The 122,666-nt window shown below is 39.6% G+C and overlaps 2 protein-coding genes across 2 annotated transcripts; both read left to right on the forward strand.

Moving 5' to 3' along the window:
* The first annotated feature begins 78,069 nt into the window (after window positions 1-78,069).
* On the forward strand, window positions 78,070-87,616 carry SULT1C4 (sulfotransferase family 1C member 4). Its single transcript, XM_074930480.1, has 8 exons — window positions 78,070-78,206; window positions 79,168-79,343; window positions 80,993-81,130; window positions 82,402-82,499; window positions 82,816-82,942; window positions 84,169-84,263; window positions 84,474-84,654; window positions 84,799-87,616. The coding sequence occupies exons 2-8, from the start codon at window positions 79,172-79,174 to the stop codon at window positions 84,909-84,911; spliced, it is 924 nt and encodes a 307-aa protein (XP_074786581.1). The 5' UTR covers window positions 78,070-78,206; window positions 79,168-79,171; the 3' UTR covers window positions 84,912-87,616.
* Window positions 87,617-92,520: 4,904 nt separating this feature from the next.
* On the forward strand, window positions 92,521-121,424 carry GCC2 (GRIP and coiled-coil domain containing 2). Its single transcript, XM_074909422.1, has 23 exons — window positions 92,521-92,622; window positions 95,567-95,629; window positions 96,338-96,422; window positions 97,501-97,568; window positions 98,402-98,506; window positions 99,290-101,776; window positions 102,462-102,531; window positions 103,230-103,330; window positions 103,411-103,509; window positions 105,744-105,863; window positions 107,243-107,407; window positions 107,779-107,883; window positions 108,436-108,598; window positions 109,147-109,247; window positions 109,376-109,453; window positions 110,140-110,277; window positions 112,339-112,460; window positions 114,213-114,389; window positions 115,822-116,039; window positions 117,468-117,662; window positions 118,462-118,601; window positions 119,467-119,668; window positions 120,787-121,424. Exons 1-23 carry the CDS (start codon window positions 92,521-92,523, stop codon window positions 120,855-120,857), a joined length of 5,175 nt encoding a protein of 1,724 aa, XP_074765523.1. The 3' UTR covers window positions 120,858-121,424.
* Window positions 121,425-122,666: the final 1,242 nt, after the last annotated feature.

Raw genomic sequence — 122,666 nt, forward strand, 5'->3', positions numbered from 1 at the left:
GCCTTCAAAGGTATGAATAAAGAATTAGTCACTGGTTTAAATTATTAGTGATATAAGCACAGGCACAGAGGTCTGACACATACCAACAGGACTACAAGAAAGAAGTAAGACATGGTTGCAAGGTAACGCATGTTTATAGGCAGGAGCGAGTCAACATCTTAATTTGGGGCAGGCAGGAATTAGGAGGTGAATAAGTCATGCCAGTTCTCCCCACTTTTTAACATGAACTGGGGAGGTGCCTGATCAAATGTACAGTCTTTTCTTTCCCACTCGCATCCCATCAGGTTGAATCTTGTCCCACCCCTGCAAAAAGGGACCCTTTGTGTTGGTTTGGGAAGTGTTTTGTCTTTACTCTAAAAAGAACATGAAAATTCTGTGGGTTTACATACTTCCTTTTGGGGTAAAGGGAGCACATATCTTGCACTTTCAGGTAATGCTATTCAGTGTTAAAAAGGTATCCAAAGTCTTAAAGGGAAATTGTAAGTAGTCAATCTTTGCTACCACACTCTTTAATGTCTGTTCAGAGTTACTTCTAAAGCTGGGTTTGCCCAAGCCACCACACTTAACCTTCTATGCCTTGAGAATTCTGTATTTCAATAAATTTTATATTTTAAAAAATAATACTAAAGGCATTTTTCTTTTTCCACCTAATAACTCCCTCAAGAGAACGTGTACATTTGAAAACACATTTTACATTATCTTGAACTCAGTGTGTTTTTATGCTTCTTGGAGGAGAAGCTCTTCAGCTCTACAATACCTGTTCTTTCAGGGACACATTATCTTCCACACTGACAGCACATGAAATTTATTGGAAGCCAAACATCTCAGAGAAAACTGACATGATAAATATGACAGTGCTCCTGCCCCCTCTGAGAATGTAGATGTTTTCTTTGCTTATAAGCGCTATTATTTTATAAAAAGTAAAAGGAAGAAAAGGCTGTTACTAAATTTTAACCCGTTATATTTCCAGAAACTCATGTCTGGTTTCATGCTTTCCTGAAAGAACGGGAATCACAGAATAATCTTCCCAATGGCTAATAGCTGGGCTGGCTTTCTGCAATGAACTCGGCTGACCTTAGAAGAAAAAGGAAATTGCATTACACCTGACAGAGTCCAGATGCCCTGCCTTTTTCCACAACAACTCTTGCTTATATAGAAGCTTAAGGATAGGAGGTTGTTAAAGGAAATCCTAGGGAGGTTACAGGACATGTGATCCTATGTAAAATCTTAAAATATGAAGGAGGAAAGAACCCATTGTATTTTTTTTTTTTTTTACAAGTATATCTGTTGCTTGGTTGATGTTACTATAATCCATCAAATTACTACCATTAATTTAGTGCATTAGTCATCAATTATTTACAGCTAGACACAGACGCATTTGTCATAAACATTAAAAGAGAAGAAAAATGGCTTCTAGTAATACTATTGTGTGTTTAATTTTACCATATAATGTAGCCTAAGCCATTAGTCACTGATGTATTTCTTTCTGGAAAGGGCAAAAGATCAGTTATACAGTTGCCCAAAAAAATTATAAAATATACTTATTTTCTGCTGCATAACACAAGCTGACAGTCACAACAGGAGAGGCTTTCTCACACCGTGAATCTGTAGATTTTATTAGAAGACCAAAAAACCTGCTTCCTCTAATGTGGTCCTTTTCCTTCTCTTCTGCCTCGCAAAGATCACCAAACAACAACCTGCAAGGAGGTGTACATTAAAGGGCCTGTGATTCTGGACAGGAAGAGCCAGCACTCAGTATTGTGTGAAGCTCAGGATTACAGAGTTGCTGAGGCTGGAAGACACCCCTGGAGAGTGTCTAGTTCAAGCCCCAGCTCAAGCAGGGCCAACTCAAGTAGGTTGCCCAAGACCAGTTGGGCTTTGGATATTTCCAAGGGTGGGGACTCCACAATCTCTCTGGGAAACCTGTGCCAGCATTTGATCTCTCCCATTGTAAAAAAAAAAAAAAAAAAAAAAAAAAAAAGGGATTTCCTGTATTTCAGTTTATGCTCATTGTCTTTTGTCCTGTCAATGAGCAGCACAGAGATGAGCCTGGCTCTGTCTTCTTTACTCCACTTTCACCACCTCCAAATCAGGTATTTATGCATGTGAATACGATTCCCTGAGCCTTGTCTTCTCCAGGCTGAACAGTCCTAGCTCTCTCAGCCTCTCCTCATAGAAATCATACTCCAATCCTTTAATTGTCTTTGTGAATCTTTGCTGGACTAAGTCTAGTACATTCATGTCTCTCTCATACTGCACCCAGCACTCCAAGCGTGGCCTCACCAGTGCTGAGTAGAGAGGAAGGATCACCTCCCACAACCTGTTGGCCACACTCTCTAATGCAGCCAGGATGTCATTGGCTTTTTTGTCACAAGGACACGTTGCTGGCTCATGGTTAACGTCATTGTCCTCTAGAACTCCCAGGTCCTTCTCTGCAAAGCTGCTGTCATGGTATTTTAGCTAAATGTAGACGACTGCCTACTGCACACCTTCTTCCTGCATACATACATGGAAACCAACACAGAAACGAGAGAAAAATTGCCATGGGAAGCATAGGATTCTTACAATAATCACAAACCTAGCAGACGCTTTATATCACATACAGGTTTTATTCCCTTCACTGTGAGAAAAAAAGCAAATAAATGCTCTCTTGTGAAAACATTTTGTTAGGACCCAACCTTAGTGCCCACACGCCCCTGCTTTGTCTGTGGATAGAGCCGGATGGGGCTCCTTCATGTCTCAGTAAGCAAGTTACAATGAGGCATGAGTGATAATTTGCTATCTTAAATAAACAAATATGTGATGACTGTGGAAGCAGGATACACAAGTTACAGTTTGCCTGGAGGGATTTCATTTCTCCACTGAACTTTCTCATTCAGCATCTAAGCTTTGTAGCCTGGTGATTAATCTTCCTGAACACCAGGCTGCTTGTAGCAGGTTCTGGGGGTTCCTATCCAGAGCATGCAGCACTGCTAATTAGCGAATCCACAGAACATCTGACATTCATGGTTCCTAAATGAACCTGATTTATTAAATATGTTTATTAATGCCTTTTGCACTCAGGCACACAGAAATATTGCAGGTAAAGCCATTGGCTGCACCTAGAAAGTATAATTAATCTTGTAAATAAGCCAGCAGAGAGCGGGATATAAATCAAGGCATCTGCTACTTGTCATCTTAAGTCTAAAGGAAATTTCTGTTGTCTCTGGTTCAATTCTGTGTGATCCTTTAGTAAAGCTTACCATCCTGTTTGCAGCAATGTCCAAATACTGTATGATATGGAAGGAATTAACAGATGCCCTTGTATTTGATGAAGTAAAAGTTGCAGTGATCAGATTACCTTTTTACAGACCGATACTAAGAAAAATAATGTATTCTACAATAATATAGTATTAAACTTTTGTCTAAGTGCATGTTGGATGTTCTATCTGTGGTATCTAGTATCTGGCCATTGATGGATTGGATTTACCTATGTTTTTAATGAAAAGGACTACATAAGGACTTGTCTATGCCCCTGACTGCAAAAAAACATAGAAACAAATAAGAGGATGGTTTGATGCCACAGACAATTAAAATATTGTAAACAGATCAGGCAGATGAACAGAATAATAAAAGTGCCCAGAAGTTGAAAGACACAACTCTCAGTGTCTCCCTTACTGTGCTGATAGAATTCAATTAGGAAACAAGGAGGCACTTTGGGATTCTTCCTATACAAGTTTCTTCTTACTATAACACTAAAAATAGTTCACTTATCACACCACTCAGCTACTGGTTCTGTAACTGTCCAGAAAGACAAAGAGAGAACTGTGCAGGAGAAGTGGTGCCTCCCAGAATACACCACCAATAAACTGCGAATTACGTGCTGGTCAAGTGCAAAGGCATGCCTTGACTTTGATGAAAGACAGGACCTGTTCATAGGTATCTGTGTTTAATGTACAGGTAATTATATTTTGCTACACGTCCACTGACAATCACGGATGAAGGAAAGCTAAACATCATTATGAACTGGAGTTATTTAGTGCCCTGAGAATGAAGATAGGAGAGGTAGAAAGCCTCAAAAGAAGCTCATGTAGTTGGTAGCTACTGGGAGCTGGTTGGTAGCTGGTAGCTACTGGGAGTTAAAAAAGGTACTGTTTACTGGGACTGTTACTGTTTCGTCTGTTTCGTCTTTGAAAGGTTTGTCCTGTATGTCTTTAAATTGCACAGTGACTTGTTAAAGATGTACTTCTAATGTAGTGGCTCCAGTTCTTTAAATTTGTCTAAGAAAGCAATGTGCAGCATTGTATAAATATTTTTACAAGGACCTCTTCAGACAGTGAAGCATTATGGTAGCAGCCTGGGTCTGCCAGCCGTCAGGTGGATGTGGATAAAAGCTTGTACACCACAGGTATAAAACTAGAAAAACTGGAAGTTACTCTGTTGCAGTGCAAAGTATTCCAGCTCACAATTTAAGTTAATATCCCAGGATAAAGACTTCACAATCAGCCCAAATGGAACTACCACTTGCTTTTCTTTTGTTTTGAAAACAACCCAGCCATCTTCTCCTGGCTAGTTAAGGCCATAAAGGACCGAGCTTCCTGTCATCGGTGCATGTCGCTGTCAACAGCAGTGAATGACAGTGTTCATATCAGAGTTACATAAAAAAACTCTGACAAGATGATTTTCAGAAGCACTCTAAATAGTGCCTGATATCTTACTGTCTGTCAGTGCAACCGTGAGCTTTGCATTAAACTGCAAAGAGCATTTGCTGTCTGCTGAAAACTGAGGACGCAGCTTTCCAGTGCAGAGGCTGCCAGTGCCACTCCTGACCCTCGCAAGAAGATTTCGCAGCCCCATCCCATTGATAAAAAGGCAACTGTTTACCTCGGCTGCTTTATTAAAACAGTAAGCTTTTCTTGTGGCCTGTGGGGGGAGAGAGTCTGAGGGGACCACATGCCAGTCTGTGCTTCTTCTCACAAGTAGCATAACTCATGCTGCGGTTTTAAGCAGCTCATATCATCAGCTTACATGCTTTATTATTTTTGGCACAGAAATAGAAGAACAGGAAAATCTTCAGAGCAAAACCAGAAACATTAACTTTGAGAGGCACTGGATTCCTGCCACTCTTCTGATAAAAGTGAGGAACATAAGCCCTCTCTACCCCCAGTCAGATCCATTAGTAGCAAATTGCATAACCTCTAGGCTGGTATTAAGTGGGGATGTGAATAATCTGAGACTAACTAGAAATTTCAAGTATGATTTAGGTATGGCTTTCTGGGAACTTTCTATTCCCTCTTATTTATCTGTCAGACCTCATATAGTTCATAGTTTTCTTTGAATACAGTCAGCTGAAATGGATGTAATGTATTCATATATAATTTTATCTAGAAAACAATACAGTAAGTGTTTATTATTACAGTCATGACCTACACTAAAAGCATTAAATAGCTTCTATGCAGTTATTTTACATTTTTAAAACAATGCTCTGCAGAGTAAAAGTATTATAAGAATTATTTGATTAAATATATATAGAAAGAATAAATATTCCAAGAACCACTCTATGCAGGCTTTGGAAGAAAGCAATGATTTGTTAATCTAGCTCAGCAGATGATTTTTAGAACTTAACAGTGGCAGGATGTACGTTCTTCACAGTCTGGGCCACAGTTTCTTAGTGAAACCTGACAGAGATTCATTTCTACACAGTCTTCCCACAACACACTATGCATATTGTCCATTACATCTTCCATTTGCAATTAAACAGCATCTGCTCTACCTACTGCAAATGCATAGACTGGTAAATACCAACTCTTTAGAGATCTTTAGACAGGAATGATGGCACCAAGCCACCCACCTTCTTTCTATTAATGCACAAGAACTTCTTAGTAAAACACTGCTAAGTGACAAACTGTACTGGGTCTGGCTGAGCTGGAACTGGTTTTCCCCTATAGCAGCCCTCACGGTGCTGTGTTTTATGCTGGGAGCTGGCAGGGTGTTGATAGCACCCTGGTGTTGTGGCTGCTGCTGAGCAGTGCTTACACAGCACCAAGGCTCTTTCTGACATTTCCCCCCCAGTGGGACGGGGTGGGCAAGATCTTGGGAGGGGACACAGCCAGGACAGCTGACCCGAGCTGACCAAAGGGATATTCCAGACCATGTGACGTCTGCTCAGTATAAAGCTGGGAGAAAGGAGGAAGGGGGTGGGGTCACCCTTGGTCCTCCAAGGCAACCACTACACGTATGTGAGCCCTGCTCCTGAGAAGGCCCAACATCACCTGTTCATGGGAAGGAGAGAATAAATCTGTTTGCTTTTGCTTCCGCGCGCGGACCTTTGCTTCACTTTGCTTATATTAAAACTGCTTTTGTTTTACCCACAAGGGTTGGTTTATCTTCTTTCCCCTCTTTGCCCTGTTTAGAAAACAAGGGGAAAAGGGGGGAGGGAAGTGATAGAGCGACTTGGTGGATACCTGGCATTTAGCCAAAGTCAAACCATCACACAAACACTGACCAGGATTCTTGCAAACAATTTTGAGTGGACTGCATTTCCTTTCCGTTATCCTGGAGCAACACCTTCAGCTCAGATACAAAGTCTTTCTCATCCAGGCCCCTCTTAGGTCCAACTGCAGTAAGCCATCCTGTCCCATCAGCACCTTTCTGCTCCTACCACTCACTGGAGTGTCTCTGGACAGATGAGGGGTCTCAGGAAAGTTCAATGTACCAAGCTCCTCTCAGAAGGGACTGATGTTACAGAAACCCGAGAAGTAGCAAACATCTTGTCCCAGTAGCACCATGCAATCAGAAGTTTGCAGGAGTGACTTCTCTTTGGGAGGTGGATTGCAGTGTGACTCCAGGCTTGACTTTGCTCTCTCCAATGTCAGTATTTAATTTCCTGCACTCTTCAGCTACCCTGCACATGGTCATTGTGATGCTAATCTGAACAAGAATTTTTGAAGCGAGGACGTAGGACACAAGGTTCAGTGTGGAATTTTCCTTGAATTCAGCATCACTGCTGTTTGCTTTAAAAAAATTAGCTTTCTGATTTTTTAACAGACCCTGTGTACATGTTGGAGGTTAGAACCACAGTGCAAGTTTGAGCTGTTCTAATTTGTGTGGCACAACTCAGAAGAACAAGGTCAGATATCCTGGCATCCTTACATAATTAATGGAGCGCATTAGGCACAGTTCCAAAGGGCAATCCAAAAATATCCCATGCATTGCACAGAAAGCCAAGAAATTATAGTTAATCGAAATTTCCATCTCCTCCCTAGAGTTTAGACATGGTCCATTCGCAGTATCAAGTGAGGTGTGCTCTCGTAGTGGAAAGTACCTTGAGATGCTTTCAGAAAGAGGAAGCCGTGGGTCCTGAACTATGTCAAAAATACATGTTTCTGAGGAGCAGGTCCTCGCCTTATGTCTATACAATGCTCTGAGGGAGAGAAACATCTCTGAAGCCTCTGCAGCTTAGCAGCCAGGAAGATAAAACCCTTCAAGTAAGAGAAGAGAAATGTAAACACCTTACTTCATAACCTACTGATTATGACATTAACCTGGAGGGTGGAAGGCCTGGGTTCTAGTTTACAGGGTGAACAAATCCCATTGGTCTTGCCAAGTAATCTGAGTGTCTGGACTACGGTCATCCTGTAGAGCAGAGTAAATTAAAAAGAAATGTTCTGTGGGTCTTCATGGCACTGGTAGGGAAGTTGTCTGCTGCTCTAAACTATATCTGATGCTCTGAAAATACCTTCTATTTCAATGATGTCTCACTATGAAAAAGTAAACTTGATCCTTACAGTGAAAATACTATGGTGGGTTGCTAAAGCAGCATAATACTACCTCTATATCTTTCCAAAGCAGTGTTCCAATATTCACTACAAACTGAAATACTTTCTTGAATTATGACAGAAAAATAAAATATCTATATCACTCTTGTCCTTACTGGATGTAAGGAGAAAAATAGATATTTGGACAGGATCAGTTTATTATACTGCCAATAAGAAAACCTAAAATTAGAAAGCAATAACTGATTTTCACAGCAGCTCCAAAACTGAGTTAAATTAGTCAGTCCTTGAATATGTCTGTTGCATTCTTTTAGTAAGCAGGCTCATTCTACTTAGAAAAGAAAATCCTCATTTTATAAACTTTCAGCCAGAGCACTTAAAAATAAAGAAAAGCACAAAATTGCTGAAAGAGCTGATGTTCTCTTTGTTTGTGAGTGCAGTGAATAACTAGTTCATAGGCAGGCTGCAGAATATGTTTTAAATTACCCCTACAGAGGCAAGTAAAGCAGCATTTTTCAGAATAAGTAAGCTCATATGAAATCAAAACCAAAAAATACTGGTGCTTGTTACTTTCCTTTTCTCTGCAACTATCACTGATTTTTGATGTATATATTTGGTGTATGTAAAGCGGTATCATGCAGGAGGCTTTTTTTACCTTTTTCTGTCTGGCTTTGCAAAAGCATCTGCACTCCTTAAACCTCTTCATTCCAGCTGCACTCTTCTCTAAGGCAAGAAAATGGCCTATAAAATGTTTTGAAAATTAATTTTGAACCAGTACCAGAATGGCTCTTAAAAGCAAGCCTGTACTATAAAATCCTGCTTCCAGCTACAATTTGTGGATGTCTAATGGCAATCTGACAATTAGACAGTCCGTACCCACAAATGAAAGAAAGTGGATATAAAAAGAACTCTTAGTATTTCCACATCTCAGCTAGCAATAGCTCAAATTCAAAATGTAGCTCTCCAAACATATGTCAAAGAATGGAGAGGACAGGTCAGGGGGGCAGTTTTTTGCGTCACCATAGGCTTCGCTAGACAGAATGCATTAAGAATATTTATGAGTTGGAGGAGCAGAGTCGCCCGTAATGCAATTGCAGCTCATTTAATTGAGAAAAGGGAATGAAAAACGCTTACCTCAACATGTCTGCTTAAGCCATCTTCTGATTTACTCCATTTGTATCAATACAGGAAGTCAAGGAGGCAAATTGAATTTATGGACCAGTGGAAGATAAACCAATTTTCTCTGGAGAAAGCCAAGTAACATAGCTCATACCTAAGCTGCCTCTTCTGTTTTCACATCAGTCACTGTACACAGTATTTTACAAAGTAGTAAAGCAATTTAAATGATCCACACGTGTCAGCTATTGTACTGCACACACACCATCCCTACAGTGGAACTTTGCTCCTTGTACGGTCACTGCAGTGGCACAGCTTGCCATCTCCGACCCCTGCTTGGGGTGAGGGTCCTGGCACAGGCATCTGCAGTCACCTCAGGTCTGGGTAGCTTCAGTAAGAACCTGCCAAGGTGCTGGGCCCTCCTGACCCCCTCTTTCCCTCTAAGTCTGCTCACTTGTGAAGTGGTGTTCGTCTATCAGGACTAACAAATGCTCCCAGCCATCACCTTGTACCAATTTAATGACAGTCTTGCCCCACCACCACCTCAAACATTTCTCTTACAGTTAACATAAACACGAATGCCTTTCAGGGCTGCTGATTCTAAATGTTTTGGGTTTTTTTTTTTCAATTATCTCAATTAATTCCAGCTGAAAAGCAACAGCGTGTCAAAGAAAAAAGCTTTAATGTAAATAGGCATGTATTTGAAAATGCAGCTGACATGGCAGAATTTTTCTAGACTTGGCATTTTTCTGACAAAATGCCAGACTTATTAGAACTGAAATATTTTAGGGAATATCTTGATAAAATATCCAACAGACTCAAGGATGATTCCCATGGAAATATAGTTTGTCGCTTGCCCATTTGCCCTCCCCTCTTTCCTCCCCTTGTCTCTTCAATGACCAACACAGTGGGGAGTCAGGGAGCCAGGAATGAAGCAGCAAGCAGCTCCAGAGTCAGGGAGTTATATTCCTAGGAAGCCCATGAAGTGTGTTCTGCTTTTGAAAGTTTTTGCAAGAATTTCTTTCAGCGGGCCATGATGGGAATCTAACCCAGGACCTCCACACCCACCGCAGCTTCCTCCCTTTTGACCCAGATGTGGAGCACTTTGGGCAGCATTACTGAGTTGTTCCATATAGGCCAATGTGGAGGGCACATGAGAGTTAATCCCAGTCACTGCAGAAAATCCTAACCCTCTCCATGATTCATCAGTTATGAACACACACAAGAAACTGAAACTAGGTAGTGCACAAAATTTAAACAGACTAGTGAAAATGTTACGTGTGAGACTGTGACACGTGACTCTGTCTTCTGATATGACTGACTACATAGGGAATGATTTTTTTGAAAATACCAGGTCAGACTTTCAGTTGGTATAAATCACCCTTGAAGTAAACAGAGCTATGCTGATTTATGGCAGTGAAAGGTCTGAGTGTACCTGCCAATAAACATTCTGATTTATTTTTCAATTAGGTTTCTATGTGGCAGATATCTTTATTTTGTAGCTGGTCCATATTCTGGACACATCTGCTTTCATCCAAACCAGAAATACAGTCTTGTAACTTTAACTGGTGATTACCATCTGAATTTCTGGTAGCAAACACTAGATAACCATTATTCTATGCAAGATCTGACTTTGTTGTTTTAATCAATGGTAAATGTTTTGAGATGGCTCCAGTTATTTAGCTGTTTGACTGATGTCTTATTCCTATTGTTAGTGGCATCCTTAACGCATATCGATGGCATGGTTATGATTTGTGCCTCATATCAATTAATCATAGAATCATAGAATCATTTAGGTTGAAAAGGACCTTTAAGATCATTGAGTGCAACCATTAACCTAGCACTGTCAAGTCCACCATTAAACCATGTCCCTAAGCACCAGTCTACATGTCTCTTAAATACCTCCAGGGATGGTGACTCAATTGCTTCCCTGGGCAGCCTGTTACAATGCTTGAGAACCCTTTTGGTGAAGAAATATTTCCTAATATCCAATCTAAATCATCCCTGGTGCAACTCGAGGCCATTTCCTCTTGTCCTATAACTTGCTACTTGGGAGAAGAGACTGACACCCACCTCACTACAGCCTCCTTTCAGGCAGTTGCAGAGAACAGTAAGGCCATTCCTGAGCCTCCTTTTTCTCCAGGCTAAAAAAACCCAGTTCCATCAGCTGTTCCTCATAAGACTTGTCCTCTAGACCCTTCACAAGATTCATTGCTCTTTGTTGGACACACTCCAGGACCTCAGTGTCTTTCCTGTGGTGAGGGGCCCAAAACCGAACACAGTACTCAAGGTGTGGCCTCACAAATGCTGAGTACAGGGGTCAGATCCCTTCCCTGTCCTGGCTGGCCACCCTATTGCTGACACAAGCCAGGATACCATTGGCCTTCTTGGCCACCTGGGCACACTGCTGGCTCAAATTCAACTGGCTGTCAACTAACACCCCCAGGTCCCTCTCTGACTGGCAGCTCTCCAGTCACTCCTCCCCAAGACTGTAATGTTACATGGAGCTGTTGTGATCCAAGTGCAGGACCTGGCACTTGGCCTTGTTGAGCCTCATGTAATTGGCTTCAGCCCATTGATCCAGCCTGTCCAGACCCCTCTGTAGAGCCTCCCTACCCTCAAGCAGATCAAGAATCCTGCCCAACTTGGTGTCATCTGCAAACTTACCGAGGGTGCACTCGATCCCCTTGCCTAGATCATTGATAAAGATATTAAACAGAACTGGCCCCATTTACTGAGCCATGGGGAACACCACTTGTGACCAACTGGATTTCACACCATTCACGACAACTCTTTGGGCCCCGTCATTCAGCCATTTTTTGCCCAGAAAAGAGTACATCCATCCAAGCCATGAGCAGCCAGTTTCTCCAGAAGAATGCTGTGAGGCACGGTGCCAAAGGCTTTACTAAAGTCCAGGTAAACAACATCCACATCCACTCATCCACTAAGTGGGTCACCTTGTCATAGAAGGAGATCATGTCAGTCAAGCAAGACCTGCCTTTCATAAAACCATGCTGACTGGGCCTGATCACCTGGTTGTTCTGCATATGCCATGTGATGGCACTCAAGATGACCTACTCCATAACCTTCCCCAGCACCGAGGTCAGACTGACAGGCCTCTAATTCCCTAGATCCTCCTTCCATCCTTTCTTGTAGAGGGGGGCCACATTTGCTAACCTCCAGTCAACTGGAACTTCCCCAGTTAGCCAGGACTGCTGATAAATGATTGAAAGTGGCTTGGTGAGCACTTCTGTCAGCTCCCTCAGTACCCTTGTGTGGATCCCATCTGACCTCAGAGCCTTTTGTGTGCCTAAGTGCTGTAGCAGGTCATTAACCATTTCCCCTTGGATTAGGGGGGTTTCATTCTACTCCTCACCCTCATCTTCCAGCTCAGTGGACTGGGTATCCTGAAAACAATTGGCCTTACTATTAAAGACTGAGGCAAAAGAGGCATTAAGTACCTCAGCCTTTTCCTCAGCCTTTGCCACTATGTTTTCCCCCGCATCCAATAAAGGATGGAGATTCTCCTTAGCCCTCTTTTTGTTGCTGATCCAGTTATAGAACATTTTTATTGCTACAGTAGTTGCCAGATTAAGTTCTAGTTGGGCATTGGTCCTTCTAATTTTCTCCCTGCATAACCTCATGACAACTCTGCAGTTCTCCTGAGTGGCCTGCCCCTTCTTCCAAAGGTCATAAACTCTCTTTTTTCCCTTGGTTCCAGCCAAATCTCACTGTTCAGCCAGGCTGGTCTTGCCCCCAGGCTCTTTCGGCACATGGGGATGGCCTGCTCCTGCGCCTTTAATATTTCCTTCTTGAAAAATGTCCAGCCTTTCTGACTTCTTTGCCCTTCAGGATTTCTCCCAAAGGGACTCCATCAGCCAGGCCCCTAAACAGGCCAAAATCCTCACTCCAAAAGTCCAAAGCAGCAGTTGTGCTGACAGCCCTCCTTTCAATTCTCTGAGAATTGAAAATTCTATTATTTCATGACCAGTATGCCCAAGATGGTCCCTAAGCATCACACCACCCACAAGTCCTTCTCTATTCACAGTCAGATCCAGGTGAATGCCTTCCCTAGGTGGCTCCCTCACCAGCTGTGTCAGGAAGTTATCTTCCACACACTCCAGAAACCTCCTGGACCATTTCCTCTCCACTCTATTGTATTTCCAGCAGACATCTAGTAAGCTGAAGTCCCCCACAAGAACAAGGGCTAATGATTATGAGACTCCTCCCAGCTGCTTATAGAATATTTCATCTGCATCTTCATCCTGGTTAGGTGGTCTATAACAGACTCCCACCATGCTATCCACCTCATTGGCCTTCCCCCTGGTTCTTACCCATAAATACTCAACCCTATTGTTTCTATTGTCCAGCTCTAGACAGTCAAAACACTCCCTAACATACATGTCTACTCCACAGCCTCTCCTTTCTTGCCTATCCCTTCTGAAGAGTTTACAGCCATTCACTGTAGAACTCCAGTTGTGCAAGTCATCCCACCATGTTTCCATGATTGCAACTACATCACAGTTTTCCTCATGCACAATGGCTTCCAGCTCTTTGTGTTTGTTGCCTGAGCTGCATGCATCAGTGTAGATGCACTTCAGCTGGGCTATTGATCCCTCCACCTTTTTGGGGAAAGAAGCCCTAATTCCTACATGATCATTCTCAGGTACTCCTGTGGTTTCTAACATATCAATAACATATCATTGTGTCTTTGTGGTTGCATGGCTTTCCATCCCTTGCCTCCACTGAGACAACAGAACAAATGACCTTGCTAGCACAACATCCCTCAGACTTTGGCATGCCACCCTCAGGCTTATCCTTAGTGAGCCTGGTATTATCCCTTCCCCCTTCAAAGAAGAGCTTCCCCTTAAGAGGAACTGCAATTAGTTTGGGACTCAAAAGAAGGCTGCATTAGAAAGATGTTAAAGAAGACAGTATCGATTCAGTATGTGCAGGACATCGTCATAATACCTTCCATAGCTTAGAAAGCCCAGTTAAAGGTAGGGGTAGTAAATAACACATCCTCCTAAAAGTTGCTTTCTAGAACATGGCTATAGCAGAATAATGTCTTGCTTAGTAACACTAGTATACCAATAAGATCATTAGAGTCTTATTTCAAATTATTTATTTCCCAGTTTTTATTTAAAAAAGAATGTGCTGTTCCTTTTCTTTCCTTCCTTCCCATGATTCTCTCCTTCCACAACCATTTGAACTCAGCATCTGAGCCACATGAGGTCCTGGAATATTCTGTGAGTGAGAAGACGTTTAGTGTAAGCAAGCAGTCATAGCCCAACTACGAGAAATGGTAAATAAACTTAGCCTTGATGCTCAGTTAATGTGAACGTGCAGTGTCTGGCCGAGTCGGGATATGGGCAGAGATCAGTCTCTTCTCCTTGAAGAAGACCTAATAAAACCACCATATGGCAAACATACTAATTCCTCCCTCAAAAGACCAAAATTGCATCCACAGTAGGAAAACAAAGGCTCTATATACATCAAAGTACAATCCATTGGGGATTCTGTTTCTGATTTCTGAAACATATGAGAGTTAAAAACTCTTTGTTTGGACTTTTCCCTAGCTGTCAAGTGCATTTTGGATGTTCAACTTTTACTGCTTTTACTGAAAGCATGGCCTTGTCTGGTGCATCTTCCAATGCATCTTAGTATAAACTGTGTCACAGTAGGCTCTTGGCTGAAATCCTGCACTATTTTGAAGTAATGGACGCAGACAACAAGCTACAATCTTTGATGTAAGCATTTTGCTGGTAGGGAAGGTCATCTTGATGACAAGGTCATCTAACAGGCATCTGTTGTAAACAAGACAAAAGTAATCATGAAGTCACTTCCGCAACTGGAAAACTTACAAGGTCCAGGCTCTTTCCCCTTGTTTTGGCCTTTTTTCTCTAGAAAGGGAAATGAGACAGGAATAATGAGCAGAGGAGCACACCAGAATTCAGATGTTAGTAGGACATCTGTGGATCTGGGCCAACCCCTCGTTGTCTTCACTCTTGGAAGGGGATGCTAAACTAGAGCATGGGCCAAGTTCCCTAAGAACTGCCTGGTGAGTTAAAAAGGGCGATCTTGCCAAGCAGACTGACCTCAGCTGCTCAGCAGATGTGGTGTAGACTTTCTAACTGGGATTCAGCTGACCTTTAGGTGTCAGATGGCATCCTGTTTAAGGATGAAGATTCCCATGCTGTCTATGCCTGAATTTAGGCAGAGTGCATTCCACCCATAGCACTGAGCACTTCAGAGTACATTTTCAAACACATTAAAAACCTTTTTTCCTATATGAACACAAGGTCTTTCTGTCCTTGGTATATCCTGGAAGAGTTCCACTAAAATCATTACAAAGGGATGCTTACATGCAATTCTCGCTGTGCTCATTCTCCATTTTTTCCTTAGTCAAGATCAAACATGCAGGATAGTTATTTTCCTATTTCACAGAGTGCCTTTGGATCATTCTGGAAGGAGATCTAAATGCCATTTCCTTGCTCTGATGAAATTGTGTCTGCCTTCCCCACACAGGAATCTTGAGCAGAACAAGTCTGATCTACAATGACTACAGATTAAAAAATGTGTATTTGTACATTATATTCTAGTCCTTTTAATAAAGAACAACAAATTACAAAGGGCACACAATTATTTTTAGTGCATGGGGCTCAGTTCCAGAATAAGAAATTACTAAAACACTGAGTTTTACCACTATCAAAACATAAGCTCTTGAATGGCAAAAATACTAATATACATGGTTTTCTTGAGTTCATGATTAATGTTGAAGCAGAAAGGCCGCAGGCTGATTTAAACTGGCCCTCATCTTGAGAGACATTAACAAAGAAGGGGGTTTGGTCTTGGTGATTTTTTTTTTTTTTTTTTTTTTTTTGAGGGGGTGGTAGTATAGTTATATAAAGTTTTAATTCAATAACTAGAACTGCCAAATTCAGCAAGAGAAATAAGACGTGACATGTAGAAGTTACGGAAAGATGCAAAAACCATTAAGGCTGCAGCTGTATCATTTATAAGGACAACATAGCCTGAAGGAAGACTGTTTATATTTTAGGAGGGTGACTCCAGAAACTAGACTTACATAGAATTAACAAACAAGCAATTGTGATCTATAGTTTGTGACAGGTAACAAACTGACAGTCTAGACAACACAGTTATTTATTCCTGGATCATGGACAGCATGGAAAACACCACCAGCAATAAACAATTTCCCACTTCACCCTGTGAAAGGATCATATCTGAAAACAGAAAAAGTGACTGTCTCCATGGTCCTTCCTTTCTAACTACCTTGATAGCCATCAAGATTACTAAAACAAAATTATAATTTCTCCACATTTTCTCCATTATATTAATCTTCTTTCCATAAAGCTCTCCAATAAATGTTTGGACACGCCATCTGGGAAATTCAAAATTGGCAGGGATAAATACCAACACAAATTCAGTATCATAAGCAGAAATACACACATTCCTCTTCTTCCGTGACACAGCCATTTTCTTTTTGTAGATCCTGCAGCTGTCCCATCTTCAAGATCTCCTTCGCTTAGAGCGGTCTTTGCAGTAGACCTGGCAACATTTTGTCCTTCTGACGCCCTCCTTTTGACATTCTTCATGCAACCAGTGTCTTGGGGTTTCTTTTTATGCTTTGGAGATTTACTTACTATTTAACAGTTCCACATACACCTTTTCATGTACTTCTTTGTAAGAAGTCCTGGCCGTGGCCAGCTCATAACTGGGAAGCTCTGTATCAGGAAAACAAAGAGTGACAGTAGATATGTAAAGATTCTGTTCCATTAAACAGAGCCTGAAAAAGAAAGTAAGATGCTGCTCCACCCTCCCCCCACCCCCGTGCATTGTCTCCCAAACATGCCAAAATAAATGAGAAAAAAATGCCAGCCTCATTCTGCAAAGCAATCAAGGTAGGGCTCCTGGGCCTCTGAGAGGACACAGTCAGAGAGCAGATATATGCAGAAACATTCAAATTTTAACTGACTTAAATCAATCGCAGCAACTTCTCATTTTGTCTTGGGCCTCCTTCAAAGTAGCTTGAGTTGTTACAAGAAACTTTCGTTATGTGAACTGCTAGATGGCAAATTAAACTGAAACTCCATCATCTTTCATAAATGCCACCCTTAACTTGCTACCATCATAAATTCCTTGCACCAATAACAAATTCTCATTTGTTAATAGTCTCTGGCTTTTGTTAATTTTTGGGTCATACTTACAAGCAGTCTCAAGATTTCTGAACAACTGCCAGACCAAAGTTTTCTTTTCCCTTCTATTTTGGTTGTATAAGAGGACCTCATGTGTTTGGCTCATTAACTTTATGCTGTCTGGGACGTGAAGGCAAAAGCTCTGCTTCTAGACATAATTTGCATATAGCTGACAGCAGCAATTCATCAGGTTCTTGGATTTTAATAGATAAGGATCTGGGCCTCAGTTTAATTTCTAAATCAAGTAAATCTCCCAAGCCACAATCGGGCAGCATTTTCTAAATAAAATCTTATTAGTTAAACTATTATAATTGTCATAGCATCATTGCATTATGTAGACTTTAAGCAGGGCTATATGCATCTAAAATCACAAAAGACTCATTGCTGTAAGGTAACCCATGACAGAAGAATATGTATGGTCACATATTCACCCTTTGATATTAGGCCTCAAAGACTACCTGGGGGAAAGTCTGGGATTTCTCATTTGTAAGATATTTTTAGGAAGACAATTAAAAAATTATATACACTATGAACATTTAAAATTACATTTGTTGGTTTATCAATCTTATAATACTACTTTCTATTTTAAATAGGTAAACTATCTCTACAAACAAGTTTGAAATCACCTCAAAGAGAATTTAACCTTACAGCTAGAAAATTAAGCATAGGGAAAAATCAAGCTGAATTTCTTGCAGGTGAAGTTAGTGGGGGCTTTGCCCTTGATTTTTATTCAGGTACGTTTTAACTGTGCAGATCAACTTCCATAGTCCTTTCTCAGCTGAAATTCTCACTTCTTTTTTTCCTGAAGAAAAGTTATTTTTGCTCTAACTGCCATGTATCTGACTGAATTTTATTTGGTTTTGGAGACTAAAATATTAACTAAGACCTTAAAATCAGTTGCTGGCTTTGTCCTATATTATTTGTCTGGCTGCTCAGAGTCAAATGCAGCGAAGAGCTCTGGCTCAGAATTACTTGAACAGGAGGAACTTGGTCACCAGCATCTAGAAATGCAGTCCAGAAACCTCTGCTTGACAGCATTAGAAACTGCTTAACTGTGCAGCTGTCACAACTGCATACATGCTTTTGTCCTGTACCATAGAGAACCTGATTTCTGAAGTCCCAGTTCAGGCTTAACCCCATTTTGGCAGACTGATTCAGATCTCAGACTTAGGTCCTGCCAAGGCCCAGCTCTGAAGCATTCCCACACCTTCCTCCTGTCAGCTCACCAGTTCAAAACACACCTAACACACACTGGCAGGTTCAGATTTTCCGGAGGTCAATGGAGTTGAGGACACTTTTTCTTCAAGAATGCTCCTGGTTTCTACAAATTTTACCTTGTTTGATTGTTGGGCTTTTTTTAAGTACTGCTTACTCCCTCAAGCCTAAGACTTGTGGGACCTGAGTTCTAGCCCTCTATTCACCTGAAGTTCAAAATCACTTCAACTATCAGGGAGGGTGTTGTGTTGAAGCTGTTTCTCTGTGCTATGGCCAGACTCTGACTGCACTAGCCAGGGTTGCCCTAGGGCACTTGTTCAGAAAGGGGGAAATCCTGAGTACCAGCCACACCACAATGACTGCACCAGGACTTTCCACTATATAGCCATCTGCTAAAATACACAATGTCTGGAGTAAGGACTGGACTCCACCTTTTCTTACCAACCTGCAGCGCTAGTCTCCGTATTACAGAGTTATTTGTTCCTCCTAACCTCGTTCTGCCCTTGGCTGATTCTTGAAGTACAGAAGATCCATTTCCACAGAGCGAATGGAGAACATTCCCACCCAGAATAACCTCCTAGGTGTGAACACAGCACTTCTGGAAAGCAGTTTTCACTTACTACCTTGTGGCCAAGGACTTCAGTCCTGGCTCACATCTTACAATTGCAACAAGTCCCAGAATATTTCTTCTATTTCACCATAAACTGAGGACTGTCACAGAAAATGCTATTTATGTATTGGGATGCAAGTTAGCTGATGTTCAGGCTTGTGATCTGAGCTGCACAGATGTGGCAATGTCTGGATTGATTATACAATGTTTTAAGAAATCCGTAATTATTTTCAAGTGTAACGGTTAATCACACTTTTCCTTTAAAAAACATCAGAGCAGGAAAACCTAATGTTATAATCAATACTCATTGACAATACTGTGTTTTATTAATTATTTGCTTACTGACAGATGCAAAAAGAAAAAACAGGCTGTCTGTAAGTTATTTCAATTCTCGACTAAGTTTTGGGGGTTTTTTTCGCCTGTGGGATCATAAACATACAATTTGGAATGGCCAGTTACAAAACCCAGTGTTAAAATCATTAATACTTTTGGGTTTCACCTGTTGCTTTATTTAAAGAAAAAACATAAACAAATGTGTTACTAATAAATTCAAACTTGAAAGAAGCTGTAACTAATATATGAAGAATGTTTATTTATGTTCTGTAAGGCCTTTGTACTAAGCAATCAGAAAGTCTGAAGCCACTAATTTAGAGAATTTTTTTTAATCAACCATGTATTTAGAAAATATTTGCAGCAATTTCTTACATCATTTATTTATTTCATGAAAACTGGAACAGGAATTTATCTGATCTTGCAGTTCACTCTTTACTTCAGGCTATAATCTGGAATTACATTAATTTATCTTCTTTGGAAATTTACTTAAAAGGAAACAAACTGAACTTTCAAGAAATGGTACGACAGTTCTTTGTGAGGTCAAAAGTAAAAAGAATCTTTTTTGGAGATGCAGCTTAAGGCACCATAATTAGTTACTGGAGTGGAATTAACAGCTTGTCACTAAAAAACCAGTTCTCCGCTGGAACATCTGGCTGGAATATGACAATTGGCTGCTATAGACACTATGTTGGTGTCACATTATGTGATAAGAAATAGGAGAAGGCAAAGCCTCTAAGAGCATGGTCCTGTTCTACCAATAAAACCACATAATGTAATCCGTTGTCCAGTTTATAATTGTTTCTATCCTGGATGATACCTAAATTTTCTTCTTACTGGTTTTATGAGACAACATAAACAACACAAAACCAAATGTATTCTGCAGTCATGTTTTTGTTTTCATTACACTTTCCTATGCACTTCTAATAACATTAACACAATTCAGTTTTTACTTGCTGCTTAATCGAGCAGTCATAGGATGTGTTTTCAGTGTTTTGAAGTCTGTCATCTTGACTTAGATAAAGTTGTAAAATCCAATAATTGTTTTGCTAGGTATATACAGTTGCCTAACATTTCAGGCACCTTTCCAAAAGAGTTTTCCAATTTAAGCAAGACCAAATATTGCTATATTGTACACTGTGCCGATTACTAGAAATAAAGCTACTGTCATTGCAGAAACTTAATTTCTTTAACGAATGAATGCCATATTGTTTTCCATGCCTCACTCTTTTGTGTTTTATTTGTGCATAATGTGTGGTAATCTTTCAGGTGAAGCTTTCCTTTTTAGTTAATACACTAACCTTTCAGAAAGCCAGACTCAGCAATGAAAAACAAAAGAATAAAGAGAAAGCAATCCCTGATGAAAGCAAGTTGTTTGTTTTTCTTTTCTGTTTTACTGAGCCAAACCAGTTCTTAAAACTATCCAGATGCTATAGTTTCAGGGGAACACTAGAGTAGAAAACAGAAAATTACTCTAATCGTCTCAGAGCGATTAAATTGAGAAGAGGTGGTGCATGCATCAGTTGATTTTTTTTTTTTTTTAATTTTTTAAACATGAACAAGTCAGACTTTGAAGCATACCAAGCTGTGCTTGTGTATTCTTGTTTTTCCTTAAGTAAATGCAGCACAGTTATAAATTCACTCTAGTTATGCTTTCTGCTTGGTAGCATGCCAAAAGGTCTCCTCCTCACCCACCCTGCAACGTTACTGTTTCCTTTTGTTCTGCCTCAGTAACTTCAGAACTTGCCGTCTAGGTACAAGCACAACAGCAGATGCATAACTACACCCTTCACAGGAAAACTTCTGTCTCCAAGGTAAAAATAGAACAGATTGATCGGGTCAGTATTAAACTGGCTCCCTCTAATGAGTTAAAGACTCCCATCTGTTCCATATACTAATGTGGTTGAAGCCTGCAAGGAAGAAAAAAAAAAAAGATCAATACAAATTTATGGGCTCTTCATAAGCATTAAATTAACAGCAAGAGAAGTGCAGGGTTGTGTGGAAGGGATGCTCGTGATCCTCCTCTGAGGCTTATAAAGCTAACTGAGCACAAAATTATATAATTATGGTGTTAAATAAGACTTCTAGGGTAAAGATCCTAGAGAATAAAAAAAGATGCTTTTGATAATTAAAGAAGCCTTTCCAAAAGGAAGTCTGCACCATCAGCTGACCTGCTGGGGATCAGCTACCTCCTCACTGTCTCCCTCGTTCTGTCTTTCCAGTTGCTCATATTAATCCTCAGCATTTCAAGCTCCCCCATCTAATTCCCCTCCCCTATATATTTCCCCACGTCTTTACTTCATCAAGATTCAGTGCTCCAGCTGAAAACGGTTCACCAGAGCTGGCCTCCTTGCAATGCTGCTGCTTCTCTGAATTCACTGTGGCTAAACTTCTCCTCTTGGTCATCACTTTAGCATCATCCATTTGTTCCCTCATGATTTTCTATTAACTGGCAGAGCCAGGACACTTTTTTCCTCTGCCCTTTTTTCCCTCTTTATATTCATACTGTGTTTGATGCTCTTCATTTTTCATTAGACTTCATTCTCAGACTTTTAGGCCCATTCCTTCCCTGTTAGGACTTACCCATCAAACCCAACAAACGCATCTGTAGCACCTGCTTGTGCAATACACCTTCCTGTAGAAAACCCAGTCCTCTGCTGCAAATTCTGTTCTGACATCTACATAGATAAATGAATCTGTGCCACCAGTGTTGTTGAAACTGGACCAACACTTTCAGTGGTACAGATCTCTACCTTTGGACTGATCCTCAGGTCCTTTCATCCTTTTCCTGTCATTTCCCTCTCTGTATAGACAAGGTCCCAAATTCCTCCCATCTGACCTCCCCTGAACACACCCCTGTCTCACCCCTTATTAGTGTCTCTGATTTCTCAGCCATCTCTGGTTTCTTCTACTTACAAAGTAAACATATCTCTGTCCCACCCCTCCATTAAGCTATTGGCTTGTCCCTTTCTCATTCTCTTTCCCTTTGATTGATAAACTCAGTGGGGGCACAGTCTGTGATAATCATCTTGGTGCTCCTCTCCTCTCTCCAGCCTGACTCCCCATGGTGGCTTTCCATTGAGCTGACTATGACGAGTGCCATAGTTCCCCTCCTGGCTTAGGATCCAACTCCATCCTCTCCCATCCCTTCAAATGCCTCAAGCATGGTCTGTCAAGTGATTTCTGATATCTTTGTGCTCTGCTTGCTCTCTTCCTTCTCTTCCTTCCCTTGCAATCATCTTTCAGCATGTTCTTTAGAAGATGTTCCTCTTCCCTCTTCATTTTTTTATGAGGATGCCGTAACCTTTGGCCATGTACTTTTCCTCCCTCTCCAACATTTTGATCAATAACCTCATCCTTAGACACAAACTAAACGGCAGATGACCACTTATGCACAATAGCTTTTCCTGTGTACCCTCACTGCTAAAATTTCTATTCAGACTGTCACATCACTGATTACTGGAACAATTTTTTCTCCTGGTCTTGACTATCACCCAGTTCAGCATCTGCACAATCCTCTGCAGACTTCCCCTTATCTGTCACAACATAATAGCGACACCAGTCTATCAAAGGTCTTTGAGGTTGGTATCATCCAGCCTTCACTCAAATGCCTTGCTTTGGATAATGAGAGACCTTAACAGTGTAACTCAAGTATTTCTTTGTCAGTTAGCCTCAGTATAGAGAACAGCATCAGGCACATGACATATATTAGTACAGAGATAGCCAAATACATTGAAGCTGGAGGCCTGAACTGTCTCATCACCAGTCAAAAGGATAACTTCTGTAAACTCCTGTGCTTTTGAACAGTTGTTGGCTGCAGTGATTATTGGTATGCCAAGTCAAAGGTTTGCTATTTCCTCCTTTGGGCCTTTTTCCCTCTTGCAAAGATATTTGTAAAGTCCTACTGATTTATGCTCACCTCCAGCTGTTAAGTCAGACAGATCCCTCTTTACTGCAAAGTACAAACTGTCTGTACTGAGTCTATTGACATGTAAAAAATTATCAAGTAAACAAACTAAAAAAGTTTCATTTTCTGCTGAATCAAACCAAAATATAAGCAAGCAGTTATGCTGGCCAAGATCCCCTCCAAATTCAAGTCCTCACTCCTTGCTATTTTATCTAAGCCTAGGAGCTAGGCTTGGATAAGTCTGGTGGTTGTCCTATAGAGCAGCCACAGAGCCCCGTTCTGTTCACCCAGTGGATCTTGCAGAGGATTTTTAACAAAGTGGCCCGTTTCCAATAAGTGAAGAGTTGATGATGCCATGACCTAGCTTAATCTTCTGATTAGAGCTTCTCCTAGAAGATAAGACACATAGGTCTGAACATTCTCAGACATGAAGGGGAACTGCTCAAAAGGCAGAAACCCTCCAATTTCTTGCCCAATCACTGGCAAATTAATTAAAAAGGAACACCATACCTACTTCATGTATATTTAAAATAATAAATAAATTGTAGTCATGGCTGCATGTTACAAAAAGTCTGTGGGAACATGCTATGGGTTTAAAAAAAAGATTTATCCAATCAAGCCCTTTGGAGGAATATAGGTAGAAGAATGACTCTCTTCCAGCTCCCAGCTGGTCTCCTGTGAAGTCTCTGTCCTGCTGAGCCCAGGCAGTCATGCAGATGTGCAGAAGGAGAATTACCAGTCAGCACAGCAGCCGTGGCAGCTCACAACACCCCTATGCTCGGTAGTGGAGCAGGATTTTCAGGATCTAAATGCTTCTCAGTCTCACTCTACTCAGCAAAAGAAGTATGCTGCACTGCAATAGTCTGTCTTGGCAATGAGTCAGGAGTACTTTCATGGATAATATCTTCAAGTATTGCTTCTAGATGTCAGGGACATAAATAGAATTTTAAATGTTAATAGATATAATTAGAACATATTTTCAGTAGTGAATATTTTCCTTGTTTTAACAGAACTCTACCAACATAAATCTCAACACAGAGAACTACATTCCATGTTGAGTCACAGCAACAAAATCTTGGAAAACACCATTGCTTCTGGGAGATTATGTAAATTTAGAGAAGGATTTTATTTCCTGTTTCTTAGTAGGTTGCTGATAAATAGTGTCAGTCTTCATTGTAGTCTAATTATGTCTGATGCTGAAGAGCAATATACAGATTAAAATTTGCTGTCTGAAAGTGAGCATATTCTGACTTAAGAAAGTGAGAATAGGGAAATACAAAACTGGTATAGATTACTATAAGTCAGTAATGAGAATTTATTATATTACTGACAATATATGGATTTATATTTTTAACATAGATAACTGGGCTCAACTTTACCTTGAAATCTGGCCATAAAAAATGCAGAAGTCATTGTTTTAACTGCGTGTCTGCCATCTCAGAAGCAAAGGAAGATAGCTTCTCTAAATTTGAAACAAAGCAGTGTTTGGTTGCTGTTTGTTGTGGTTTTGTCCATTTTTAAGTTGGTGCTGCCTACAGAGGTAGTAGAATGTCTTTGATTTAATTTGTAACAGGACCTTTTTTTAAAGGTAGTTCTTGGGTTTTTCAATGGAATCCATTTCTTTTTCCCTTACCTATTTTGCAAAAAAGTATGAGGAAGAGTTATCCATTCTTTCAGGTTTTCAGACTGCAAAGAAAAAAATATATATACAACTCCAATGATGACCCTAGAGTCATCTCCAGAACCAATCGGCATTAACTGTGTAGAAGTCAGAGAGGGAATTCACAGAGAGGGTGGAATAAGTTACATAAATCCTCTAGGAACATCAAAACAAATGGCCTTGGTAAGCCTCACTGTTCAGTAGTCTCTCATCCTGTCAGACGCTCCACATGTATGAGGTTCAGCCTGACTAAAAATCACTGTCAGTTATATAAGAAGAAGCTTTTTCAATGATTCCCAGGTACACACAAATATGCTATGGTTATATGCAGCCTAAAAGGTTTTTCTGCAGCTAAAAAATGAGCATATGATTCCTGGTGATGACAGGCAGAAGGAAGAGTGGAAAGTTATGTACTGCTTTCCATATGCTGTTATGAGCCATTACATGTGTCAGTATTTCCACTACAGATAATGACTTGGAGCCAAAGGAGGTAACTGCAAAACATAACATCAAAATCATATTACGAGGTGGACATAATTTGTTTCTGGATATGGACATAATTGCTACGTTCTGCTTTACTGGGAAGCTTTTTGGATCAAGGCATCCAGACTCTATATTGAGATATATTTACAACCTTGAGTGAGTTTTGATGTTCACAGATCTTTGACTAAGTTCAGAAAAGAGCTTGTCTGTGTGTTTACTGGACTCTATAAAATTTAGGAAAGAGCCCTTAGAGGGTAACTGCATATTATAGAGGCAACCCTCCCCACTCACAGGCAATGGACACTGGCTTTCATTCTGAGATGAAATCCAATGCCAGGAACAAGAAGTTTCTGTAGCTGCTAATAGGCACATTCAGAATGGGAGATTATTTTCTGAGCACAAATGAGTTTGAGACTTCTGTCAGTCTCCTTACAAGCCTTCCATATTTGTTCTGGTAAAGCTATTCCCATAGCTGAGATCTTAGGTCCCTGGCCCAGTTCAGATCTTCTCAGCTGGGCCAAGCTCAGAGCCAAGACCTTAAACCAGTTAGCAGGCTGCAGGCTGACCCGGCAGAGCAGCTTTGAGTCCTGCATTCAGGAAGGCTCTTCCTGAAAGCACCACAGCTCATTCAAACCTTAACTGAAGGTCTCCCTCCTTCGAGGAAGACTGTTTTGTATGCATGCATCCATGTATTGTTGGGTTTTAGGAATGTTTCAACTCCTTTTGTTGGGTCTTGTTATCCCATCACAGTTAATGAATAATAACACAATTATAAGGTGCTGGACAAACATACTAGTTTCAGGAGAGCTGCACAGACTAACCCAGCCCTTGGCTGCCTGGTCCCCTTGTGCTTCCTCCTGTGCGTCCTCCCTATTCCCTCTCACTAGAGATGGACTAAGTTCTCTGCACAGTCTTTTCACTACAGTTTACACCTTTGCCCCTCCCAGCCTCAAGTGGCAGCAATCTTCCTTCTCCACAGCAAGTCATGAGAGCAGAGCTGGTGAACAAGCAGGGTCATATGGGGATTGTACGGGTAGGTGAGGGGGACAGCTATGCTGATGCAGCAACTCCCGTGCTTCAGGACACTGATGGAGATGGACGGAGTCCTGCTATCATTCTGCGCCAGCATGGGGTAAAGTTTCCTTCAGAAAGTTTCTATGGCCCCTCTCACTGTCCAAATCAGATAGAGGGGTGACTGGGACTGAAAAAGGGGAGAGGTTCCTGTCCCCAGTCATGAATCTGAAGCTGTACAGATTCCTTGGCTAAAAGGTCTAATATGAAATAGTAACTAGTATTGTGATAATACCACTTTCAGCACAGTCAGTGGTGCTGACAGTATCTCTTTTCACTAACAGAGGACTTCTTTAAAGGCTCATCAATCTTTGAGCCAGAGGAAACATTAATCTTTTAGTCTAACCCCTGGAACTAGAACTTCACCTAACGTATTCCATATCAGCTCTGAACTTTGGGTGAATCTGAATCAAGTATTTCAGAAACACATCCAGCCAGCTTTCTTAAAATTCTAGCAATGGGAATACACCACATCTACCTTAAATTGCTCCAGAAGATAGGCCATATTCACCATTTAAAATATCTGCACCTTGTTTAAAATCTTGATTTGCTTAGCAAAGATCCCAGTCTTGAGTTTTCTGTTGATACATTAAAGAGCTGTTGATTTTCTGAAGCTTTTCCTACCTGTAGGTATCTGTAAGCAATGAGGAAATCACCTTTGCAATTTGAATAATTTAAGGTAATTGTGTTCAGGTTTCTACTTGTTTTCCAGACTACAGCTTAGACTCTTTTAAAACATTTTCAATTTTTCAGCAGAATTCTCAAAATTAGACCCCAGAGCTGAAGTGTTCCGGTGATGGCCTTGGTAGCAGTTACACAGATGGCTCTGCCTCTCCTCCTACCTGTGCCTTTGCTTATACCTCCACAGATCACAATAGCACTTTGGCTGACTATCTCAATGGAAATACCTATCCTGCTAGTTATGTACATTTCTCTTAAGATCTTTTCAATGTCACAACATTACAGTGTCTTATCTCAAACGTGGGACCTACATTCTTTGTTTAAAAATCCACAGCCTTCAGTTATCTTCAAAGGCCCACAACTCCAATCAACCCACTTTACAAAATCATCCAGCTCACTCTGTATGACTAACCTGTCGCTGCCTTTACTTATCCAGTAGCTTGAGGTCATCTGCAAATTTTGCAGGCAATGATTTTCTGCTTTCTTCCAGCTGACAGATATAGTTATTGAGGAACAATGCCTTTAATTTACTCACAATATGTATGCAGTCTTCTGTGAGATAAAGGTGCTGGATCTTAGTTAAAGCAGAAACAGAGAAATAACTCTACTGGTGTTTTATCTTTCCTCATTAAGAATGTCTTTTCCAGTTATTCTTGCCAGACATCTTACCTTGAGTCCAAACGGCAATAGAACTCATCTGCAAAATTTAGTAGTTTGAGAACAGTCTCTGAGATAAGATGGATTAACAATGTCATTCACTTTGCAGGTTAGTCAGGGTATTTTTCTATCAGTGTTGAGTTTTCATTGATAAGACAAAGCACATTTACAGAGGTGACTTGCAGGAAGAGAGGCTGACATCTACTTATAATCCAAACCAGCATCATGATATTCAGTGCACAAGAGAGAGGACCAGCATAGGAGAAATCACACTCTTTTTCTTTTACTCTGCACTAGCAGTCCCATTCAGACACTTCTGACAACAGAACCCTTTAAATTCCCATTCCCTCCATTCCCCACGCATAACTACTCTACAGCAGTCCCTCATTCAGAAATAGCTTTTTATATTCACAACCTATAATCTTCTTCCTCCTTGCTTAAAAGAGAAAACGCCAGTTTCAAAAAAGCAGCTCGATTCCACATGGTTCTCTCCTGAAGGGAGAAAACGAACTCCAAGCATGTAAAGCAAGCAAGCTGCTTCTCTCATGGGCTTGCAAAAAAAGAATCAGGGAGAAAAAAGAAATCTCAGCAGAAGTTCATTGTCACTAAGGGACAAATCATTGAATGACTCAAGAGTGTCCAGAGAAGGGCAACGAAGCTGGTGCAGGGTCTGGAGCACAGGTCTTACGAGGAGCGGCTGAGGGAACTGGGGGTGTTTAGTCTGGAGAAGAGGAGGCTGGGGGGAGACCTCATCGCCCTCTACAGCTCCCTGAAAGGAGGTTGCAGAGAGCTGGGGATGAGCCTCTTTAACCAAGTAACAAGCGACAGGACTAGAGGGAATGGCCTCAAGTTGCACCAGGGAAGGTTTAGACTGGATATTATGAAGCATTTCTTTACAGAACAGGTTGTGAGGCGTTGGAATGGGCTGCCCAGGGAGGTGGTGGAGTCCCCATCCCTGGAGGTGTTTAAGAGTAGGGTCGACATAGTGCTGAGGGATATGGTGTAGTTGGGAACTGTCAGTGTGAGGTTAATTGTTGGACTGGATGATCTTCAAGTTTTTTTCCAACCTAGATGATTCTGTGATTCTGTGACCCTTCTTTTCTGCTAGAAGAATATGCTCTGTACTGTACAGCAGAATCACTGCACACTGCTGTTATCCATGGAATGAAATCAGCTAGTCCATCAAAAACCAGCATGGTTCTGCATTTTATTCCTCTTCCCTGAGCTGAAAGTATTAAAAATGTTTTCTTCTCCCCCGACCAGGTTTTTCATAATATTCACAAATGGCCTGAGGAAGAATATGAGAAGTTATAGAAATGTTTTAAGTAAATAAAATAGTTAAATGAAACGTTGCAGTAAGTGGCAGGAAGGTTAGAATGAAGATGGAATGCAGAAATTATTAGAATACTGGCAAATAAATGGAAATAATTAAGGTTAAAGAGTGAAAAGGACTTCCAGTAGCACGCATAGGAATAAAAACATTTATAGATTGCTAAGAAAACATTCCCTGACCTTAATTTAAGGTATCTATCATTTTGGGGGTGTAAAATTTGGAATCACTGCAGCAAAACCTTAGGGGGGCAGAGTTCAATCTCTTTCTGTTGAATGAGGTGTCAAACTACCACACAGACTTCTAATAAGGTGTTGGGAAAGCAGAAAACATCACAAGCTTTCTCTTTTGCAAAAGACGGAATAGTTCATTCATGGTTGGTAGCTCTCTTTTAAATCCTGTATTTAATCATTAATATACATTTTCTTTGTCTTGTATTTCTGCCCTCCTGGCATTTATTATAGATTTGTATTTAGATTGAAAAGGGTGTTGCATATTTTTATGATTATTTTGATATTTTACACAGTTTTGTCTCTCTGATAGATGACCGCTCTGGTTTTCAGTAGTCTTATGTTGCTATCAAGCCTCCATCCAGACAGCACTCGAAAATTGCCATGTTGTGTGTAAGAAAGAGGGTCACATCTACCCATCACCCTACGAAGCAGGAGATAATTTTTTTCATCTGGAGTACAGTCCAGTTGCTAGGACCACTAGCTGTTCTAAAGGTAAAACATATAGCTTCAACCTTGGCACACACACCTCCATTTCTTCTAAAGGTCATTTTTTTTACAAATCAGAGTGGGAACCCCATTTGTACATCAAGCATAGGATTCAGCCAGTCAACCTCCTCCTCCTTGCTTAACTTTGAGAAATCACCAGTGGTTAAGGTCATCATCAAAAATGACTGCCTCATTTTTGCACTGAGATGAGAGTAGCTGTTTATGATCTCCCCCCAAAACAACTGAGTTTCCATCATGAGCTTCTTTTTCAATGGTGTTGTAGTAATTGCAAGTGTCAAAGGTTTGAGCTGACACAGAAAAAAAAACCTAAGCAAGTTTTTAATTTATTAAGCTGCCATAGATGAGAACAGCAGCAACCCATTTGCTGCATACTATAAAGGTGAGATATTCTTCTCTCAACTACTTTTCTACAAAATGGTTTGAAAGCAAGGTAAAGAAAGAAATGCATACTAACAGAGGATTGGTTTAATCAGAAATTATAAAACAAAACAACATTACAGATAAACCAGGTCTTGTTCACCTGTAAGGGTCATAGTTATGCCACCAGCTTTCCTCAATACAATTTGTTCAGGGAAATGGGGAGTTCCGAGTAAAAAATCAATGGTTCATTTTGACCCTATAAACACCAGGTAGTGCAGCGATCTACAGCATTCTGGCAGATTCAGGACAAGATGGATGAGATTCTCTCCTTGAAATTTTTTCTCTGCAAGTAGAAAAATAACTAAAGGGTGGCATACTAAAAAGAACATAGTCTTAAAAAAAAATTCTCTAGGATGATTAAATTGTTTACTTTTGCCTAGTGCAAACCGATAGCCACTCCCTAGTCTAATTGATATCATCCAAGCCAAAAGAATCATCAAGCAAAGCAGCAACTGTGATGAACATAACCTCCACCACACAGATGTACTGCCTCATAAGAACACACCACTAACACAGCTTTTTGCGAGCAAATGTCAATCCTCTGGCTTCCATGCTAGGGCAGGTAACAGCAGCTCTTCCTAAGGAAGCAGCAAATCATCATATGTGCAGGTATAGACTGCAGGGTAGAAAGAAGATGATGGCACTGATATGAGTGTTTAACCACAACCTCTCCAGTCTTACTGAAATGTGGAAACTCCTGAAGGAATCACTGATTGCTCTAGAGGTGCTGTGAGAGCTCTGGACAACACACTGGCTCATGAGTTCCCTGTGTAACATCCGTTGATTTGGTAATTTCATTGTACTAATAACAAGGTGCAGGAAGTGTTCAGTCTCAGTCAAACTCACATTTAGGTGGAAAAAGTGTGATGACTCCAGCTCTTGCCTTAGTCAAGCAGGTAACAAAATGGTCACTACTGTGACTTATCAAACCTTCCCAGTGAGAAATGCTTCTTAAACTGTGACCCTTCCCTTAAAACATATAGGTGATAGGTGGTGCTCTGCCTGTTACATCCTCATTGTCTGAGATGTTCTATATAATTGCTTCAGACTGACTTATATACAGGTGATGGATTACAACTCTGTAGCCACTCTCCCCCTTCTGTTTCTACTTAATGGTTAAGCATTTAATACAAAACTTTTCCAATTTAATTAAAAAAAAAAAAAGAAAAAGGTTCGTTGTTCAAACTGTATAGCATATTACTGCATAATTTATGTGCTCACAGCAAACTGCAGATTCATTTATAAATGGCACGCACGATGGCATCTTTCTGATAACATAAACCTTCAGGATATGACTCACAATAGAGTCATGGGTTGTAGATATAAGACAAATGCTTAAATGCCTTCTCTTGTGCTCCGAAACCTGCTATAGACAGGGTGCTCAGTGCACCAGCAACGTCATATAGTTTGCAGCCAAACGGGAGTGCTGTAGAGTGCCTGAAACAGCAGCTGTACTCTCTTCTCACTCTGGGTAATGGAAGGGGAGTCTTCCAAAATATTAGCATTTCCCTCCGGGCTGTTGTATGCAAAAGTCAACCCAAAATGCACAAACTTAGGGCCATTGCATTCTTTAATTTGGCCATGTCAGACACTCACTTAAATACTCCATGGACATACTGCTCAAAATCTGCTGTGAATCAAAACCATATGTGGCTTAGATGTCCATGGGAATTTTGTGTAGGGGAGGAACAAGTAAGAAGTGCAAGATTTGACCCTTTATGAAGTAATGGAGAGTAGCAGAAATGAGTCAGCTTGCAAGAAACTGATAAAACTCTTCATTCAAAGCCACCATAAAGAAATTACAGTGTACGGCTGAAAAATAATCAGAAGGCCACTCCAATGCTCATTTGGCACAAGACACTCATCAAAAGAATCAAACTTTGAGAGTCCTAAATGGACTCCTCACATTTCTTTGCAGCTCCAGTTTAATCCTCTAAATTGTTTATGCTTGCCCCACCATGGCAAATGTAATCAAACAAATTAAGCTTACTCTCTGATGTAATTTACCAGAAGCCAAGTTCCATAACAGCTTCTGTGCTACAAGAGTATCCAAGTACACAGAGTCCCTTCTGCACCTGCATGTGACTTTGAGCTACTGTCTTGATGTTAAAAAGGGAAAAAGGAAATTCATATTGACTTGTAAATTAAGAAATAGCATAAAATGCCTAATGCCTGCCTATCTATGGAAGCCTTCTACTAGACACTATTAATACATATTTAGGTGTACAGAGACAGAAAATACACTAGTGGCTAGGAATATTTTACAAAGAGGCAATTCAGTAATAAGTAACTTCAGCCTCCTAAAACTCCTTATTTCTCATGGTGCAAACATAGGAATTGCCATACCAGAGAGAACTATCGGCCCATTTAGCACATAGTCTTTAGATTCAGGCTAAGCTATTTAGATGTACTCTCCCACCACCTGCTGCTATGCTGTATGCTATTCAAGGCACTGTCCACAACAGATGACTACAGTTACAGCAGTTGAACACATTGCTTATGCCTCACATCCAGCCTAAAAAAGTCATGCTGAGTTTTCAAGTTCTCTGAAGACAGCATTATGGACACTGTGATCCACTTGCACAAGACCCTGACATGATAAAAATGAAATGTTCTCTATAGCAGGGGACTAAGAAACTGCTCTGGCTCGCTACCCTGCTTCTCAGTACCACCAATGTATATATGGAACATCCATATCTACATCTAAGATGTAGATATTGGGTCAATTGACAGTCAGTGGAAAGAAACAGAAGATCAGGACTCCTCTCATCTTAGAGACTTCAAGACTTCAGGCTTTTCTCAGAGGGGAGCAGTGCCCAGCAAGAGGTTGGACTAGCTGACTAGCTGACTTCCAGTTCCAACCCAAATTTTTCTATGATTCCTTCTAATACCCAAGTGCCTATTTCTCACCACCAAGCATTTTGCTCCACAGCCAGCACTATTGAAAGAAGTGATGTCCTAATAAGAAAATAAGATAAACCATTTTTTTCCCTGCTAGTAGGAGGCAATATATCAGAAGGCATTGAGTCTCTCACAGTGGTCAAGAGCTGAATTGCTCCATCTATTGTGGACAACACACACAAAACCACCTAGTTCTGCAGAAGGCTTTCTATATTGTGGCAACACACTTCTAGACTGAATATTTAATAGGAAGCCAGGGGAAAGAGAGGAACATCTAAGTTACATGCACGTGCTGGTTATTTTGCTAAGTGTCCCATATGGGACTTTCTTTGGAAGTGATCAATATTTTTTCCTGTGTAGGAGCTGTAATAATTAGGCCTGCAGATTTGGACTAGAACTGCATAAGGTAAACATCTGCCTGATTTAATCTTCTGATATCTTAAGAGATGTGACTTATCTCATCTAAACTTTACCTATGTAAGTCTAAGTGAGTCATCTTCAGCTCCGTATGCTTTAAGTAAAGAGAAAGAGGCACAAGGAAACGATGGCTTATCATACATATGGAAAGGAGTGTTATCAGGAGGGTTTTGTTTCTTTCCATTTAGAGTAGTCAGAGATTCCTCAGGTAGTGAAGAGATAAAGAAAAAACTATGCATTTTAAATTAGAAGTAACCCCAGCTGATGAGCCTGAAGGTGTCCTGCACACATTAACTGACCTCTCAGATGCAGGAACTATAAAAGACAAATTCCCTCTTCAAGTGAATATTAATTTAGTCATGTTTGACTTCTGTTTTAGGTAGTGGTTCCAGATATTAAAAGCATAAGATTACTGTTACTTAAATGACCTGTAATTTTTACTAGAGACCTGGTATCTGCTTGTTTATGCCTCAGTTTAGCACTGGTTAGCAAGTCATTCCCCAGAACTTATTCATATAAAGAAATGGAGGGGGGTTTGCAGTAATGCTGGTTTGACTTAATGTTGAACTTTATTCCAGCAAAATTACATTTCTTTTTCACTGATGTCTGTTTGTAAGGATAGCGATGAAACAAACAAAAAGATTGGTGTTGGACTTGAGTCACAACTGTGTATTATGTCTCAAACACAATGTATTTTCCTGCTGTGACTTTCTTGTCTGGAGAAGATAAGTCTTGGGGGAAACCTAATAGCAACCTTCCTATAGCTAAGAGAAGATAACTGAGAAGACAGAGCCAGGCTCTTTGACGAGGTGCATGGTGAGAGAACAATAGACAGTAATCACAAATAGAAACAGGGAAGGATCCAACTGGACATAAGGGGAAAAAAAAAAAAAGTTTCATTATGAGGAAAAGTAGCACTGGGTCAGGGGAGTAGCACAGTGAGACTCTGGAGTTTCTAGCTTTGTAGGCTTCTGAGATCCAACCTTAGACAAAGTTCTGAACAACACCATCTGAATTTAGTGTTGATCCTGTTTTGAGCAGGAGATTGACCTGGAGACTTCCTGATATCTCCTCCAGGCAGGATGAATCTATGACACTACAGTCACACACCTTACATCACATTTCAAAAAATATCCTCATTTATATGAGACCCAAACCAACTACAAGGTCATTTCTTGCTTTCAGTCTCCACAGAATACAATGTATGAATGCCCTGAAGGCAAATAGGTCTTGAAATTCCCACACAGGTAGAGGTGTTTACTGGCTGACAAATAGCTGAAAACCATATACTCGCTTTCTCTGTTAGTAGAATTGCTCTTACAAAGGATCAAAAATAAGTCATGAGAATTTATTATTATATTTATAAACATGTTATGTCTTTTTTCTGCTAAGAGGAAGAAGAAAACTATTGCTTCCACAATGAAATTGCTCTTCCTTGAAAGGGAAAATCCCATATAAAATAAAGCCTACTCTGGAACCCAGTTAACTTGATAAAAATGCCTTCACTCCATGAGTAAATGCCTAAAGGAGAGCAGCAGACTTGCTGCTGCTTTTATTGATTTTGGGCTTTGCTGTGCACTGGCTTGCACACAGAGGCAGCTTTTCACTTTATCTTTGCTCTGTGCTAATCTAGTGGAAGCCATTGTACAAATTAGAACTGAGCTCTTTAAGATTAAGATTCATAGTTATGGGCTTTGTCAGTGTCTTTTAAGTAATTTAATAAAGCAGTGTATCTGTTGGATTGAATGGACATTGTTCAGATAAGAAAAGTTCAGCTTCTGAAGAGGCACCAGACTAATTTCTTCAGCAAAGACCACATGTTGCACAGAAAAACGGAAAGTAAAATTCATTACTGTTTCAGTAAGACAAAATTAGAGATGTGAGAGGGCATTACTGTAAGGGAAGTTTCTATTCCATTTCTTTAAAAAGAAATAATTTCTCGTATTTGAAAGATATATTTCCTTTCTTCTTTTTTCTCACTTTTCTTAAAAAAAAAAAAAAAAAATCTATCTCTTCCACTTACCTGAAAGCACACAATATTTACTTTGTATTGCTTTACTGGCAGCAGAGCAGAAAGGAGGATAGATGGAGCAGCTGCACCTGCATTCAGCATAGTTCATGGGAAGCTTTGCCACACCAAGACTGGCCCAAGGACAGAGTCATACCTTGGAGGCCCAGAATTCCAATAGTAGTATTTTGACCTTTCCCACCTTCCACCCCTTTGGTAAGGAACAATACAAAAAATTTTGTCAAAGGTCTATGGAAAGATGACTGCATACATGCACACCTGCCTCCTGGTTAATCAAGATTCTGGTTTCATCAGTTCATAAAACTAAACACAACTCTAAAAAATGTTCATATTAACACAGTTATTATAAGCCCTGTAAAGAAAGCATTTAAGTCAAAATAGGGGCTGGAAACAAAATTAACCATAGCTTGTGGGCAAAGGCATTGTAAATGCATCAGTAATCATTTAAATGAGTCAGTGCAATCCTTTCAATGTGTTCACATGGCTGCTGCATTTAAAGCAATCAAATGTTTTGACTGATTAGGCTGCTTATCCACAGTTATCTAAAGTATTTTGTAGATTCATGAAGGGGACAAACAAGTGACACTGCATAGACAACTGACTCCTTGCATTTTTGGTGCCAGGTGGTGAAGTTTCCAAATATTTTATACTTGTGTTTTGTTTTACACATTCTTCTGAACAACCATGCCTGTGTCTCTCCACCCAGGGAGACAGGAAAGTCCATCGCTCAGAGTGGGAATTATCAGTCCTTTACCTTGGTGCCTCTAATTTTCTTCTTTATAAATCAGAAATAATAATGCCACATCTTTTTTTTAAACATTTTTAATACTATGGGCCTTATCTATAGGCAAGTAATTCTTACAGGCCCCAAATTCCACACTGGTCCCACCAAAGCCAATGGTAAAGTGCCTGTTAACTTCAGAGAGGAAAGATTTTTCACTCATTGACTTGATCAGGCCCTGTTGTTAGACAACTATTTAACAATTATTACTATTTTAAAATTTCTTGGTATTTACTTCAAGCACAAAACCACTTGTTACGTTGGTCCTATTTCAGCAGTGAATAAGCACAGGCCTAACACCTAAGTCGGTTGGCAGAGTCTATTATTTCAGGTGGGTCTGTTCACAAGCTGTAGGCGTCTGTTGGTCCAGCATATCCATCACACTTGTATTCCAGAGTAGCTGTAATGGGCAGCAGCCAGTGTCTTCTTGAACTGACATACTAAAGTTGCATGCATTACACCCTAAGAAAACAGCTTTTCTAGAAGGTTTTGCCAAATATTTAATATCTTTCTAGATTATGATGTAGTTTCATCACCAGTGCATGACAAAACCCTTTCAGCAATTAAAAGGATCTTGCATAATCATTGAATATGTATTATTATATTATTTTGTATCTATTGAGGTTCTCTAAAGTTCTGTGTCACCTCACACAACATTTTAGAGAAACGAATGTTCACCATTATGAGTTCAACAATGTACAGTGTTTAGTGACTTAATGTAAATGAAGATGAGTTTGCCCCTGTCAGGCTAGAATAAATATAAAGAACGACATTGCTCAGCATTTATCACCATCAGAAATTTTATACTTTATAGAAACTATTTTAATAATGATTTATTGTGCTAATTTAATTACTAATTAGTCTCTCTTCCTTTTACAAGGAGGAAATATCAGCTTTCTGGCAATCAGCAGAGAAATAATAAATTGTGGAAATAATTCTAACAGGAAGAACAGACTTAAAATCTTGGCCAGTATTTCTAAGCCCAGAAATCTACAACTGGACATAAAAAGTCATATCAGACACCTCTGCAGAGGTAAACGAAGAACCTGAACTTCCTCTTTACACCATAGGCTTTTGGTAACAAATCAGCATGTTTGAAAATTAAGCCTTTTGTATGCAGGTATCATCTCAAGACAGCTATAAATGACTAATTTTAAGAATAAAGCCATAGCAAGCATTATCAGGTTTTTCTTTTCTCCTCACTGAAAGACAAGCTCCTGTCTGGACAATTCCAAGGTCTCTGCAGCAGCTATAGATAGACTGAAGGTCTTCAGAATCTTGGATGACATGTTGGTTGTTCAACCTTAGGAGATGGGCTAGATATGACACAGTTCTTCAGACTGGAACATGGAACTTTAGGAGGAGGGGGTCAGATGGGCCAAAAAGTCATGAAAAACATGGAAAAATGAACAGCAAACAGTTATTTCCTATTTCTTGCAACAAAAGAACTTTTAAATACTCATTAAATGTTCAAACACAAGATTTTAAACTAAGAGATTGATTACCTTTTGGTACAGTACATAAATCTATTTTGAATGCCATAAAAACTTAAAGCAGGATCAAAAATGGCTGAATTAATTCAGAGAAGATTAATCCACCAGGAGATTTTAAATATAAACAACCTTCAGGCCAAGAAGTGCCACTACTACCTATGCTCAGAATCTGGAAGAGCATACTGCAAGAAAGCTTGCTGTTTCCCATCAGTTTTCCTAAGCATTAGTGGCTGAATATGATGGTAAGATTGAATAATGGATATTTAGTTTGACCCAATTTATTTACTCAATCTTGAGATCAAGAGAGGAAAAATAAGAAAAATTACTGAACCAATGAAATTGCCGGTAGTCTCAGACTACAGTGCTCAGTGACCTCCTCATGGCCATGAACTTTGTCCTGATTTGTATGCATTATTTTTTCATCTGAAATTTTGCAAAATGTTTCAGAATTAAATGCAATTACTTTAAAAGGATCAATAATGTTGTAAGACATCTCAGAGTGCAGACTATGCCTAAAATAAATCCTTAACTTCCTTTTTTTTGAGGGAAAGAGGTTTGGAATAGGCTTGTGCGTACGTTCAGAAAATATTAAAGACATGTCTAAATCAGATTAAGTGCTGGCTCTTTGGGTCCTAATATCCTGGCATGTTGCCAGATAGCAATTGTAGTGATTGAGTCATTTTGCATAGGGAGACTTTCTTCAGATAATGCCCAAGTGAGTCATGAGATCTAATTCCGTTAAAAACAGTCATGAGGCCCACAATCTTAATTACATTTATGCTACTAAGCAGAGGAATGCTTAATGGAAGAGGACAAGAATAACACATTTTGAGCCCCTTCCAATGGATCCAGAATAGAAGTAGCATTGCCCATGCCTGAATGTATGAATTTGTCTCTGCGCAGCCTTCCAGTTACAAGCTCTGTAAGTGCTGGAACAGTCACGATACCATTAGTGAGATTAGAAATGTGGGGTGAGGGGTGTGGAAGATGCTAGAAGTGACAGCCTGGCACTTTCCAGAGATTCTAACCTCTGCCTGTCTTGCTGTGAGTGAAATTCTCTTAGATAAGTTCACATGTCAAGATAAAACAATTTAATGTCTACTAAGTCTAAATAAACATAGACTCAGGCACCACTTCCCTTTTTCATACATGCAGAATCCACGCTTTTCTGTCTGATCAAAGATGGGGCTTCTTTTCTGTGTAAGCTAAATGTAACAGAAATGGGAGTTTACTCACACAACGTAAGCAAGGAAAAAATTGTATTCTACACCCTGTTAACATGCAATTATTTAGAAGAGCTGCCTCATATTTTCACAGTTTCTCAAAGGTTTTGTCTAAGCAGGTATTCAGAGATTGGTATTTTTCTGAAGTAAAAAAAAAAAAAAAAAAAATGTCTTTCTTCTGCTACCTTTTCTACTACGGCCCAAACAGGAGGTTAATCAAACCAAATCTGTATGCTGGGGTTCTTGAGTTTCATATATGACAGGCAAATATCATTCTGCACCCCTTCCATTTTCTTTCCATTCACAAGTACCCCAAAGAAACCATAAAAAATGTCACCAACACCACATGTGGTTAAAACCTCAGTAAGCCATTTCTTTGCTGGGATGACACATGCAGAGAAGCAAGTCAGACTGCCTGGCACCTATGGAAGGAGCTCTGCTCCATCTACATCAGCAAGCAGCATAGCACCAGGGTTGTAGAGAGGGTGCTGAGGAGCCCCTAACCACACCTTGTGTGTGTCAGGGGGGTGCTTTGGGCTGCTGCATCTTCAGGACGCAAAAGCCCATGAGCAGCCACAACTCACCGGGTGTGCTCCGGCAGCACAGCTTTCCGTGGCATGCCAGCAAAATGACTGCAGCATTAGCAGTTCCCTTGGAAAGTAATGACATGGGGGTCAAAGGTGGAGTTAGCACTTCCATTAGTCATGAAGTGAATATTTCAATCTTTAAACTCAACTACAGTGTTTAACAATTTTTTTACTGCTTGTTTCTGCAACTAATTAAAAAAATAGTCATCATTAGAACCGGATAAAACATATTTAATTTACTACTTCACACGCTGTCTTAACTAAAAAGGAGGTTTAATGCCTTGACATAACTAAATTGGTTGTAAGTTCCAGACTGCTGAAGCAAGCCTCCTATAACAAGATGATCTGTCTTCAAGTCATTTTTGTCCTGACAGTTGCAGACAATGATTTCATCAAGTCTAGCATAAAAATGCCCTATTTTCTTCCCAAACAAATCCTAATCTTGTAATCCAGGGGAAAAAAAATGAAGCATGAAAAGGTAACACTTCAATCAGTGAATTTAAAAAAGTTTCAACGTACAGTGTCTAATTTATTTCAAATCAATTAAATTGTAAGAAAACACAACAAATAATAAAATAGAGATTTTTACTTAAAAGTCATTGATGTCATCTCAAAAATCATCTTCAGCAACTAATTATTTACCAAAACTTTCTTCAAACCAGATTTAAGTTTTTTACATACCACTCAGGAAAGTATGCACAGATCCATATTTTATTTTCATTGTGCCTTCTGATATTGAGAAGACAATTGCACTGAGCCACAGGAATCACGACCTGAGACCATGAACAGAGAGGAGGAGAAGAAATTACAGTCTTCAACCTGTTTGGTGTCCCATGTGCCTAAAAGACATATGTTGCAAGAGTCATGCAAGATGATTTGCCCACCATACCAAAGATAACCTGCAATAGAGCCTGGTGTGCAGCCTGTTTACCACAGTATCACTCCAGTATTTTAATAGCATCCTTCTGATCCAGTTTTTGCACAATCACAATTTACTATTTCTGAAAAAACAACAGCATGTAGGTGCAAAAATCAGACTAAATCACAGGTTATACTCATATGAACAGCGATGTCTGCCTTTGTTCCAGCAACGCATTAAAACCTCCTCTTCACTTATTACCCAAAAGCGTGTTTCCTGCATGCTTATAGAAATAAGAGCAACAGAAAAGCTAACGGTAATTCAAATTACTGATGTAAAGAGTTCTCTGTTTATTGATACTTATTTGTATAGCTGTCTGTAACCTAACAAGGATAAAAATAAACAAAAGAATATACATGCCTAAGGATGCCTAAATGTATCTGTTACCTCATGCACTTACAGCTGTTTGAAAAAATACTCACTGAAAGACATAAGAATATTTCCTCACTATTGTATTTCTCAAATAGCTGGACTAGACCATAAGTTCTGTCTTTTCAGATAGATGTTTTAGTGGTACAGAGAGGTTAGAAAGCCAGATCATAAAACCCCTTTTACACAAGAAAACAATAGTAAATACAATCTAAAAACCTTAAGAATAGTACACCAATGCTACCATCACTTGGGTTGTCCACTGTGCTCCTGCCAAAATGGTGATCTCTGTCACACTCTTCTACTATGACCTTTGCAGGACATCAGAGCAGCAAGAGAATACCTGCCACAAACACAGCCACAATCTGCTTAAAAAGCAAGGTAGAGACAGCAGTAGAAAATTTAGATGAGCATCCTACAGAAACATAATACTAAAGCTCCAGTGCTATTTCGTGCTTTCCTCCAACAAAGTACTCACTGAACAATAAATCATCCTAATGAATTCATCAAATAAATGGTCTTTAGTTAATCAAAGTACAACCCTATCCTTATGGCAGTTAACAGGAAAAAAGTAAAAAAAAAAAAAAAAATGCAAAGGGCTTAAAGATTAATAACAATTAAAAAATTAATTAAAAGGCTTGTAAGAAAAATCTCTAAGCAATCTTCGTTTTGGTCTGCTCCAGCAAATTCATTTTTTAAAACTATCTATTAAAATATAAAACATCCTGTGAAATATTTTCATTGTCTCCTCACAGCCCCTTTCTGAATCTGTGCCAGCAGAGCTATTAGCAGTGATTGAAGGTGAGACAGCCAATATGAAATTCTCCAGAGAACAAGACGAGAGACACCTTTCTGCCCTCAACCCATCAACTATAATGAATGATAGGCACAGTGCATGACAAGGACTGAAGTGGGAGACTGTGACAAAGACAGGCTCAGGAGTGCTTCAGAATAATTCATTCAGTTGCATTTGGCAGCAGCAGGTCATAATATTTTCTGTGTAGCTACGCTGTCAGTGCAAAAAACTAAAATACAGAACGGCATTTGCATGCTGATTCCATTTCAGTCAGAAAGAAAGGAATAGTGAGTTAATCAAATGTTTAAGTTAAATTCTCCCTCCTGCTTCCCACAAACACACAGAGCAGTATGAGCCAGCTGCATGAGTCTGAAGAGAGAGCAAGGCCTAATTAGCAATATACTGATTACAGCTGCTTCTTCTCCTCTCTCCCTCACCTGATGGTCCATACTAGAAAAATCCAAGGCTTTATTCATTGGCTGTGTTTGGAGTTTTTTATTGTCTCCCTGCTGAAAGAAGGGTTGGAAACATGGTACTGCCCTTCAGGACAGGAAAGGGAGCAGGAGAAACTAAGAGACAGATCAAGTCCTGAGGTGGAAATCAGACTCCTAGAAGCAAAATTGCAACCCTAGCTGAATCCCATGCCTTACAGACCATGACTCTCTTCTGTGCTTTAACTGCTGAAATCAATGCCCTTGAGAGCCCAACGCCTTCATGTCCACACAGACTCACAGGCACAGTGACTTGTCACAGCAGGACAGGGCTCCATCGAAGCAACACATAGCCCCAGCCTGAATTAAAAAAAAAAAAAAACACTAAGGCAGTCGGTAGAGCACTTCTGCAAGCTGCTGCCACAGAGGGTGGGGGATGCAGACAGTATCGGCAAGGTCAAAAGACATTAGATCCAGAAATGGACCCTGAAAGCAGGAGTATGCTCTAACATCCCTAACACAGCTGCTTGGGGTAGCCAGAAGCCTGAGGGTAGGGGACTGTGGGAGACTAGGCTCCCAGCCCAAGCCCTGGGCTCAATGACCCCCATCAAACCTGGCAGGACATTACCTATGTTCTTTGGGTTCTTCTTCCTCTGTCTCCAATGGATTTGAGCTCATAGGAGTGCACCAGAAATGCCTATTTCTTGATGCCCAGTGCAGATGCTACACAAATTCCCTGCAGTTTAACTGCAGTAACTAAAGCATTCACCTAGGGTATGGGAAAAAAAAATTATTCAATGATGTAAACACATTCAAACTTTCATTCCCCACACCTTGCTCATCACTAACGTAGAAGCCATTTCAGAAGACAGACAACTTTACCTGCTCCTCTTTGGGAACACCAGCATAGAGAAATGAAGCAAGTATCATGCTAGATTTAAACAGAGCACTCGCCCTACTCTGAGGCTTGTTTAGGCATATTTTGGTATCATAATGAACAGTCTTTATACAAGAGGTATAAAATATTTTTGCAGCAGGGACTGGTACAGGCAGTGGGCTATGCAGGGGCTTTCCTTAAAGATGGAAGATGTGGCCCTGAATTCCCACCAGACAGGAGAGGAGATAGAACTGTGGATCACATCACAGATGACTGCACTGAACACTGAGCTTACCACTGGGGAGAAGGAAAGATGCTTTCACTGGTGGCATTATAGAACCATGACCCCTTTCTCTACTTAAAATAAAAAGGAACACTGGCACTTACTTTCAGGAGTTTTATTCAAGAAGTCCCCAAAGGAGAAAGGCATTCTTCTGAGGCAGAGAACAGGCTGGCTCAGCAGGCTGTTTGTCAGTCTCCTCTGTGTGGCGTTGTTCTGGATCCCCGTCTTCTGCACAGAGGTTGGCACCATTCAGACCGAGTGCTGGTGACCATTTTAGGAGTTCAGCACCTAACACTCTCCTAGGACATAGTCTCCAGTCCAAGCCATGACCTCCTGATAGTGACAGTTAACAGTAAATCCCTCCTTCAGCACAGTGACACACTGACTGGGACAATCTGCAACCTCCTTGCTTTATCCTAGGTAAAAAGATAAATTGTGGTGAATTACAACAGGAAATTTGTTAGCTTTTTTACATGTTCAATTCTGTCTAGGAATTTGAACTGTATTTCCTACACAGTCTGCTACCAAAAAGCACTAATGAATTTGAGCTAATAGAACAAAATTACATGAATATGAAAATATGGCAAATTTGGCTTCACAGTGTATGCACACAAAAAGATTTTGATATTTGGCAGGCAAACATATCTCAAAAAAATGCAAGACACTTCAAGAAAACTATTTTAAATATATTAGATGAGGCTATTCAAGCCTGAAGAAAACCCAGCATGCCAGTGAGGTACTTAACTTTGGCTTTCAATGTGCCTACATGCAGACAGAGAGACCTTTTAACAAATGCATATCTATCAGTAAATGCCAGTGTTTACCTGTCAACTACAGTTGCCAAATCTCACCACTGGCTTTAGTGGGAGACAGAGTATGAATGTCAGTAGGACCTGGTACTGAGGTACATCTGTAGAAACAGGATAGCTGTCTTATTTCATTATTTGTTTTGTATAATCAGCTGAGGAAAACTTTAAAATGGCACAACAAAGTCTTACTGCTGATGGCCAGTTAGCCTGGAAATGCTGTACAGAGACAGCGTTTCTACCCTGACATGGAGATACTATGAGGGGTTTGACTCATGTCTTTGATGTGGATGGGGAAAGTTCAGTATGTGGTTTCCCCATCCTGAAAGCCACGAATGGGAAAAGATGAGCAGTTACCACACATTTTGTGATGAGCATTTGAACTTTCCAAGGCTCCTGCAAACCTCAAATTCCTTAGGTCCATGCATTAGTAAGAAAATGTATTCCTCAGACTTGTGAGTTACCAGAAACTTGACACTTTGGACAGACTTGAAAAGGGAATTTGAAACCTTCTTATAATTATGCTTCAAACTAAGCATTGTGTAGGGTACACAACCCCGTATACAAGCAGTTCTGCCTTCTCTAGATTGATTTGAAGTAAATGTAATCCAAAACCTGACTACTGAGAAACTAAATAGCAAAAGCATATTTTTAGTTTGGGATCAATGCATTATTCCTACCAGGTTGCTCAGGTACTTTTTGAGCCTCTATCTGTTCTCTGTCCAGTAAGTTGGGAAGAGCTGCAACAGATAAATGAGATAGTGGAAAATATCCAGAGTTAATCTGACAATTTTGCATTCTTACAATGATTGAATAAGGGTCAGTTCAGAACTGCATAGGTATCTGAGGTAAAATAAAATTGTCCTACACAGCAGAACACATGTTCTTCTAACACTGTACTATCAGTTCCCACAACTGATTCATAGTCATTCATATTAACCATTGTTTTTCACAGTAGCCATGAAATCTTGTATCAACCTGTGAATAAAGAGTAAAGACCTGGCTCCACTGAAGTCAGTAGGAAAATCTGTGTTGCTTTTATAAGGTTTCCCAGTAAAGGAATAATACAATAATAAGGCATCAAAATAAGACTATCAGTTAACTGGAGTACAAATATTCTATTGGAAAACAGACTAGGTGAGTGTAGTGAGGGTGGATTACCAAGTCTGATTTAAAAATAAATGTGGTCATTTCATGACAGCAGGAAGCAGTTTATATCTTTTTAAGCTAACATTTCACACCCCTCACAGAAACCCAGCTAGGTCCAAATCATGCTACTGCTTACAAATTAGAAATTTGCCTGCACTACATATGGTGACAAAGGGACTGGCTCAGTTTCATTCCCCCAGCTGAGCCAGGGTTTGGCATCACATGAAGCTGTGTGCAAGAGACAGTGCACAAACTGCTCCAGACTGAAAGAAACCTCCAGGGATGCTCTAATTCATAAGTCATGGAAATACAAGAACCACCTTCTTTTCTTCTCTAAGACAGATATTTACTTTACAAAAGACAGATAGCTATTTCCATTTTACGAGAAGTTACTAAGCCAGCTCTTCTATGTTAGTGATTCTAACTGAAGAGCAGAGTATACAAGCAACTTGCTGCCTACCTGCTTTCAGAAGTGGATAAACTCCTTACCTCTACATGTCTGGAAGCAAATATAAGGCTCTCCCATGACAAGTCAATTTTCATACAGTCTAAAACACAACATGGTTCAGTAGAAAGTCAAACCAGAAAGCCCCAATACTACCCAGTAGGTTAGGCTTTCTCCTATTTTTAATTAAATTATTAACATAGAAAACAACAGAAGTAAAATGGCTGCAATCTCATGAAGGAAAAAGAATGTTTAATAGCCTCTGATTATTTCATGCCAGATTATTATTATCACCCACTAATAATATAGGTTATATGAGATAGTGCAACAGCATTTTATGAAGTTGGAATTCAATGCCTTTTGAACTAAGGTTACATTTGAATCAAATCATAGATTTTTCAGAAAACCAATAAACCTGGGTTTATGTCATTCTGTTCTCAAACTTCAGTTCAGCATAGATTCCCTCAAAACAGGGATGAGGGCTTTACTTGAAAAGGTCATCCTGTACCTGCTTATCAAACTTGTTTGAACTCATGCATAAGCTCAAAATCTGAAGAGTCCCTGCCTTGTCTGGGAACAAGTGGCACAGGCTGCCTGGGCTCACAGTGGCTCTTAATTCATCAGTGAAGGTAGCTAGAACATAAATATATGGAAATACTTGGTATTATAAATATTCACCTTTCTGTACCAGCTACTGCTTTTTCCAAACTAGCCTAATTCCCTCACAGGGATGGTATTTCCCATGAAGTAGGTACGAAACTTTTCTGAACCTGGAGGTGGTACTTCATCCCACAAGAAATCTTACTGATTTGAGGGGGAGCATTTGCAGAGCAGGGAGCTGCCTAATACTGTGAAGTCAAATATAATCCTGAACAAAATGAAGATAGATTTTTCCAAGCATATGTATGTATCACTGAATGTCCTGTGATACAGCAATCACTATGACTGGCTCCCCAAACAGCTTGGTCAGGTTAGCTCACCTAAAGCCAGACTGCAGGTATAGTTCAGTTTAAGATGAAGCCACTTAAATTTAAGCATTTGCATGTAAATGGATACCTATAAGCAAGGATTTGAAGCAGTCATTTGAGTCAGTGGAGACCTGAATCTTGATTCAGCTGCCCAAGCATCATCCTTTTGCAAAGTCTTGCTGTTGAGATCTCCCTAGGGGGCTGGTAAATACAGCAGGCACAGGACCTGCCAGACACCCCCTCCCCTCCAGGGTAGCCACTGGAGTCCAGCAGGATAACTAGGGCATCTCACCTATGCTTAGGCAACTGAACCATACCCTTAGTTCACATGTAAAAAACCACATGCCTGTACCTAAATGTAGGTATTTTAGTCTGGAAGTGATGAAGAGTGATTAGGACCTACCCATGGTAACTCTGCACTAGAGGTAGGATCCTGCCATTCCTTTTTCTGTGTGCATATGAGACACAAGAAGTGAAAAGCAAATCTGTTTCTGTGTCCACAGGTACTGACATCTGTGCATGTGGTATGACACATCTCTGTCACTATTTTAGCATTCACAGGAATACTAACTCTGGGCAGAAGAAAAAACAGTCTTAATTCAGGAAACCTAACAATAAGGACAGGCTGTGTATACATCACCTTTTTTCCCCAGAAGACACATTAACAATTTATTCACAATGTGTATGCAAGCTACCCATCTCCTGATAAACACATCCTTTTATTTTTCAATAACTAGTATTTTAAAAGGTTTGACCAGTCTAACAGCAGTTCTATAGGCAGAAAAAATACAAATATTTTCAATATACAAAACCGAAATAATAATCTGATTTTGTGTATTGATTCCTCTCAGAATACTTTGAGGCCTGCAGAGAGCTTGCATAAGAAATTCTGATGAATGTATTTTGTCATTCTCCTCTCAGAAACAAAATGGCATAAATAAAATAAATAGCAAAGTAGTCTCTCTCTACTGCACGACGCACAGGCAAAAATGGCATAAATCATCTTTAAGATGTCCATGGGGAAATGCTTTCAAAGCTGTTTGCCTATCAGTTTACAAATGAGAGTTTAATCTTTGTATGTCAAAGGTAACAAGTAGGACACAGGGAAGGTTTATTGAAAGTCACGATTAGTTTGCTTCGTATCTGAACAGTAACCTGCTTCTTGGAAACCCGTCGAATGAAGGCCCAGCTGTTTCATTTCAAGCCTAAATGGAATGTACCCGAACACAGCATTATTAACTACGCCATTTCCACTCAATGCATTTGCGGCTTGTTGTTGTGGCAGGGCAGAGCTAACATTTCCAGCCTCAGCGTGCCCAGATGTCTTCTACTTATAAACTGAAATCTGAATTTTATCAGCATCTAATACTTGGTTTAGAGACAGTTATACCATCTAATATCTTTTTTTTTTCCTAAATTACTCCTACGTAGTCTCAACCTTAACTGCACACTGATGTGATTTGTATCTTGAAAACTGTCAGAAGGCTGATGTTTTATTGCGGATGTGATGACTGCAATGAATGTGTGACTCATTACCACATCTTTTATTGATGGGGATGGGGGTTACACTGCAGGACATCATCAGAGGAAGAAAGATGATTTGCAAATGAAACTATGTCCAAAGAATAGCATCTTGCAGGAGGCTACGGCCATGAATTAGTTGCCTCTTGGGGGGGTTGGTCTTCTACAATCATGTTCTCACTGGTTTAGCATTTTTCAATCTTCAGTTTGATTTTCTTTCTTAGTCACAGCCAATTCTCTTTCTCTTTGCCTAGCCATGTTCTCCTTGCAGCATGCCAAAATGAAACCACTTAAATAAAAACCACACAGTGGTAGGCAGTTCACTATTTGTCTCTCTTTGAGAGCCCTCTCACATATAGTCAGTCAATGAAGAAGTAAATCACTGCTCCGCAACCTCTCTTCTCCAAACCCCTACATATCCTGATTTTCTCACCTATTTTGTTCTTCTTCCACATCTTTCTAAACCGAACCAACATCCAGGCACTAATGCTGGCTAAACTCTGATATAAGATATATTAATTTTCTTCCTTGAAATAAAAATTAACAAACCCACAGCCTGATGAAGACCAAGGGTTTGACAAAGGCCATGCATTTCTTGTAAAGTAACCAGATCTTTCTCAGCTCCCCATAAAGCCACCCTCCTTTAAATTTCCACACACCAAAGCAGCAATGAATGAACAGAGCAGTGTAGACCTACAGTTTAAGTTGGCAACCTATAATTATCTCCAGTGAGGTTTCATGCAGACTCTCTAAGAGGAGAAATAGCTGCAGGTAATTTTAAACTATTCATGCTCCCACCCAGCGCTGAGCTGGTGCAGGGACTGGGGGATACCCGGGAGTCAGAGAAGTTGCAGTTCTGGGCTTTGAGTTATTCATGACAGATTTTTATCAGGAGCTGTTTCAGCAGTGCGTGAGAGACAGAAAGTGAATTGCAGAGATTGAGATGGGACAGAAGAACGGGAGACTGCACTTATAAACAGTTTGTTTACTGAGACAAGAGAGAAAAAAAATGGGAGTAATTGGAGAGTGTTCAAGTTTCTTTCCAGAAAAGGAAAGAGTGAGGAATGAGAATTATCCAGGACAGCTGAGAAAGCACCTTTATTAAAGATAAACCATAACATCATAAGCAACAATCTTATCATGGGCTACAGCTACAACAGAAGAAACTATTTTACCAATCTGCTGGGAAGACACAATGAGATGTATCATCGTAGACCTGTTGCTGTTTCTTTGTTTTGCTTTCTCTAGTTACCATCCATTTTATTTACTCTTTTATTGACATATTGCAAATTCAAATCTGGGTAAAGTTAGCATATCTTTCACTAACTGGTCATAGAAATCCTCTTGGGGAGAGTGAAAGATATGTGACTTCAATAAAGACATCAAACTGAAAATATTTTTTTCTTCATTAATATTTTCTATCATTTTGGCAGGCTTTTCAATGACTCCACTCTGTCGTGATAATCATGTTCCTATTTATACATCTACCTCTTCCTACCTGGGATTAAGAAATATTACCTAAAATCAAGTTTTAACGTTACTGGGAGGAAAATGTCCAGCATATAAATGTGTCAGTATCTCTGTGTGTATGCATGCTCTGCAAGTATATATATATTTGTTGGCTGCAGGGAGGGGAGGGTTTTAAAAGTCTCAGACCTTGAGGTCCAATGAGTGTTTGTCTAGGAGGGAATGAAGTAAGTAGCTTGCAAGCTCCCACAGATAAACACCCCTGTGTTTCAGGAATGTGTGTTGGAAACACTTGTGAAGTAACTTGCCCTTCAAGTCACTTTCAGGTGGCAGGTGGGACTGATACCACTTCTGTCAATCTGTCAGGGCCATCACTAGTCGTTGGCACATCTCCACATTTTTAATCCAGCAAGAAACTAGCAAATATTTAACATCTGGCTCTCCTGCAGAAGTAATATAAAATTTCAAAAGCTATTTTTCTGTTAAAGAAATAACAAGTATTTTTGCTCGTGGTCACTAGAGTTTTATTTTTATAAATAAATAAATAAACAGGGCTTGTGCTAGATTCAACTACATTCGTGCTGTACCACCTCTGACACTATTTAGGGGTAAATTAATACTTAACTTGTGGCAAACGACTCTGAACTGAAACTTTAAGATAATATAAATCTACTTAATACTTCTGACCATTTAAATTAGTTAGTAAATGTTAAATTTCAATGCAATGAGTATTCTGACACCAGACAAGGATTCAGAGAACAGGCAAAAAAAGCTCTTGTAGAGGTAAAGGCAATTGTCAGGACTCTTTGGATTCACCATATATACTACTGCTTTGGAAAGACCACGCACAATTTGACCTTATTTAGAAAGGGTCTTCTTTCATGTACAGAAAATGATCCCTTAGGTCCCATCTTGCAATCACTTTAACCAGAATAAATTATACTAGTTAAAACCAATCGCACTGTCTTCAGCTTCACTCAGTGCTCACAAAGCAATGAACTCTTTGGCTACATCTTTTTTCTTCCTCACAACTGTGATAAAGACATGCAGCTCTTTAAAAATGACAGTATTGAATTTTGCCATTTCTTTATTGATTATTTGATCTTGGGGTTACAATACACTTAATTTTTTATTAGCATACTTTTGAAAAGCTGTGAGGAACTTTGCGTAGCTAACTTTTAGTTGCATAGGTGGAGTCTAGATGATTCATTAATACTTTGCCAGTACATACCAGTGTCCAGAAAAGATCACAAAGCACCTCAACTAAATAATAAGGATACTACTCAATGTTTCTAGTAACTGAGTCACTAGTGACCTAAAGGCTATATTTAAAAGGCAAAATGAGCAAGTTTTAAGCAGAGATACTCATAAAAAAAGAAGAAAAGGAAGAAGGGGAAGAAGACAACATTATTTAACATCAACTTACTTTGGCTACACTTGAATGAGCAAGCAGAGCTACCCACCTGAGGCCATTCCTAGTTTTAAGCATGTGCTGACATCACCGCTCAGTCTGTTCAATGCAGTGCTACAATTGGCTTGATTTGGGGAAAAAAGGGTTGCAGGGTACCTTTAGCAGCTGTGGCTGAGTTAACAGCTCACTGAAGTAGTGGCACAACAAAGGCTGTCTTCCAGGACAATGAGATGTATCCACAACTTCTGTAAAATTAAAAACAAAAGAGAAAAACGTGGCTCTGAGGAACATCTAAAGCATTTCCTGCTGAAACAGATATTTTAGCAAAGACTATCTTCCTATCAGTTGGGGGTATGTGACAGATTAAACGTATGTTTCGGAAACACTCTGGGAGCCCACTGAAACCCAATCAGTCTATAAATGACATGCAACCTCCTATTTTTTTCTGATGCTGCCAATGTACCTTTCTTTAAAAGCTTTCTAAAGAACTATTATTTTAACCTACAATGGGCTTTCACTGCTGTTAGCTTCCACAAACACTGCACAAAGAAAGAATAAACCCATTACACTCATTTTTTTTTCTGATTTTGTCCTCTGATGAGCTTGGAGAGGGGAAAAAAGAAAGAAATATCTCCCACAGGCAGCCAGTATACCTAATAAGTGTGCTTATGTTCCTCTCATAGGAACAATCCATTCTCATTTTTAATGATAGTTACTTCTTATGTGCCCTGTTATTCTCACAATTTTATAATAGATTTCAACACTTACAGCAATGTGACCACGAGTCCTTAACAGTGTACAAAACCCACGTGTGAGAAAATTTAAATTATTCCACAGCTTCCCTTACTGAATGGCATCACATTGAGCCATGTTTTATTCATCAACTACAAGGTTGACTTTTAAAAAAACTTTCCTGCTGTTTAAAACAGCAAAAAGAGCCTTTATGTTAGTCATTTGCTCTATAAACTGTTGCTCTGGGGCAGACTTTGGCCTGGAGTAAAACAAGAGCCTCTTCATGGCAGTCAATGCAGACACTCTATCAGAAAGGTGATGCAAACCTGTATTCAGAAACAGGAATGTAATGTCAAGTGCTTTCTGCCACAGAGGATGCAGCTTTTCTTACCAGAAGTCTTTCCTGGTAAGCAAACTGTGAATTTTGTAGTTAGTGATCTCCACATCCCCATTCACTTCACCTTGTACCCTACACTCTCATATGGCTGCATATACTTTGGTTTCCTCTTCTTATGACTGTGTCCAAAGTCTTCTGTGGCAAAGGTTTCATTGCAAAAAAACTCCCTTTTGGCTTCATCAGTAAAAGTTATTATTTTGTTAAATGTACCATGGTAGGTCAAACAAAGAATATGGACTTTGTACAAGTTTGCGATAAAGCGCTGAGAAATGCAACAGTGAGAGAAAACAGCTCATCTCTACCAGGCTGAATGGTCGAGGACGGATCTCTGATCTGAGGATACAGCTAAACACCTAAGAAATGTTTCTTAAGCAGTCACAGCTCTATCCTGCTTGTGTCTCAAGGCTCACTAATGGCATAATTGTATTTAGATTACTGCTGTCCTACGTGTGCAATAAATCCATACCTTTGCAATTACCCCTGGCATATTTATTCAGCTGCATAGGCAAAGACTAAGGAAGACAGACACAAGATGTGCTTCTGATGCATCTGTACAACAAATAACTCTGTCAAAGGGTAAGAAGATGGGGAAGGTGAGAAGACTTACTTTGATCCTCTGTTGTTTCTGTGTGCATGAACTGTGTGCAAGTCACAATCTATTGATTAGAAACTATGAGAAGAACTGACATTTAAAGATGAAAAATTATTCTATGCAAATTTTCATATTCACCACTCAGGATGTACCTAGGACAAAAATAAATTGTGCCTAATTACTACCTGCAGAGCCATGGCTGTGTCTCTTACCTAAGTTAATAGCAGCCACAGATGGACAATCAAAAATAAAATATGGCCAGCAGTCAGGGTGAGAACCTGTGGAGAAGTTATGTTTACCACATCACAGGCAATACAGTAGGGTTAAAAACAGCAACCTCCATCAATAATTTAGCCACCAGGCAGATCCGATTCTGCATCAGAAAGCTCCAGTAGGAAAAATCAAATGCATACTCTTTATTCTGGAATTCAATTATATTTACTGCTTTATTAGAAATGGCAATAGGAAAGTGTTTCCCCTCTTTCATCTCACACTCGTGAATGTGTCTTTCATAAGGAATAAACTGGAACAACCACCAGCTGGTAACAAGTTTCTGGTCATTAGTGCTAAGGCTGAATTTTAAAGCACAAATTTCCTTAGCTCCTTCAGTTCCAACATTATTTTGCAACAATCCCTGCATCATATCCATGAAGCTGAGACTATGTTTAAGTTTTTGTTTATTATCCAGAGATGCTTTTCTATTGGCACCATGAATAGTCCTGCATCAGCAGGCTCTATTAACAAAGTTGCAAAGTATTTTGGTCTCCTGAGGAAAACCAAACTCAGTTTTGGTACTTAATAGTATCTCCACCAAGTATCTGGTAAATTGCTGACAACAGTCATACAGCCACCAGCTGTTGGTGGATTATCCGTCATGGCGATAGAGTGCTGGACATGGTGGCGTTCATGGACACCTTATGAGCCTGGTGATCTTGGTTTTGGAGCAGTATAGTCAGTCAGGCACTGTGCTGTAGCAGTGCCCAAAGTTGGCATGGGTCTGGATATGTTAGAAAGGACAAAATAGAGATGGCAAGCTAGCTCCACTGCAGCAACATTTCATTCATATTCCAGCTCTTGCATTTGACTTTTTTGCCTTTCCCTTTATGCTGTTACATCTTCTGATCTTTTGAGTGACAAATCAAGAGCTGAGGTTTTGTAAGTGATTCCAGTAAGGAGAAGCCAGTGAAGTAGATAGCCATCATCAATATAACTGTTTATTTAGAAGAATGCCAAATCAGAAAGAAAATATTTGTCTAGGTTGCTGGTTTTATCTTTCCTCCTTTACATAAGTAAGAAGGAGCTGACTATACTACACTCTGTATACCCTTCCTTTACAAATAATACTGCTATTTGCATCCTGCCCAGCTCACTTATTTTAACTTTCCCATTTCCAGGTCCAAAGAAGATGATACACAACATCTCTGCTCTGCTGGCTGCAAGACCAGAAAAATAGCAACCAATGCAGCTTCTTCTTTCTTCTGAGAATTGCCTGCCAGTAGTATATGATTCAAGGGACTTATCTTTGCAGAGAGGCAAAATCAGGAGAAAGACTTCCATCACACCTGATTAGAGCCCCTCTTGGGCTACTGAAAATTATTCACTAAACAGCTTAGTAGTGAATAATGCGTGGCAGTTAGGCTGCTCAGCAGCAGCTTCAGAGAAGCAGTCCACCCCCAAGCAGTTTCCCTAGTGTTAATTAGCCCTGATTAGGCACCTCCCTAAGCTTTGGCAGCTGGCTGGTTCAGTCCCAGGATGGGGTCTCTCTCCCGCTCTCCACCCCTGCACTTCAGTTGCCAGGGCAACTTCCTCCACTGAGGTTTTGGGTTCAGGTTCCAAGATTTACCTCTTCAGTGTTCGTAACTCCTTGTTATTTTCCCTTCCTTTACTCCCCTCTAGGCTTCTCTCAGCAAACCCATCTCAGATATTTACCAAACACACAGGTGAAAGGGACATGACTATCAGTGCAGAGACCATTTTTCTAAAGCAGGGGAGAGCTGCGGAGAGTAAGTTCAGTCAGCCACAAAGCTTCAGCCGGTTCATCTCATGTCTGGTGCTCTTTACCCTTAAACTCCACCACTCCCACCCTTACAGCTGGCCCCAACCACACTGGGTTATTTTGTGCTTTTTGTGGCACCAGGACAGTTTGGACACACACTGGATATTAATAGAAACATGGATATTATGCACATGCAAAACTGAACTACAAAAAGTAAACAGGCTATGAAAAGGCATTTGAGACGTGGACCAAAAGGCCCAAGGCCACCAGGATCCTGCAGAACAGATATGACAGTCTACTTCATGCAAAACTCACGTATTTAATCAGGGAATCAGGGAACTCTGGAGTAATTTTGTATATTCACAGTGATGTACAACATCCTACTTTCCTGAAAGCCAGGTGGACTGAACACTGAAGGGGGTTTTCCTACTCTTTCAATCTGTTACCTCAACACCGCACACTCCTGTCATGACCACACACAGATACTATACAGTATGCATTGTGATATTTTCCTTTATCATTTAGTGTTATTCTTTCATCCACATACCCTGTCTTGCCAAAATAATACATAGACCCAGATCATACATGCATATCACTTACATTTCCAAGCTGCCTTGCATTGCCTCTGCTTGGGGCAGAAATGTATGTTCAAGTACTTCATAAAACATTCTTAAATGAAGGATCTACTCATTTCAACAAAATTTAATCCAACCCATAATGAGATAACCTACTCTGTTAAGCAATTAACACATTTGAAATAGTCAAACTGCAGCTGAAACCTGCTGCTTCTAAAGGAGACTGGTTCCTGACCTCAACTAAATAATTCACACCTGCTAACACAACTATAATTGCAGCCTAGTAGCTCTGAAAGTGTTCCAGAATGGATATCTGAGGCTTATTCTCAAGCCCAGAGGCAATCACATTTATTATGTTTTGCAATTGGCAATCACAGACACAAGAATTACAATCTGCTTTGAAGAAAAACCATTTCCAGCTTCACCTGTTTGTCTAGGAGAGCAAATTTTTAAAAGTAAAGGAAGACAAATGACAAAAGCGAGACATGTATGTTGGGCATGTTTCAGATTTGGGAACCACAGTGAAGGAGCAGTTCAAAATGTATCACACTGTTAAATTAAGGCCTATAGGTTTTAAAATGTCATGACATTCTTGTACAGAAAGAAAAGTAAGAACAGGATGTCAAGAAAGGTCTCTGTTTTCACTTTCAGGCAAAATTGCAGCAGACCTTACAAATTTAGACAACTAAATATTTAATGAAGTTGCTGATCAAAGTTTCTACCAAAGGCTGAAAAGGACTTGAAGGTGGTTTTGTCTTGTCCCTTATGATGCATAAATTTCAGCTCTGCACTAAATACATTTTAGAAAGAGCATTACATTGTGAACCTGGTCAATGGAAGCTGTGTGTCTTGATCGGAAGAGTACTCTATTCCCCAGTGGCACTGGCTGCCTTTTTAGATTGAATTTCTAAGTCATCCTTTATTGCAGTGTATATCTGTGAAAGCATTCAGTGGTGCAGACAATAACAAAGCACAAACAAAGGGCGCTTGTATTTTAAGCCATACATTGCAAATACAGAAAAGATGACCTTAAACTACTTATCACAGTAGGGAATGGCAGTGAACAATATTCAGGTTTACTTGTTTGAAATGTTGTGTTTAGGGAATTGTTTGCCTGGGGAAAGAGGTGGGGAAGAATATAGTGTTTCCTGGTCTCTGACCGGCCTTGGTTTGGTGTTTTTGAAGGGTGACACACAGTACAATGAGCCAGCCATTGCATTCATTGGGAAAACACCAACTCAAATTCCCACTAAAAGTTTTAAAAATAACAATATTGCAGGAGATAAGATGGCTCAGTGAAGGCTATTTTTCTTGAGGCTTTTGAAAGCTCTAAGAAAAACATGCCTATATCATCATTTTCCTCTGCCAAAGCCCACGCTTTACTCAATTTAGGCCATGTAGTTGCCCTGAGCACAGTTGATGAAGGCAACCCTCCATGTCTGGCCAGCACCATCAAGATGGAGCATAATTTAGAAATAACTAAGTAGGGTTGTATCAAAGAAATAACAGTTACCAGGTTTCTCCTGTTATGGATATAATCCCCAGGACCTCACAGTCAGGGGATGAGTCCTTCAAAGAGTATTTTTCCTTCAGGTTTCTATGTAAGAGGAATTATTTCGCTCCATTTTGGTTTCCTTATGTCCTGGTTTCAACCAGGATGGAGTTAATTTTCATTTGAGTATTTCATACCATGTGATGTCATGGTCTTCCCTCTCTCTCTCTCTCTCTCTCTCTCTCTCTTAATCATCTGCTCATCAGTCAATATTGTTGCTGTGGGGGGCGGTCGCCGCGTTCGGTAAATCAACTGTTGCACTTAAATCAACTGTTGCACTTTACCCATTTTCTTCTTGAACTCACTATTGTTACTGTTGTTCTCTTGTTATATTTAGTAAATTCTTTCTTTTTACTCAACCCACGAATTCTCTTCTTTTGACCCTCCCCTATCTTAGCGGGGGGGGGGGGGGGGGGGGGGGGGGAGGGGGAGGTGAAGGGCCTGCCACGTGGTGTCTGGCTGCCACTGAGTTCAAACCTCCAGTTTTTGGTGCCCAACATGGGGCCAGGAGGCTTTTCTTTTTGTCTGAGATAACAAGAAATGGGTAAAATGTGGATTGCTTGGCTCCTTAAGATCTTATTACCTCATATGCAATACTTGTTTCCCATGCTATTGCTCACCTTCCCTGAGAGGTGGGTTAAGGTTTTGTTTCTGTTGTACTATGTGATACTAATGTATGATAGCATGCGGTCATCGGTCCTGGGGCTATTTACAGCTGTGTTTGAGAAATTTGGGGAATTCAAGCATCTTTGGAATGTTGACAAAAACATGTTTGCCGCGATGTTTGGAGTTAGTGTTTTCCTGCATGTGGTTCAGGTTTTGTTTATGGTTAAGCTACTATTTAAGAGTAACCAAGTAACAAAGACGGCAGCCGCTACAAACCCGAAGATGGGTGCTGCAGATGAACCAGAGAACCAACCCAGAGCAGTGTCAGTTATTCCCATACAGAAGAAGAAATACACAAGAAAATCCCCTCACAGTGTACAGGGTGATGATGAACCAGACCCATCATGATAACAGGAGGAGGCAGAGACAATGATAGTCACCCAATCCTTGTCCTTGAGTGAGTTGCAAGACATAAGAAAAGATTACAGCCGCCAGCCAGCTGAGCAACTCATTACCTGGTTGCTGTGGTGCTGGGATAGCGGGGCCAGTAGCATGGAACTAGAGGGCAGAGAGGCGAGACAGCTGGGATCCCTGTCTAAGGAAGGAGGCATTGACAAAGCCATTGGCAAGGAGACACAAAATCTTAGTCTCTGGAAGCGACTTCTGTCAAGTGTGAGGGAGAGGTATCCCTTCAAGGACGACTTGACATGTTGACCAAGTAAGTGGACCACTATGGAAAGAGGCATTCAATACTTGAGGGAGCTAGCTGTGCAGGAGGTAGTTTACTATGACCCAGATAATGCACAGCTACCCACAGATCCAGATGAAGTCTGGTGCACCCGGCCCATGTGGAGGACATTTTTACGGAGCATTCCCTCATCATATGCTAATGCATTAGCACTAATGGGCTGGACGGATGAAGAGAGACCAACCGTGAATGAACTGGTTTGCTGACTATGACAATATGAAGAAAGTGTCTCTTCCCCCATCATTGCAGCTGTGAAACAATTATCTCAAGATGTCCAGCAACTTAGGGAGAACATGTCCTACTCCCCACCTGCATGGACCAAAAATCTCAGCTATTAGGACCAATCATTTCTCTACTCGAGAGAAGAAGTACACACCATGGGGGAAGCTGTGGCATTGCCTGAGTGACCATGGAGAAGACATGAAGAAATGGGATGGAAAACCTACCTACCTCCTAGAAAAGCAGGTATGTGAGCTGGAAAGAACAAGTACAGAACGTCATCCTTTCAAGAGAAATGCTGCTCTGTTTTCCAGTAATCAAGATGAGGCTGAAACCCGTGCACACCACACTAATCCATTTGTTGTTAGTGAGTATTATGACCAACATTAGAGGGGCCCTGCCTCCAGCCAGGCGGAGGACAGGTACAACTAAGTTTACTGGACTGTGTGGATTTGATGGCCTGGCACATATGACCCCCAGCAGTATAAGGTTCTAGTGGACACTGGTGCTCAAGGCACCCTAATACCATCAAATTTTAAAGGAGCAGAACCCGTTTGTATTTCAGGACAGACAAGGGGGTCTCAACAGCTGACTGTATTGGAGGCTGAGGTGAGCCTAAGTGGAAAAGAGTGGGAAAAACACCCCATTGTGTTTTTCCATTGTGACTGGCCCAGATGCTCCATGCATTATTGGCATAGATTATCTCAGAAGAGGGTATTTTAAGGATTCAAATGAGTATCGGTGGGCTTTTGGTATAGCTGCCTTGGAAACAGAAGGAATTAAATGGCTGTCTGTGTTGCCTGGTCTATCAGAGGATCCTTCTGTTGTGGGATTGCTGAGGGTTGAAGAACAACCTCATCGCCCTCTACAGCTACCTGAAAGGAGGTTGCAGAGAACTGGGGATGAGTCTCTTTAACCAAGTAGTAAGCAATAGGACAAGAGGTAATGGCCTCAAGTTGCACCAGGGAAGGTTTAGACTAGATATTGGGAATCATTTCTTTACAGAATGGGTTGTTAGGCATTGGAATGGGCTGCCCAAGGAGGTGGTGGAGTCCCCATCCCTGGAGGTGTCTAAGCGTAGGGTTGACATAGCGCTGAGGCGTATGGTGTAGTTGGGAACTGTCAATGTTAGGTTAATGGTTGGACTGGATGATCTTCAAGGTCCTTTCTAACCTAGATGATTCTGCGATTCTGTGAACAACGGGTGCCAACTGCCACTACAACTGTGCACCGACAGCAATACCGCACCAATCGAGACACTGTAATCCCTATCCATAAACTGATTCATCAACTAGAGAGCCAAGGAGTCATCAGTAAGACGCACTCCCCTTCTAACAGCCCCATATGGCCAGTGCGAAGGTGTAATGGAGAATGAAGATTGACAGTGGGCTATTGTGGCCTGAATGAAGTCACGTCACTGCTGAGTGCTGCTGTGCCAGACTTGTTGGAACTGCAATATGAACTAGAGTCAAAGGTGGCCAAGTGGTATGCCATAATTAATAGTGCAAATGCATTTTTCTCCATCCCTCTGGCAGCAGAATGCAGGCCACAGTTTGCTTTTACCTGGATGGGTGTCCAATACACCTGGAATTGGCTGCCCCAGGGGTGGAAACACAGGCCTTCCATTTGCCATGGACTGATCCATGCTGCACTGGAACAAGGTGAAGCCCCAGAACATATTGATGACATCATTATATGGGGTAATACAGCAGAAGAAGTTTTTGAGAAAGGGGAGAGAATAATCCAAATCCTTCTGAGAGCTGGTTTTGTCATCAAGCATAGTAAAGCCAAGGGACCTGCACAAGAGATACAGTTTTTAGGAGTAAAATGGCAAGATGGACGTCGTCAGATTCCAATGGAGGTGATTAATAAAATAACAGCTATGTCCCCACCAACTAACAGAAAGGAAATGCAAGTTTTCTTGGCTGTTGTGGGTTTCTGGAGACTGCACATTCCAAATTACAGTCAGATTGTCAGCCCTCATGATTGGTGTTTTGGAGAGACTGTGTCTCTGCTGCGGGGTGAATTCACGCCGTACATATATGGATCTGCTGATTTGCTTCCACAGAGGGAATCCACAAATACAAATAGCTATTAAAATCTGAAAAGGAACTTTGTCTACCCCAAATGTGAATACCAAGTCCAGTTTGACACCAAACTCCTCCCGTTCAAGGAAACCTGAAGTTCTATCAGGACAGAGAATTTTATTAGACAATAGGGTACCTGAAAGTTAAATTTTCCAGTCCCTGAGTTCTTTTGTCCCTACTTAGGTCCCTGCTTCCCTCTGTGTCAACACCAGCAGCAGTTTCTTCTGTAACTTTCTAAATGAATGCTGAATTTGCTGAAAACCATTAGGCGCCGGGGGATGGGGGTTGCCAAGATCTGTTACGAAGTGAAGGAAGAGGGAGCGTTATTATGAAGTGAAGCAACAGGTACCAGCAGCAAACAGAAAAATCACAATTCCAGCAGCGGGGTAGCGATTATTTTCCTCACTAGCAGCAAACTCTGGTTCGATTTATTCCAAACAGTGCCATCTGCTGGGACAGGCTGCGGGATGGAGCCTCTCTCTAAGGTCTGAGAGTTGGGTTTTAGTCCCGGTCGTAATTAACTCCGGTGTTTTGAAAGGCGAGGCAACAGCTGACGAATGCTGAAGATTTTAGAAGTACCCTCTGCATTTCATTAAAATGCCTTACAGAATGTTTTCTAAAGGTCAAACTGCTCCCTATGGTGCTCAGTTTCTTTAGATTTTTTTGAATCCTGAGGGAGACAAGGGAGATTTTCTTTTTTTAATTGATACTCTCCAGTGCAATAAAAGCTCAATCAGTAAGGCACTTAAGCAAATGCTCACCTTTAAGCATCTAAGTGGCTTCTCTGATGGTGGTGGAAATAATTGCATTTGCTCAAAGTCCTGTAGAGCAAGACGTGAGATCAGGGTAAAAAAGAAAAAGAACATTCTTATAAAACTGTTTACTTACCAAGGAGTCACACAGACACATTCTAGATTCAGAATCATGCATGAAAAAAAGCAATGAGAAGAGTATGTGAAGAAAAAATTTAGTCTTATGTGAAGAAAATATATATTGTAAAATGACTTCACTGCTTGAATTAGAACTAAACGGAAATGGATCAAAGTCATTAGCAAGTTAATATTCAGCAGTTTAAAAATTCTTATATGTTTAAATTATTTATAGACTTTACAGAACTGATGCTTATAACCTCAAACCCTTCCTGGACTGTTTAATATACTAAAAGTCTTTCTCTACTTATGTGTCTAAGAGCATCAAGAGCAATAATAATGCTAATTTTACAACCTTTACACCAGCTCTGTTTTTACACTTGAGAAACTTGAGAGTGTCTAAAGCTAGAATTTAAGCTGTGCTTATCAATCCTGGGTGACCAACCTGAGCTACCAGTGGAGTCTGTCTCAGATATAAAAGATGCTTGCCTTATTACTTTATGGACTGTACAAAAAAGCTGAAGACCAAATAATTTTCAAAGGAAAAATAAAGGACCTCTAGCAAAATTATCATGCTGAGGTTTTTTTAAAAGAAATATATTTTTAGAACAACTTGTAATTAAATTCTGGACTTCAGTGCTACATTTTGTTAGGGATATGAAAAGTACAAAAATATGTTCCAAAAGGATTATCAGAATTCATGGATGAATAACTCCATCAAAGAGCTATAATGCTATAGTCTTGTTTTAGTCTTACGTATATTCAAAGCACATTTTCAGTCATCTCCTGCATCAGTTGTGAGTGTGCTCAGCTCCACCACAAAACTATCCCTAGGCCTGTTCTCCAGGCAATGTGATACATGCCATTAGTGGCAAACTGTGACAATTTTGTCTTGCAGCTTACTGTCACATCCACAGAAAAGCTTTGAGAATCCGAGTGCAGTGTGATCACTTCTGTAGGCAGCCAGAGAGTCTCAGAAGAGCCAGTCAGCTCATTCAGAGCAGTGGAAGCTTCTTACATACCCAGGACCCAGTTTTTGCCATCACATTTACCTAAACTCCACTAGGATGGGATTTCCTGAAATGCTGGTGATCTCTCAAACATCTAATCCAACAGAAAGCATCAGAGCACACTTCTAAGAGAAACTTCATGCTTCAGAGGAAACTATTGCTTTGGAAGAAAAAAAACTTTCTAAAACTAGGTCAGTTAATTCAGGACCTGATGAGTGGCTACAGCTGATAAGATATGGAGCATCTAATATCCACCCTGGCTGCACACAGCAGGCCCACAAACACCTATTTCCAGCCACACAAGTGCCACCCAACAGCACTTCTTATCTCTACCAGATCCAGTGGGTCTGGGTGCAGCATTGCCATTTCTGGAATTGGAAGCTTTCATTTCAGAATCAAGTTCCGACATCAGGTATCCTATGTCAGTGATTTAAGAGCTTGTTAAGAAGAAAAGCAGTGGGGGCATAAATACAAAAGGCTGAATTTAATGAATAAATAATAGGGCATGAAAAGCAGCTCCAGGGTTACCTGTAGTGATCTTCTAAGAGCAGAGCAGGACCACAAGCACGAGAAAACTCTGGTGGAAAATCAGATAGCAACAGACAAGCTTTGGAGACCCGCCAGTCTTTCTTACTGGAGAAATATCTCATTTCAGCCTTGGAGAACATGCTACCACTGTTGTGTGACATTAAGAGAGCTGGATGAGTGACTGACTGATGTAGGAGGTAATACAAAATTAGGTTTTATCATAAGAATAAGTGAACAAGCAGTGAGAATGGTGGTCACTGACTGGAGGAGCACTAAATGTTCACAGGCCCAGAGGACCTTTAAGCTGCTTGTTCCCAAAGCAAACTGCACGGATTCAGGTCCTTTAGTTGCTGAAGCTGGGGTACTGCAGACTCGGCTTCATCCCATGGTAGTCCCTGAGTATAACCCATGCCCTGAGTGCAGGCTTGTATTTGCTGGGTTAGGAATCACTCTCTGGTTCTCTTTTACTTACAAACATATAGATCCTGTACTACCTCAGCACTGCATTTTGAGTGGGTCTACAGTCAAAACACAACATAAATGTAGCAAAAAAACCCACTTATGGATTTAGTATCCCATATCTGCTGCAATATATTGCAGAGTCCTTGTCCTTTCAGCAGCCTGCAGCTGGGTTTGCTTCTTGAAGACACCAGGGAGCTGGTGGATGCCCAGGTCATTAAGACAGTGTCAGGCATGTGTCCTCCTGGACAGTCCCCCTGAGAGTTCTCCAACCCACAGCTACGTGCTTGCTGACGTGTGGTACATGCTAGAGACATGCTGGCAGTCTTCATAAGGCAATACTGGCAACCCAGGAATATCTGGATGTTGTACAGCCCCTCCACAGAGTTTCACCACTAACCACAAAACACCCTGGAGCCAGCAGAAGCTGTCACCTTCAAACAGCCGTGCCAGACATAGCGAGCCACTAGAAATCCCTGTAAATTTGTCCCAGAATTTTCGTTTGCTACAAGGTTTAGAGCAGGGCCAGGACTAGGAGAGCACAAGGAGCACAGATAAAAAGATCATTCAAGTGATGACAGACAAGCTAAAGGAGTAGCTGCAGTTATGTAGAGGTATGTCTTTGTGGTTTAAAAATACAAATATTTTTTAATAGAAAGGTGTGCTTATTGGTCATGTTCAGTAGGCTACTTGGAATGAAAGATTAATTAAAACTCACAGTTGGGCTATGCAGGAAAGGAAAAAAATTAGTTCTTTCTTTAGAGAAAAAAATTAATTTTATCCTCAAAATTTTGGCCCCAAAACAACAAAACACTTCCACAAATGCTTGACTTCAACCATATGCTGAAGTTTTCAGAATCAATTAAATAAAAAATAATGGGATTTCAGAGTGTTACAAATCAGCCACATATTAATTTCTCTCCTGAATCCTATTTCATTTATATTTCATCATAAAATATGAAGGTCATGGGGGAGAGTTTTTAACTGCTTTTGGTACTTCTTAACAAATTTCTTGTAAAATATGTATTTGCAGAATTCCCTAAACTGAGTAAAAATCACAAACCTTCTGGTATGGTAACATCACAATTTAGCATGCTGGCAAACTCCAGGTCCAATTTTGGGACTAGAACAGTATTACCTGTATTGTTTAGGTTAAGGTTTTTTAATGGTTTATTTGATCTAAGAGATTCTGTTTTCCTTCAATTAACATAGAAAACCTGTGTAGCTAACAGTATGGGAATGTTGCAAAAGACATGGTCAGCCTTATGTAAAACCTGGAGCACAGATACATATAAATAGCAAGGAGGTTATATCACTATTTTAATTTGCCAAATTTTAAATTTGGCATATATGCCAATACTCACTTTGTAACTCCTAGCTAGTATTACAGTACAAAGAATAAAATTAATGTTGAGCCTGAAGAAAATCCCTTTCAGAGTGCAGCCATTTAGCCACCAAAACCCAGGAACTGTCATGGCTCATTGGTTAACGTCATGTCATTACAGCACAACTCAAAAAACATTTAGAGGCATTCTTACAAATGAAAACACCACGCCTGAAGAAACAGTGCTATCAGGTAGGTTATCCAGCAGTTAAATGTTCAGAACCTGGAGATGTGGGCAGGAACTCCAATCTCAGAGCTCCACTATCACATTATAAAAATGATTGATATTCTACAAGTTGCACTCTGAACATCATGTGCAAAGATAGCCTCAAGAATTCAAAGCTTAGACAAGAGTTATCACATGTTGATTGATGGCCCTGTGTCACTCTGGTTTATGGGTTATGACCACTGGAGACTTCAAAATGAACTAAACCAAACATAACAGCATCCTTTGCTCAGTGAAGCAAGGATGCAGGACTCAGAAACCAAACTGTTCTGTCAAAAAATAAAATACTTAGCTCAAAAAAATCTGTCAGACTTTTAACACTTTTGACAGCTTCCATATTCAATGCATGCAAAAGCGAGCCTGAATGAATGCAGACAAAGCATCCAGAATATTTCTTTCCCATTAAAAATCCCTAATCTGGGATATTATCCTTAAATAATTCATACATGTCTTTTATGTAGGTCTCCCTCTCTTGGATGTTCTATAGAAGAAACATGTTCATTAAAGCAAACAAAAATAAACTACTCATATTGGGTAGCATTAGAAGCTGTCCTTACATATGGTGCAAAAGTATGATAATACTTTAATGACACTGATGAACGGCATACATTAACTGAAAACTAGCTGTCTTTTAAGCATACAAATATCAAGTGTGTTCATCCTGTATGAGGAGTGTCATTTATTGTGACAGAAGGCATTTTTCTCAACATGCAAAATCAAACACATTATATTAATGGTCATAATTACACAGTCCGTCAAATTCAGCCACAGTTGTTGTAAGGACATTTCTTCTGATTTGCAATCTTCTATTCTTTAATTCCATTAGGAATCCTTATATGTTACATCATTCCTGTTGAAAAAGAAAAATCCCATGAATTTGGATTATTAATATTTTGCTGAACTTTTCACCATTTGGAAAGCTACACAGGGTTTATGAACTCCCACCAATTTCAACAGAAGAGATTTAGGTCAGACCTAAGTAACCTAAGGAAAGATACCTATCAGAAATGATAAAAGAATAAGTGACCATAATTTTCTTAATTTTGTGATGAAGGTACACAAAAAGATTTTAACTGAGATTTAATGGTCAGTAGTGACTTTTCAAGACAATTAGAAGAGTAAAGAATTAACTTTCTTAAAAGGTAAGAAATTTCTCTAACTCAGAAACCATGCTGTCATACTTTTGTCATTCATACAGTTAAGGTCAAAGCACAAACACCTGAGTGGTCATTTTTTTATTCCAATAGAATTCTCGCTTCGTATCTGTTTTTACTTTAAACTCTATTTTTCTTGTTGGGAAAAACTGACAGCAACATCCTGTCCTTCTGTCTTGCAGGTGACAGGTACAGTCGTGTACCTCAGCATCCCAAGGAACAAGGCTGGAGCTACAGGAACAGAAAGTATGACACAAAGTGCACAGAGAACCACAATGCCATGTGCCTCCTTTACATTCTCTGGACAAGAGGATTGTCCTCTATGAGATATGCTGTTAAGTAGAGTAGAAAAAGTATCTGTTTACTACAGAATTTTCAGATGCTTCTAAGATTTCTTTTAAGCCTTATGCATTACAATACATTTGTATGACAATAGTTGAATACTCCACCATCTGTCTATCTCTTCTCCCATTAAATTAATAGATATATTACCATACATTTTATGGAAGCAGGATTAGCCATGCACTTTAGAAATTAGGATATTTATGCAAGGTTTTTTCAAACCTTCTATTCAACATTTGGTTGGACAACAAAGATTTAGACTAAAGAATTTTCTTTGTTTCTACATATACACAAGCTTCTTCATATATAGATCACTATTCCTCATATATGGACCTGTGGGTGAGGTTACTTAAAATCTACTCTTCTGAGTGCATTTTGGTAGGCTTGAAAAAGCACCTACTTTAGGAGCCTAGCTTCTTTAGCTGCCCCAGGTGTCAATGAAGAGAGGTAGATATCCACCACAGCAATTCAGCTGCCTTTAAGACTGCTGGTACCATGCATATGCAGTTTTACACACACAGAGGGAGACCTTATATCTGGCAAAGCAACCAGTTGTTACTAAACATGGAGAAAGTCCTGCCCAACATGTCTCAATCATTTAATACAAACTTCAACTATGTGATACCCAACCATACTCACACAGACACACACAGGTCTATGGGACAGGATGGGATACACCCAAGGGTGCTGAAGGAGCTGGCTGGGGTGCTCACCAGGCCACTTTCCATCATTTACCAGCAGTCCTGGCTGACCGGAGAGGTCCCGACTGATTGGAAATTGGCCAATGTGATACCCATCTATAAGAAGGGTCAGAAAGATGATCCAGGAAATTACAGGCCTGTCAGCTTGACTTCGGTACCTGGGAAGCTGATGGAGCAGCTCATCCTGAGCACCATCACACAACACATGAGGGACAACCAGATGCTCAGGCCCAGTCAGCATGCGTTTATGAAAGGCAGGTCCTGCCTGACAAACCTGATCTCCTTCTACAACAGAGTGACCTGCTTATTGGGTGAGGGAAAGGCTATGGATGTTGTCTACCTTGACTTTAGTAAGGCCTTTGGCACCGTTTCCACAGAATTCTCCCGGTGAAACTGGCTGCTCGTGGCTTGGATGGGCACACGCTTCACTGGGTAAAAAACTGGCTGGCTGGCCGGGCCCAAAGAGTTGTGGTGAACAGAGTTAAATTCAGTTGGTGGCTGGTCACGAGTGGTGTCCCCCAGGGCTCGGTTTTGGGGCCACTCCTGTATAATATCTTCATTGATGATCTGGACGAGGAGATCAAGTGCACCCTCAGTCAGTTTGCAGATGACACCAAGTTGGGTGGGAGTGTTGATCTGCTCGAGGGTAGGGAGGCTCTGCAGAGAGACCTGGACAGGCTGGAGCCATGGGCTGAGGCCACCTGGAGGAGTTTCCATAAGGCCAAATGCCGGGGGCTGCCCTTGGGCCACAACAACCCCCAGCAGCGCTACGGCTTGGCGAGGAGTGGCTGGAGAGCTGCCAGTCAGAGAGGGACCTGGGGGTGTTGATTGACAGCCGGCTGAACAGGAGCCAACAGTGTGCCCAGGTGGCCAAGAAGGCCAATGGCATCCTGGCTTGTGTCAGCAATAGCGTGGCCAGCAGGGACAGGGAAGGGATCTGACCCCTGTATACTCAGCACTGGTGAGGCCGCACCTCGATGACTGTGTTCAGTTTTGGGCCCCTCACTACAAAAAGGACATTGAATGACTCGAGCGTGTCCAGAGAAGGGCAACGAAGCTGGTGCAGGGTCTGGAGCACAGGTCGTACGAGGAGCGGCTGAGGGAACTGGGGGTGTTTAGTCTGGAGAAGAGGAGGCTGAGGGGAGACCTCATCACCCTCTACAGCTACCTGAAAGGAGGTTGCAGAGAGCTGGGGATGAGCCTCTTTAACCAAGTAACAAGTGATAGGACAAGAGGGAATGGCCTCAAGTTGTGACAGGGAAGGTTTAGACTGGATATTAGGAAGTATTTCTTTACAGAACAGGTTGTGAGGCGTTGGAATGGGCTGCCCAGGGAGGTGGTGGAGTCCCCATCCCTGGAGGTGTTTAAGAGTAGGGCCGACATAATGCTTAGGGATATGGTGTAGTTGGGAACTGTCAGTGACCAGATGATCTTCAAGGTCCTTTCCAAACTAGCTGATTCTGTGATTCATACTAGTTCCTGATAGGTTCTCCTATCTGTAGTACCCTGATGTGAGAAGACAGCTTGTCCGACTTGATCAATACAAACTGGCTTTTCAAAAAAGGTTTTTCTAATCATCTTTCCCCTATACAGAAGTTACACAAGAACAGAAGAAATGGACCCGCAGGCTGTATAAATACAGCCTTTGACACCTCAGTATTTGGTTTTGTTGTCATTGCATCTTGAGGGAAAGGTAACAGACATTTTAAGCCCAAAAGTTATGTCTTAAAGTGTGGAAGCATGTTCCCATTTAAAGCTGCCACAAGGAATAGCATGGCTGTGTAACACTGAAACACGGGTCATTTGTTTCAGAATGGCGTTAATTCTTCAGAAAATGTGAACGCTGCTATTTGTTTTTATGTCAGTGGCCTGAAGGAAACAGGTTAACGATTTGTTGACCTATGGAAAGAAAAATACATAGCAGTATCAACAGACTTTATGAATCCTAGATCGACTTCTCTCCTCCTGGTTAGACACTGGTGCCATTCTGCTGATGTGAATGGCACAGTCCCCAAAAGAGTGCCCAAATGAGTGGAGCAACACATCCACTAAACTCTGGGTAGATTTTTATCAATAAGATGAAAAAACCTAAAAGAATATTTTAAAAGGGAGAGGAGAAATTTCCCACTTAAATATTCCCACCTGCATTAGTTCCACTAACGTCACAACATGCAAGCTCTGTAGGACAGTGAGGTGTCTGGACAGCAGCTGTTGCTAACACCAGGTAACCTCATCCTGGTACTCATCCAGCTGTTAAAGTGCTCTTTTATTATAGGGCTGGGAAGGGGTGCAGATTTCAATCTGTTTCAATGGAAGCTCTGGGAATTTTCAACCACTCAAATGTCTTTGTGATTGAAAACGTGAACAGACTTTTCAAAATAAATACATAAAAGACCTTAAAAATGTCTACCATTAAGGATCCACCATTGTAAATTAAAGCTGGCTTCCTGTGTCAGAGCACACAGGCAAGTGATACACATAGACTCCTTTACTTCTGAAGAGTATCACATTTTATGCTGTTAATGAATGTTCCTGTTAAAATGTTGGTGATAATAATTTAATTTTTATACTCACAAGAAAACCTACTAATAATTTTTACAGCTTTGCTTTCCCTCGCTGCACTGTGTTTAACTGAGTAAGATCTTTTTACAACTATGCATAAAGACAGCCACTGTCAAGAGAGGAATTTTTATAAGCCTCATTAGTAGGAGTTTCTTATTGCTCAGGTATTTCACATATTATGATATGTTCTTTCTGCTACTTAATAAGAACTGTGACACACGGACCTATTGTACTGAAAAAAAATATAGCATATATATTTGAATTTTGCTTGCTTGTAGTAGCTGGATTCCTTTCTTTAAGTTATGAAATAGTAATTTCCCAGATTTACCAGAACCAAGCAGCACTAGACTGAAGAATACTGTTGGGCTTTCAGAACTTCAGAGAGGAATTTGGCTAGTGATCACAAGTTCAACATTGCATGAAAATTTCTGAAGCTGTTTTCCGAAGCTTCATATCCAGAGAGATTTTCCTGTCTCCAAACAGATGTTTGTAAAAAGGAAACTGGAGTTATAATTTGGTTGGATAAGCAAATGTCTTCTGAACTGGGAATGTCAGTCTTCATGCAACGAAGTCCCAGCTTGAACAGCAGATGTGCCGCTTAAGCAAAACTCCATTTAATTGTTCCAGATGAAAGGTCAAGATGTTTTAGTGCCTGAAGTAGTACAGGGTAGTACTTGAGCATCCTGCTATACTACCAGTAGAGCCAAGAATCAAATTTTCATTCTCCAGTTTTCAGCTGTAATGAAGAAATGCATGCTTCTTCTCAGGAAATAATTGTAAAAATAACTGCAGAAGTCTGATTGTGTTTTGCTCTGATCTAGCTTCCTAACTTCCCATAGCCTCAGGGGGAGGCTACAGTTGCCAGGAGCCCCAGGGGATCCATATGACAGTAGTGAATCCAAAGCAGTGAAGCTATTTTGCTCCATCACATCCTGTGTAAACGAGTATAGAAGATATATATAGGTGTATACGGGGGTTTAGGAGCAAATGCATTCTCTCTGGTTCCCAGGCTGTTTTGTTCTGCTGCTGTGGTGCAAACACTCAATAAATGGTCAAACTGAGGCCTCAGAAAGAAATGCCAGTTGAAAGAAGACAAATATGAAATTATCTCAGTTCACAAAGTTCCCTTCGATGAACGTTTGCTTACATCCATAAAAAAAGCTCAATAAAGTGATCACACAAATAGCCTGTTGAATAACTTCAGTTAATGCAAGTAGATGTTCACAAGAAGCTGTGCTACAAAGCAGATGTTTTGCTAGAATGGAAATATTTTCACATCAGTTCATCAAGACAGTTGCTAAAAGAACTTCTGCTGTTACTGTCACCAAAAACTGGGATAAAAACTTATCGACACCAATGTGATGTAGATAAGCAGACACTTCTTTATTGACAGCCGGACTTGTAGGGGGGTGTTCTCACCAACAACACGTGCCAGGCACCAGAACCACACACCTTATATAGAACTTACTCATACATATTCATTAAGTATCCATACATAAACATACAATCTCCAAGAAATCATTAACATATTCTCCTCCTACTTCTGATTCTGTGCAGTAGAGGTTAGAAATGTCTAGAAACGGGTCTGGGGTGTAATGTGAGTAGGTGGTCCGTGAGTCGGTGGTCGCGATCTCCCCCTGCCGGAATTACCTTTTGCTTAAGGACATGGTTTTCTTGGCAGGTACTTGCAAGCTGTTACGGTCACTTCCCTCAGTTCCCATTAATCCTGGACCTTGACAACTACTTGCATTCTTCTAGTCCTATGTATGTATTATAAATCAGTTTACAAACCATCTTGTGTTTTGTTACCTAGGTTCTAACCGTTCCTACTAGACAATTATGACCAATCCCTTCGGCCTTGGTATGGGACTGTACAGGGGATTTTAAAGTAGCAGTCGGTTGCTGGTGCAAAATGCAATAAATGTGAACAAATTATTTTATTAAACTATTTCTTATGCTTCTATATTTCTATTAAATTACACACAATTATTTCTACTTATTGGTAAATCAGTAACATTACTGCAGCACAAAGTTTCTGTTTGGATCCATAAATACAATACATGACAACTTATTCTGTTTAGAAGAACTAGAATCCAGCTTTAAGAACAAGATTCATCTGTTGATACAAAGGAATCAACAGAGAGCTGTGGACAACTTACGTTATTTTTTGGAGCGCATATTTTAAAAAGCATTTCTTTCCTACTATAATTTGGCAGTTGCAGGACAGGTTTACAGAAAAGCATGGAGAAAATAAAATACTTTTCCACTTAGCACTGCTTCAAGGAAAAGGACCATAAGTTAGCACTTGCTCATCAAGCCATGCATGCCTGCTGCCTCAAAGCTTAGACACATACCGTTCACCTGTGATTCATAGGCTCTAGGGGTACATTTGCTCTTGGGCCACATCTGTCTTCACCTCTGGTTGCTCATCACAGCATGAACTGCGGTCTTGGTGCACCAGTCCCCCGTAGCATCTGGCACAAATCCTGGAACTTCCTTTGGGAAGAAACAAGGATGAGTCTTTTTTCCACAAACCATAGCTGTGTCAGGTACCTAAAATAGCAGTAGACTTTTGTGACACCCATGTTTAAGCCCAACAACATCAACAGCTTCTATTCCATCTGTATTGAGCAATGCTGCCTGCATTAGCATTGTCCACACTGAGCTTGCTAGTAAAGTGGAGTCTGCAGCCAACTGTGAATCATGTATTAACGTCCTAAGTAATGTTTGTAAATAAATTCCATCATTTCATATGTATAAAGGGCACCAAGCTCTGTAATTGTTTATTACAAGTTTCTGTTTTCCCCCTGTGGCTCTAAACCAAATCTCATTTACAAGTGGGAATGTGTTATTCTGCGTAGTGAATACCTGACCTTTTATTTCTACAAACCGACTTCCAGAAACAATGCCAAAAGCATGTAGTGCTACTGACAGGGTGACACTGCAGTATTTCATATGCATATTTTCTTGGGAAAGTGTTTGGAAAAACCTACAGGAGTCCAATTAAACTTTATCACCTGACTATGCACACTCACTATAACAAGTTTGTATATTAATGTGACTGTGACACCAACACATGCAGAAATGGTCAGAATTATACAAACTGTGGGCTCCAACACTTCCTCTATCAGGAAACTGCTGGAGAGAGGATACTTAAAGCAAAGAAATTTCTAGAGTGTGATGGTAATGGAACCTAAGTGCTTTACTGATAAGGATGGCACTTAGGTACTGTGCTTAAATGGGTTGCCTTAGGACTTTTCAATCCAAGTTTACATTTAACATTTCCCTTAGTATTTTTTTCACTATTACATAACTATATGTGATGATTATCTCAACTGTATCTGGCTGCAACCCAGAGATTCATTAAATAACCATCACAAGTACATCACATTTGTACTGTTCCTATTTTACAGATACCTGCAGGACTGTTCTTGACAACATATGGGCTGTGAAAGCCAGGAGTCTATGACAGGACATATTTGTGATTAACTCTAGATGCATCCCACAATACCAAAAGCTTTCATTGCCTACAGTTGCTCACCGACTGATAGTCAGGTCAGTTTAATTCAGTAATCAAGAGACAAATGCAGACATCCAGCTTTAAAATTCAAGACACCTGAAAGTGAAGCCTTGGCCAGTCCAGAGTGCTCTTTTGTTTCTCCAGAGTGCATTTTTCTGAATGAGAAATACAGGTTAGTATCTAAGGATTTCAATAGCTTTCAAACATAATGTTAATTTTAAAAGATTTTAACATCTTTTGGAATAAAGATTGTGTTTTGTCCAGCAGAGGGAGACTAGAGTTTTAGAGAAATGTAATACAAAGACTAAGAACAAGGAAAAAATTTCTTTAACTCAAATGTATCAGCTATAGATTTTAATATAGATTTTAATTTAGAAGATATAGTGCCCTAAATCATATAGACAGCTAAATACAGGCAAAATCTAATGAAAATCAGACTTAAAACCATATTACAGTCCTTGATACTGATGTAGGATTTGTAGCCTTCATCCCACTTCATCTGATCCTGTAGCAATAACAAGAAAACACACTTTTTTAAACATGATTTGAAAGTCCTACTGTGATTCTTGATTAAATTTTAATTGCAAAAATATTCAAATCCAATGTCAAAATGAGAACAAAAAATGCCTCCTCTGCCTTGAAATTGTTTGAGTATTATTCATGTCCACTAGCCTGAGGCACATTCCTTATCCAAGGCACATTTCTGTCAGTTGTTTCTAAAATCTGATGTAATCCATTCCATTTTTGAGTTACCCACATTCTTTCAAATGTTCTTTCTCTATACACAAATGATCCCTGAAACACTCATTGCACAGAGAGTAAAAAGAGCTAATATAGAAATATTAGAACTTTCCATTAGTTAATAAAACAGAACCTTTTGCCACAGATCTCGTTGTGGAATTATCTTCAATAAGAAATGCTCCATTAAAGATTAAAAAAAAAAAAAAAAAAAAGCTTCGGATAGTAATTGAATAATAACTTTTTTATTCAAGCTAGAAAACATAAAACTCCTCAATTTAATAGCAGTGAAAGAAGATATTTTAAAGAACTCACCTGAAGAGAGCAAAAACCAACATAGACCCGACTCCAGATAGCTAACAGAAGAAAACTAAGTCTCTATTCATCTGCTTTCTTCTAGTTTTGAGTTCACTGTAGTGCTGTTTAGCTTTGCTTAACTCCCTTCAGATGTTCTAGTCAGTAACATTTGAATATCTCTGCTCATATAACTAGTCACATTAATGTCAAGAACAGCATGGTGTGGGTATGGATAGCCCTGAAGCACAGCAGCAGCATGTATTAATGGGATCCTGAATCTGCCAAATGCCTGACGGTCCCCAGGACATACACTTCTGTTTTTCAGTCCACACTAAGGAAAAATAAGAAGAAATGGAAATAAATCTATGCCTGAATAAAAGTAAGTAAATAATGCAAACATGCCCTTATCCCCAAAACAACTCCGGTGATGCTGTACCAAAGGGAAGCTGTATCCTGACACAGACCAGAAGAGGAGGCAGCCCCATCCAGCCCAGGCCAGCAGTCAGCACTCTGAGCAGCCACCCCAGCAACTTGGTTACCTTGTGCAACAATATTCCTGTCCCTGTTACAAACTGTTGTGTGTTGAAAAGAGAATTTTAGCTAGAACTAAATGAGAGACTCATGGACAATTATCACACTGTGATAAATGAAAACTTGTTGGGTTAATATGTGTAGATTTAAGAATGTGAGATGAGGACAAAAGTAAGAAAAAGGTACCTCTGCTTTCCCTTTGTACTTCCTTTGCTGATCTGATGCAGATTTCTCTAAGTTTAGTGACGATGAAACCCAATGCTAACTACCCCAAGTCACGGTGCTATACAGGAAGGATACTTCCAAGGATAGATAAACATATTCCTGATTCAGTCACTTGTCTCCATGCTGTGAGCACCCAGCAGTCTCTTCCCATTATTATCTCTGTTGAGTGGCCTGTAGCTTTCCACTCCAGGTAAAGATCTAGGTGTTTTCAGCCAAGCCAAAATAAAATATAAAATACAGTACAAAATAAAATATAAACTAAAATAAACCCAGTGTATGTGACATGAAGAAATACCTGACAGCAGTTTGCACTCAAGAAAAGGTCAGTGGAAACCTGGAGGAAACTCTTTGCAAAGAGTGCCTGGTCTTTTTTTACAGTGGCCCAATAAACCATGATTCCAGCCCAGTCCCTAGGCTGACTAGTTCACCTCTCACTCCGTATTTCACAACAGGAGAAATCCACCACCCACTGACTATTTCGAAAGCAGTTTTAAAGCTGCAGGCAGCATTTTTTGACCTCGCTCCAGCTTATCTGGCACAGCGTAATGTTCACAGGCTACTCAGATTCACAGCTGCAATAAAAGAGAACCACTCGATAAACAGCTCTTGGGTTTTGCTTTGTTCAGACACACCAGCTGATGTGCTTTGGGGATTACTGCATTATCATGATGGTTGTATAACTGAAAGGGGCGTGAATACCATTTCAAAGCAGCAAATGTACTGCCAGGTGCAGGTGTAAGAAGGACAAAGAAAATCAGCACCGGTTTAACACAGAGAGGAAAATGGAAAATCCTCCCATGACAAAACTTAAAAGTTATGGTCACATTAAAAACAAACACACACACACACACACAAAACAAACAAACAAACAAACAAAAAACCCACCCCAGACCACAAACAGTATTATTATATCTTAATTGTATATTTTTTTGCTTGTTCTGCATTGTTAGTTCTAGTGTTGCCAGCCTTTCAGAAGAAAAACCCAGTGTCAGAGCCAGAAAAAGATCAAGTGGTTGGCTTAAAGCCAATCGAGCAGTCCTCTCAATTTCTTGGGGTTTTTTCCCGATTCTTTAGAAACTTTTGCTGAAATCGTACAAGGAACGCTGAACAAATTCACTGACTTTCACAGCCCTGCAACAGGAACTCACTACCTCTGTGCTGTGAGTTGTGTGAGAAAAGTCTCTGCCTGTATGTGGATCAAGAGGTGGAAGGTGGTGATCCTGACCCAAAGAGCACTGGACAAGGGAGTCGGCGATCCACATCACAGCTAACCTGAGCAGGCGCAGCCTGTGCTGTGCTGCACAGATCCGTTCACTGCAGGATAAACTCAGCCTGTAACAGGAGCCCGCAGGCAGCTCCCACTTGGTACCAGTGATCATGACTCCTGCCTGGCCTTGCCTTTGTCTAAAAGGGCAACAAGAAGTCCTTCTGTGAATATCCTTCACGAATAGAGTTGTTTTCTTATGAGAAAAACTATTTAATAGCTTGAATGACCAAAAAGGAGGAGCTTCTTTCTGTGGACAGGACCTGATCAGCATGGCCTGGGAAAAACCCACCTGGGCTGCATCTGACACTGAACAAATGCAAGGTTCTCAGCATCTGAAGGGACATAAAATTACCCATGAACTATATTTTTATTATTATTCTGTCTCATTAATGCAGTTATCCTTAAGTCATTTGTTGTCAGGCCTTTCTTATTGATATCCAGAAGAGCCCTGCACCAGCTCACTTTCAGCTTACTCGACACCTCCAGGGCAGAGTATCTTCCCACCTGTGCTTTAAAATATAAGTGACTCTTTGCAACCTAGATTGCTACACTCCTCCCACAGTCAGTGAAGAGCTAATCCGTACAGTTCATGGATTCTGCAAAGCAAGTCAGCTCATGTTTGGTCAGCTGAATCTCTAGACACTACTGGCCATGTTGACTAGCCTTCCATACAAGGGTAGAATTACTGCAAGGATGGCCACATCCTCATTTGATTAGTATGTGTGAATTGTCTTCAAAAAATCAAAGTAACAGAAAGCCTTTTTAGATACAAACATTGCCAGGCCATCCAAAGTATGACCAAAGAGCACCTTGAGTACTCACAGTGTTTGCATGCCTTCAGAAGACAGAGGCAATGCCTGATAGCAGTGCTGTCTCAAAATAATTATCCTTTATGAACACAATCTATTCAAACTGGCTTGAGTTCAGCTGCAGTGACCTATGTTTTGCCCAAGAACAGCTTTTCCTGATGCCACCAAACATTTTCAGCATGACTGCAATAGCCAGGAACCAGATATAAGAGCATCATTGGCATACTTGTAGCAGTCAATGTTAGTTATGGTGTTCGTGACTAGTTCAGGGTATGTCAGCATCTCTCCCAGTATCTCATATAGATTTAAAAACAGATAGGGACTTAAATCTCATCAAGAAACATTACCTCACACGCAGTGATGCCTAACCTTTTAATGCCAGGCTAGTTAAGATGTGAACCTAGAAAGTGCTATAAAACATAAACAGCCTGCCCCAGCAATGAAACAGACCCTTAGACATCTATTAAATGAGCATGGTGCAGTACATGGTAAAAAAGCAACCACGTAACTTTTAATTCATTCCATTTTGTTGATCTTGGGTATTAACAAATAATAAATTATTTTGCAATTTACATTAAATATTAGTAAGAATATAAATTATTCCAAGATCATTGACAATGACAGGGACAAGTTAAAATAATCTTGCTGGAGCTACTAATCAACATTTAGTGTTGTTGCCAGTAAATAATCACTTTTTAGATGATAGATAACAGAATGGTTTGTGTTGGAAGGGACCTTAAATATCATCTAGTTTCAACTCCTCCTACCGTGGGCAGGAACACTTCCCACTAGATGAGAATTCAAAGTATTTTTCCTTCACAGGAATTTATAAACTAAGCCAGAAAAACTGTTCAGCTGTTGGCTGCTGCTGTATCTCCTCCTTTGCTCTCCTCACACTCAAAGAGGTATATAAACTCCACCCAAGCTTTCGTTCTACTTATGCCTGAAGATCTAAGTGAGTGCACAGTCATCAATACAGCCAAGAACTGAAGACGTTCAAGCAGGAAAATTTCTCTGGCAAGTTTCTTCTTATTTTTTTTTTAATTTCTTGGGTGACTGTCCAGCCACCAATCTGTTCAACTGAATCTGTTCAAAATCAGGTGAGAGTAAACAAGGAAATTAAAGTAAATTTTTGGCAGTTTGCTGTTGGGATTGAAACATCTTTTCTCTTTTCTGGCTGATATTTTTAATTGAGATGATTTCTATAGCCTTGCTTTAAAAGCAGGACTTTCCTCTGACCAGATTCTGGAGCTCTGAAGATTATGACTAAGAAGAGGCCTCCTTGAGAGAAATTCAGAAATTAATAATTAGTTGCTGTAAAACTGTACGATAGGCAGTAGATGTAACTAGATCGATTTAAATAATTAAAGTCCAACAAACTTTAGTTAATGATCTATCTAGTTCAGGTTATTTATCTCCAACAAATTTCAATATACAGTGAAGAGCTCTAAGAGTGAAAAACTCCAGGAACGAAACACAGAAGAGCTCTGCAAATATTTTTGTAAGTATGAGGCCCAAAGGGTGTTAGCAGCTGTTTCTGTTTATTTTCATTAAGGAGGAAGGGTTGGGTCCTGTATGCTGACTTCAGTGAGAGCTGTTATACTCTGCCGTCTTTTGAATCACACCTCTGATTACTTTGTTCTTACCTTTCAAAGGCCACATATTTATATTCAAAATTTTACATAAATATGTTTGATAAAATGTTTAAAGATGGGAATAATGGCTTTTTTTCTCTTTTTGTATATGAGTAAAGAGTGATTTTTAGAGATGCTGAGAACCACCACCCAATATATCAAGCATTTCTGAAAATTAGATCCAGCTTTAAGGAACCTATATATGGATCCAGGCAGGCCAAATCATAGCCAAAGAAATCAGAGGACATGGAGTAAAAGAGACCTCAAGAATGGATGAGTAAATTTAGATATTTCTTTTTTTCAGAGCAAGCATGTTAATTTCAAGCCTTTCTTTCTTCATATAGTGCAATGGCCCTGGATAAAATGGGAGATTTGAGTCTGAAAGAGACAATGCCCCGAGCTGAGATAGTTGAAGTGGAAGGCATTCCCTTCACAGAATCAATAAGCAGCACGTGGGACCAAGTGTGGAAATTCAAAGCCAGACCTGATGATCTGCTCATTGCAACGTACGCAAAAGCAGGTTGGTGTGGGTAGGAAACAGAATAGAAAAGTTTGGGATAATGCTTGTTGTTGGAATTGAAAATTATGTTTTTTCTTTGTGACCAATATCTGTTTAATCCCAAACCAGACATATTTTAAAGACGTGAAGCTCTGTCAGCTGTGACTAGTAACTTCTGACTTCTTTGGCAGAAGTAACACCCATCTATTGTTATTGAAGTTCAGATGGTCAAAGTCTAATTCCTTAGATTTAGATTATATACTTACATATTAATGGCAACAACAAAGGTTTTCCACCAATAGGTAATGATTTATGTTAACAAAGACTAGCAAAAAGTCATCGTTACTAAGAAATAATAGAAACAGACAACAACTATGTACTATGTATTTGGGGAATGACTTGGTGTGTAAACCAGTACTGATTTCTGGAAATGGGTTAGTTATTTTAAGGAAATAACCAAATTCACTTAATAATTTCAGCCAATAAAAGATCCACCATTAATATTAGCCATCTGGTATTTTATTCAGTGATTGGCCACTTAGTTAATTACTATTTCTCCTCTTGGTCAGACAACCTTTAAACTTACTACACAGAAAAACAGTGAATAACAAGCATCAATATTAATCCTGGATGAATAAAAATATTTACAGTTTAGGGGATTCAGGAACAGATTCAGGAACATTTAATGATCATAAAAAAATAATTACTTGAATTAGCAAGATTTTTAAAGGGCTTTTTTCAGTAGGAAAAAAAACCAGTATTACAAAAAAAACCCCACATTATTTTTTTAAAACCTGAAAGCTTCTAATTTATTTCCTGTATACTGAAAGTGAAAACATGATATTTTATCCAGCCTGGATTAAATCCTCTCAGACATTGAACTGAAAAGAAATAAAGTTAGGAGTCTGGCTGAAATTGTTGTATCTGTCAGAGCTGCACAATTCAAGCATTTTAAGAAGGGTTAAGTTTCCTGCCCAGATTGCTTTCCGAGTTATCCCTTAGCTTGTTCTCTAGCTGGCCTGCCACAGTACCTCAAAGGTGACGTGGTTAATGGCGAAGGTGATGTGATCACGGCTATTAGGGAAAAGAGGCACATGAGAGATACAATACGGTAACTTTTGCAAGATGTTGCAGCAGCTCAGGTAGATGAAATGTTGTACTGACCTTCATTAAAGCATTTCAAATGGGAAAATTAAAAATACTGCAAATTTTTTTCAAACTGTATTAAATTTTTACTCACTCAAAGATCAGGTAGTTCATTTTTTCATTCAAATTCAGGATGGAAATAAATGTTGAATTCCCTGAATTTTTGTGAAGTGTGAAAATTGGGAAGGGGGGATTTCATTACTCTCTACAAATGATACCATCTCCAAATAATAGTGAGATTATCCCAGAGCGTTTTCCATTACTGGAGTGGGTGTGGAGACTGTTTCTGTTGGCAAGAAGAAGCCTGTCTAAAATGGAATCCCTGAAACTGTGCTTTAGGAATTACCTTTGTATTCTTAATTATGCATTTTTCTTCCATTATCCTCTCTTTCCACTTTGTCCATCATCTTCTGTGCTGTTCCTTCCTCTGTTAATACAGAGTCCATCCCTCCAGCTTTCAGTTCCCTAGCAGAAGAGACTCTTGGCTATCCCCAAGGGAAACCTCTAAACACTGACATTTTCAGGTACCACATGGACACAGGAGATAGTGGATATGATTCAACAAAATGGAGATGTTGAGAAATGTAGACGTGCCACTACTTACAGACGCCATCCTTTCCTTGAGTGGTCTATCCAAGGATCTTCAGAAGTGAATTACTCAGGTGAATATTATATAAATACGTTTGTATTTTAGACAAAATGAAACAAAACAAGCATCCGGTGTTGATGCCACAGGTTTCCTGGGAAAGGTCCCACTTGCTTTGAGCTATGCACCATGTTGGGTATTAGGGATCAGTTCAATTGCTTTAACATAGACATCTAGTGCTGCTCAAGCTGATGCAAGGCTGTCAGATGTAACTCGGGGGCTACTGAAGACCATGCTGTTTTGGAGTGGCATCTGAAAGCTGTGTGTGATACTCCACAGTACCTAAACCAGCAGATATGCATAAAATGGCAGTGTGGGAGCAACTGAATCCCACTCTCTGATTAGGGGCTGTATGGAAGAGAAACCTATGTCACGGATGTATTCTCAAAAGGTGGATGATGTTTTCAGTGGTTTTGCTACTGTTTTGAGTAACTGCTGTTAAATTCTAGGGTCTAGTCATCTAAACAAGCTATGGGGCATTCAGGCAACCAGCAGGCCTGGCTGTTTTGCAAAGACATTTTCCTATGAGTCTTCCCCCAACAAGGGCTCCCACTCCACATAAATCTTTAAGCCAGACTCTCTTCACATTGGAAACTAAAGAGCTTGACTAACTGCAGCAGAAGTGCTACTTTTTCTCTTGTAAGCTAGACTGTTGACAGAGAGAGAGACCAAAAAATGATAAACGATGATAGAGGATGAAAGACAATGATAGGGAAAAAAGAATAATAGAGGTCATTATAGATGTTTAAAAAGGGGAGGGTTGATAACACATCTCCATGTATCACTAGATATTCCCATATATCCATAGATACTCAAAATCTACTGTCCATCTTTCTCCTAGTTTCTCTTTACATGCCATACAGAAAGTCTAGTGATGCAGTCTATTCTTCTTGTATCCCAGAAAGAAACAAAAATTTCTTACCTGCAAAGTGAAAGAAGATCACTAAATATTGCGAAGGAAAAACTTTGGTTGGGTAAATATAAATTAGTATTCATCATTATCCCTTGGAATGCCGGAGTTAGACATGGGCCCAAGAAAGCAAGAAGATATGAATTATCTTCCCCCTTTCCTCCTTGAATACATAGGTTAAAATTTCTCTAGAAACACCAAAGATGCTTATGCAATGTTGTGTACGTTACACTGCTACATAATTGCTCTGGAGACAAATGATCATTGCAAGGTGAACTGCTGAAAAGTCACAGTCAAAATCCCACATATGAGAATATTAAAGAAGTTCTAGTGCAATTTAGAGAACAAGTCACATCTCATAATGAAACATCCCACAGGCCTGGAGTTAGCTGAAGCTATGCCTTCTCCACGAACAATAAAAACTCATCTCCCCGTGCAGCTGGTGCCTCCCTCCTTCTGGGAACAAAACTGTAAGGTAAGTCTGAGGAGGTAGGACTCAATTATACTTCACCCGCAAAGAAAGTGACATAAACCAGGACTGAATATGGTTTCCAGAATCTTTATGAAACCTAAAGGTCTCCCCAGATATTTTCCATTTAATGTGCAAAGCCTGTGCGAAACTAAAGAATTCATGACAAAGTTACCTGAGATGGATTTCAGAAAATGGCAGCTTCAAAGCAAATTCTCTTAAGCCTTTGTCATCAGGCTCCAAGAGAAAACTCCAGGAGGTGCCTAATATCTATATAACCATGTGTAAGTTAATTTTTCTCTCTCTTTTCATATCAATAAAGATAATCTATGTGGCGAGAAATGCAAAAGACAACCTGGTATCATACTACCATTTCCACAGAATGAATAAAGGAATGCCTGACCCAGGAACCTGGGAGGAGTTCATGGAAAAATTCATGACTGGAAAAGGTGATGAACTGCAAAGAGATTGTGTTCATTTAAAAAATGCATAATATTGATTTATTTATTTCGGCTATGGTTTGAAATCCAGTGTTGACACTCTGCAGAAGGATATCTACTGGAAGTGTTGCAGTAGTAAATTATCTTCATTCGTGGGTTTTTATTAGTACCTAAAGGATTCATTTTATCTTTACATTCCCATTTTGGGAAAAAAAAAAAAAAAAAAAAAAGAGCTGCTCTATTATCATTCAGAAACATATGTGACCTCTCTGAGGTTAAACGAAACATGCTTGGAAGCCAGCTGGTAAGGAACGGTGGTTTAATTGGTTCTACTCCAGCCTGATGCACAAGAAACCAAGGTTTAATTTTGTGTAGAAATGTGCAGTGTGAATTTGAGTTAAAGGAATCTTCTTACCTAAAATCATCGTATAAAAGTCAGGCATGTGAACAAAGCCAGTTATCTAGTTAAAGACAGGCAATGCCAGAAGCTGATTCTTCCCTTTCTAAAAAAGGTTCTCATGTTCAAGAACAAAAACCTGCACAGGTGGATGGCAATCTTCAATTTTGGTCAGTAAAGCTTCCATATGTCCGTAATATTTTTGCCACCATGTAGGCCTAGAAACACCACTGTTTGGATCATCGTGAGAGTCTCATGTCTAAAGGAGATCTTGTGTCTCGTGTTTGACCAGCTTAGCTTGGGAGCCATCTGTCCCAGTGCAGACATCTAGAACATAGCTACCTCTGTCCAAACTAGTCATCTGGATACTTGTTGGAGAGAAACAGGCACTTCTGATAGTATACCAAATATTTAAACCAGATAGAATCACAGAATAATGCAAGTTGGAAGGGACCTTTGGTGTCCATACGGTCCAACATCCTGCTCAAAGCAGGGCCGATTAAGACCAGTCTTGTCCAGCTGATCAGATTAATCATTCTGGAAACGTTTGTTTCTCTCCATCAACCATAAAGGCAGCCTGGATTTTTCATTCAGAGGTAAGCATCCACATTTGTGGCCCTCTAAAGTTACACATGAATCCTGCTCTAAGCATCCATACGCTTGAGGGATTAAAAGCACAAACTCTGTGATAAGCACGGAGGACAGCAGTCATGGCCACAGTGATTCAAAAACAGCTGGGAAATGCCCAGGCACTGGTTATGAGGGAAACATGAGTGACACAGATACTTAAAGCCAATTTGAGCATTTATAGCTGCTGATGATATGACTCCTTTTTCAGTGCTCTGGGGTTCCTGGTATGACCATGTAAAAGGATGGTGGAAGGCAAAAGATAAACACCGTATTCTCTACCTCTTCTATGAAGATATGAAGGAGGTAAAAGGCTGAATATATGTTTATAGAGCTCTGAAATCTGGAAGTCCAGTAGATACTACCTACAATCAACAGTTTTCTATTATAATGCCAAATGTATCAGTAAATCTTCAGTTAACCTGATTGTCTCACCCTGACAACAACTGCAACCTTAACATGATGATTTATTTGATTTGCCTGGCTCTGTATCTTATCCCATGTTACTCTCTGCAGAATCCAAAGCAAGAAATTCAGAAGATCCTGAAGTTCCTGGAGAAGGACTTGAGTCAGGAAGTTCTAAACAAGATACTCCATAACACTTCATTTGAGATAATGAAAGAAAATCCCATGACAAACTACACTAAAGAGTTTCAGGGAATAATGGATCACTCTGTCTCCCCATTCATGAGAAAAGGTACTGAGCTTTGTAACTGGCATCAACTCTGTCTTCCTGGTTGTCATTCTGTTTTGAAATAAGCCTTGAGGTATAAGTATCTAGTGAGTCATGGTTAATGGGAAATCCCAGTAATTAATATTTTTTTGCTTTGCTGTTTCTTAGGTGTTGTTGGGGACTGGAAGAATTATTTCACTGTGGCACAGAATAAGAAATTTGATGAAGATTATAAGAAGAAAATGGCTGATACCTCTCTTGTTTTTCGCACAGAATTGTGATTATTAACAATGGGAATTATTCTCTATGATCTTCAGCCTTTTCCATTTTACATATTTTGCTTTTCCTTCACAAAATGCCTGTGTCCCTAAGATTTCAATATCTCTTTAACACACCACTGATTTTTCATTATTGTGAGAGTGCCCAAATTATGTGGAAGTTTAGGTTGGTCTCCCTGAAGAAAATAATCCCACTGGATACTTCTCATTCATCCCTCCCACAGTAACTTTCAGCATTAACAAAAATATTTCAGATATGCTTTGAGTTTTTGTCTTTGTAAAACTGCAGTTGATATTGTTGGCATTTTCAAATCAACCTCTAACAGAAATTAGGAACCGGTAGGAAAAAAAGGTGTTAAAAGAGTGGAAGAGGTGTGGGCATTATCTGTTATTCACATGTTGTATGAACATTATTCAGTAAATAACAATAAACAAACTTAAAGGTGGTCAAGTATAAACAGAGCAACAGAAGTGCACAAAGTGAATAATTTTCTTTTTCTCTTGTTCCAAGCTGGACATCATAAATGCCATTGAGATGAAAGCAACATTTCCAAAAACACCAAACACCCATTACTTCCTCTGATAAAACATAAGGGCTACATAGAAGCATTTATCTACAACCCAGCTGTGGAGGCAGTCCCTACTGCATCAAGACAAGAAGATTTTCTCACTGTTGACTTTTGAAATGGATAGCATAATCTTCTGTTAACATTTGAAGAATTCCGAAAGTGGGTATGATCCAGGTCAAGAGTCAGTGCTACATACACCGTCTCCCTCTTCTCCTCCATTGTAAGAGTGTTCATCAGACACATCATGTTATTACCTCCTCCTTTTCTTCACTCTGCTCTTGTTAGCTGAACATACAAACATACTGCTGAGGGCTCTTAGTTGCAATAGGGCCCGGTTGGCATTGTCAAATAAAGACCAGTTCTGCTTTAGCGTTAGTACCAGCACTATAGCCATGTTTTGAGATTGTGGGAAATTAACTAAAGCGATCCATAGCCGATTTCATTATAGACAGCTGTTACCAATCCACTTTTGTTTTAAAGTGCCGCCGTTGAGCGTGGCACACAAAAAAAGCCCCAAAGAGTTCTTGCTTAACTGGGTTTGTACTCTGAACGTCAGAGGGAAAACAACATAGATGACAGCAGCTGGAGGAAAATACTTTCTTAATCTTTAGTCTACTTTAACTGCTGGGGGTATTTTCTCTTTGTCCTATGAAGAGTTCTAAGGATTTAGTAATAGGAGCAGCTGTCAATATGCACAGTCCACTTCAGGCTACTGATTTAATCCAAATGTCTAAAATGAATGCAGTACTCTAAAGGGCAGCAATATCTTGCATCAAGATTGAAAACAAATTAAAAGCTTCCTGTTAAATGTAGAAGCTATACTGTCAGTTCCTGGTCCACCAAGTTTCCCCCCAAAATACAGGAAACACCAAAAACAGAAACGTGCATTTACTACCTTAGTGCAAACATATGCAATTGAAGGGCTTTAAGTCAACAGAGATTCCTGCCCACAAATAAAGGATGCCTCAGTAAATTGACTCTCTGAGAAAAAAAATCATCTGGCAGAGGTGCTGCTGTTCATCACATCAGGGTTAAATATTAGCCTGGAGAGCTTTCTGCTACTTGCTTGAGTTTTGTTTATGATTAACTTGATTTGCTATCTCACTATTGCAGGTATGGGGAAAAGGTGTTGCCTGCTCTGTGACATATTTCCATTCTCTTGGGTTGCTCCATGAAATTGCATGAGTCAGCTCAGTTTGTCAATCTAATCCTCAGTGTCATAGGAGACATCAGTAAATGGAAAACATGCTTATCTCAGTAGCTTGGTGACATTTTTTGAGCGGTGCTATACAAAAGGTTGCACAGATGACCTGTTTGTTCCTCCTTTGAAGTCTCTGAATCCACCAGAAGTGTAAAATGCTGATAGTGGCTGAAGCCTGGTCAAAAAGGGAGTTGCACAGCCACTGCAATGATAGAGGCACCATATAACAAGGGTCCTCATATCACATTGGGAAAGTCAACTTTGCTCTCACTTCCATTGGTAAATCTTCACCTAGCTGCAATTCAGCTGCTCTGAAAAACAGATTAAAAGTAACAGAGGTCACCAGTGAGGTCCAGGAAAAAAAAATGGGGGAAGCAAACACTGGATGTGTGATTACATAAAAACTGGCTTTTCTTAATCTATTTATATTATCCTTATATAAATTCAAAGACAGATATATTAACTTTTATGACAAAATATGGCTGGCATGGGGATAGAAAAGTGGGATGTTTCTGCTTTTTATGCCCTCTCAAGTCACCACAGCTGAGAGAGATCAACCTGTGGATTCAGTTATAATTTGCAAAATGATTATACCAGTGTAAAACTATGAACACTGAATTGTTACCGCTGAAAAAGACAATCTGTAGTTACCAGGAAGTCCTGGGAAAGGGGTTAACAGGTTGTATGCACGCCCCAGTGGATCTGGAGACTACCCTGCTTTGTTGTCTATTATGTCAGTAGAAATGTGTGTATGATTCTGGGTAGATGACTGGAGAGTGTCTACATCTAGAGTGTCTTTAACTTACATATCTTTATGTTGTTGTTATGTACAGAAGAGCTTTAAATGATGTGTTTGTATACATCTGATATAAGTTGGTAAGAGGGTTAATCTATTTTTACGTAAGATATTGAGCAGCTGCAGAAGGAGATTGTACACGTTCAGCTAAACTATTTAAAAAAAAATTAAACTGTTGTCAAGCTTCTGGTGTAAACAAGTGATTCCATTTACTATGGTGACAGAGCTCCATACAAAGCTATATTACACATATGCCCTGAATATTCACCTATGCTTTATTTTCATCCAGTTACCTAGATGCATGATTTTACTAAGCTTCTTACATAGGAGCAACTTCTATGTCAGTTTAAAAAGGACTTGCATCAGTTTAGCTAATGCAGTCCCACATCAAACTTCTTCAATGCTGCTTGTCTCTTCTAAGAAAGTGTACCTGCAGTTTTGATAGCTGAGAAACTTTGCTGTTCATCTCTAACAAATGTTTGAAAATCAGTGTTGATTAATAACATGCTAACTGTTCACATAGTTCAGTTTTGTAGCGCTGAATTAACAACTACCAAAACAACCTTCCCACAGAAATAACTGAAGATTCCTGCTTCAATACAGACTTTTTAATGGGAACTGCTGTATTAATTCTAGGGTAGTCACGATCATCCTTTAGCTTGACTGTTGATAGCAACTAGGGGAGCCATTTTACTTTCACAAGGAATGCAACCATTTACAAAACAGAATGCTTCAAAAAATTAAAGAAAGAGTCAGAGAAGGGAGCTGTTCTGTCTTCTTAGCTAGCATTCAGAGAAGGAGGGACACTGCTTTTCTTTCCACTAATTTTAGTGTCGATGATCTGCTTCATGCTTGGATTGAAAGTCACTGTTTCTCCAGTTAGGAAACAGACTGCAGACAGGAAGCAGTTTCTATTTAATTTGTCCTATCCACATAGGATATGGATAAATTATCCTATAATATACCTATTATATTTTTTTTATAATGATTTATGCCAACATGGCCACAAAGAGACTTTTCTTTACAACAAGGTTAATTATTAATTCTGGAATTTTCCAGAGGTGTGTTAACATTATATTTTTAAGCCTGGACTGAAGCTTCCATTTCCCTCACGTCCTCGATGAGTGGTGCAAGCCCTGTCTCAGTGCAAGCTGTAGGTGAGCCTAGAGGCACACTGAGAGAGAAAGTTAAGCCCTTCATACTCACAGGATGCAACCAAACCGTGCTGCCAGACCTAAAGCCATGGGCTTAGGCAGGATAACAAGGCTCTGCCTGCCCTCCAGACCAAGCACAGATTTAGGCACTGTGTAGGTGGACCAGGAATGTTGTTATGCAGCAGTGTCCCATGGTTAATGTTGAAGAGGCAAATTACTCATGGATTATTTTGCAGAAGGGCTTCAGCACAGCCTGCTGCGAGGACAGTTGTAATTTACCAGCAGCATGAGCTCAGTCTGCCTTTAGGACTGTGTGAAAGCTCACAGTTGAATTACGGGCATCTACCATGACCATGGAGACAGAGGGTTTATGTCAAAAGCAAGGCACGCTGGGTCCTGCTCTGGTGCAGGCAATATAGGTAGAGGCAGAGTCTTAGGTTAGACACCTAAAAATGAAGGTAATTTTTTTTTATGTTGTTCAAATTGGGCCTCTTGATTCACAGTAGCTTGCTATTGTACCAATAACCCTCACTGATCTATATTTGCTACTATCTCTGTGTGCAGTTTAAAAGGGCATTCATGTTCTGTTAACAATGGAACAGTCTTTTACAGCCAGACCCAACCCTAAGTACTCAAACAAAATGTTAGTTTCCTTGTTTCAGTTTCATGCTAATCTTTCAACAGGCTTGGTGGGCTTTGCAGACGAGTAATAGAACATCAAACTTCTTGCCTCTCAATTTCCTATTGCAATTTAAGACCAGAATTAAGGACTATGTATACAATTTCTTAATACTTAACCAAATCCTTCACACAAAAAGCAGTATTGAGATAAATACAAATGGCAGTACCACCCTTGCATTTTACTACTCATAGAAACATTCAGATTAGCCTCCCTTTTTACACTTTCTTAAGTTTTTCACTGTACCTGTAGCCTCTACCATTCCACTCCAGTGGGAACCCACTGAACCTGAACCCAACACAACAAAATGGCCATGGTCAGCCAAAGACTTTACGGTTCATTTGCATGGAGCAGGGAGAATAAGTTTCCAAAGAAAAGTAGCTAACATACTGTAAATTCATACCCTGCTTGCCTTTATACTAATGTGGCATGTAGAAAAGCCATAAAAGTAGCTCCAACCAAGAATGCTGATGGCCCTGGCCTGGCTCACAAGCAAAAGATTTTGTGATCTTCAGAACCTGTCGGAAAGGCAGATTCTGCAGTGTCAAGTATTTAAAGCATCTGTTCTTGTATGCTGGAAACACATTCCTCAGTTGCAAAATTACAGTAATTTTCTCATTCTGTGTTCTTCAGAAAATTCTGGCAGGTCTAATAATTCCAATGACAGTGAACAAGCATTTGTACCCTGCCTTGATGTAAGGGCTAATCACAGCCCTGTGGGACTTGGCTTCTCAACAAAAGCAGGATTTAAAGTTTGTTATGCTCTGCCCCAACACATCTCATAGTCTTGGCAATCTTGTTTTACATAAACAATGTTATTTAAAAAGATGAAATAATTACCTTTTACAAAGATAAGAAAATCATAGAATATATGGAGCGTATAAATTATTCTTTTCTCACTTATCTGATCTCAAATTAGCTGCATGCAATCTATACCAATTTACTGGCTCCTTCTACATAGGTAATACAATTCACAAACTATTTAAGAAAATTATGTAAGACTATTTTCGCCACAAAACAGAGAGCAACTTGTATTTTATTGTAACAAACTGAAACAATCGTCAAAATCTTCAATCTGTTTTCTTCTAGTTATTCTGGAAACTTCTTTAATTCTTCTACCATTCCCTAACCAGGATGCTTTGCAATTGCTGTTGCAATTCAGGACCAGAATGAAAGACTGCCAGGACAATCTCAACTGTAAGATGTACACAAATTCTGCTGCATAAAATGGAGGGTAGTGGGAAGGGAGAACTGGCCTGTCTCTGTCAAATACAGGAGCAGGGAGCTCTGTGAGGGGGCTGAGTGCTCTCTAGCCAGAATCAGTTTCAGAAAGCCTGCGATGAGTGAGCTGGTAGTTCATTGTCTTCAGTACAAACACATCTGAAAACCTTTTGTGTGTCTGCCTTGGACGATTTCCAAAATCAATTTCCTCAGAGGCTAAATCATGAGATGATCCAAGAGTTGGATCATAATCTGTATTTTCTGAGGATAGACAGAATGAAAAAATTCACACGAAACGTTGTTTTCCTTGGGCTTTTCCAAAAGAGAAGGTAAGCTTTCCTACAGTGTTCTCCCCAAACATCCAACTTCAATCGGAGGCTGACCTGGAAGGACAAAGCAGTGCACTGTGGCATAGTTTAGGGTCAGAAGCTTCTGCTACAGGATGATTCTGGAAGGACTGTATCTAGAAAGGCTCTTCTTGAAGCTGTGTGAAAACCCCATGTTAGATTATGGGAGTGCAGGCATAGGTACCCAGTTTAGAGTCCCCCAGAGTGGATGGGGAAAGAAAGATTTTAATCCGTTTATGTGCCCTTCAGGGCTTCTAAAAAGTGTAAGAATAGAAGTAATGGAAAAAGAGATTCTTGAGGTTTGGTTAGGGAGATCTGTTCCTTGCCAGCAACCTCTCTGAGAGCATGGAACCATATGCTCCTGCTGCAGTTGTGTACCTGTATGTATTACAATATACAACATATACAACAGTGAATACACTGGGAGTGGGGAAAGGCAAGAAAAGAATTTCTGAGGTATATGTGAAGAACCTTTCTGCCTTCTGTCTCTACTTGTCATTTGAATGTTAAAAGAATGACAATAAGCGGACTTGGAAAAATGCAAATTATTCTTCCAGGAGCAGTATTTTGATTAACTCGACTTTTTTTATTAAAATAATAGATATTCTCTTGTGACACCATAATTAATTCAGTGATATTCAATATTTAGCTAGTGAACTGTAAATAGAATAATATGCCTAAATTGTTTCTCCCGGGCATCTTCTCATTAATAATCAATTATCACAAAATGTCAAAAATAATTCAGGCACTATCAAAGTGCATGCATGACTGAAATAAAAAAAGCGTGCACTTTAAAGTAGGTATTGCTCCCCTCAAGCACCCACCCAAATGGCCATAAAGATGGCTCTTAATTAAAAAAAAACAGAACTACAAGCCATAACACCTGGCTTCTGCTATTTGCTCTGGTACAGTCCTTCATACCCAACATTTAATAAATGACTTAATCAATCTGTGCTTCTACCGGGTTATTAAAAAGAGGATCCTAAATCCTTAAGTACCTGAGCACAGTTCACCTCACACAGTCTTGCCTAGTAACAGGCTCCCCTCAGGCTAAGGTGCCCTCGCAGCAGTGCGTACCCCTCAGCCCTTCAGGAACGGGAAAGGCTGGGGCGCAGTCGTGCCGTAACCCCCCTTCCCCGGGGCCGTTTTTCTTAGACGGAGAGCGTGCCGTTGGCAGCGCGACCCGCACCTCTTGCCTGAAGCCACCGTTCGGGTCGGTTTTGCCGCCTCGGGCGGCGTTTGCCGGGCAGGGCTGTACCACAGCCCGCCCGGTCCCCACACGCCCGGTCCTACAGCCCGCCCGGTCCCCACCCGGTCCCACAGCCCGCCCGGTCCCCACACGCCCGGTCGCACAGCCCGCCCGGTCGCACAGCCCGCCCGGTCGCACAGCCCGCCCGGTCGCACAGCCCGCCCGGTCGCACAGCCCGCCCGGTCGCACAGCCCGCCCGGTCGCACAGCCCGCCCGGTCGCACAGCCCGCCCCGCTCCCCCTCCCCCGCGCAGCTCCGCCGGTCACCCGCCGCCGGCGCGTGCCAGGGGCGGGGCCGGGCCCCGGGGGGGCGGGGCTCAGGTGACGGACGTTGCCGAACCCTCAGCCGGCCCGGGGGAGGAGCGGCGCTGCGTTACCGGCGTGCGGGAGGGGGGGGATGACGGAGGCGGAAGTGGCTCGGGGAGGATGTAGTGGCGCTGACAGCGGCTGTGGCGCCGTGATCCCCCCGCCCCTGCGGCCAGCCGGCCCCGCCATGGAGGTAAGGGGGCGGCCGGGGAGGAGGGGACGCGGAGCCCGCGGGGGGGGATCCGGCGGCGGCGGGGCGCGTGACCTTGGGCTGCAGCACGCGGGGCGGGGGGAGGTGCGCGCGGGCCGCGCGCCGCCTGCCCCGTTGTGCGCGGCCCCCTCCGAGCGCCGTCGGCGGGCGGCTGTCGGGCAGCGGGGCGGGCGCGCCGGGCGGGCGGCGCCGCTCGCCTCGGGGCCCGCCGCCGGCTGCTGCCCGCCCTGGGGCCAGCGTGGCGAGCGGGGTATCCTCGGGCCGCTGCGCGCCCCTTCGCCTCCTCCCCACCGGCCCCCGGGGGTGGGAATGGGTGTTCCGGCCCTGCCCTGCGGCCGCGGGGGCTGCTGCCTGCCGGAAGGTGCGGGTGTCACCGCGTTTGCTCGGGCTGGGGGAGATCAGCCGGTGCTGACGCAGGGGGGAGACACTCAGGTGACGTACAGGGAGTGTGTTGAGTGGTTAATCTTGCGAAGGACCCCCGGGCGAACAAGCATTCCTTTCCTACTGAGATGACCTGATGCGTTATCAAGTACGCCAACTGTGAAACACCTACCGAATCATGCAAATAAAACCACCGGAGTGTATGTATCTAGTGTAGCTTTCATAACCACCAAGGCAAATCCAAAGGCAACGCTGAAGAGTTTAAAATTCGTACATGCAATTAACTCTCCTGGTAGTTTCAGAGCTGTGCACGATCTAACTATGCATCTGTTTGCTGTAGCAATCACAGCTCAAAGTGTGTTTTGATGTGTCTTGCTGTGATTAGATTTGGTGATGTCTAAAAGTTGCACACTGCTCAGAAAATCGTTCTTTATAATGGTCGTTGCTGCCACAGTTCACATAGAGTTTAATATATTGCATTTATACATTCGTTAGGCTTTCTCAGAGAGTGTTTATCTATTGTAAAGTAAGGCGTAGATTGAAATGTATAAAACATGCTAAACTGGCTTGGAAACACCTTAGTGAAAGTAGGCTTTAAATTAGAAAATAATTATATAGTTGGAAGCATACTCTGGTTTCAGAATGGTGGAATAGAAACTTCAGAATCATCTGGGTTGGAAAAGACCTTGAAGATCATCCAGTCAAAGCATTTAACTTAAGACAGACAGTTCCCACCTACACCATATCCCTAAGTGCTATGTCAGCCTTAAACACCTCCAGAGATGGGGACTCCACCACCTCCCTGGGCAGCCCATTCCTTGCAGGATTCAGTGTTGTGCTTGGAAGTGTACTGTCTGCTGGCTCACAGCCTGGATGCACCTGATCAATGACAAGTTTAGGGTTTTTTAGTAACTCGTCTTCTAATTCAGACGGGTGAAGCCCTCCTCACTAGCTCTTCTGGTTTCTGTTACCTGAACAGCAAAGCTGGATGTGTTGTCTTACATACATGGTTCTGCTTCTCTGTGCATTGGCTTAAAGGAAAGTGAATGTATATGTGTAGTTTCATCTGACCTTACTGTAGTATGGAGAGCCACGTGCTATCATTTTCTAAACTTTACATACAATTTGTTGTACTTAATTATACTGTGTAACCATATTGCTTGTAGTGACAGTGTTTTGCTAATTGCAGTGCTGAAATATTAAGAATGTAAATGTTGACAAAGTTCTGTGTACCAAGAAAATGTGAAACTTTATAGCTTTTTTTAAAAAAGGCTGTATTTATATTTAACACATACGTTATTTTCTAATTTTGCTTTTGCTGTCTCAAAACCAAGCTCTAGCCCAAAATGATACAGAGAAAGATAACTGTAACTGCCTTTGTCCTTGGTCTGTACTTGAACTCATATTTCTAATGATGGCCTTTCGTATTACCTGTATCAGCTGTTTCCTCCAAATTGTTAGTGATTCTGTGTTCTAGTAGTGTTTAGATCCCAATTGTTTTTTCCTTAGTTTCTGTTGTAAGGGTTTTTTTTGTCAGAATAAAGAAACTAGCAAAATAAAAGTGAAGGTATTTGTATAGACATACACACGCATAAACATGTAGATATATGAGACTACAAATATATATACCCCTTCACTTTTATACACACACACAGAGACATATGATAGTATGAAGGAAGAAGCAGCGTAAAAGTCAAAGCTTGGAAATGCTACCCTTAACATATTGGAAGTGTCTGTTCCATTTTCCTTTGCCCCATATTAGTTATATGTATGTTTCTTCCTGTTCCTGAGTATAAGTAAGCATATCTCATATAAACCACTGTAAAGTAACATAGGATGTCCCCGATTAGATCTGTGGAAGTTTACAGAAGAAGGAATTATGCGTGTATGTTAGGAATAGGGAGCCCAGAATTTGCAGAGCCTTTTCAAGTATGTTTGTCAGGCCAGCACTTCTAGTGCGAACCAGTGTGTTTGGGGGAAAAAAAAAAAAAAGCAGGGTGGGGGGGGGGTGGTATATTTTGTTCAAAAGAGCCCTGATTTTGCAAAGTCTTTTCAACTATTTTTGTTAGGCCAACAATTTTAGTGATGACCGATGTGTTTAAGAAAGAAACAATAAAAAATTGAGGAGTATATGTGATTCAAAAGTTCCCAAAGTTTTATTTAATTGCTATACCTATATTTTTTTTCATTCATGCCTTTTTTTTAACGAGTCTTTTAAGCACAAGATAGTGAGTCATGTCTTTGTAATTTCTTGTAAATAAAATTATTTTTTAGTAGTGTATCAACTCTAGATGTCAATGCAGTAATAGAATCAGATCATACTTGTTTGGAAATCTGGAGTTTTCTATTCTGCAGTTGTATTGTACCAATCACAATAGAGCTCTAACGTTTTTTTTCCATTATCCTTCTGACTAGTCCTACAAATGTATTTTCTTGAGCTCTCACTATATTCGGTTATTCTCAGTGTTTGCAGACTTTCAGTTAGTTCCTTTGGTAGTCTAACAGCAAGAAGTTCATCCACAGATTGTGCTTTGTTCTGTTGTAGGTTCAAGATGCTGGGCAAGAGATGGTGGCGTCTTCTGTCACACCAGGATCAGGCAAATCAAAGGTAATCAGTCCTCACAAATTTATTTGGGTAGCAGTAGTTGAAACGGTTATGTAAGCTTAGCATGCAAGCTGTGACTAATAGGAAGACATAAAGATATTTTTAAACAGTTTCCTGTCTTCTAGACTTATTGAAAAATTTATTTATAAACATTAGGCTAAGGTGTTTTGGGAAACACGGGGGAAAAAATCTCATTGATATCTTCACTTTTTGTTATAATTTGGTAAAATATTAGTACCATCCAGTTTTGATAATAGTCTGTTTCAGGGTGTACAACAGACTTCTTTGGATATGTTGGAAGTAAATTTAAACAGTGTCAATGTTAGGTCAGCAGTGCTATTTTCAAAACATTGTTCAAATTATATTACTGAATTGTAGCCCTTCCCAACTGAGTTTTCCTCTCTAACTGATGCTGCCCAGTTGTGTGCTCTAGGATGATTTCAGAAAAGTGCAAGATTAAGAGTAGTTTCTGTTACTGCACTTGAAATAACAGATTTGGATAGCAGAACAGCAGTAACTTGGACTGTTACTGTCCATGTTACTGTAACTTGGCTGCAGTAACTTGACTGTTACTGTTACACACAAATGTGTGGTAAGACAGTTTCATGCCCTAAAACTTAACTTCTTAGAAGTCAGATGCTAAAATATTCTGTTTTCTGTTTACCTCTGGGTTAGAGGAAGATAGTTTCTCTAATACGTACTTTTTTCCAGCTGGACACGTTGCCCAGAGAAGATCTCATCAAGTTTGCAAAAAAGCAAGTGATGCTTATACAGAAAGTGAAGTCAAGATGTACAGGTACCTTACTGGAAAGAGAACAATTTCTACCTTAATGCTTGGTACTATCAGACCTTTCCTAATATCACTGCGTATTTTTGCTAGGTAGATTTAAATTCCAGGCAAATATCATAGATTTTTTTTCTACAATTTCACCAGAGGTTTTTTTGTGGGATGATAAGGACTAAAGTACTTAGAGCAAGGAAGGGAAGAAAAAGAAGCATTGATTTTGTCAGGTATTAAATAAATTTTGGTCTGGCAGTAGGACATGATGGAACAATGTAGCTTGTGCACGAGTTGAAGTGGGATGTCATTGTCTGTTCCCCATATTGCTTGCAGGGATACCTGTTGCTTTTCAGGAAGCAGATGAGAGGGGGAATGTCTCTGATAGAATTTTTCTAATAATTACTGCTTGTCTAGAGTACAATGGCCTCTTTAAAATACTTAGCTACATTATATTTGATTATTTGCTTCTTTAACAAGACATAACATAAAATTTTGTTTGGTATATTTTAACTACCCAAAAGTATCCTGTGTAAATCTGTGCTCTCATGTGCTGTCCCTCCCCTCTCTGCTGTCCCTCTTCCTCCAGTGGCCCACTGCTTGGACTCTTGTCACTTCTCGTTTGGAGTTAACAGTTATGCTGACTGCTGGTAGCTGCCCAGCAAAACAATAAGGATAGGGATGGGCTATACTAGGTTTTTCCTCAGTGGGGTTATTCCTAAGATCTTGTTCTTCTACCTGCTGCCTATTTTTAGAGAACCAGTAGGAAGTGAGTATCTCTTCTCTGTCTTAAATTGATTATTAACTAGAAGGGAAGACAATCATAAAAAAAAAATCTCTATCTGTTGTCCCTCTACTCAAATAAGGAAGATTTGCTTCCTCAGGAAACCATGCTAAATGTCAGGACTGGACAAGTAGTGCTGAATGTTTCTTCTCTTTCCATTAGCCCTTTCTATCACTCAGTAACATACAAAAATTGATGAAGTAAAAGACATCTCTGATTTGAGTAGGAGTGGGTTTAGTCACTGGATTTACTGGTAATTTTCTACTGTGGTGGAGCATCAATTCATGCTGTGAAATTTCTATATTCTTTAAGAACTAGAGAAAGAGATTGAAGAACTCAGATCTAAAGCAGCTACTGGAGGAGCTGATGATATTATTCAGGTAGGAATATGTAATGGGTTTCTAATGTATTATGTAATGTTAGCTGAAATAAATCTACAGAAATAATTTGGTAAATAGTAAATAGCTTTAAGACTGTTACTCAAATGAAATGTAATAAATTTTCAGGAATTCAGGACACTTCCTAAAACCTTTTTTCCTCCTTCCTCTACATCCTTACTCCACTAAGAAGTGGAGAAAGAAAACACTGTCAGTTCTGTGAGGAACAGCGCAGGATAATACTATTCTCTCAGCAAGACGTTTTCCTTGCGTAGCTGGTTAGAGAGGCTTTTGTTTATTTTGGAGTGACCACTGCAGAAAGACTTCAACCATTTAGAAAACTTCCGAGACAGTAATTTGATGAGATCAGAAACCATAATTAAAGTTGCATGTCACAAGAAATACTTTCAGGAAAGTAACTGGATTTTTTTTTTTTAAGTGGCAAGAATATCTGTCTTTCTCAAAGTAAGGATCATAGCATATGAAAGTTAAAATTGGTAGTGAGGAGAAATTTATCAATTGGAAAATTGTTTTTAAAAATTTGGATGGAAATTTCTTTTCTATGGAAGGGGAGCTCCTCCCTAACCTGATGATAAAAGTTTAACTGATTGGAAATATGATTTTGAACAGGATCTATTACTCAACATCATTGTTTTCGTCTGCATATTCCACCTCTGTCATATTCAGGCTGAAAGTAACTGTTCAAATCAGACTGATCTGTTTAATTGACAAAAAAAGTCATGACCAATACGTGAGTACCTATGGTTTGCAAAAATTGTTCACACTTCCATTGTTAAGAAACCCTTCTTTCAGTGATCTTTTTTTCTTAAAATCAGGCTCTCACAGAAAGACTGGATGTTGTACTTCTGGAAAAAGCTGAAAGTCAGCAGCAGTGCATAGCTCTGAAAAAAGAAAATATTCAAAGAAAACAAGAAGCAGAGGTACTGAAATGAGCAACAGAACATTAGTAAAATATTTCAGAACTATGTTTATCTTTGTTTTCTAGGTTTTGTTGTTGTGTATTTCACTTCCATTTTGATCTTCACTTGCCTGTGTTCTGTTTTACTTTAAAAAAAATATAAAGAATTCATATGTTAAAGCTTATTTTCTCTGTATCCCCTAATTTATAGTTCTTATAGGACTGACAATAAATATAAAATTCTTATATGCACCAACTAGATCCATAGTTGTTCTGAAGTGATTCAGTCTGTGCATTAGTAGCCTACATATGTGATGGCTTCAATCAGTCAGCTCTGTCTTTCCATGGGAAATAGGAGCTCTACATTCAGATATTCACAGGAAGGAGCCTGTCAGCTTATATTATGTCACTAATCTCAATTAATAATAAAGTGAAGAGTGGATCGCTTACAATTGATGAACGTTGTTATATTCCAGATACTTGAATTTGATGCACTAAAAGTAATTTGGTCTTTAATGCATTATCAGCATAGTTGCTAAAGCTGAAGTGTATCATTACCGTTTTGTGACATTATGCTGGTAAACATGATTTAAGACTTAGTTTTCCTTTCTCATTCTGCAAAGGATTTTGTACTCTCTGTGGTGTCTCATAAATTGATTTGTCCTAATATAGTTAGATATTTAAAAACTACAGCAATTTTTAAAACTAAGGACTCCTAAATTTTCTAATTCGTTATTGTAATCAGTTTATCTGGAAATTCTGTGTGCTGGATTACTGGTATATAATAACTTTCATGTCTGTTTAGGCTGCAGTGGCTAAGACAGAAGAATTGCAGAAGCAACTGGAGCAATCAAGTATTGACTCTCTGAAAGAAATAAAAGCTCTGAAGAGTGAATTAGAAAACGCACAATACAAACACAATGAGGACTTAACAAAGCTGAAAATGGAATTAGAGGAACAAGTGAAGAAACAAATGGGGCTGGTGGAACAGATTGAATGTCATAGTGATAGTCAAAAAGAAGTTAAAAGATTACAAGATGATGTCCAGAGAATTAAATCTACTTATGAGGAGCAAATTTTGTGTCTGAGCAAGCAGTTGGAAACTATGAATGAAGATAAAAACAGAGAAGTGACAAATCTACAAGAAACTATTAAAAGCAACTCTCAGTGTTACCATAATGAAATAAAAAATCTGAATGAAGAGCTTAAAAAATTAAAAATTGCCCATCAGGAAGAGGTGTCAGAGTTGGTGCATCGTATTGAAATATCATCTAAAGAAAATGAAGAAAAGCAAAATCAGATAAATCAGTTACAGCACAGTTTGGCAGAGGGGAGATTAATAGAGAAAAATGCGAAGGATGAAATGTGTGCTTGTACTGACCAGCGTGAATATGACTTGGAGCAGCTGAGAGAAGTCTTAAATAAAAATGTAGAAAAAAAGATAGATGTTGTAGATGCACAGGAAGAACCTTGTATAGAAGCAAAAGTGGAAGAAAAGGTTAGGCAGCTGGAGCATAGTTTAGAAGAGCTCCAGTCCCAACATAGTATATTAAAAGATGAGTTAACTTACATGAGTAATGTTAAACTAAAACTAGAGGAGGAAATTCATCGCATAAAGGATGAGTACTTTCATGAGCGGGAAGACTTGGACTTTAAGATAAATGAATTGCAGCTTACTAAAGAAGATTACTGTTGTGTAATTGAAAAGCTAAAATTGGATCTTCAAGCAGCAAGACAGCACTGTGAAACTGCTGTAAAAGAGCATGGGTTAGAGACTCAAACTCTGAAAGAGCAACATAAGAGAGAAATTTCTGAACTAAATGAAACTTTAATATCTGGTTTTGAAAAAGAAAAGATGGCATTAGTTTTTGAAATGCAGGAACTTGGAGAACAACTTGAAAAGTTAACCCAGGAGAAAGAAGAAGCAGTGTCCAGTTACAACAGCCTGAGAGAAACAATGGAAAATCTACAGACTGAGCTAGGGGAATCTGCTGGGAAGATCAGCCAGGAGTTTGAATCAATGAGACAACAGCAAGCTTCTGATGTCAGTGAACTGCAGCAGAAACTCCGAGCTGCTTTCAATGAAAAGGATGTTCTTCTTGAAACTGTGAATCGTCTCCAGGAAGAAACAGAAAAATTGTCATCCAGTCACCTAGAGATAGAAGAACTTAAATGTAAAATTGTTAGTCTTCAGGAGGAGAATGACACAATAACAAGCACCATCAACCAAAAAGAGACTGCTATGAAAGAACTGGAAGAGACGGTCATTGCTCTTACTGATCAAAACAGAGATATTTTAAATGAAGTAAAATGCTTGGGTGAAGAGAGAGAAACCCTTCAGGAAAGATGCAAGCAAGAACAAGGCAAAGTTCAGGAACTTCAGCAAGAAGTAGGTGTTGCTAACCAGTACAATAGCAACCTGAAGAAAAAGGTGGAGGAATTAACAGAGAGACTGAATGAAGCTTTAACTTGGAAGAGTGAAAATGCTCAAACACTAGAGCAACTGGAACACCAGATTGAATCTCTGGTGCATGAAAGAGAGAACCTTTCATCTGAAGCATATACTCTTCGTGAGGAAAATAAGAAAATCATTCAGGAAAAATGCAAATTAAGTGAAGAGCTGGAAAAAATTACATCTGAAAAAGATGGTTGGTTAGTGTTGAAAGATCAATCTGAAAACTTAGAAAAGAAACTACAAATGATGACTGCAGAAAAAGACCATATATCAACATTACTTGAAAGTGAACAAGCACACAGATCCCTTGTTAGAACTCAGCTGTACCACTTACTTGAGCAAGTGGGGTCCAGCATTTCAGATTCAAATGAGCAATATGATTCACTTAACTTGTTACAAATTGCAGATGAATACTTGGCAAAAATGAAGGAAGAGCAGTGCCTTGCTCTACAGAACGAGGAGAACGTTCTTCGTTTGCAGCGGGAAGTTGAGAGACTAGAGGAAGAAAATGCAGCTCAATATACAGAACATAGATCCCTGATTAAGGATTTTGAAAAAGAAAAGGATCTCTTAAGAGAAGAACTGGAAGGAGTGTTGTCTGAAAAAGAAGCACTTCAACATGATATCCAGGAGCTGAAGAATGCCAGTGAAAAAACAAGGATTGAAAATCAAGATCTTTTAGCTAATATTGAAGAGATCACTCAAAAACTTGCTTTTTGTGAAAGTCAAATACAAGAACAGCAAAAAGGATCAGAAAAAGAAGACAACTTAAATGTCATTCTGGAACAAAAGGAAACTGAACTTAGAAATGTGAAAGACGAACTGAGTTCTCTAAAGGTTATATTTTGTTATTGAAGTATACAGACTAAACCTCTAAAGTCTTCAGAATTAAGGTTCAAAAAATACTTTCAATTCTCTCTTTTTTTTTTTTTTTTTTTTTTTTTCCTTGGCCTCAAAGTGAGTTTCCCCTTCTAGAAAGCACATTTCTGAGTTTCCTAGCACCTCAGAAACCCCTCCCTTCCCCCAGGATAAAAAAAACCAACCCAACAAAACCAGTCACAGTGCTATTTTGACAAAAGTTTCTTGAACCTCTCTTCCTATCAATACCCCTCAAAGTGATCATTTAACTAGATAGACTAACTGACCTCATAATCTTTTACATCTAACTTTGTGATCTCCATCTCAAACAAAACTCCTGCTTGATCTGCATTAGCTACTCCTAACTTAAGGTCTTGGAAATTGATGGTTATGTAAAACTAACAGCTGCAGAACTAATGGTTGCCCATTTTTTTATCCTTGGACAGGATGGAAAGCAGCTGTTAAAATGTTGAAGTGTTTTCCTTTCAACATAAGTATGCTTTTCTGTTACAAAGCTGATATGAAATAGTACATAAAGACTTTCTTGGTAGTAGGAATATAAACACAGTCCAGCTGCAGCTGAAACTTCTGTTAGCTTGTTAGGGGAAGAACAGATATCACAAAAGAAATTTTTGTAATACTTATATCTTTGTTTATAATACAGAATTTAATGGAGACACTGACTGAGAAAACTGATCAACAGTCTTCAGCAGCAGAGCTTCAAGAAAAAATTGGTATCTTTCTTACCCTTCTCTTTCATGTAAACAGATTGGGGATTTTGGATTGTTTTTCTTTCTCTGCATAATTGTTTCATATTTCCTACAAGCCAGGGAAGGCGGGGAAGTAGCTATCAGTGCAACTTTCTACTATATTCCTTCCATTAGGGATTTAAAATATTGTTAACAGTCTCAAGTCAGTTACCATTTGATATTTCTTAAGGTTTTTTCTTCCTCTGTACATTTGGCTATAGACAGTGTGGTGGATTTCATCCTTACTTTTTAAACATGGAAAATAATTGTGTAAGTAAGAATGTCTAAGGCTGCCAAGAGGAGAGGAAAGCAACACTTTGCCAAAATTACTGTTGCCTCACTGCAGTTATCCCAGCGCATTAGAAGGAAGATGTTTCCAAGTTGTTACAACTGTATGTAGAAGCAGACAGGAATACGGCTTTTGATGTTAATTGTGATGGAAGCCTCTAAAATGGGAAGATTGTCCCTAAGCTCTCCATGCAGCTGGATGTTCTAGCATTCAAATTAAATTCAAATGCTTAACTGAATGAAACATTTGAACATTTCCCCCTGATTTATATTTTGTTTTGTTTCAAAGTCATGCTGGTATTTGTGCTGTAATTGAATTTCATTTCATTTTGTTTCTTGGGGGAGAGATGAGGAATATTTTTTCACTTTCTTATTTATTTATTTATTTATTTTAGGAAGGCTGGAAAAAGAATCTGCAGAAAAAGGAGAGAAACTAAATAAAATCAAGGTTGTTGCTGTGAAAGCAAAGAAAGAATTAGATGCCAGCCGAAAAGAGGTACTCTGACTACTGCTTAGTATGAAGAACATTCTGCATGTGGGGTTCTGTTTTAATGACACACACTTCTTTACGATAAGATGCAGACTTTGAGGGAAGAATTGGAGTTGGTTCGATCAGAAAAAGATCAGTTGTCTGCTTCAATGAAAGATGTCATTCAAGGAGCTGAAAGCTATAAGGTAAGAATAATACTATATTTACAAAAGACAGTTCTCTGTCAGAAAATACTTTGCTTTTGAAGCCTACCCTGAAGATGTATTGCTATTTAATTGCACAAGTATGTTTGGCAAAAGAAATTATGTCATTGCAGTTGAGTACCCAAATCATGGAATGTAAGGTTGTAGCAATAGAACTTCATGGCTGCTGTCAGAAGAAAATAAGGCACTTCCTTTCTACTGGATGGTATTTTTAAACCTTTTAAATCTAATGTCATACGTATCAAAGAATGTGTTGCTGAGGCAAAACATAAATTCTTATGAAATCTTCAAAGTACATTAAACTGGGGATCATTTAGAAAGTCCGTAAGTGATAAAGATATAAACTAACAAATTCCCTGGGACTGAGTCTTCTCAGAGCACTGAGTCTTCTCAGAGCATGTCTCTGGACACATGAAGCAGGAGCAGGTGACTGGGGACAGTCAGCTTTGATTCTCCAAGAGAGAATTGTGTCTGATTAATCTGATTGTCTGCCATGATAAAACAGTTGGAGTTGTGGATGAGAGAACAGTGCATGTCACTTATCTTGACTTCAGAAAAGCTTTTGATGCTCTCTCACAGTAGTCTTGTATCCGTGCTATGATCTAAATGGGTAAACAACTGAATGAATGCTTAGAAAATAAAAAAAATAGTTGCATGGATTGGCAATTAAGTAGCAATTAATAGCTTGTACTAGATGTACTAGCAAATGATGTACCAAAGGGATGTGTTTAACAATTACCTGGAGAATGAATGGAGATCATGTTGATCAAATTCTCAGATTATTCCTAACTGGGAACAGTCAATAAATTTGAGGGCAGGGCTTCTATTCAGAGAGACCTAGACCAGTGTGAGGAATGGACTGACAGAAACCTTTTGGAGTTCTACAAAGACAGATGCAAAGTTCTTCATGTGGGAGAGAGGAACTCCTTGATACAAGCTGGGAACTGTGTGGCTTATGAAAAGAATTGCAGGGTTTTGGTAGGCAGTATACTGAGAAAAGTGTGTTCTGGTACCAAAGGTGGCCGCAGGATCTTGGGTTCCAAGAACAGGAGTACAGCTAGTAGGTCAAGGGAAGTTATTGTCTATCTTTGCTCAGCAGTCCCATGAAGGTGAAGGGTCTAGAGCACAAGACCTCTGAGGAGCAACTGAGGGAACTGGGGTTGTTGAGCCTCGAGAAAAGGAGGCTCAGGAGAGACATTGTTGCTCTCAGAAATTACTGAAAAGGAGGTTGTAGCAAGGTGGGTGTTGGTCTCTCCTTCCAAGTAAAAAGCGATAGGACAAGAGGTACGGGCCTCAAGTTGCACCAGGGGAGGTTTAGATTAGATATTAGGAAATATTTCTTCACTGAAAGGGTTGTCAAGCATTGGAACAGGCTGCCCATGGAAGTGGTGGAGTCACCATCCCTGGAGGTATTTAAAAGACTTGTCCATGTGGTACTTAGGGACATGGTTTAGTGGTGTTGCCAGTATTAGGCTTATGGTTGCACTCAATGATTTTTGAAGGGCTTTTCCAACCTAAACAATTCTATAACATCATTGAGAGTATTGCAGTCAGTCTTGTTGCTCCTTCTCCGCCCACATACGAGAGAAGACATTGATAACCTGAAGTGATTTCAGTGGAGGGTGACCAGGATGGTCAAGGAACTGGAATAAGTGATGTACAAGACTGAGAAATTGCTCAGCCTGGAGAATACTTCAAAGGGATCTAATAGCAGCCTTCAAAGGCATTATCAAGGAAGTAGAGTCAGGTTATTAATAGCAGTACAAGATGAGAGACAGTAGTCCTAAATTAAAATGAGATATATGGATAAACATTTTTACCCTACTGAGGATGATAGAGCTTTAGAACAGGTTGCCCAAAGGTGTAGTGTCATCTCCATCCTTGGAGGCAGGTTCTTGGAAAGACCTGACCGGACAAAGCTCTAAGCAACCTGGTCGTGTCTCACTGCTGACCCTTCTTTAAGCAGAAGGTTGAATGTAGACCTCAAGAGGTCACTTCCAACCTGAATTATTCTAGAATTTCAGCAACTGAAAAGGGTTTCTCTCAGAGCCTGTAATGGAACAATAGCTTTCATTTCATTCTGATATTTCTGATGTTGCAGTAAGACAATATGCTAATATTCATATGCTGAATTATTAGGAAGATAAGTAAGCAACTGAGGTATAGAATGTGCTTATGTAATGTAAAAATTATGGTTTGTGTTTGTATGTGTTAAGAATCTTTTGATGGAATATGATAAGCAAGGAGAACAGCTGGATTCTGAAAAAGGCAGAGCAAATAATCTTGAACATCAGGTAGATGACCTCACCAGACAGCTACAGGTGTCATCCCAGCAGGTCAGTTCTGTATGTGTGTCTGATCTATTGATAATTACAGTAAAAAATACTTTACCTATTAAGTGTAAGTTTTCTTCATGTGATTGTTACTTTATATAGTTTTGTAACCGAAGTGCATTTTGGATAGTGACTTGAAATACAGGGGTTTGGGGTTTTTTTCAACATATGGATACCTTTTTCATGGCCCGGATAAGGTAAATACATCTAGAATGTCTGGCTTTTTCAATAGAAGGGGTTTCATTTACCCCAGGTCAACTCACAGAAGAGAGCAGGTGATCACCTCTGGCTTGGTTGGTGCAACTCTGCTGCACCTGCCAGATGTAAAAACAAAGGATCAAAATTGCACTATTTCTCTGATTTCACACCTACACTTCTCAAGAATTACAATAACCTTTAACTGTTAATTTTTTTTCTTTGATTTCTTAGACAAAATGTGGTTTTGTTATTTAACTGAGTGTTTAAACATGCTAGTTATGTGGTTTTGCATCTTTCACAAGGATGAGACTTTAGAATACTATAGTGGCATGCAGAAGGACCTAAGATGGTAATTAAGCAGCTGTGAGACACGTTTTTGGAAAGCAAACTGCAGTGGGTTTGGGATTTAGGATTTAAACTCCCAAACCCCATACATAATTACACTGAGGATCCACGTAGGCCACCATTTCCTTATAAATGGAAGCTAGTAGTGATAGCTTAGGAAGAAATGACAAATAGTAGCATATATTCTGCTGATTATGCAGGTGGTTAATTTTTCAAGTTTGTTATGAAGTATTTTGTAAATAAAAACACTGTTCAGGTAATTACCATCTTCTCTCACTTGTACTTCATTCTTAATCTGCATAATAGAGACTGAGATAAAACATTGAAGATATCAAAATTAAATTTAAAATTATTGCGAAAATAGTCCTTATACAGGAGGAATTTTTACTATGTACTGGTATGATCTCATTGAAATCTTGGTGGTACTGCAGTTAAATCTTTTTTAGGAATTAGTAGTATGATCATTTATTTATAAATACAGTAGCTGTATTTGACGCAGGGCAATAAGTACTCAAATGTTGTGTATTATTGTGGGAGGAAGGTGATTGTTGCAAAAAGCATAAATGTCAGGGCATTTTTTTCAGATTTCTTGTTACTTCATGTTACAGAAAGATGGCCAGATAAACTCTAAACAGAAAATCAAACTGCGCTGGTGACTTCAATTTAGCCTATTTCTTAATCTGGTTTAAAAAATTAAGATGGACAAGACTCATCTGTAGGAGTGCTGTTTGTAAGGAAGTTGGATAGAAATTGGTGTTTCTTTTTTTTTTTAAATATAGATGGTATCTTGTCTGTCAAATTCAGCTTTCATTTTAATCTTTCCACTGTGATCATTTCAGCATGATCAGTTACACTCTGCTAATGAAGACCTCCTGGCTCGTGTTGAAACACTGCAATGTAATGCTAAGCTGCTGGAAGCTCAGATACTGGAGATGCAAAGAGCCAAGGCAAAGGTTGACAAAGAACTAGAAGCCGAAAAGCTTCTGAAAGAACAGAAGACAAAGGTAGTACTCTGTAGAGATAGTGAATGGACTGAAGCATTACTTTCACTGGATGTGACTTCTGTTGGACCTTTGTAAACTTTTTTATAGAACAAGTTCCATACTTTCTCTTCTTGTTACTTGACTCAGCCTTTTTGAAGGCTTGGTCTGTTCATGGAAAGAACTTTGCAAGGCTGTCACTTAGAGTAGATTGGGGATTGTTACAGAATGTGAAAAACACTTCATAATCTTCTGCATTTTTCTTTGATTCTTGGTGGTTTCATAGAAAAGGATTCAGTTATCTTTGACCACCTAAATGTGTGTGTGTAAGTGTAAATAGATGCTGACATTATTTTGAAATTGGATTGCATAATTGAGAAGTATTTAAATTTCAGGAGCATACTGGTGCTCTTCAAGAAATGGAGGAGCTTCAGATGCAACTTCAGAAGGAAAAGAAACATCTGCAGAAAACTATGCAAGAACTAGAGCTGGCCAGAAAGGTAGAGTTGCTGTTCATGTTAATGCTTAATGGACTACTAAAGATTTTTGGCCCATCTTGTTGTGTTGAATGCCTCCCTTCATGCTGAGGATTTTAAAGCCCAGAGTTTGCAAAAGGGAAGACATAAGGGTTTTTACCCCTGTTTTTGTGTTTGGAAAGCTGGTGTGTACTTTTGGGTTTGTTTTGTTTGTTTGTTTTAGCTTATGTGGTCTGTCATCAGTCGAAATAGGAATAGAATTCAGATGTCTGGACTCCTTGTATGGTGTGCTATTCAGAAGTTGCCCTTGTTGTAATGACTGAAGATGATAGAAACTAGTATCCGCAAAATGCCTATTGGTAGAACTGTTGAAAGCAGCCACAGGATTTTCAAAAAACAGCTTCTGGTTCTGGTTTGAAAACAGACTATTTACTGAGGATATGGAAACCTGATGGATGGGTATCGCTTGTGGATATGGATATGGGCTATATGTTTTTTTAATATAATTTTTAAAAATTATATTCGTAGCAGCCAAGGCAGATTGTAAGCTGTAACTTCATTGTGTGTAACTTGCAGGATGCTCAAAAGAGTACACTGATGGATATGGAAATAGCCGATTATGAAAGGCTAGTAAAAGAACTTAATCAGAAGATTACTGATAAAGACAGCAGAATAGAAGATCTTGAGCAAGAGACAGGAATTCAGAAAAAGAAGCAAGAGACCCTCCAGGAAGAAATAAGTGAGTGAACTGTAAACAGCAGGCATCACTATGGTATAGTTAGTAATGGTAAAAAATATAAATCAGAAACAAGTTTTTAAGTCAATGAGTGAGGATAAGGTTCCCTTCCAGGGAATACGGAACGGTTATGTAGTCAAAATTAATTTTCTGTAAAGGAAACTTCACTAGGTTATCACTCACTTTAGTATTCAACAAATAAAAGCCAAATTGCCTGCCTGATACGGTGAACTTAACCAGGTAAGAAATGTAAGTTGTGAAAGTCGGTGACTGACAGGGGTTTTCATTCTGACATACCACACTCAAAAACTTTACTGCTAGTTAGCATGTGGTTAAAAAATTTCATTTCTTCCTATCCTTAAGTATAAGTCTTAAAACAGTTTCCTTTATTTGAAGATCTTTGTGATACTTGGAAATAGGATACTAAGCTTACTGTAAGCTACTTGTTTGCAGCTCTTTATGAAATTTTTTGCCTAAATATTTTCTGATACTTTTAAGGAAATATAGGAGGGGGAGTTTCCTTTGCATATAACTGCTGTTTTCTGCATTAGAATCACTTCAGTCAACTATGCAACAGGATGAGGAAAGAAATGCCAAGATAAAACAACTTCTGGTGAAAACCAAAAAAGAACTGGCTGATTCAAAACAAGCTGTAAGTCCAGATGTTAATGACTGTATATTCCATTTTTAAAGTAACCTTTAAAAAATGGGCCAGTAGCTGGATTATTAAGTTGTTGAGGTTTGGGTTTTTTTTAATAACCAGATAATTTTATCATGCAGGAAAATGACCACCTAATGTTGCAGGCATCATTAAAAGGGGAACTGGAATCCAGTCAACAACAAGTGGAAGCCTATAAGGCAAGAAACTTCACTTCTTTGTTAGTAGAAGGTTTCTTATTTAAGTTATAAGGGTGTGATTTGGACTGGGCAGGTGGAATATAGGCTGAAGAATGAAAAGGTGTTATTTTTACTACTACGTTACTGGTTGTTTTTCTTAAATGAGTTTTGTCTCTTTGCTGCTTTCACCAAGTATTTCCCCTGTGGTATTCTTTAAACGGATTTACCCTTTCTTGTTCCTCTTTCCCTCTCCACAAAAAGAGAAGACTGTGTAGTTTGAAGCTTGTAACTGGGATATGTTTTAAAATAACTTATTTAAAAATGGAAGTTGCTCAGTTTAAAAACAAAAGAATGCAACGTTTTCAGCAAAAAATCTTAAGTGTTGTCCATCTGTATAAATTTTGTTGGTTGGGCAGAATAGGAGTTGAATGTAACAAATGGTAGCAGGGAAAGGAAGGAAGAGGAGTTGGCTTTCTTAAACATTGTCACCCCACCACTGTAATTGTATTTTCAATTCTGTCTTTAGACAGCATCATATATTTTTTTTAATTAAGTACATGGTAACCCATGTCTATTTTTTTAATTCTGATTTTATTAGATCTTAATTTTATATGCACCAGTTCTGTGTAGGAATTACTGTAGTAGAATCCTGTGTTCTCTGTGGGGAAAAATTTTGTAATAATGAAGTTTTCAACTGACTTTTTCAGATTCAAGTGGCTGTACTAATGTCAGAAAAGCATAAAGTTCAGGAACACCTGCGAATTTCTTCAGAGCAACACCAGCGTACATTGAGTTCTTACCAGCAAAAAATTGCAACCTTGCAAGAAGAGTGCAGAGCAGCCCAGGTACTCTAGTGGAAGAATTCATGTCAGAGATTTTAGAAGGGAGATATACTGCACTCTGTTTATATGTATTTGCAGGTCTTTCACTCTTTTTGTCTGTCAGGAATTGGGAATTACCACAGTGCTTAATGTATTTGAGTGGTGGTGTGGAGGACAAGCCAGGCTGTCCTGGTTGTCATGTATCACTTGTGGTGGAACTCTTACATTTCCAGTAGGGAGACCCTTTGTGGTGGTAGTGGGGAGGCAGAGTTTATTTAAGATGATCAGCAAGTATACACTGTGGGGAAAAAGACAAGTCTTTAAAAAAAAAAGAGGAGAAGAACAAACAAAAAAGGAATATAATTTCTTCTATATAAAACCAGTTAACATAGATACCACTTAAAAAAAGTAAAAACCAAAACAACACCCACCCACCCCCCAAACAACTGTGAAAAATGTATTTGCAAACACCTTTCAATATGCTGCTGTATGAGCAGCTTCTTAATTGGCAACTGAGCTACATGTGAAACTCACACTATTGATGCAGGGTAGGGTTTTTTTTATTATTATTTATGGGGGTTTTGTCCCTATGAGACTGTGTTAGATGTTTGTGGAATCTATTGTTTGCATTGGAGACAGACAGATTCAGAATGAAGTAGGACTGTTATGTTCAGAGTATCTTTATGAGATTACTGCTGCACACTATGGTTCCTTTTGTATGATAGCTGTTCATCCTGCAGTTAATTAACAGTTGAACACAGCCTCTCAAAAAAACTTCCGCACTTTAAAAATGTGAACTGAAATGGCTGAACTTTGGGTCTGCTGCTACAGGACGCTTGCCTGAATTGTACTGGTAGATAGGGATCGTGGTTTTACAAATGCAGTCTTCATAAGTGGGGACTTGCTGTACCTATCTATGGTGCCTAGCTCGTTGATGTTGTGAAACCAGTAAGGAGGTAGATCTTCCATGATGGCTTGAGCCTTGAAGCCATGAAGGCTTGAAGCTGTTGGAAGATTAGCCTTCCTCTTTAGGTGCCCTATATCTAGACAATAGTATTATTACAAGGTTGTTAACAAAGAAAAAATCTGCCTAAAGGAGAGGTGGACACCAAAGCAGATAGTAGGTTAGAAGGCAACAGTCATGTTGACATTTAAGCCCATGTACCTGAGGATTTAGGAATATTCTATCTCACATAGTTTGACAGGAAGAAAAGAGAAATACTAATTTTAAAAAATGCCCACAAATCTCACAGATTCTGAAAAAACTGGAGCAGTGGCTAATCAGGGTCAGCACTGTGGAATTTCACTCACCAGTTCAGCTGAAGAGAAACTTTCCAAAGTCCTTCTGTTGGAGATGAGAGCTTTTTAGTCATCTCAAGGATGACTAATGAATCCATGAGCTTCTCCTAAGATCCAAGAATGAAAACCTGTATCTGTTTTCTTAGAGGAGTATACAGCATGAAGGATGGGAATAATTCTTGCTGTATAGTGTACAGTCAAGGATGAAGCTACTATGTTGTGAGGTAATTTTCTGTATGTCCACAGAAACTTGTGTATCAGCTGAATTTAGAAGAGAAGACAGACCAAACACCCTCACAATCAACTAGAATATTATGTCTTGTGTTGTGTGTTACCATTACAAGACTGACTTAACTCTTCAAAATTATGGATAACTTTAAGACATATTACATTTTTGTCACCTGAATAGTATAAAAGGAAAACAGAACTATCCCTTTTTTCCCTTCACCTTTGCCTTCATTTAAAGCTGTTTCATAGAACCCCATTTGTGAACCTTTGTTGAATGCAATTTTTGAATTTGCAAGTATTCTTTCTTTTCTGTAATACTGGTATGTTGAAAATTAGTATGTCTCTTAAGTTTCACGTTTTATGATATTCAATTAAAGTCTAAAGAAACATGATCTGTTATGGTAGTCGCTATTGTCCATTTAAAAGAAGAAAATGCAACAAGTGGTTCTGTTTTGTTTTTTTTTTTCCCCCCAATGTACAATGCATTTCATTTTAGAGGAAATGAGGGAGCAGTAGTTAATAGCATAACTTATTAAGGGTTTGTTTTCTATGTGATAGGCTGAACAAGCATCTGTTACATCTGAATTCGAGAGCTACAAAGTCCGTGTTCATAATGTTCTGAAACAGCAAAAGAACAAATCTGCTTCTCAGACAGAATCTGAGGGAGCCAAACAAGAAAGGTAAAGCTAACGTTTTTATGTGCATACAGAAAAATGCTGGTAACTCAAATTACTGAGCTTGCCTTTGCTAATCACTGACCAACAGGGCAGTTTGACCGTAACTCTTTGCTTCAGTAAGTAAAATATCAGAAGGGAGAGTTTGCTTCCCCAGTTCCTTTGTTGCGGTGTTTCTCTTAAAAAAAGCTTTTTATTTCTGTAAACTTTATCTGTTCTGTAATCTAACTGTGGTTCTGCCTATCTGAACGGGAGAACAATCATAAATTTGTACCATGGTGGTATTATGTTAGTTTCTAATACTTCGATTTGTCTCTTTTCACATTTTTTGGGGTGTAGACTACCCATTGTTACAGTCAGAGGGAGAAGTAAGGTGTTAGGAAGATTCTTACGATTCTCATGAAAAGAAATTAGACAGCATATTCTGTGTATACTTGACATGTCATCTTCTCTGACAAAGTATTGTAGAAAAATACCATTTCCAACTAAGAAGACAAGAGCAGACCAGTAACTGTTCAGCTGAGCTCACTTTGAACTTTTTCAGGAGGGAATGGTTTCGTGTAGGTAAAGCTCTGGCTGCCAATTCAGTCATCAGTTCCAGCAGATCTACAAAATACTGTTGACTTACCAGCTGTAATGAGGAAAGACTTGGAAAAAAAAAAAGTTACACTGCCAAAAGTTCCCTGAAAATCATTTAAGTATAGTCGTAAACTAGGTAAATTCCGATTCACTTCAGAAAATGTCTGAACCCACTGTAGAAGTAGATCAGTTTCTCTAAGTTATTTTTAGAAGTTATTGATATCTGCCCTTAGTGACAGACTGGGCATTTATGTGTGAGCTGTCAAGATTAATTTCTGACACAGATCTTAAAACAGTACATGCAATTGCAGTTGCGGATCCACCAGAGGGAGACTTGTACTTTGATAGAGAACTTTTGGTTTATAGTTTGTTCGAGGTTTTTTGTTTAAAAACCTCTTTTGAAGCAAGCAAACAGCAAGGGTTGCATTTCTTTTGGCTTTCCTTTTTTTGCAGAATTTTAAGAAGTTCTGGTGTTGTTAGGCTCTTGTGAAAGAGGGTAACTTTAGAAACAAAGTGGACAAGTAATCAAGCAATAAACAGATAGTTTTCAGATAAATTATTTACAGTATAAACTAAGGATTAATAAGATATACAGTTACAGTTCATGAGATAATGGAGATTTCTGCATATATAAATACAGAAAGCATAAAAGGAGAATGTCTGATGCTGGTGTATTTGACTTTGATTTATTTCTGTCCAACAGTTTATTGATCGATGTTCTAGTCCTTTGCTTGAAATCTGCTCCAACCATTTGTCTCCTGTATTGATCTCATTGAACTGATGTGCATTTACTAAACAAACAAAAAAAAACCCTCCATCCCTTTTAACAAGAAATTGTTTCTTCCATCTGCATCCCACATACTATTCTTCTGTCTTTTTCCTTCAAACCAGCTTGAAGTAGAAAGTGATATCAGTAACACTTTCTACCCCAATAGTTACATTCCCAGCAGTTCAGATGGGATGTGATTTGTACCTGTATTGAAACAGGAGCAGAACTTTTCTAATAGAATGTGACTGCAGTAGATAGAAAGATTATTTTGGTCATGGTGCTGTATTGTTTTAATTAATAAATAAGCAATTTGGATCAGCTATCCAAAATATTGTGGATATAATATAGATTCTTAAATAATATAAATATTTTTACATTGACATTGTTTATTTCTTTTTTTCCCCTTGTAGGCAACAGTTGGAAATAGCAATAGATCAACTTAAAGTTAAGCTACAAGATGCTCAGCATAATTCACAGATGAATGCGTCTGAACTCCAGGCATTGCAGTCTGAACACGACACCCTGCTGGAAAGACACAATAAGATGCTGCAAGAGACTGTTGCAAAAGAGGCAGAACTCCGTGAAAAGTACGGTCTGCTGATGAATACTGATATTTTATTTTGTGTGAATTTTAAGGACTGGGCATGTAGTGGCCTATAACTGTACTTCCCAACAAAAGGGCATAATTATTGAGAAAGTTAAAGGAATTTTGGAAAGGATCGTTTGCTATTTTTCATAAGCCTTCAGAAGTTTCAGCAATGAAAATGAAGTAGTAGCTGATCAGGGAATTGGAGATTTCTGTACTCTTCCTACCTATTAACTATCAGATTTAAAAATTAACTTTTTTTTAAGCACATTGACTATTTTTAAGTCCACTGCTCAGCATTATGTTTGTGTTGGACTGCTCAACTAAATTTTATGGATGTTTCCTATTAGAAAAATAAGGTAGTAAAGTGCAGAGTGAATTATTTCACAGACAAAATATCCAGTCCTGGTTCCACCAAATGCTGTTCTTACAGAAAGTTCTGGGGTTTAAGTCTATGCTTGCCACAATCTTAATTTGCTATTTCTTTCAAACTGAAAGGAATCTGTTTAATTGATATAATTTCTTGAAAAATCAATGACTACCTAATACTTGACCTCTTCAAAAAGGGTCTTGTCTTCTCTATTTAGGGTGCAAAGAAGTTCACATGAAATATTCATTAGAAATTACAGCTTAGTATTAGGAACCGTTGACTTCTTTTCTCTATCTTTGTACTGGTTTTTCTGTTCCTGATAGCCACATGATGATTCATTGTAATCAACTAAATTATGTCTTTCTTCATTTTTCTGGAAGCAACCCACATCACAGTAGGTTCCCTTTGTACCCAGATACTAGCTCTTTGCTACTCTGGCTATATTTGAGTTTGTATGCTTATAAGGGCAAGTCTATGCTTAGTCTTTCCATACATGCATTTGTTTAATTGCTTGTGACAATTTTGTCGTGCTTCTGGAGTACCTCCAAACCAAGTACAATTGGTGTGTTACTGCCATTTTTCTTGCTAACAGCTACCCTCTTTTGTGCTGAAAGTTAAAGCTTAAAACTAAACTTAGCTTCTTAGAAACTTAGGTTTTCAGAAGTCCTGCATAAGTGGTTGATAAATAAATATTAAAATAAGTGGAGTATAAGGTAAGTTACACGCTCTGTATGACACTATAAAGAGTCATGTTAATTTCAGAATGTTTAGACCACAGTGTCTCTAATACTTCAGTTTTTTTCCCAAAGATGTATGAACTCTGTGTTCCAAAATAGAAATTAAGTTTATATAACACGGTAATTGATATGATAGGTAATAAGTGTAACTTTTTCAGTCTTACACTTTCCTTGTAAGAAGAGGAATTCAAATGGAAAAAAGTTGCACAGTCATTCTAAGATAATCATATACATGAAAATTGAACACTATGCTCTAAAAATTTTGAAATGTAAAAATGAGTGTTTTGCCATTCATTTCTTACGGTTTGTATATATGGTGTTTTCAGGCTCTGCACAATACAGTCAGAGAACATGGTCATGAAAACAGAGCATGCCCAGACTTTGAGTCAGCTGACAGCCCAGAATGAAGCTCTCCGGAACAATTTCAGAGATCAAGTCAGAAACCTGCAAGAAGAGCACAGGAAGACAGTAGAGACACTTCAGCAGCAACTGTCCAGAGTAGAAGCTCAGCTCTTCCAACTGAAGAGTGAATCAAGCACTAGAGGTAACTTTAAGTCATAACGCCAGGTTTTCTTGGGTTGGATACAAATATGTGTACCTGAGTCTGAATCTAAACCATACTTATAGTGTGTGCTTCTGTAATACACCAGAAACTTTTTCTGGAGAATCTGTAGCATGCCATATCAATCCACTGATACCAAGTAAGGAGCATGTCTTTGTTATTGCTGTGCCTGCAGAATCTTAAAGTTCTTGAATGTGTCCAGAGGAGGGCACAAAGCTGGTGAAGGGGATGGAGGACATGTCCAGTGAGGAGCAGCTGAGGACTCTGAGTTTGTCTAGTTTGGAGAGAGGAGGCTGAGGGGCAACCTCATTGCGCTCTGCAGCTCCCTGAGGAGGGGAAGGGGAGAGGCAGGTGCTGAGCTCTTCTGCCTGGGATCCAGGGTCTGGACACATGGGAATGGTTCAAAGCTGCACCAGGGGAGGTTCAGGCTGGGCATAAGGAAGCATTTCTTCCTAAGGAAGATGGTGGTCAAACCCTGGAACAGGCTTCCTAGAGAGGTGGTTGATGCCCCAGGCCTGTCAGTGTTTAAAAAGCATTTGGACAATGCCCTTAGTAACATGCTTGAACTTTCTGCTCAGCCCTGAAGTGGTCAGGCAGTTGGACTAGATGATCATTGCAGGTCCCTTTCCACTGCAACTAGTCTGTTCTGTTCTAGAATCTGTATCACTGTTACCTCTTCTGCAGTATCTGCATTGTTGGACAGATGGAGGGAAATTACTTTGTAAATAAATATTCAGTGCTCTTCCTATCAGCTTGTCTCATATTTTGGAGCATACTGGATCTCTGCCTCCAGTATGAGGGATAAAGCTAAAGAAAAGTGTATTGAAAGCTGTTTTAACACTGCTATTGATATACTTGGTATATGATCCCTCTTCTAATTTAAGATTTTACTGTGTTCAGGCTGAAGTGCTATTTTTATATCTCTAAAGTTACTAATTAGGATGTAGTTGGACATTTGCCAAGCAGCAGTAACGGTTTAAGAAGCTACTCTTTCCATATGTTACTGAAGCAGCAGGATAATATACACGGTATTAAAACAAAACAATTTACACCTCCCACAAGACTGGTTGAAAGAAAAGCTAATTCTGTTCCACATTAAAAACCTTTGACACTCATAGTTACAACACATCTTGAGGAAGAATTGCATGAAGGTTTCAGTCACTGAAATAAAAATTGCCAATCAAGTTTGGCTTTAGAAACAGGCTTTGACTGGAATGGTCATTTGGGGATGAAAGGCTGTATTTTCTATCATAAATGTTATGTATGTGGCTTTCTCCCTTATATTCCCCTTTCCTCCCCCTGCTTTTTGAAGACTGTTTTATGTACTGCTCTCCTATCAGAGGAAGTCACACCTATGAAGTAGCCCTACCAATTTAATTCTGATGACAAACATCAGTAAGTATCTTTCAGGTCCAACTCTTTCAAATCCAGCAACGAAGAACTTGAGAGAACGGCGAAACACTGACCTTCCTGTACTCGATGTGCACACTGTAGCTAGGGAAGAGGGAGAAGGTATGGAAACAACAGACACAGAGTCTGTCTCTTCAACAAGCACCTATGTACCATCCTTGGAACAACTTCTGAACTCCCCGCAAGCAAAACTTGGTAGGTGGAACATGTGGCTTTTTGAAGCACTTGCCTACATAAGTTGCAGAAGTTTGCACCTTCAAAACAGCTGAGAAGTTCTGCTTTCATGTTTTCAGGTGGAAGGCACAAGCCTATGTGAGTGGTGCTGAGTTTACACTTCCCTGAATTTCAGTAATTTTGTCCTTGAGTAAGGACTAAAAATAAAAAAATTGCTGCAGGTTTTAGTGATTTGAAGATGTCGTATTTGTGACTTTCTAAAGGGAAGAGACTAGATGAGCAAGTCAGGGAATAGTTATGGAACTTTTTATATTCTGGACTACTCTCTACTAGAGATAATTAAGTGCTGATTCAACTCATTAATGAAAGGATCAAATGTCTGTTCATCTTAATGTGGCTTACTAGAACACAAATTTATTCGTAGTTTTTTCCTATGAAAATGAAAGCCAGCTTGAACAATATTCTAAGAGTCCCCCAAAAAAGTCAAACAATACATGTTAGTATATAATCATGTTTTAAAACTCTATTGAACAGTTTGTGGAGAACTGTTGAAAATCTCCATCTATGGGTAGGAAACAAGGGGTAAATTATAACCATGTATTTTGATGTACATAGAACATGCCAATCTCCTAATATATATACAAAAATAGATGACAAAACAAGTGTGCGGCAGCAATGATGCCTGTTAATTTTGCAGCCTGACTTTGCATGGATTTTGTTTCTAAGAAACTACATTAATCAAATACTAATAATAAGTGAGTGTAAAGTAGATACAAGTGCTTTTTTCCTTCCATCAGTTTTCTTTTCCAATTAACTCCAGAATCATCTCAGTGGCAGACAGAAGTCACCAAGGATGAACTGATTCAGAAACTAAACACAACAGCGAAGAGTGCTGATCACTTGAATGAATTACTTCGTGAATCAGAAGCAACCAATGCGATCCTAATGGAACAAATAAAGGTTAGCACACATGCAGGAAATGTGAGGACAGCTCTAATTTCTATGGTCTATTCATTAGACCAAATGTTTTAACACCAAATGTGTTTCAGAAAATCCCAGTCTATAAAAATTTGGTGATGCAAAACTTAATTTTGGAAGGGCTTTCATTCCTCAGGACTAATTAGCACTTCCAGGGTTGACTTCAGGTTTTGGGTTTTTTTTCCTCCACTGTTTCTAGGCGGGGTAGGGGCAGGGGAGGAGAGTAAAAGCTGCTACAGAAAAAAAGACAAAGAGTTTGGAGAGTTTGAAAGTTCAGTGTTTAGTAAAGTGCCTTTACTGTTTTCACTTAGATAAAAGCAGTAAATCCCAAGGGAAGCATTGTCTGGTTTCTCTTCCTGTAACCCCTTTTATCTAAGTTAAAAGAAGATACATGTTTAGAGATACATGTACTAGGAGAGTTTGGTTTTATTTGATTGTACCTCCCTGAGTTTTCTGAAAACATTTTTGAAGTTAACATATTCTCTGAACATGTTACGCTTCCTTTTATAAAATGTTTCTTAATGACTGATAATATTGTCAGATCTCTGATCCATGTTGCTTATTTAACTGTTCAACTCTCTATCACTGAAACTGACTAGTTAGTACTGTATAACTACTGCACAGATTTTATCAAAAAAAGTTATTTTTCATCAATAAAAAGTTATTTCTGGACAATATTATCACATGTTCAATTTCACTGGATTTTTGTCCAGAATATGTTGCTATGCACACATTATTCTTTTTGAGGCAAGCTGCATAATTTGCTTTTTAGCTCTTCAAAAGACCTTTGTTCAGTTGCTCATTATACAAAGCAAACAATATGGCATCTTTTTTTCCCCATCTGCAGCTTCTTAAGAATGAAATAAGAAGATTGGAAAGAAATCAAGAGAGAGAAAAGTCTGTGGCTAATCTAGAATACCTGAAGAATGTCCTATTGCAGTTCATATTTCTAAAATCAGGAAGTGAGAAAGAAAGGCTGCTCCCAGTAATAGACACCATGTTGCAGCTCAGCCCTGAAGAGAAGGGGAAGCTTGTTGCAATTGCCCAAGGTAAGTGGTGTTCAAAACATCATCACAAAAAAAAGGAAAAGTGGAAATAAAGGCAGCTGAAATTCTGTGCTTTCTTTTATGTAAACCTTTGAGGAAAAACAAAGCTTAGCAGCATAATGCCAGTGAGCTAGCAATAAAACCATTTTGATCTGGGAAGTTACTATTCAGTTTTCAGAAAACAGAACAAATACCCAAAATATAAATAAAATTAAGGTAAAATATAACTACTTCTGAAACGTACATATTTTAGGAAGATGATAATAAGTTGTAAAAACAAAAGTATGTTCATGTTTTGAGTAAAGATTTTTGTCAGAGACTTTAAAATAGAGGTTAATATAAATGAATTACTTTCTTGGCAGATGTTCTAAAAGTGGTCTTCTCAAGGCAGTACTGCAGATCTAATAGTAGTTTCAATATATTAACTTTTAAAATCTCTTCAAGAAAATATGTTTTTAAGAAATAAAGGAACTAGGGGAAGAAATAAACAGAATTAAGACTTTGCAAGAAATTATAGCAAGAGCTGACTGTATAATAATGTTCTGGCTCCACTTTGAATACTCTTGTGTGTTTGTTCCCTTAAAAACACTTTTTAAGATAACAACTTTTTAAAGATATTTCTCAATAACAACTTGTAGGTTCTTGTACTTCATTAGCAACAGACCTATACTTTATTTTTAAATTAATATAAAGAGTAAGTAGCATGTGAATACATAATCATTTAAAAATTGTGAACAAAATCACATGAATAAGGGAACTGGCAAAGTACTGCATTCCATGATAGGCTTTGCATTTGAAAAATGGGATGTAAATTAAGGCCATAGCATTTTGACATTGTTTTGGCACTCTGAACACTGATTGAATTTTTCTGGAGAAAGGTGATAAATAGCCTCTTTAAAACATCCTTAAGTACCCAAAGTAAAGTGGACATGGTGATAAAATTAATGGATATAACTGTGGCAGCCCAAGTGAATATTGAATGTTACCTCCTCAACAAGTTTACAAGGACAGCACTTGAAAGACAGGGTGAGGGGACAACACACAACAAGGTCACGTAACCAAATAATGTATTGTCTAAGATAATAAACTTAGTTTGAAGTATGTTATTCTTCCTCCTTCAGGTGAGGAAGAGAGTACCTCACGGCCCTCTGGGTGGGCTTCGTACCTCCACAGCTGGTCAGGACTTCGATGAGACAGTAGAAACACCGAATCTTTAAACACATTCCACAGTTGAAAAAAAGAGAAATCTTCATGTAGAAGAACAATCTGTTGGTTTTGTAGCATTGAACTACAGGTTTTTATTTGTGTGTGTTATTTTCAGCTTTTTAGGCTCTTCTAAGAAAGAATCCCTCAGTAGCTCTGAAGACTGCCCTGTATTATGCTCTGAGAGCAGTGAACTATTAATCTTGTAAATGGTAAAGCTGATGCTCAGAAATATAATGAGAAGTGACAAATTAATTGCAGATTGCTTGGAAACAGTTTGACAAACCGGTGATGGCTCTTACTACATTGATTTAAAAACTTGATCTAATATAGTAACTGGAATAACTAGACTTTAGACTTAAAGCATTTTAAATTGTTTACAGTTTCTTTCACGAATTTTTGTCAGATTGTTAATCTATATGGTTAGTGTTATTCTCTGCATGTTGAAGAAATTAAAATTAAATTATTTCTTTTCTGGTGATGCTTACAAAATGTAAGATTATTAAGAAACAGAAATGCCATTTTCTGCTTTGACTTGACTAAATTTTTAGCCTTGGTTGTTTTTTATGTTTTTTTTTCAAAAGCTGGATTGAAAATATGAGGGCAACGGTCCACATAATGTAGAGGGTGCCTAAAACTATGTGAAATATAATGCTTGGCACATCTGGAGCGTGGTACTTTAGTAGAGGTTAATGACACCTATGGAAGTCTTGGGATAGTGCTTCAAGAATCAGAGGTCATAAGTGACCTGAAGCTTTGGGAGAAAGGGCTTAAACTGTGGCTTTTTACCCTGAGGTTGGAAGCCTGTGTTAAGACCAGGAAGGAATGTTTCATTACTCTAGGGATGGTTGTACTTAAATGAAAAGACTACTCATACCAACTTAGTCATATTGAAGACACTAAGGAAGAATCTGAGTTTGTAGGTCAGACTCCTGACAATAACTTCTGAGAGAAAAGGACAGAACTTTTGTCGATAGATGCATCTTTTAAAATGTTCTAATGATTGAATATGTTATACCTTTCTCTCACTTGTCTGTGTTTGCACGCTTCCTTTGCACAAATCTTTTGCACAGACGAGATAATTTCTGTTCCAGGTTATTCAAGAGAATGTTTGGTTTTCTTCAAGAAAAATAAATCTCTGCCATAGAATTACTACTTGTATTATCAAGACAGCACCTTTCCTTTGCTTCAGTCTTCTTTCCCCTTCCCAGTCACCATCCTAATTTATTTATAAGTTATTAAAATGTGAACACATGTTTTTAAACCCTGATTACCGTTCAGCCAGTCTTCACATCTTTTTCACTCCTTTTTCACTCGTCATGCTCCCTGTACTGTTTTACGAAGAATCATTTCCTAGAATACATGCCAATACTAAATAGTATTCTTCCTTTCCTGTCTGTCCTAGTTGAGGCCCTGCAGAAATGATGCTCATTCTTTTAATATTGCCTTATTCAGGGCTGAGTTGGATCTGGACATAATAACAGCCGAAAGGCAGCACACATTGTGAATAAACCGTTCAGTAAGTGTGCTTTCAGTTTAATTTTTTGCTTCATGTATATATTTCAGTACACAATCAACAAAGCCCTTTCCCCTTCCAGTGTGTGTCTTAACTAGAGTCTTCATGCTACCAGTGAAAACATTCTCTGTGTACTTTCAGATTATCGAACTGATAAGTAGTAGCATGGGGACCAGTCTTTTAGATGTCTGTAGCTTGGAAATGTAGATGGTAAATGCAAGGCTACGTTTAGGCTTTCTTGCATTTGCTTTTGAAATGATTGCCATCTCCAACATTCACGAT

This window comes from Athene noctua, chromosome 1 (assembly GCF_965140245.1).
Source record: "Athene noctua chromosome 1, bAthNoc1.hap1.1, whole genome shotgun sequence".
Classification (NCBI taxonomy): Eukaryota; Metazoa; Chordata; class Aves; order Strigiformes; family Strigidae; genus Athene; species Athene noctua.

Coding starts and splice junctions, on each gene's coding strand:
- GCC2 (XM_074909422.1), top strand. CDS start 92,521: ATGACGGAGGCGGAAGTGGCTCGGGGAGGATGTAGTGGCGCTGACAGC. Junction 107,408..107,778: donor TGAAAGAACAGAAGACAAAG/GTAGTACTCTGT, acceptor TTTAAATTTCAG/GAGCATACTGGTGCTCTTCA. Junction 110,278..112,338: donor AAGAGTGCAGAGCAGCCCAG/GTACTCTAGTGG, acceptor TCTATGTGATAG/GCTGAACAAGCATCTGTTAC.
- SULT1C4 (XM_074930480.1), top strand. CDS start 79,172: ATGGCCCTGGATAAAATGGGAGATTTGAGTCTGAAAGAGACAATGCCC. Junction 81,131..82,401: donor TTCAGAAGTGAATTACTCAG/GTGAATATTATA, acceptor AACATCCCACAG/GCCTGGAGTTAGCTGAAGCT. Junction 82,943..84,168: donor AAAATTCATGACTGGAAAAG/GTGATGAACTGC, acceptor CTCCTTTTTCAG/TGCTCTGGGGTTCCTGGTAT.